The following is a 122,075-nucleotide window of genomic DNA, read 5'->3' as shown; positions in this document are numbered from 1 at the left end:
ATGCCTGGGCTGTGGGCTTGATCCCCAGTAGGGGCCTGCAGGAGGCAATAATCAATTCTCTCTCATCTATCTCTCCCTCTCCCTCTCTGAAATCAATAAAAATGCATTAAGAAGGAGAAGAAGAGAAAAGGAAGAAACACTTGACAAGTTTTTGTGCAGTATTAAAGAATATCCACAGAGCTATCAAAACACTCCTTCCTTTTCCAACTATTATATATAGTGGAGCCCAGAATTTATTCATGTTTTTCAGCCCAAACAACAGATGAAATCCAAACAGATGAGAATCCAGCTGTCTTCTATTTAGCCAGATATAAAAGACTTGCAAAAATGCAAAACAACAACATCCAACTAAATTTTTTTGTTTCAAAAGTCTATTATATTTTCACTAGGGGCCCAGTGCACCTTGAAAGGAACTGTGGGCTGTGAGGTTGTGGTGAACACAGGACTGGGTCTCAGCCCATCCTCTGTGCCCCTGCCTGGACCCTCCCACCACAGCCCCAAGTCCTTTCTGCCAGCAGCCCTGCTCCTGCCCTCACTGTTCCCATGCACTGCTGGCACCTACCCCAATCGCTCTGGGCCAGCAGCGGGTGCAAGCAGAGCCGGCGCCATCAGAGGGTGTGAGTGGTGGCTGCTGCCCCAATCACAGCAAAAGAAACCATCAACAAAACAACAAGAAAGCCCACGGTGTGGGAGAACATATTAGCAAATAACACCACTGATAAAGGTTTAATCCACATGTGTCAAACACAAGGCCCGCGGGCCAAATCCATCCCGCCAGGCCACTCCGCTGCGTTTCCATCACAATGACAGTTTATGACTGTTCAGTAAACCATTCGGCCCGCGATTTAGGCTGGATTTTAGATTTTGGCCCCTTCTCTGATTGAGTTCGACACCCCTAAACTTTAATCTCTAACATCTACAGACAGCTGATACAACTAAATAAAAGGAAGATGAATGGTCCAATTAAGAAATGAGCAATGGACCTAAATAGAATATTTTCAAAAGAAGACAGAAGGAAGGCCAAAAGGCACATGAAAACATGCTCAAAGTCACTAATTATCCGAGAGATGCAAATCAAAACAACAATGCGGTACCATCTCACACCTGTCAGAATGGCCAACATCAACAAATCAACAAACGACAAGTGTTGGCGAGGTTGCGGAGAAAAAGGAACCCTCGTGCACTGCTGGTGGGAATGCAGACTGGTGCAACCACTGTGGAGAACAGTGTGGAGTTTCCTCAAAAAACTGAAAATGGAACTCCCATTTGACCCTGTAATCCCACTCCTAGGAATATATCCCAAGAAACTAGAAACACCAATCAGAAAGGATATATGCACCCCTATGTTCATAGCAGCACAATCTACAATAGCTAGAATTTGGAAACAGCCTAGGTGACTGTCAGCAGATGATTGGATCCAAAAACTATGGTACATCTACACAATGGAATACTATGCTGCCATAAAAAAGAAGGAATTCTCATCATTTGCAGCAACCTGGATGGAATTGGAGAGCATCATGCTGAGTGAAATAAGCCAATCAATGAAAGAGAAACACCACATGACACCACTCATTTGTGGATAATAAAGATCATTATAAACTGATGAACCAAAAGATAGATATAGAGACAGTAAAGCAACAAGCAGATTGTCAAATTACAGTGGGGAGGGGAGGAGGATCTGGGAGAGATAATAGATCAACCGAAGGACTTGTATACATGCATATAAGTACAACCAATGGACATAAAACTCTGGGGAGGGAGGGGATATTTGGGAGGGAGGGGGGCAAAAAAAAAATCATTAAAATATGTAAAAAAATAAAATAATTAATTAAAAAAAAATAAAAAGAGCAGGGGGAGGTGGAGAAGCCTGAGGTGCGATGGGGCTGGCAGCCGCCACTCACCTCCCCTGATGGTGCTGGGCACTGATAGTGGATGCAAGCTGCGGCTCTGGTGCTGGGAATGGGTGCGAGCAGGGCCAGCACCGGCAGCAGATGCGAGTGCCGGGCGGGACTGTGGCACATAGGAGCAAATAATTTTCAGTAACCACCAGAGGCTTGCCCTGATGACAGTGACTGGCCTTGGTCTGGGCCCTGCCTGCTCACCTGCTCCAACATCTCCCCCCAGCCAATGCCTGCCATGTTCTGCACTCTGCTGCCTGCTGCTGACATCAACCATGTTCCACGTGTGCCTCCTGGTGGTCAGCACACATCATAGTGACCAGCTGTTCAGTTGTTCTGCTGTTCAGTCTATTTGCATATTAGCTTTTTATTACCGTATTTTTCGGACCATAAGACGCTCCGGACCATAAGACGCACCAGTTTTTAGAGAAGGGAAATGAAGAAAAAAAGATTCTGAAACAAATAGTGTCCTAAAATATTTTATGTGCATTAAAACCCAACATCACAGTCATAAACACATGTAATCAACCCTGTAAAGTAAACAGCAGCATTTAGAACCATTTTAGAGCCGGGCAAGCACACAGAGACCACACAGAGCCGGGCAAGTAAAAAAACTTTTTTTTAAAGTATATGTGTAGGCTATATTTGGACCATAAGACGCAGGGACTTTTCCCCCCCACTTCTGGGGGAAAAAAAGTGCGTCTTATGGTCCGAAAAATACGGCATATAGGATTAGAGGCCTGGTACATGAAATTCGTACACGAGGTGTCTCTCAGCCCAGCCTGTACCCTCTATAATCTGGGACCCCTTGAGGGATGTCCTCCTGCCCATTTAGGCCTGATCCAGTCTAAACAGGCAGTCAGTCATCCCTCCCACAAACCAGGACTGCTGGCTCCCAACCGATCGCCTGACTGCCTGATTACCCCTAACCACTTCTGCCTGCCAGCCTGTTTCTCTGCTGGCCTGATTGCTCCTAACTGCCCTCCCTTTCCAGCCCGGTTGCCCCCAACTACCCTCCTCTGCAGGCCTGATCACCCATAACTGCCCTCCCCTGCCTGCCATCTTGTGGTAGCCATCTTTGAACAGCCCATGTGTGTTGGAGTGATGACCATTTAGCATATTATTTTATTATATAGGATAATTACATGTAAAATGTAATTTATGTTAATATTAATGTGTATTATTTTTAAATAAAAATATTTTAAGCATTTTTATGTTTTTAAAAAACATTTTTATTGATTTCAGAGAGAGAGAGATAGAAACATCAATAATGACAATCATTGATTGCCTCCTGCACACCCCCACTAGGGATTGAACCCAAAACTCTGGCAGGTGCTCTTATTTATTTTTTTTTAAATATATTTTATTGATTTTTTACAGAGAGGAAGAGAGAGGGATAGAAGTTAGAAAGATCGATGAGAGAGAATCATCGATCAGCTGCCTCTTGCACCCCCCCCTACTGGGGATGTGCCCACAACCAAGGTACATGCCCTTGACGGGAATCGAACCTGGGACCTTTCAGTCCACAGGTCGACGCTCTATCCACTGAGCCAAACTGGTTTCAGCCTGGTATGTGCTCTTGAAAGGAATCAAACCCAGGACCTTTCAGTCTGCAGGCCAATGATCTATCCACTGAGCAAAACAGGCCAGGGCAAGCATTTTTGTTTTAACTTCTGATACAGTGTATGTCAATAGGTAAAACCCACACAAACTAAAGTTATTTGGAGATCTTCAAAACATTTTTAAAATGAAAAAAATATATATTTTAAATGAGAAGGGTTTCTGAGATGAAAACATCTGGGAAGCTCAGGCTAGTGGTGGAAGCCACACGGAAGAGGCCAGAGCATGTCTCCGCAGTGCTCTTTGCATGGAAGTAGGTCCAGTTCCAAAGGGGGCCGCGTGCTTGCTGGGGTTTTCGGCCCTGCCTCCTCTCTGGACCCTATGCAGTCTGCTCTCATAATGAAGATCCAGCATTTGTGCAGACCTGGGTTCCTCATTAGAGGCCGCTCTGACCATGAGGACTTTATAGCTGTGTAATTGCCAAGACGGCAAACAGATTTCCTTCCCTCCCCACTGTGGTGAGAATTGCTGACCCATATGCTACTCGGTTCAGGAGGAAGTGAATGCTGGGTCCTGACTGCAGGCCTCTGGAGAAGGAAGCTAGTGGGTTCTAACTGCGTGTGGTCTCGGGGCAGGAAAAGCAGAGGCCAGGGACCAGAGGGAAAGCCCTGAGACCACTGAGGCCGCTCTCAGCACTGGGTGCTGGGCTGGGAGGGAGGAGCAGCAGCCCTGCTGTCCTCCCTAAGCCTTCGCCCGGCACCTCCTCTGGAGAACCCCTACAACCCTGACCTCACGAGCACCCAGAGGACAGTGTGAGAGGTTCTTCCAAGAACAGTTCCCCTTCACCACATCCCCAGAGACTGGGACACACAAACACAACGCCACCAACTGGGTGAAAGGGCTGACCGCGCTCCAAGTGTTGGGAACGCAGAGCAACTTGAACCCCCACACTCGGCCGGTGTGAGCAGAGCCGGCGCCCTTGGGAGACACATGGTTAAAGTCCCTCAGTGCACCTCACCTCAGCAGGCCACTTGGGTCCCGCCAAGAATGTGGGTTCGAGGCTGGCCCCTGTTAGTGCTTGCATCCTTGTCGAAGGCGCATGGAAGCGAAAGCAGCGGAACCAGGGATTGCAGGAGCAATCCCCCTCTGTGGGCTCTGAGACTGAGGTGCACACCTGTGTCTTTATCCACATTCCTTTGTTAGTTTTTGCTTTAGCACATTTGGTGTTGGTTATTTGCTACTGATAGAGTCCTAACTAAATACTTCCTCTGCAAAGCTCCCCGTACAACTCTGCTCAGTAATGAGCCACAAGTCAGTGTGTAAGCTGCACATTTTCTTTTAAAGCAGTGGTGTGCCAAGGGACCATTGCTTGGTCTGTGCTTACAAGATGTGATGCAGGTCTGAATTAAGGGCCTCTGTGACTTCTTAAACATCTCCCTGGTGTCCTTGAGTGGGATTATAATTCTGATGACATTAAATATAAACAGTTCAAAATTGTATATTAATTACTAGAGGCCCGGTGCATGAAATTGGTGCACAGGGGTGTGTGTCCCTCAGCCCAGACTGCACCCTCTCCAATCTGGGACCCCTTGAGGGATGTCCGACTGCCCATTTGGGGTGAGGAGGGGACCAGGCCTGCAGGGGAGGGGAGTTGAGGGGAACCAGGCTTGCAGGGAAGGGGAGTTGAAGGGTCCAGGCCTGCAGGGGAGAGCAGTTAGGTGGGACCCAGGCCTGCTGTCAGTCATCCCTCTCACAATCCAGGACTGCTGGCTCCCAACTGCTCATCTGCCTTCCTTCCTGATTGCCCCTAACCACTTCTGCCTGCCAGCCTGATCACCCCTAACCACTCCCCTGCCAGCCTGATTGCCTCTAACTGCCCTCCCTTGCAGGCCTGGTCACCCACTGAGCATACAGTATAGCATGGAGCCTGAGTTTTCTGACATTTTCAAGCTATTCTTTATTAATTACCCTTCAGGGTAAGTTGACAAATGAGTTCCCCTGCATTTGAAACGTAATCAGGTAGAAAAGAAAGCTCTCACTCAGGGTGAGCCTGAGGTCAAACTGAAAGGACTCGGAAAGCTGGGAAGCAGGAAAGGAAGCAGGACTTCTCATTAGAGCCACTGTCTACAATACTGAGTCTGCGTGAGCAGACGTGACTCTGGGAAGAGGGTTCTGAGCTGTCCTCAGCTTCTTACAGAAACCATAGCATCCCAAAAGGTGCATGATCCCCGCTCTATACCATCTCTTCAGGGGCCTGGGCAGTACACACAGAGGGGGAGGAGGGAGAGAAGGCAGTTTGAGCACCATGACTTCTGATTTTTTAATTTTTAAAATTTTGTTTAAAGTATTACATGTAGTAGTACATATATCTCCTTTTATTTCCTCATTGACCTTCCCCCAGCCTCTCCTACTCCATCCTATGCCCTCATTCCACCTCCCCCAGTGTCTTGTGTCCATCAGTGTACTTATATGTGAGCATACAAGTCATTTGGTTGATCTCTTCCCCACTCCCCAACACTCCCGTCTTCCCGCTGTGATTTGACAGTCTGTTCCATGCTTTACTGCCTCTGTATCTATCTTTATGCTCATCAGGTTATAATGTTCTTTATTTTTCATAAATGAGTGAGATCATGTGGTGTTTTTCTTTCATTGCTTGGCTTATTTCACTTAACATAATGCTCTCCAGGTCCATCCATGCTGCTGAAAATGGTAAGAATTCATTCTGGTTTTGTTATTGAACTCAGGGGTTCACTATTTGGTGCCCTCTATTAAAAAATGAGATGTGGTTGTCACAAGGAAGTTTTATTTACTTGCAGCAAGTAAAGGAGGAGCCCGGATTCACATCCCACGCTCTGCCTGCGGGAGGGAAGCCAGCCATTGCTTAACTTGGTTAATCACATGTTTATGTCTTCTTTGCAGTTGGCTTCTTAATCAGGTTGGATTCCTGTCAATCTTATCCTGTTTATAGCTGGTCTGCAAAATACTGTGCTACATTTACACTTAGCAAGAATAGCATTTAGTAAGAATGGTCTGGACCTTGAGACTCTTTTCCTAATAGTTTTATTATTTTGTGTCCTATTTCCTTTCTTTTTCTTTTTTTCCCTTTTTATTGAATTTATTTGGGTTCCACTGGTTAACAAAATCATACAGGTTTCAAGTGCACAACTCCACAACACATCACCTGTACACGGGGTCGTGCGTTTACCACTCCAAGTCTCCCTGGGTCACCTTTAATCCCTCCTACCTGCCCCGCCCCCACACTGTTTCCGTGTCCATCAGTTTTCTTTTTTGCTCAATCTGTCCACCCCCTTAGTTGCTCCTTTCACAGCTGTCAGTCTGCTCTCTATCTATGGGTCTGCCTCTATTTTGTTCGTTTATTTTGTACATTAGATTCCACATATGAATGAGATCACGTGGTACACGTCTTTCGCTTATTTCACTTAGCATAATGCTCTCCGGGTCCATCCCTGCTGTGGCAAAGGGTAAGATTTCCTTTTTTAGGGCTGAATAGTAGTCCGTTGTGTAAATTACCACAACTTTTTATCACTCCTCTGCTGATGGATGCTTGGGCTGCTTCTGAATCTTGGCTGCAAAGAACACAGGGTGCTTTTGGTGGGAGTGCAGAATGGCGTAGCCACTGGAGAAAGCATTATGGAATCACCTCAGAAGATTCACCAAAAATGGAACTGCCTTAGGACCTAAGAGTTTCAGGGGGCGCAGCAGGCAACCGGCAACCGGGAGACGTGCTCCTGTGCCCTAGATCTCTGTGCTCTGCACGCACCAGCTATTCCAGCCCCGCTGACAGCTGGAGTTCAAAGCTGTGCTGGGGGCGGGGGGGAGGCGTGTGGCCAGAACGGCGAGTCCCCTCCTCCTTGAGGCCGCGGGCGGCCGGGAGCCACCGCCCGGGAGCCACCGCCCAGGCGCCGCCCGCCGGGAGTGCGCACTCCTTTTCCTGGCGGAGGGAGCGCGCGTGGCCGCGTGCGCCGTCACCAGGCGCGTGACGTCGCGAGGCCGGCGGGCCGTGCGGGAGCGGCGCGCGGGGCGCCGCTGTGAGGCCGGGGACGAGGGCCACGCGGCCGTGTGGGTCCCAGGGCGGAGGCGGCGCGGCGCCCGCGCGGAGAGGGTCGGGGCAGCGGGACGCGCCGGCGATGGGGAGGCCCGGGCCCCGCACCTCTCCCGGGCGCGCGCGCGGCTCCGCGGGCGACCAGTGACCGTCCGGGCGGGGTGCGCCGGGCCGTTCGCCAGGGAGCCGCGGCCGCGGCCGCGGCGGCCGCATGAGGAGCGGCCGGGGCCGGGCCGGGCCTCGCTGACCCCGGCCCCGCGCGCGCGGCGGCCTCTCCCGTTCCGCCCCGGCCTCCCGGCATGAGCGTGCGCCGGCTCCTGGGCCCGCGGCTGCCCCCACCCCGCAGCCCGCGGGCGCGCTCCCGGCCGGCGGCCCCGCGGCGCTGATCCCGCCGCTCGCCCCGCCGAGGCCATGGAGGTGGTGGGCGACTTCGAGTACAGCAAGAGGGACCTCGTGGGACACGGGGCCTTCGCCGTGGTCTTCCGGGGGCGGCACCGCCAGGTGAGCCGGGCCGGGCGAAGGGCCTCCGCGGGCCTCCCTGCCTCCCGCCCGTGCGGCAGCAGCGGGGCCGGGCCCCGAGGGCGGCGGGCGGGGCCGCCGGTGACCGCGCTGCCATTATGCGCGCCGTCGGCCCGCGTGTTGGCAGGTGCCGGCGGGGTGTGTTCTGCGGCCCCGGCGCCGGGCAGCGCTCCACCTGCCCCGTCCGGCGGGTCGGCGCCGGGTCCGAGCGCCCAGACGGTGCGGGGGACGCGCGCCCCTTAGGCGCCGGGGGAGCCTTCGCCGACCTCACCGGGCCCGGCGCGGCGCTGGGTGGACGCACCTTCGGTGTGAACCCGCCCTCGGGGCCAGCACTGGGCACCGGGAGGCGGAGATCGCACCCCCGCGGGGCGCAGGCTGCTTTCCGTTAGCCCCAGGCTTTCTCAAACTCGGTCCCCCCTGTCCCTGCAGGGGTCCCTCCACACCCCGACGGGCGCCTGGGGTTGGCTAGGCGGGGTCCGAGTGGGAAAGATGATCGTACGCTCCCTTTTCCAGCCCAAATAAACTCGAAAGCAGGTTCAGCTGTTTTTATGTTTGTTTGTTTTTAAGTTTTTCCTGTTTTGAAAATTAGGGTCATACAAGGTTTTAAGAATTTAGAGAATTTGGAAAGTCACTTCGGGAGTGGACATAATCTTAGAGGGTTTGGCAGTTCTGATTGTTGCCAAGGGGCTGGCTTTGTTGCTTATCTGATCAAATGATAAATGCTGCTTTTCATTTGTTTTGAAAATCACTTAAAACTCAAGGAAAAAAAAATAGTTAAAACACTGCTTAATCCTGCCAAGCTATCAAATACTGTTTTCAGTTAAACATACTACCTTCTTTTATTATCCGCTACTCTCCATAACTTTAATAGTTGTAAAGTGTTCTCATTTCCACCTACCGCTGGTTACTGTGTGATCTCCATATTATCATTTAGTGGCTGTCTGCAGGACATGAGCTGTTACACTGTAAGTCATGAAATCACTTTCCAGTTGTTGGTTCTTTTCCACTTTCCCCCCCTCAGTGCTGTACATGAATTTGCTAAGAAGCATCTTTAAGCTTATAGATTTTTCCCCCATTGAATTATTTCCATTAAATAATTTCCAGAAGTAACACTATTTTTTTTTTCTTTTCAGAAAACTGATTGGGAGGTAGCTATTAAAAGTATTAATAAAAAGAACTTGTCAAAATCACAAATACTGCTTGGGAAGGAAATTAAAATCTTAAAGGTATGTTCCTTTATGTGATATTTTATACTGGGTTAAAACTTACTTTAAAATAAATGAATATATGATGACACACTGTAATTTTGGTAGTTGGATTCAAGATTGAGAATTTTCACCTGTTGCTCTTATTTTTGCATGCTCAGTTTTTTGAAACATTGAAACTGGGAAGCTATTTTTTTTAAAAATAGGTGTTTTTGGTTCTTGTCTAATGCTTAGAGTGATTTTTGTGAAAACTCCTAATTTCTTTCCTTCTTACCCCTGTTTGTTGTGTTACTTACTGTCTGGAGAGAGGCAGGCCTCCCTTATACATCACTGACCTCCCCTGGTGATCCCTCTCCTGAGACAGTTGGAGAACTGGGTGCGCTTGCAATCTTACTTTCCTTGCAAATTGAAGAAAGTTAGTTTCCTTAGATCACTCACAAGCAATGTTATCCCAGTGAGATGCTTTAAGGACAAAAAGAGTCCTAGGGTCCGATAAGTGCTCCTTACTAAGTACTTCTTGGAGAGTTTCAGAGCAGTGGCTCATTGAAGAAAGCCTGAAAGTGATGCAGTGAAGAGGCTGGTGTAGGTGTGCTTAACCCAGTGTGTCCCAGACTGCTGTGAACCTGGAATGCCAGTTTTCATCAACACTGCTGGGCTTTGGACAGTTCTTTGAGCAAAGAATTACACTATTTTCTTCCCTGCAAATAATATGCTTCTTTTAAACATTTTTCTATTTATTTATTTATAATCCTCACCTGAGGATATTCCTCCATTGATTTTTAGAGAGATTGGAAGAGAGGGAAAAAGAGAGAGAAATATCCATGTGAGAGAAACACATTGATTGGTTCCCTGGCTGCAGGAGCCTGACCAGGGCCCAGGCTGGAGAGGAGCCTGCAACCGAGGAATGTGTCCTTGACCGGAATCAAACCCGGGACTCTCCGAAGATGGACGCTCTATCCACTAAGCCAACTGGCTAGGACTTTTTTTTTTCTTCTTTTTAAATCTTCACCCAAGGAGTGAGGATATTTTTCCCATTAATTTTTAGAGAGAATGAACAAGTCAGAGGAGGAGGGGGGAGAGAGAGAGAAAAACATTTTATGTTAGAGACACTTTAATTGGTTGTTTCCCACCCACACCTAAAGGGAGCTGGGAATTGAACCTTCAACCAAGGTGCCCTTGACTGGGAATTGAATCCAAGACCCTTCGGTCTGCAGGCCCACACTCTAACCACTGAGAAAACCGGCCAGGGCCTTTTTCTTTTTTTAATCCTCACCTGAGAATATGTTTACTGATTTAGATAGGGGAAGGCCTGGTCAGTGAGGCTTAGTTGGTTGAGTGTCTTCTCTGCACTGAAAGGTTGCCGTTCCCATTCCTGGGTCTGAGCACATTGATGTCTCTCTTTCTCTTCCCTAAAAAAAGAAAAGTCAGTTAGGAGGGAGAGAGAGAAAGTGAAAGAAACAGAAACATCGATTTGAGAGAGAAACATTGACTCCTGTGTGCATCCCAAACGGATCGAACCCTCAACTTAGGTATGTGCCCTGGCCGGGAATTGAATCTGAAACCCTTCTTGTGCAAAGACAATGCTCCAACTAACAGCCACCAGGCAAGGGCATAATGTGCTTTTAAGAAGCACTTTGGAATTTCATGACCCTATTGCTGTTAGAAATTATATATTAAATTTAAGAGACCAGCAGAAAGTCAATAGTCATACTTACTATGACATTTATTTTGTAAATGAGAATACCTTGTTAAAAGTCTAAAAAACAGTAGTGGTGAAAAAATATTTGGGCCCCAAGTAAATTTTGATGAGGCACATTTCTTACTGTCTAGTAGATTGAATGTTGTAATCTACTAAAAGAACTGTAGTGTACTAGAAATAACATATATGCGTGTGTATGTGTGTGTGTGTACTTAAATTAATTTTTATTTGCATATTGAGATATATTAACATTATTAGAATAAATACAAATATTTTGAATTCTTAATTTTCTTAACAGGAACTTCAGCATGAAAATATTGTAGCACTCTATGATGTTCAGGTACCTTATTTTGGATTTTTTTTTTTAAAAAGCTTTCATGTCAATAAGGAACTTACATTATTTTCTATTTCCTAGACATTTAAGTGATTCTTGATTGAAAATGGCCTTATTCTCGTTGAAAATATATGTAACTTGAGTTATATACTTATTAAGAAATTGTTTAAAGTAGCATAGAGCAATAGGATAAAATAAACAATGTGCTGCATGGGTAAACTTTTTAGCAAGTGATGATACACTAAAGTAGTGTTGTTTTAAAGGTCAAGCAGAGGAGCATTGAAACCAGACCTAGCATTTCGCGATAAATGTAGGAAGGACTATTGTGGACTAATAAAAAATTGTACAGAGCGTTTTTCTTACTGCAAAAGCAATTTACTAATCGTAGAAATATTATAAAATAAATAAAAAGGGAACTGCTTATTCATATCCCAGATATATCTGAGATTATCACTGTGGCATAATGTAGATTTGCATTTTATTTAGAGGTGGAAAGGCTGGTTTCTGACGTTATCTTCTAAGGCAGGGTTTCTGTGTGGTCAAAATTACCCTTGGGAATCCTTTTAAAAAGCCCATCTTTGGAGCAGCTTAATATTTCTAGGGTGGAGCTGCAGAGCCAGTAGTTGGCTTATATTTAGAGGGCATATTGTATTTTAAAAATCCTCCTTTAAATATCACAATCACACTTGGCTAGTGTGGCATCCACCCTGTGAGATCCGTTCTCATTCCAGAGCCGCCAGTGCATCATTGACATGATGTCATTCTTTTGTTTTGCTGGACAGTTGATCTCAGTAAATGGATGGGTTATGTGATTCTATTATACTATATTTCTAGCTAGAATCTTTTCTATCTGTACTTGGATTACTCAAATTCATTCACTTTGTACGGTTTTGAGTGGCTACTATATGCTAGACATTGTTCTAAACTAGTAATAACCAGTGAGTAAAAGTCCTTGCTCTGTGTGTATTTAATGTTAGTGGGTGAGAGAAGATGGACAGCACTAGATGTACATTTTTCTCCAAATAGTCTTTTTTCATGAAGTCATACCACATCACAAAATATGAAACTCATGTTGTGAGATGTTTAGATTTTTCCTATTAGAGAAAAGTGCAGTGAGGGTAATACAAGGTGGGGCAAAGTAGGTTTACAATTGTTTATATGGAAAATAATACAGTTATTATTAATAATACAAGAATAAACTGCTTTGGGTAATCACAACTATAAACTTATTTTTGCCCACTGTATATACTTACTGAACATATCTGAATTTCTTTTGAATTCACTTTCTAGAATTGAAATTACCCGGGCAAATAGCAGGCACAGTTTTAAAGTTCTTTGATTGTAGAGTGTGATTGCTTTCTAAAAAAAAATTGCAATTTAAACTCCATGCACAGAATATGTGAGTGCTATGGGGAGTGTTTTATTATCTGTTTAAATTGGTATAACTCATTTCTTCATTCCAGAAATTCAAAGCAGCATAAAAACACAGTGGAAAAAAGTGTAAAGTCAAAACCAAGTTCATCTCACAATTCCCAGTGGAAGTGTCAGTTCTCCTCAGAGCTGTTTGTAAAACTGGTCTTAGTTTCTGTTGGTAGCGGGCATCCAGTGGTACAAGTCCTTACCTAGAATAAAATTGTTAAGTATTAACTCTTACTTTTCCAAAAAACAAAAAAAAAACAACAAAAAAAACTCTTACTTTTCCATTTTTGAGACGCACAGAAAATTTAATTGCATGCACAGAATATGTGAGTGCTGTGGGGAGTGTTTTATTATCTGTTTAAATTGGTATAACTCATTTCTTCATTTCAGTATAACACTACAGGGCTAAATTATAAGCTTATTTACCTAAAACCATTTTGTGGCTATTTGCATTGTTTCTTATCGTTTTCCTATTAGGGATAGTGCTGTAGAGAAAGCTATGTACATACATCTTTGCTTACTCATGTGTTCCTAGAGAATAGTCCTAGATGTGGGATTACTTGATTGAAGACATTACTACTAGAGGCCTGGTGCACGAATTTGTGCAAGGATGGGTCTGGTCAGGCCAGTGGTGGGGAGTGGCTTTGGGCAGTTGGCCTGCTGGCCCCACCCCCGATTGGGGTGTTGGGGCCAGTCAGGGCCCAGATCAGGCTGGTTGGCTGCCGCAATGTGCATCATAGCCACTGATCGATCTGGTCATACTGGTCTCTGGGCTTTTATTTATATAGATATTGCCTTCCAAAAGGTTGTACCAATTTATTTTGACCAATAATGGCCCATGTTTTAGTTTTCTTTTTTTACAATCTCATAGGAGAAAAATACCTTAGGTTTTTCTTTTTATTTTGTAAGTCATTAGTGCAGTGACCATCTTCATGTTTTATGTGTCTTTTCATATTTCTTCTGTGACTTTTTCCTGTTGCTGTGCTGGGATGCTTCAGTTGTGTTCATTTTTCTTACTGACTTTTGTGATCAGTATTTCTTGAGCCAGGAAAGGAAATGTGGAGGAGTATGAACAAAATAGAAATGGGCCTTGACCTCATGGGACTTAGAGCAGTGTAGTGGGAAAGAAGCAAGAAGCACACAGTTACTAATCCTCAGTGTGCACAGTGCTGGGAGGAGACAGGCCTGTAGGAGAAATCTGGAGGAACGTAGGGGGTTAGGGAGTAGGGCAGTCAGTCCGCTCTGTGCAGCTGAGAAAGAATGTTGAAACAGACTTGATGGAAGAGGGAGCGAAGGCTGGGCTTGTGTAGGGGGGGAAGAGCAAGTAGGGAAGCTAAGCTTCCCCAGCAGATGAAGCCTTCTGTGAAGAGCAGACAGGAAAGGCCAGGGTTTGGGGAACTGGAAGGATCACGTGGTAGGAGTGCAGGTGAGGGAGAGCAGTGTTAGGTGATGCTGAAGAGGGTCACAGGGCCACATGTGATCTTCATTCTAAGGGAGTGCAGAGCTATGGACCAGTTTGAAAAGCAGAAGCGCAATTTCATGTCTGCTACAAATCTTTGAGCATTCATGGCACGAGATAAGTATTGTCAATAGGAATACTTACATGAAGATCAGTGATCTGGGTAAATACTGTATCTATCTCTTGGTAATTTTTGGCACAGGGAAGAAAAGATGGCTCATTTAATAGATGATGCTGGCAAAACAGACATCTGAGAAAAAATAAAGTTGGACCCCCATTCTCATTTTCTAAAATAATTTCCAAATGAATTAAATTCTTAAATATATAAAATAACTAATAATCTTATAATAGTATTTAGATGATATGTATAGTCTAAGAGATAGAAAGATATTTTAAATTAAGGAAAGACATTCAGAAGCTATAAAGGTAGGGACATAAAAATTTAAAAATCGTATTTTATAGCAAATAATAACACTAATCTCAGACATTATGTTGAGAAAAGGAAGGCAGTTATATACAGCTACTGTATGATTCTATTTTTGTGAGTTTCAAGAAAATACAAAACTCATCTAGAGTGATAGAAATCACAGAAAGCAAAATGGTAGCTGAGATTAGGGCAAAGGAGCATGAGGAAACTTCTTTAAAAATAGGTTTTTATTAATTGTAGGGAGAGGGGGGAAGAAAGAAACATTGATAGGCTGTCTTTTGCACACTTCCTACTGAAGTCTGAAACCTGGACATGAGCCCTGACTGGGAATTGAACCCATGACTTTTTTTTTTACTTTTTTGTTGTTGTTATTGTTAATCCTCACCTGAGGATGTTTTTCCATTGATTTTTTAGAGACAGCGGGAGAGACGAGGAGAAAGAGGGAGAGAAACGTGGATGTGAGATAGACACATCCATTAGTTGCCTCCTGAATGCGCCCCAGCCCGGGCCTTGGATTGAGCCTGCAACCGAGGTGCATGCCCTTGCCTGGAATTGAGCCTGAGACTCTTCAGTCCGTGGGCCAATACTCTAATTACTGAGAGACGGTTTTTTACTGTAACTACGGAAGAGGCTGATGTCTTCTTCATGACTGTTAAAAAGTTAGGACTTAGACATTTGAAGAATTATGGGCAAGTCAGGTTCAGAGTAGGTGGGTGCTTTATTATCAACTTACAAATTTTAGGTATGTGATGGTTGAAAGAGGGTTTTTTCCCCTAGCACCACCAACCAGTTAACCTAATTCTGACACTATCCACCCAGAGATAGCATCGGATCACATAAGTTCAAGGCTCAGTACCACAGACTGCCCCTCCACCCTTTAGATACTAATGGCCAAGTTCAGGTTGTTGCCAGAATTCTGACCAACCTCTCTCTCCTTGGGTTCAGTTAATTTGATAGAGCAGCTTATAGAACTCAAAGAAACATGTTACTTACCAGATAATCTGTTTACTATAAAAAATCATTTCTCAAACATCTCCCATTTCAAATAATTTGGATCTTGACAAGTTGTTCACAGAAAAAATGTCTCAGTTGTCGAATGAAACAGGTTTTCTACCTGACGGCTCTTTCAAGCGGATACCTCAGCATGACACAGAGCATCTCTCAGCAAACAAGAGGGAATGTTTTGTTTTGTTTTTCTGGCAAAATCAACTATTTGCACAATTTTAAACCAGAAAGAGGCTACTAGAGTGCTAATGTTGCTAAGAGTGTGAAAGAAACTGATCACAGACAATTGAAGAAGTAGAAAAACTTGTTGATTTGTATAAGTGAAAAGCAGTGAGCCAGAGACAGCCATTTCTTGGGGGCAGTGCTAAATGAACCAGCAAAGATGCTGCATGCTGACCTGAAAGATACCTCTGGACCGGGTGCTAAAGTGATGTGTTTAAGGCTCGTAGGGGTGGTTTGATAAATTTAAGAAATGTTTGTTTATAGATTAAATAGTACATTAGGCATGGACTGTATATAAGAAAGGTTAAAACAGGGAATTGTTTGGGTGTCTGGAATGGATTAATTCAATTTACGTGATTTTTAAGGGAAAAACTATTCGGTTTTTTAACAAATCGCTTCTCAAACAACCTTCTGGAACGAATTAAGTTTGAGAACTGAGGTTCCTCTGTAACAGGAACTGCCAGATGGGAGCGATGCATAAATAAGGTGTGCTTTTTGAGTACGGCACTCTCGTCGAACCTTTGTGTGCTCACTAGCCTGGAAGCTCTAGGAAGCTCTCCTTTGGGGTAATTGTGGAGTCTTTGTTATACAGACACGATTGATTAATTCATTGGCTATTGGTAATTGGACTCAACCTCCAATCCTATCTACTCTCTGAAGGTCAGGGAGTGGGATTAAAAGTTCCAAACCTCTAATCACGTTTGGTCTAGGATAGTGGTCGGCAAACTCATTAGTCAACAGAGCCAAATATCAACAGAACAATGATTGAAATTTCTTTTGAGAGCCAAATTTTTTAAACTTAAACTTCTTCTAACGCCACTTCTTCAGGCCATGGTATTTTGTGGAAGAGCCACACTGAGGAGCCAAAGAGCCACATGTGGCTCTCGAGCTGAGATTTGCCAACCACTGGTCTAGGAAATCAGCCCCCAATCTTAGCTTTCTGAAAGTCACTTCATTATCATAATAAAAGACATCACTTTGGAAATTCCAAAGGTCTTAGGAGCTCCATACCAGGAACAGGAACATAGACCAAATACTAGCTAATAAAAGAGTAATATGCAAATTAACCATCACTCCCTTATACCAACAAGCCACACGCACCAGCCATGCCCACCAGCCAATCATAGAAAGTATGGAAATTAGCCCCAACCAAGATAGCTGCTGCCATAGAGAGCAAGAGGAGGCTTGGGTTTTGCTGGCAATGGAGGATGCCAAGCTTTCCACACATCCTGGCTGGCCCAGGCCTCCACTCCAGGCTACAAAGTTTCAATTATAGACGATAAATCCCAAGAAAAATGGCAGCCACAGAGCTGTAGAGAGCAGGCTAGGGTTGCCCCCTGTGACAGAGGAAGCCAAGCTTTCCACCTGCCCTGGCCACCACTCCAGGTGAGGATATTTTTCCATTGATATTTATTTATTTATTTATTTATTTATAAATATATTTTTTTGATTTTTCACAGAGAGGAAGAGAGAGCGATAGAGAGTTAGAAACATCGATGAGAAAGAATCACCGATCAGCTGCCTTTTGCACACCCCCTACTGGGGATGTGCCCGCAACCAAGGTACATGCCCTTGACCGGAATCAAACCCGGGACCTTTCAGTCCACAGGCCGACGCTCTATCCACTGAGCCAAACCGGTTTCGGTTTTCCATTGATTTTTAGAGAGAGTGGAAGAGGTGAGGGGAGAGAGAGAGAGAAACATTGAGAAACATTGATGTGAGGCACATTGATGGTTGCCTCCCACATGTGACCCTGTGGGGATTGAGCCTACAACTCAGGTATGTGCCCTTGATCAGAATCTAACCCAAGACCCTTTAGTTTGTGGACAAGTGCTCTAACCACTGGGAAAACAGGCTAGTGTCTGGCTTTCTTTAAAAAAAAATTTTTTTTAATTGATTTTGAGAGGGGGGGAGAGAGAGAGAGGTAGCAGGAGGAGGAGGAAGAGAAACACATCAGTTTGTTGCTTCATTTATTTTGCATTCATTGATTGATTCTTATATGTTGTCCTGACTGTGGATTGAACCTGCAACCTTGATGTATGGGAATAATGCTCTAAACCAACTGGCTTTCTCTATTATATTTTGTATCTCTAAGATTTTCCTGCCGGTTTAGTATAATCTGAGAGGAAGAGTCGTGGATAGAAATAAAGGAACCTGAGTATAGAATACTGTTCTTATAAAACACTTATTTTTCTTTTTAACATCACTCTCCTAAGTAATAGTGTAATGGGAATGATAATCCAATTTTATTTACCCTTAGGATGCTATGAGGCTGTCCAGTACTCAGTAACCTTGAGAGGATAAGTTTGAGGCCTGCAGTTGCATTTCTCTTTTCCTATGAGATAACCTCATAGGAGCCCACTGAGGATTGGAGGAGGAATTAGGAAAAGTAGCAGAGAAATGTACAGTATGGGTCTTTAGAGCCAGGAATTTTTCGTTTAATAGTTCTCTTGCTATTAATTCTTTTGTTACCTTGTAGTTCTCCATTTCCACATGTTTGAATTCTTCTGGAGATAACCATCTCCTTGAAATTCACTTTATTATTATTTTATTTATTATTTTGAAATTCACTATTATTTTTTTAAACTAGAAAATGAATAGGCTCTAAGTGGGAAAACAATTCAAGTGGTTTAGCAGTATATAAAGTACCTCTTCTGAAGCCTCTTTTTTCTTTTTCAGAAGGAACCTTGTTGTGTTCCACCCACCCTAGTGCCTCCTTGAGTTAAGAGCCTAAAAGAAGCAATAAAAATGGCTTGTTGCTATCGTTTCTCCTTTGTTCCTCCCTCTCCCCATTCCTCCATGTTGAAATGGATCTCACTTGCTAGAAGTACTTGGATCATGGGTGTGTGCAAGCCCAGCTTTAGTAGATCCTGCAGTGTATTGGTTTATACAAGTGTCTGCCACCAGGTGCTCCACATCCTTGACAATGTTGAACATTTGGTGAGGTAGCTTATTATGATAATGATTTTAATTAGGGTTTTCCTGATGACTGCTGGTTTGAACACCTCTTGTAAGTTTATGAGTCATTTAAATATCTTTTTGAAATTCCTATGTAAGTCTCTTGCCTGTTTTTCTATTGAGTTGTCTTTTTGTTATTAATTGCTAGAATTCTTTATGATTGTGGGTATAAATCCTTTTCCAGATATATCTATAATAATAAAAGCATAATATGCTCATTAGACTGGATGTCTTTCCGGACATCCTTCCAGATGACCTTCCAGATGAAGCCAGGGCTGCCTGGGTCCCAGGTGCTTGCCGGCGGTTGGAGGGAAGCCCAGGCCCTGGTTGCCAGAGGGAGGCCGGTGCTGGTAGCCGGGGGAAGGAAGATCTACTCTTGCATAAATTTCATGTATTAGGCCTCTAGTTTTATCTAATAAAAGAGCAATATGCAAATTGACCGTCACTCCACAACACAAAATGGCCAGCCCCATGTGACCAAAAATGGTTGCCCCCATGAGGATACAAGATGGCCGCCACAAGATGGCTGGCAGGGAGGGCTGTTGTGGACAGTTGGGGGTGACCAGGCCAGCAGGGGAGGGCAGTTCGGGGGGGATCAGGGCTGCAGAGGAGAGAAATTGTGAGTCATCAGGTAAGCAGGGAGGGCAGTTAGGGGTGACTGGGCTGGCAGAGGAGGGCAGTTGGGGGTGACCAGGTCTGCAAGGGAGGGTAGTTAGGAGGGACCAGGTCTGCAGGGGAGGGCAGTTATGGGCAATCAGGCAAAGCAGGGGAGGGCAGTTAAGGGGTGACAAAGCTGGCAGAGGAGGGCATTTGGGGGGGGACCAGGCCTGCAGGGGAGGGGAGTTGGGGGGACCAGACCAGCAGGGGAGGGCAGTTGGGGGAGGACCAGGTCACCAGGGGAGAACGTTGGGAGGGAACAGGCCTATAGGGGAGGGCACTTAGGGGAGACTAGGCCAGCAGGGGAGGGCAGTTGGGGGTGACCAGGCTTGCAGAGGAGGATAGTTAGGGGCGACAGCTGGCAGGGGAGGACAGTTAGGGGTGACCAGGCCAGCATAGGAGGGCAGTTGGGGGATACCATGCCAGCAGTGCAGGGCAGTTGTGGGGAGACCAGGTCTGCAGGGGAGGACCGTGTTGGGGGGACCAGGCTAGCAGCAAAGGACAAATGGGTGGGAACCAGGCCTGCAGGGGAGGGCAGTTAGAGGAGATCAGGTCAGCAGGGGAGGGCCGTTGTCGGGGGACCAGGCCTGCAGAGGAAAACAGGGGTGACCAGACTGGCAGGAGAGGGCAGTTAGGGGTGACCAGGTAGGCAGAGGAGGGCAGTTAGGGGCAATTGGCCTGGCCAGGGAGCAGTTAGGCGTTGATCAGGCTGGCAGTGGAGGGGTTAGGGGGTGATCAGACTGGCCGACAGAGGCAGGTGAGCAGTTGGGAGCCAGTAGTCCTGGATTGTGAGAGGGATGTCATTCTGCTGGTTTAGACCTGATCCCACAGGGGTATGATGTCACAGGCATAGGCAGAGCCCTGTAAATTTCTCCACCCTATGGAGTTTTTTTGTTTGTTTGTTTGTTTTTTGCAAAACCTGCCCTTGGAAGTCTCCAAAAGAGATAAGAAAAGCCATAAATAACAAGTTCTTTTGTTCTTTGAAATTTACTACTTTGTTGCAATAGTTAACTTGAAAAGACTTTTTTCTTGCCTTTTTACAAGCAATCTTGGAACCTAACTGGCCTTTGTTTTAACTCTAGGCTACACACCTTACAAAGGAATAAATTTCTTATCTCTTTTGGCAGGCTGAGACTTCCAAGGCAAGATTTGAAAAAAAACAAAACAAAACAAAACAAACAAAACTTTTAATACTCTGGTTTCTCTTCAGATATCACATAAATCTTCCGCCTTTTACAAATTTATACCTTTAAATCTGCCCCAGAATTTTAAAGTTTCAACCTAATACAGTAAAATCACAAATCAGAGAAGAGCTAAGTAGGCTAATTTAGCTAAGTAGGCTAATTTCCTCCATCATAGAGAGCAAACATCTCTGAAAAAAATAAATCTCAGCAGCACTGCTTAAGACCTTTGCAGATCATCATGGCATTCAGCCTTTAATAAATCAAACGTTTTTGGCCAGACGAATCAACACAAGTGCAGGATAAATCAAAGTAGCTTTCACTTTTCTGGGGGCTCTCACACTTGTATTTATAGATCAATCAATGAACAGATAATTATGCAAATTCAGACAAACATCTGTACTCACACAGTTTCAGTAGACTAACCTGAATGGGAGCTAAGCAGATAACTGAAACACTGCCCAACTCCCCAAATGGATTTGGGGCACTCCTGGTAGCCACGCCCCAGAACAAAATTCTTTTTTTTTTTTTTAATATACTTTATTGATTTTATACAGAGAGGAAGGGAGAGAGATAGAGAGCTAGAAACATCGATGAGAGAGAGTCATCGATCAGCTGCCTCTTGCACACCCCCTACTGGGGATATGCCCGCAACCAAGGTACATGCCCTTGACTGGAATCGAACCCGGGACCCTTCAGTCCCCAAGCCGATGCTCTATCCATTGAGCCAAACTGGTCCCGGCCAGAACAAAATTCTTGACCAACATCTCGGTGAGAACCTACTGGAAGAGTTAAGACTGCATCCAGTCCTTATTCTGGATAGCAAAATGGCTAGTCCCAAGCAAACAAACAGCAAAGTGAACTCAATTCTTTAAACGAATTTGAATTCCCTTACCTCTGAAGGTTTTTTTCTGATGATTCCAAAAGAATACAGCGGCATGTCAGGTGTCCTTTGTCTGGCTCAGAGAAGCATCTCTGTGGCCCCGAACTTCATCAGGTGGACCTCCCCTGGAGATCCTCAGGGCCTGGCACCTCGGCGGTGAGCCTGTTCATCACAGGCATCTGAGAGTAGGTGCGGGTAGGCACCTGTCTCTTATCTCTTGGGGCCTCCAAATGTTTTGTCATAAATCAGCGAGTGAGATACAAGACACCTTAATGAGCCAATTAATTAGGAGTTGTTTGTTGTGTGTGGCCCAGAGGGAGGTGTCTCTTCCGAATCTCTGAGCACCACATATGGGAAATTTCCTGTATTTATACTCTTCCAGCTTCTTTGTTTGCAGATATTACAAAGAGCTCGGTGTGAGTTATTGTTACAGACAGTTTGTGATCTTGAATACATAAAGAACAAACATTTGGCATAAGAATATGGGAATTATTATCGGTATTAGTCCATTTTGTTAGATGACTAGCTTGCAAGGTCAGACAGTTAAGTGTATCTTTTTCTATTATATTCAAACTAAAAGTCATTTTATAGAATAAGAGACTGTCTTAAAGTGACAGAGTGTATAGGACAAGGGACTATCTAACAATAGCAGAGGATTTGAAACAGCAGTTTTATACAAGATGGAGCTTACTATATTTCAGTATAATTCCTCCAATTTTTCTTTTTCTAGATTATATTTAGTTATTCTTTGACATTTTACATTTCCACATAAATTTTAGAATTAGCTTGTCAATTTCCACACATGCACAAAACCTTGGATTTGTATTGGAATTACAAGGGGAATTTTTGTGTGGAAAGGTTGTAAATTATTATTTAATTTCTTTAATGAATATGGCCCTTTTCAAATTTTCTATTTATTGTCTATTTTAGTAAGTTGTCTTTTTCTTTAAGTTGTTAATGTATTCGTTTCATCTAAAATTTGGAATACTGGCATAACATTATTCACAATAGTATCCAGATTTTTTCTTTTTGGAGATTTGTTTTTTTTAACTTATTAAGGCGTTTGAGTAGGGAAATAATTAAGTGAAATTCATGATGTTTAATTTTGTTATGGCAGTGTGGGGGCGGGAAGTAGTTGGGAATGAGGTTCCCTGACATTAGGAAAGGAAGATAAACGTGTGCAGCTTCAGAAAACCCTCTGTGTTCTGGCTCACAGGTGTACTGGCCCCACTTCTCAGCTTTCCTGACCCACAAGCTTCTCGTCAAGTTCCTGGTGCTCCAGCATTATTTGCACTTTACTTTGTTTATTAATGACTTGATTGGTTTCATTAAAAATGGACACATTTTTCATCTTATCGAATGAGTGACTGAATCTGAGCGGGGGAAGCTAAGTGGTTGTGTATAACCCCAAATCATGAAGACTGAAGTGGAAATTGGATTTTGTGCTGCATGAACATAAGTTCTTCATTGCCATTTCGACTCCCCTGGGAACTCCTAGTTTCTCTTCAGCACTTAGGATGAAGCATTATTATATGATTAAATAATACTGATTTGAGAAGAAATTTTGTTGGAAGTTATATTTAATTCTTGGTATTTTTAGGGTTGATAGTATAGTTTGGTCTGGATTTGATCAGCACTAGTTCACAATGGAGATGATTGAATAAAAACAAAAATATACTAATACTTGTTTTTATTTATGATAAGGGCTAATTATTTCTTATAGACTTACGCTCCTAGCTTTCGGGATCTGACTTCTTTCTCCTTTCTGACTTCTCAGTCACGGACCCTTCTGCTGGGGAAGCCCGGCATGTTTTAGGCTGGCAGCCTGCCCCTGCCTCCCCTCGCAGAGAGCCAAAACAGCATATGCCTTTGGGAAGCAGGGATCAAAGAATTTGGCATGATGTATTTTAATTTTTTATCTAGGCCTCTGGGGAGTAAGCAAAATAAGCCACCCTAGGTCCCTGAGATTCTAGTAGGACTTAATTTTAATTGAGGTCTTGGCCTGAGGCATCTCATCCTGTGGTGGGCATGGTGAACCCACTCTGGCAGGTGCCTCGTATTGCTGCTTGTTGCACAGAAGTGCCCTGAAGTAGCTGTTGTGAGACACCAGTTTTTATTTCCCATCTGTGTGAACTGACACTTTCTTAAAATCCAATAAAAATGAACTTTGAGAATGAAATGTAAAAGGCCCTACAAATAGTTCAGAGTTTTTATTATTAGGTTCAACAGTCATAAAATTATTTTGTTAAATTACTGTAAATTGTAAAAATTCTTACTCTTAATTTCTGTAGTTACTTTGTGGTTAGCCAGGACCACATCATTCACCGTGGACCTCACTCTCAGGAATTCTGCCCCAGACCTGCCTCTTGTTGCCCCATTGCTCCTTCTCGCATAGAACACTTTTTTTTTTTTTTTTTTTTTTTTTGTATAGCAGAGGTGGAGATTTATTGAAGAACAAGTACAGACTCCCACATGGGGAGGGGAAGAGTCCCCAGAATACCTTACTCTTGAATTTAGGATCTTGGTGAAGCCAAGTGCTACTTGGAAGGGCTGACTCATGAGTCATATTTGAACAGTGGCTCAAGTTAAGCTGCACGGAAGCAGAAGCTCAATTTAAAATTTAATTAACACTGTAAAAGTTGTTTTTGAAGAATCAGTTAATCAGTCATTGAATTGCTTAACCAAGCAGCAGAACTGGAACTATATTAATTTGAGAGAATGGGTAAAACTTCTCAAATCAGTTTGTTACCAAGATGTAAAGAAATGTTTTCAAGAGAATTCCCAAAAAATCCCAGATAATGGATTCCCTCCAAATAAACGTAAAAACCAGAAAAACAAAAATGAAGTATCCTGGATGATGTATTCCAGAAGTCCGGCTGTGCATTTAGTGTTGGAGGGAGGATTACCAAGTCATTGTTCCAGACCATGAACCTTCAAAGTAGAAGTGTTTCCCTGAGGACTCTGGTTATGGTTATAGTTATGGTAAATTTATCATAACCATAACCATGACCATGACCAAAAGATGAGTTTGTGTTTTTTTTTCGTTCTTTCCACAATTAGAATTGAACTTCTTTTTTTTTAAATATGTTTTATTGATTTTTTTACAGAGGATAAGAGAGAGAGAGAGTTAGAAACAGAATCATCGATCAGCTGCTCTTGCACATCTCCTACTGGGGACGTGCCCGCAACCAAGGTGCATGCCCTTGACTGGAATCGAACCCGGGACTCTTAAGTCTGCAGGCTGACACTCTATCCACTGAGCCAAACCGGTTTCGACAGAATTGAAGTTCTATGACTACATTAGTGTCAGCAAAATTTGATTTGGCTTCGAAGCTGAAATGCTTAAATCAATGTGGTGGGGATTTAAAATTTCATTTGCTAGTGGATATTGTGATTTATTTTTACTTGTTTAATAATGAACAAAGTATGTATAGTATTTTTGTTAAAGTTACTTTTTAAATATTGTTCAATTTTTTTTCTAATCTAAATGATGTTTTATGTTGTTTACTTTTCAGGAATTACCCAACTCTGTCTTCCTGGTGATGGAGGTAGGTAGTATCCAAGTTTCTGCTTAATTTATTTCAATTCTTTTTGATTAATATGCACTTTAAAATTGAGAGTATATAATTATTTGAAATTTTGAATTAATAAAGTTGATTCAGTGATTTAGATCTCACTTTATAAGGAAAATAGTCTTAAATTTTTTTATTCTAAGGTTTTTCAGACTAACATTATATACAAATGAATTTTTAATTAAAATTGACTGATAATGGATTGAATTAATCTTGAACTGGTATCCTTATTTTAATTACTCTTTCTTTTATGTATCAGTATTGCAATGGCGGAGACCTGGCAGATTATTTGCAAGGTAATTTTTGTGTGTGTCAGTGTTCAGTAAAGATGCACTCTAATCTGTTTAATTCTGAGTTACTTCTGAAATGCAATCTCTGCTTTCTGCACTTTTATCGGGTCTAGTAATAATTAATGTCGTTTTTAAACATTCGTTTAAAATCTTGCTTGGCGCTGACTTGTATTGACATAACCTTCAAACACGTGGTATCTACAGAACGTGTGAAGTGCAATTAACAAGTTTTGCTTGAAAAAGTTTGTGTTTGGTTTGGTTTTTGTTGCAAAACTAGGGCTAAGAAGATAGCAGATGAAGAGCATATTCGGCACTGCATGCTTTACGAGTTCCAATTAGGAAGAAAAGCAAGTGAGGCTGCAAAAACATCTGTAGTGCTCTTGGTCAAGATGCAGTTAGCTCCAGAAAATGCCAGCGTTGGTTTGAGAAATTTCGCGAGGGAAATTTTTCGTTAGATGACAAGAGTGGTCGAGGCCGTGTGTCCAATTTTGATCAAGAAGCTCTTCAAGCTCTTTTGGTGCAAAATCCTCAAATTACCCAACAAGAGCTTGCAACAACTTTAAATTGTTCACAAAAAACAATTTCCAATCAATTGCGTGCACTTGGCAAAGTCCAAAAGTTTGGAAAATGGGTTCCTCATGAGTTGACCGACAACAACCGTAATCAAAGAGTCACAATTTGCAGTTCGCTCCTCTCTTGTCAAAACCGTTTGCCGTTTTTAGAGCAAATTGTTACCAGAGATGAAAAATGGGTGCTGTATGTTAATTTGAAAAGGCAGCCTCAATGGTTGGACAAAAATGAGGCTCCGCAGCCCACGCCAAAACCTGACTTGCATGCGAAAAAAGTGATGTTGTGTGTTTGGTGGAATTGTAAAGGAATTCTTCATTATGAACTTTTACCATCTAACCAAACCATTACAAGTGCAGTGTATAGTGCCCAATTGGAAAGGTTAGCCCAAGCTTTAAGAGAAAAAGAACCTGCGCTGATTAATCGGAAGGGCGTAATTCTTCACCACGGTAATGCACGACCGCATACTGCAAGAATCACTGCTGAAAAACTGCGCCAGTTGGAATGGGAAGTTCTCCCTCAACCCGCATATTCTCCTGATATTGCCCCTTCCGATTACCATTTGTTTCGTTCTTTGCAAAACTTTCTTCTTGGAAAAAAATTTAATAATGAAGAATGCCTCAAAAATGCATTGACCAAATTTTTTGCATCAAAATCACAAGAATTTTACAACAGAGGGATTAAAATGCTTCCTGAGCATTGGGCACAAGTAGTAGAAAACAACGGCAACTATATTGTTGATTAAATTTTGTTGTATTGTTTAAATAAATTCGATTAAAAAAAAATATTAGAAAACGACATTAATTATTACTAGACCTAATATATAGAAATATTCAATAAATATTTGTGTATTTGCTTAACACATTGTGGACGGATCACAAGAATTCTCCCTTCATATTACAGTGTTTTACAAAGTGTCATACTTTAAAAAGATATTAGCTTGTAAGAACATGTAATAAATAACTTTAAAACGCCATGGGTATTTACAGACAGTCCTTGGGTTACGGTGGACTCCATGTGAGTCATTTCATGGTTACGTCTCCATCTCCCATTTATTTATTAAAAAAAAAAAAAAGTTCCATCATTTCGATGTATGTACACGTGTGCTTTATGTTTTTTATTATTTATTTACCACAATTAAAGGTCAGGAATTATCTTTCTTTTAAATTTTTGTACTGTTTCACTTCATTCCTGCTGTGTGTGCTCCATGTGAGTGAGGTGGGTGCTTATGTGGGTGGGTTCCGACTCACAGTGAAAATTGCTGTACATCACCCGTAGAAGCGGATCTGCGACGTGACCCAAGGACCTACTCTGATTTTAAAGCGTGCCTTTAGCATTTATGTAACACATTTTTTGTACTTGTTCAGCAGAAACATATCTGACCACTGGGCAAAGCCAGCAATGAAACTACTGGTCCACAGTGTGTTTATTACAGTCACTTTGCTGGCTAACACAGTCTGTTCTCACGCTATCCTCGGGTATCGCTGCTTCCTTTGTGTATGCCTCCCTTCCCGTGTTGGAGAGGCGTGTCCTCTTCCCCAGAGAGAAAGAAATCACATGGATTTCTCTTCTTCCGGGGATGCCATCAGTGAACCTTGCGCCCTTGGCGTTTCTTTCGTAATGAAAATAAAATTGTAATGGGAGAATGAATCCAAGAATATGTTGATTAATGTGAATGTTTTATGTAAATTAAAAATGTTATAAGGGATTAAAAGTAACATTGACAATATTTTGTGGACAGAGTAAGATTTTAGTATTAGATTGTTTTTGAAATTATGTGTCCAAAATGTGTAATATATATAGGATAAGCATTCAGGTCAAATTGAGTTTCTCAAAAGTATTTTTTTTCTTTTTTAAAAAATTTTATTTCTTTTTAAAAATGTTTTTATTAAGGTATTATATGTGTACATATCTTACCATTGTCCCTCAAAAGTATTTTTAAAAAATATATTTTTATTGATTTAGAGAGAAAGAGAAAGGAAGAGATAGAAACATCAGTGATGAGAGAGAATCATTGATTGCCTGCTCTTGCATGCCCCCCACTGGGGTTCGAGCCCACAACCCCCCCTGACCAGGAATAGAACTGTAACCTTCTGGTTCATAGGTCGATGCTCAACCACTTGAGACACACTGGCTGTGCAAAGTTGTTGTTTTTTTGTTTTTTTTAAATGATATTAGTGGAGGTAAGCATCTACTTGATTACCCCTTAGAGATGCAAGAGAAATATGCAAAAATATTGTGAAAGGCTCACAATTCAACCCATAAATAGATCATAAGAACTGATGGTAAAAACACGAAGACATTGATAGATATATCCACAAAAAGTATGGACAATATACAAAAGAGAAGCAACACATTAAAGATGTTCAGTTTCACCTAGTAAACAGGGACTGCAGTTTAAAGTGAGATTGGCTCTGGCTGGTATCTCAGTGGTGATAGGGTGTTATCCTGTACACCGAAGAGGTCATGCGTTCGATTCCCGGTCAAAGGCAAGTCCTTAGTTGCAGGTTTGGGGAGTGTGTGGGAGGCAACCAATGGATGTGTCTCTCACATCAGTGTTTCTCTTTCTCTCTCTCCTCTCTCCCCCTCCTCCTTTCCCTCCCTCCACCTGCCTTCTTTCCTCCATCCCTTCCATTTTCTCTAAAAATCTATGGAAAAAATATCCTCAGGTGAGGAATAACAACAACAAAACTTAAAATACTGGTGAAAATCAAAAGCTGTGTAGAGAATAATATAAAGAACACTGATGTGCTGGCCAGTTTGGCTCGGTGGATAGAGCATTAGTCTGAAGGGTACCAGGTTTGATTCCTATTAAGGGCACATGCCTGGATTTTGGGCTTGATTCCTAGTGGGGGGCATGCAGGAAGCAGCCGATCAATAATTCTCTCTCATCATTAATGTTCTTATCTCCCTCTCCCTTCCTCTCTGAAATCAATTAAAAACAAAAACAAAAACAAAAAACACTGGTATCCCCCATCCCCACAATTAAAGAAAAGAAATTATAAATACAGGCTGAGGCTCTGAAACTCCTTCTGTAGCCCATTCCTGCCTTCCCCTTTAGAGACAACCATTACCTTGAATTTGGTAGTTTATTACATACGGTATGTGTTTTTGTATTCCCAACTCAGATTGTCTTTTTTAAAAATAAGTAAATTTGGTTAAAAAAATTTTTAATGTCATTCAGCAGTAGAAAGCAGTGAGACAGGAATTTTTACTACTGGTGGGAAGGAGTGGAAGCTGGAAGACTCAGTCTCAGTCTTGAGTTCCATGGCATTCTTAGTGAGGTAGATAAAAGCACCTTTCTCTGGGGTAAGAATGAGTGACAGCTTGTCAGTTCAGAGCCCTCATTAGAACATTAATTTCCTTCATTAACAAAAGTGTAGGTGCTAGTATTGGTGTAGCAGGCTTAAGTTAGCTTCGACAGCGCTGTGTCTGTGATATGACCTCTGTGTTTGATGTTGCAGAGCCATAGTGTTAGGAGGAGACTGGAGCGCAAAGAGCTTACTTGTCATGGGAGTAAGACAGGCCAGCATGTTTGCAGCACGCCCCCTTTTCACATTACTCGTTGTGTCTGATGTTAGTCAGTTATTTAACCTCTCCCTGCCCTGTTTGCGCCAGTTCTAGGTACTTCCACCATAATCAGCTTTTCTATAGACATCTTTGCGAGCATTTTCCCACAAACATTTTTGCCAAATAAATAATTGCCTCTAGGCAATTTTGCAATGAAAAAAGGTAAACTCATGGCAAATAAAAGGTACCTTTAAGAGCTTATAATGAAACATGAAAAAATGAATGAAAAAATAAAAAATCCTATTGTGAAATATGAAATAAATTCATTTAAAATGTGTGTAGATTTATGGCAATAATGTGTAAATAATGATTTTATCTTGTGGATTGTAACAAGCACTTGTCTTTATTCTGTGGGAAATGTATTCCCCCAAAGAATGCCCGCACCTTACTATGACTGACTTATTTCACTTAGCATGATACTCTGACTCCCAGTGTACTGTATTTTAAAATAAGAAACTGACTGTTGGAGCAAATCTGGAAGAAATGCTAATATTTTAAGACCCTTCCACATCTACTTAGTACTCTATAGGTCATTATGAGGGCTGGCTATGGTTTATATATAATACGAAAATGGGAGTAATAGCAAGAATTTCATCAATAGAGCAATAAAACCAAACAGTAACAACAACAAAAAAACCCGTACTTTCAACCGGTTATTTTACCTTTTTTACAGCAAAATTGCCTTATAGCCAGTTAGTTTTGCAGCCAAAATGCTTGTGACAAATATATACTGCAAAGACCTATGGCCGAAAATACCTGCCACAGTCTTTGTCGTTCAAATCACTTGAAAGGCTTATAGCCCGGCCAGTGTGGCTCCCTGGTTGAGCATTGACCCATGAACCAGGAGGTCATGGTTTGATTCATGGTCAGGACACATGCCCAGGTTTCCTCCAGGTTTCCAGCTCAATCCCTGGGAGGGGCATGCAGGAGACAGCCAATCAATGATTTTCTCTCATCATTGATGTTTCTGTCTCTTCCTTTTCTCTTCCTCTCTGTAAAATCAATTACAAACATTTTTTTTTAAAAGAAAAGACAATATAAATTTTGTTCTAAAAAAATTGTCTAGCCCTTGGTTGTAGGGCTCCTCCCTGGTCCAGACCCTGATCTGGGCCTGTGCAGGGGGCAGCCAATCAATGTGTCTCTCTTACATCAATGTTTCTGTCTGTCTTTCCCTCTCCTAATCTCCCTAAAAATCAATGGAAAAATACCCTCAGGTGAGGATTAACAATAAATAAATAAATAAATAAATAAATAAATAAATAAAGTACTATAAAAATAATTAAAACATTGCCTAGAGTAGACTGATACTGTTCATTATGGTAGCCACACGGGGCTGTCAAGCTCTTGAAACGTGCCCAGTCTGAGTTGAGATGTGCTATATAAATGTATACAATTGATAAATATTTTTACAAAGTAATTTCCTTATAAGTATAGTGTCCACCTGGCATCACACATAGTCATTTAGAGTAGTATTGACTACATTCTCTATGCTGTGCTTTATATCCCCATCTGTTTTGTAGCTGCTCATTCATACTTCGTCATCATTCACCTCTTTCAGTCCCCCAACCCCTTCCCTCTGGCAACCCTCAGTTTGTTACTGTATCTATGAAGTTTGTTTGTTTATTTTGTTCTTTAGATTCCACATATAAGTGAAGTAATATATTTGTTTTTCTCTGTCTGACTTACTTCATTTGGCATAATACCCTCTAGGTCCATCCATGTTGTTGTAAGTGGTAAGATTTTGTTCTTTTTTATGGCCAAGTTATAGTCCATCATATATACACCACTTTTTAAAAATATATTTTTTATTGATTTTTTTACAGAGAGGAAGAGAGAAGGATAGAGAGTCAGAAACATTGATGAGAGAAACATCGATCAGCTGCCTCTTGCACACACCCCCACTGGGGATGTGCCCGCAACCAAGGTACATGCCCTTGACTGGAATCGAACCTGGGACCCTTCAGTCCGCAGGCTGACGCTCTATCCACTGAGCCAAACTGGTTTCCGTTGTACCACCGATTTTTTTATCCAGTCATCTATTGATAACCACTAGATTGTTTTCATATATTGGCTATTGTAAATAACCTACTACAAACACGGGTACATACTATCTTTTCAAATTAATGTTTTGGATTTCTACAGAAAAATACCCAAAAATGGAATTGCGAGGAACTTTCATACTGTTTTCCATAGTGATTGCACCAATCTTTCTTTCCACCAACAGTGCATGCACAAAAATTCCTTTTTGTCCACATCCTCGACAATATTTGTTGTTTGTTGATTTATTGATGATAGCCATTCTGACAGAAATGAAGTGATAACGCATTCTGAATTAATTTGTATTTTTCTTTTAAAAAATATTTTTTATTGATTTCAGATAGGAAGGAAGAGGGAGAGAGAGATGGAAACATCAGTGATGAGAGAGCATGTTCCACACTGAGTTTTGTGCCCTGACAGGGAATCGAACTGTAACCTCAACCACAGATTCATAGGTCAATGACACTCAACCACTGAGCCATGCCTGACTGGGCATTAATTTGTATTTTTCTGATGATTAATGAAGTTAAGCATCTTTTCATATGTGTGTTAGCCATCTTTTCATATTCTAATTGGATTTTTTATGTGTGTGTGTTAAATTATGAGTTTCTTATCTGTTTGGGATATTAATCCCTTACTGGATATATTATTGGTGAATATTTCTCCCAATTAGTATGTTGTTTTTTGGTTTTGTTAGTGGTTTCATAAAAACACTTAAAAAAAAACTTTATTGTTGAAAGTATGAAATATGTCTCCTTTCCCCCCATTCAACTCCTCCAGCCTACCCATGCTGTTTGCCTCCCAGGCTCTCACCACCTAATTGTCCGTGTCCATGGGTGATGCATGTATATATATTCACCAGGTCTCTGGTTGATTATCTCCCACCCACCCACCCTGCCCTGCCTTCTTTGTGAGATTCCGCACTCTGTTCCATGCTTCTATGTTTCTGGATCCACTCCTTTCATTAGTTTATTTTGTTCATTAAGATTCCACATATGAGTGCGATCATGTGATACTTGTCTTTCTCTGACTGGCTTATTTCACTCAGCATGATACTCTCCAGGTCCCTCCATGCTGTCTCAAAGGGTAAGAGCTCCTTCTTTTTACTGCTGCACAGTATTCCATGGTGAAAATGTACCACAGCTTTCTATCCACTCATCTGCTGATGGGCACGTGGCTGTTTCCAGATCTTAACTATTATAAATTATGCCGCTATGAACTCAGGGTACATACATTCTTTCTGATGGATGTTTTGGGTTTATTAGGATATATTGCTAGAAGTGGGGTCACTGGGTCAAATGGCAGTACCATATTTAATTGTTTGAGGAAGCTCCATACTGTTCTCCACAGTGGCTGCACCAGCCTGCATTCCCACCAGCAGTGCACTAGGATTCCCTTTTCTCCACATCCTCGCCAGCACTTGTCATTGGTTGATGATAGCCATTCTGACAGGGGTGAGGTGAATCTCATTTTAATTTACATCTCTCTGATGACCAGTGACTTTGAGCATTTTTTCATTTGTCTCTTAGCCGTCTGTGTGTCAATCTTGGAGAAGGATCTTTTTAGGCCCTTTGCCCGTTTTATAATTGGATTGTTTGACTTCCTTTTGTTAAGTTATATGATATATATGATATATATATGTATATATATATCATATATATCATATACATCTATATATATCATATATATAATATCATATATATGATATATATGATATCATATATATCATATGTATATCATATCATATATCATATATATGTTAATATATATATCATATATATCATATATATGTTAATATCATATATATTTATGATATTAACCCTTTACCAGATGTATTATTGCCAAATATGTTCTCCCTTTTCATTTTGTTGACAGTTTCATTTGCTGTGCAGAAGCTTTTAATTTTGATGTCCCATTTGTTTATTTTCTCCTTAGTTTCATTTGCCCTTAGAGATGTATTCATAACATATTGCTATGAGAGAGGTCTGAGATTTTGATGCCTATGGCTTCTTCTAGGATTTTTATGGTTTCCCGACTTACATTTAGGTCTTTCATCTATTTTGAGTTTATTCTTGTGTATTGTGTAAGTTGATAGTCTAGTTTCATTTTTTTTCCATGTATCTGTCCAATTTTCCCAACATCATTTATTGAAAAGACTGTCTTGACTCCATTGTATACTCTTGCCTCCTCTGTTAAATATTGAGTATAATGGTTTGAGTCAATTTTGGGGGTCTCTGTTCTGTTTCATTGATCTGTTCTTGTGCCAGTACCAGGCTGTTTTGGTTACAGAGCTTTGTAATATAACTTGATATCTGGTATTGTGATTCCTCCAACTTCGTTCTTCTTTCTCAAGATTGCTGCAGCTACTTGGGGTCTTTTTTGATTCCATATAAATTTTTGGAGTATTTGTTCTAGATCTGTGAAATATGTCATTGGTATTTTAACAGGGATTGAATTGAATCTATATATTGCTTTGGGTAGTATGTACATTTTAATTTGTTTATTCTTTCACTTGTTTATATCTCCTGTCTCTTTTTTCAATATCCTGTAGTTTTCCAAGTACAAGTATTTTACCTCCTTGGTTAAGTTTATTCCTAAGTGTCTTAATTTTGTTGTTGTAATGGTAAATGGGATTGCTTGTTTAGTTTCTCTTTCTGATTACTCATTATTGGTGTATAGAAAAGCTATCCTGCTACATGGCCAAATTCTTTTATTAAAATCTAGTAGTATTTTGGTGGAGTCTTTAGGGTTTTTTTATGTACAATATCACATCATTAGTGAAAAATGAGAATTTTACTTCCTCCTTTCCAATTTGGATGCCTTTTATTTCTTCTTATTGTCTGATCACTCTGGCTAGGGCTTCCAGTACTATCTCTATATAAAGAGTCAGGGTCCGTAACATCCAAAACGACCAAAGGGATGACTAAATGCCACGCTGCATGCACAGCAAGCTTGGGTGGGTGAAGACTGGCAGGTGGGCTGAACTGCTGACCTCTCTGAGAGAGAGACAGAGAGAGACAGACAGACACATGGGGCTGATCAGCAGCAGCCATGGCTGCTGGTGAGTACTGGAGAGAACAGCAGGTCTGATCTGCAGCCTCCGTGGCAGCTGCTGATTAGCCTCTCTTTCTCTGGGACTTGTCAGCAACCATACCCCCCTCCCCCACCTCTCAGAGATCTGAAGTTCAGCCCATTCACCAGCAGCCTGGGATGGCTGCTGATCAGTCCTGCCTTTCTGATCAGGTCCAGAGATAGGCCCAGAGATGCTCTCTGGCATAGAAACCGACCAATCAGAACCAAATCTGGGTGAAAAGCAAGGAACCAGTGGCTGCCTAGGAGGTGGAGCTGTTGATGCTGACTGGCATAGAAACTGACTGGGGTGAACTGTGAAGGCAGAACCTAAGGTGGGGGCTGAGGAGGGGTTTTAAGAGCAACAGCTGTTTGGTGTAAGGTGTAAGAAAGTGGTTCAATTTTTTAATGACTGGTGTGTCATTATATTGCATATGGCTGGCTATCAGTCCAGATATAGATAGGGATTATGTGTTTTGTTTGCCAAGAGCATCTCCTCCTACTGAAAAAGGTCCCCCACCCCCATTTAAGCAATCCTATCCTATATAACCTATATATACTGATAAAAGGGTAATATGCTAATTAGACCAGATTGACCAGCCATCGTCTGGACAAAGCCATGGTAGTGGGGCCTAAGGCAGAGGCTGTTAGGGGAGATCAGGCCAGCAGGGGAGGGCCGTTGGGGGAAAGATCAGGCCAGCAGGGGAAGGCAGTTAGGGGCAATCAGGCAGGCAGAGGAAGTTTGGGGTGATCAGGCAGGCACGTGAGCAGTTAGGAACCAGCTGTTAAAGATTGCAAACCAGCAGTCACACGGATCAGGCCTAAACTGGCAGTTGGATATCCCCCAAGGGACCCCCTGATTGAGAAGGGTAGCGGCTGGGGTGAGAGACATCTCCCCCCCCCCCCCCCCCCATGCACGAATTTCATGCACTGGGCCATTAGTGCTGAATGAGAGTGGTGAAAGTGGACATTCCTGTCTTGTTACTATTTTTAGGGGACATGCTTTTAGTTTTTGCCCATTGGGAATGATGTTGGCTTTAGATTTGTCATGTTGAGATATGCACCCTCTGTCCCCATTTTGCTGAGAGTTTTAATAAAAAATGGGTGTTGAATTTGACGAATGCTTTTTCTACGTCTATTGATATGATCATGTGATTTTTGTCTTTCAATTTGTTTATGTGATGTATCATGTTTATTGATTTGCAACTATTGCACCAACCTTGCATCCCTAGAATAAATCACAGTTGGTCATGGTGTATGACCTTTTTAATATATTGCTGGATCTGATTTGTTGAGGATTTTCACATCTGTGTTCATCAGGGATATTGGCTTGTAATTTTCTTTATAGTGTCTTTATCTGGTTTTGGAATTAGGATAATGCTGGCCTCATTAAAAGAGCTTGGAAGTATTCCTTCCTCTAGAATTTTTTTTTTGAACAATTTAAGTACCCTGTTTTCCCAAAAATAAGACAGTGTCTTATATTAATTTTTTCTCCCAAAGTTGCGCTAGGTCTTATTTTCAGGGGATGTCTGATCTTTCCATGAGCTAGATCTTATCTTCGGAGGATGTCTTATTTTCGGGAAACACGGTAATACATGTGTTTTCTTCCTTGAATGTCTGGTAAAACTTCCCTATGAAACCATCTGGACCTGGGCTTTTGTTTGCTGGGAGTTGTTTTTATTATTGCTTCTATTTCGTCAGTTGTTATTGGCCTATTCGGGTTTTCTGGTTCTTCCTGATTCAGTTTTGGGAGATTGCATTTTTCTAGGAATTTTTCCATTTCATCCACATAGTCTAGCTTGTTGGCATATAGATGTTAATAGTATTTTCTTACAATCCTCTATTTCTGTGGTGGTTTGTTTCTGATTTTATGTATTTGGGTCCTCTCTTTGTTTCTTGACGAGTCTGTAACGGTTCATCAGTCTTGTTTATCCTTTCAAAGAACCAGATCTTGGTTTCATTAATTTTTTTGTATTGTTATTTTAGTCTCTATCTCATTTATTTATGCTCTAACCTTTATTATTTCCTTTCTTCTATTTACTCTGAACTTTTCTTGTTCTTTCTTTTATTTAAAAAATTAATCTTTATTGATTATTATTACAATAATTTCTCCTTTTCCCCCACAAAGCTCTCCACCCAGTTCCCACCCCACCCTCTGCCCTTACTTCTCCCCGAACTGTCCTCATCCATAGGTATACAATTTTTGTCCAATCTCTTCCTGCACCCCCTTTACCCATTTCCTCTTGAGAATTATCAGTCCAGTCCCTTTCTATGCCCCTGATTCTATTATATTCACTAGTTTATTCTGTTCCTCAAATTTTTAATGCACTTGATTTTTGGGTTCACTTGTTGCTAGGTATGTATTTGTTGTTCATAATTTTTATCTTTACCTTTTTCTTCTTCCTCTTCTGAAAAGAATACCTTTCAGCATTTCAGATAATACTGGTTTGGTGGTGATGAATTCCTTTAGCTTTTTCTTATCTCTGAAGCTCTTTATCTGACCTTCTGTTCTGAATGATAACTTTGCTGGGTAGAGTAATCTTGGTTGTAGATTTTTGCTATTCACCACTTGCCATTCCTGTCTGGCCTGCATAGTTTCTATTGAGAAATCAGCTGACAATTGTATGGATGGTCCCTTGTAGGTAATTAACTGTCTTTCTCTGGCTGCTTTTAAGATTCTCTCTTTATCTTTTGCCTTTGGCATTTTAATTATGATGTGTCTTGGTGTGGTCCTCTTTGGATTCCTTTTGTTTGGGGTTCTCTGCGCTTCCTGTTCTTGTAAGTCTATTTCTTTCAACCAGGTTGGGTAAGTTTTCAGTCATTATTTCTTCAAATAGGTTTTCAGTATCTTGCTCTCTCTCTCTTCTTCTGGCACCCCCATAATTCTGATGTTGGTACGTTTGAAGTTGTCCCAGAGACTTCTTACACTGTCTTCAAATTTCTGGATTCATTTTCCTTTTTTCTTTTCCAGTTGAGTGTTTTTTGCTTCTTTGTATTTCGAATCTTTGACTTGACTCTTGTGTTCCTCTAGTCTTCTGTTGGGTCTCTGTACAATATTATTTGGGTCAGTGTATGTTTAATTTCTAGTTGGTACTTTTTCATATCCTCGAGAGTCTGAATTTATCAGCCTTTTCTAGGAAATTCTTGAAAAACCTTATAAATGTGGTTTTGAATTCTATATCCAGTTGTTTATTTTTCTCCATTTTTTTCATTTGTGATCTGTTACTTTGTCTCCGCATTTTCGCTGCTTCCCTGAATTGGTAGGGTAGCTTTGTGTGGTAGGTTTCCTGTATGGCCCAGTGGGTCAGCCTCCCCAGTCACCTGAGGTGGACACTCTCAATGCACCCCTTTGTGGACTGTGTGTACAGCCTTGTTATACAGTAGTTAAGTCTTGATTGTTGTTGGTATCACTGGGAGGAATTGACCTCCAGAGCAATTGACTGTGAGGATCAGCTGTGTCTATGCCGGGAGACCTATGCTGGACACAGCCTTATAGGACCAGACTTGCAAAATTGCAAAAGCCTTTGCACTCAGCTTGGATGTGGCAGAGTCTCAGAGCTGAGCCGACAGTCTTGGCTTCCCGTCAGCCCTGCCTTTGCATGTGCACCTCCAGACCTCTGCCTTCCACACTCCCCTGAGTTTCCCCCTGACAGTCCAGATTCTCCCAGGCTCACCCGGAACTGGGGTTCAGTGCAGTCAGGAGCTTCTGACTCCCTTCCACTAGGGAGAGCTAGCAGCAACCTCTACAGACAGTCATATGCACTCATGCGTGTGTGCCTCCAGACCGCTGCCCTCTGCAGCCTCCTCTCCAAGTCTCTGTGTGCCTCTCTCTCTACCTGACAGTCCAGAATCCACCCCCCTTCCCCCCATATGAGCCTTGGTCCACGGTGTCTCGCCCAGAACTGGGATTCAGGGCAGTGTAGGAAGTTGTTTGATGATGTGGGCAAAGCTTATACTTGGACAAGAAGGCAGAATATAGGAAACTACATGAAAACATGAATAATTCAGAGAAAATGACTTTAAATAGATGAGAACTCGTTTAGAACAGCTGAAAGAGACTCTCCAAGTCAGTTCTTAGTGTAGAAAAGGTAGCTAAGATCTGGGAAATCCTTAATTCGAGTTAAGATCACATGAAACACTGTATGAATCCTATATTGTTTACTTAAAGGAGCCTAGAGTGGTAAATGTGTGTCATACAAGGCAGAATACCATTGAAATAGAGAAAGAAACAAGTTCGGCAGCTTTGGAAAGCCTTACACTTCACTGCAATGTAGTACTACACTCTATAACATAGTTGAGAGACAATGTTCCTGAGCTGCTTCTGTTCATAACACTGTGTAGGAAGTTGTTTGATGATGTGAGCCAGGCGTCTTCAAACTATGGCCCGCGGGCCACATGCGGCCCGCAGAGGAGTCTGATCCGGCCCGCCAGGTTTTTTGGGCAGTGAGCGCAGCCGAGGTGTTACAGTAGGAATTAGTAGTTCATATAGTCCGGCCCTCCAGCTCTCTGAGGGACTGTGATCTGGCCCCCACTTTAAAAAGTTTGAAGACGCCTGGTATAGATAGCTAGTTCATTGCCATCTTAATTCTGTATGCCTCGGTTTCTCTCTGTCATCTTCTCATTACAGCAGTCCTTTAGCATTTCTTATAATGCTGTCTTGGTGATGATGAACTCCTTTAGTAGTTGTTGTTGTTGTTGTTGTTGTTGTTGTTGTTGTTCTTCTTCTTCTTCTTCTTCTTCTTCTTCTTCTTCTTCTTCTTCTTCTTCTTCTTTTTTGTCTTGGAAGCTCTTTATTTCACTATTTTGAATGATAGCCTTGCTGGATATAGTAATCTTGGTCTCAGATCCTTGCTTTCCGTTACCCTGAGTACTTCGTGCCATTCCCTTCTGGCCTGGAGAGTTTCTGATGAGAAATCAGGTGTCAGCCTTATGGGAACTCCTTTGTAGGTAACAGTTTGATTTTCTCTTACTGCCTTTAAGATTCTCTATCTTTAATTTTTGACATTTTAATTATGATTTATCTGTACATGGGCCTGTTTGGGTTCTTCTTGCTTGGGACTCGGTGTACCTCCTGACCTTGTGTGACATTTTCCTTAATCAGGTTAGAGGAGTTTTCTACTGTTATTTACTCAAACATGTTCTCTATTCTTTTCTCCCTTTCTGCCTCTACTGGCACACCTGCTATGTGAATATTGTTATGTTTCATGTTGTCCCACAGCTCCCTTCAACTGTCCTGTTTTTTTTTTTTTTTTTTTTCACTCTGATTGAGTGATTTTTTTCAATCCTGTCTTCTAATTCACAGATTTGATCCTCAGCTTCCTCTAATCTGCTGTGTATTCCTTCCAATGTGTTCTTTATTTGTGCTCTGTCATTCTTTATATTTTCATAGTTACTATATCTTTTCTCATGTTGTTGAGCATCTTTACCATCATTATTCTGAACTCTATATCAGATAAATTTCTTAACTCCATTTTATTTATCTTTTCTGAAGAATTCTCTTGTTCTTTTCTTTGGGGTTGTTTTTTGTTTTCTCATTTTGAGTGCCTGTTTACATTTGTGACTATATATTAGGTAGATCTGTTACACCTCCCAATCTTAAATGCTAGACAATGCCAAATGCTATTTCTGACTAATTAGATTAAGCAAAGCCTCCAGAGACTGCCTCTGCTTACAGACTTATTGGATTTAGACTTGAATAGCCCTCAGGCAATTGTCCACAGGTTTGGTGAGAGTTTTTCCTAACAGGGTGGGGCGATTACTTCATGAGGTCAACTGCATGCCTTATTTATTGGCCTCGAGGCTAATTATTATTCTCAGTCTCTTAATGGGCCTCCACAAGTCCACACCACAGGGTAAGGTGTTTTCCAACATGGTGGGTCATCTGTCTTCCCCCCAGGCAAAACCATCTAGATAGCAATTGTCTTCATGAGAAAGATGACCTGTGCGGTAAGAGGAAATGACTCAGCACAGGAAACCCAGGTGCTGCCTTCTGAGCTCTAGCCCCAGAGCCCCCAACCCTAGCTTCTGCTGGCACAGCTCCAGACCACTCTGCCCTCCCTCTATGTGTGTGGCTGCACGGGGAATTTTATGTGTTGGCCCTTTTAAGAGGGTGCCTGCATTTCCAGCCATCTCTTTCTAGCAGACAGCAACGCTGCTGCTTTTCACAGCCAGGTGTTATGTGGGTACCCTTCTCAGTTCTGGTGCTCTTTGTTGGGGGGCCCAATTTGGGGCAAAGACTCCAGAGTTCTCAGTGGCAACCCCCCACAGCTGAGATGTCCCTCCAAACTTCAGTTGCGTCTGTGGGTGCCCAGCCCGCCCTTTGAGCCTCCTCCCCTCCTCTGTGTGGTCTCCACTCTCCATCCTTGGTTATCAGGGTTCTCTTCAGTGAGTCTTGAGTTTATTATTCAGGAAGTTTTTCTGTATTTTAGTTGTAATTCCAGTTAGGCCCTGGAAGCGTGTCCATGCAGCATCCACTTACTCCGCTGCCATTTTTAATCTTACTAAAAACACTTTATAGTTCGATGTACTACCATTTGTTTAGTCCTACTTTTGTTTCCTTAGCCTAAGGAGATATGTCAGAAAAAAAAAAAAGCCTACACTAATGAAAGAGTAAGATGCAGATTGACTGTACATTCACAATAACCACCAGCCAATCAGGAGTGGGTATGCAAATTAACCCAACAAAGATTGTGGGTTAATTTGCATACACAGGCAGCGCCCCAGTTGTTCCAGGCCTCTGGGCAGCATGGGAAGGTGGAAAGGCAGCTCTAGCTGGAGCGAAGGCAGCAGGGGAAGGGAGGCCTATTCTTGCACGAATCTTCATGCATCGGGCCTCTAGTGTTTAATAATGTCAAGGAGTTTTTTTGTTTGTTTTTTTTTTCTTCATTCTTTTTTTTTATTTTTTTATTTTTACATATTTTATTAAATTTTTTTTTTTTGCCCCTCTCTCTCCCTCCCAAACATCCCCTCCCTCCCCAGAGTTTTGTGTCCATTGGTTGTACTTATATGCATGTATACAAGTCCTTCGGTTGATCTATTATCTCCTCCAGATCTTCCTCCCCTCCCCACTGTTAAGGAGTTCTTTTTTTTAAAAATTTTATTTATTGATTTGAGAGAGAGGGAGGGAGGGAGAAAGGGAGAAAAAAAGAGGGAGGGAGGAAGGAAGAAAGGAAGAAAGCATTTCTTTTAAAATTTATTTATTGATAATTTTTTTCTCCAGTGAACTAATTCTTTTTTCTTTTAAAATATATTTTATTGATCTTTTACAGAGAGCAAGGGAGAGGGATAGAGAATTAGAAACATCGATGAGAGAGAAACATTGATCAGCTGCCTCTTGCACACCTCCTACTGGGAATGTGCCCGCAACCAAGGTACATGCCCCTGACCGGGATTGAACCTGTGACCCTTGAGTCCACAGACTGACACTCTATCCACTGAGCCAAACCGGTCAGGGCATGTCAAGAAGTTTAATGCCTATGTTTTCTTCTTTTGCTTCCCTTGCCTGAGGAGGTATGTCCAGAAAAAATGTTTAGCAATGTCAGTTTACTACCCATGTTTTCTTCTAGGTGTTTCATAGTTTGGGGTCTGATATTTAGGTCTTTAATCCATTTGGAGTTTATTCTTATATGTTATAACAAGGTGGTCTAGTTTCATTGTTTTAAGGGAGCTACCTTGTAGGTAACCAACTGCCTTTCTCTTCCTGCTTTTAAGTTTCTCTTTTTGTCTTTATTCTTTGCCATTGTAATGTGATGTGTCTTGATGTGGGCTTCTTTGGGTTCATCTTCTTTGGGTCTCTGTACTTCCTGAACTTTTTTGTCTGTTTTCTTGAAGGTTAGGGGAAGTTTTCAGGCATTATATCTTCAGATAAATTCTCAATGCCTCTACTCCTCTGGTACCCCTGTGATGCAGATGTTGTCACTCTCAATGTTGCCTTAGAGGTCCCTTAATGTATCCTCATTTTTTAAAAAGTTCTTTTTTTTTTCTTTTTGCTGTTCTGATTGGGTGTTTTCTTTTTCTTTTTTTAAATGTTTTTAAGATTTTTTTTTTTTTTTAGATTTTTAGGGAGAGTGTTAATGTTATTTTTAGCTTCTTTATCTTAATTGCTGATGTAAAGGTTATGTAGAACATATTCTAGAGTTATATGGATGATTTAGAGTTTCAGTGAATTATACTTGTGACTTTTATTTTTTTAACTTTTATTTATTGATTTATTTTAGAGAGCAAGAAAGGGAGGGAGTGGGGAGAGAGAAACATCAATTTGTTGTTCCATTTATTCATTGGTTGATTTTGTATGTGCTCTGACTGAGGATCAAACTGCAACTTTGGCATATCAGGACAGCACTCCACCCACCTGAGCTACCTGGCCAGGGCTACTTGTGACTTTTAGATTCATTGCAATAGGAGTTTGTATTTGTGTACTTGACTGTATTTGAGTACTTATCTAAAGTCTTCATTATTAAATGTGCCGTCCTGTTTGTCGCAGAAATCCAGTGTGGTTGGTCTGTTTTCAGCTTTATATGGATGTGGGGTGGGCTCAGTGGGGTCATCTTCCAGGGTCACACAGAACGCAGGGGAGGAACTAGGATCTGAGCAAAGGCAACCTGACTCCAAACCAAACTGTTAATGAAGCATTATACAACCCAGCGTGCATATAGAAACACTACAGTGTTTGCTTACTGGATAACAACTGTCCTCAAAAATAGCATTCCTGTTACCTTTTATAGCAGTGAAAACAGGTTAAAACATCTCTTCTTAAAGGTGTCTTTAGTTATAAAGATTATGTGGTGGGACAGGAGTGTGAGGCAGATGTGGGAACACAACAGACTCCTGACAGGTCTCAGTGACAGTAATGGCCAACTCTCTCCATTCAAGGATTTCACCTGCTTTAAGCTTGTGCTCATAAAATGGTTGGAATTAAATGTGGACATTGACTCAGATATTTGACTAAAATGAAGGGGAACTTATTATTTGGCTTGTAGAGGGGACTCACGTTTGCTGAGCACCTGTTATATTGAGGGAAATGAGAAAGGAAAAACAAAAATGAACACCAGTGAAAACAAGATGCAAACATAAATCAGTTCCCTTTACAACAAACTAATTAAACTTTTGAGATATTTAATATCTCTTCAGAGACTTAAATTACTAAAGTAAAAGAAAGGGGAGAAAATTTGAATCCAGTTTTTTCCATGGTCTCCTTAGCAACTCACTTCTATTGCTGGCATGTACAGATGGTATTTGATTTTTCGTGGTTAAACATTTATGCGACTCCTTTCCTACCAGCTAAAGGAACTCTCAGCGAAGATACCATCAGAGTGTTTCTGCATCAGATTGCAGCTGCCATGCGAATTCTGCACGGCAAGGGCATCATCCACAGGGATCTCAAGCCACAGAACATCTTGCTGTCTTACGCCAATCGCAGGAAGTCTGGTGTCAGTGGTATTCGCATCAAAATAGGTAAATGGCTGTGCACTGTTTCATGCAAAGAACATTTTTGAGTCTCTGTTTTTAGATAATTATAGTTCATCTTTGTTAGAATGAGTGAGTTTGTTGATGCACTTTGAAAGTTTTTATTGAGTTCAGTGAGGTATGAGATAGTGAACACTTTACATTACTGGCACCATATGCTAAATTTTGCACAGGGGCTCAGATTAGGAATTCCAACAGGAAATACTGTTCCTCCTCCTCCAAGGGAAGTTATAATCCAGTTCTTGGTGTTGGTGGCAAAGTTATAATCCAGTTCTATAACTCATGGAATTTTAACATATGAAATCTAAGAAGCCCTGACCAGTTTGGCTTAGTGGGTAGAGCGTCAGTCTGTGGACTGAAGGGTCCCAGGTTCAGTTCCGGTCAAAGGCATGTACCGTGGTTGCGGGCACATCCCCAGTAGGAGGTGTGCAAGAGGCAGCTGATCGATGTTTTTCTCTCATTGATGTTTCTAATTCTCTATCCCTCTCCCTTCCTCTCTGTAAAAAATCAGTAAGATATATTTTTTAAAAAAGAAGAAATCTAAGAGACCATTTAGTTTAACCTTATTTGGCAGGTTTTTTAGTGCTCTTGGATCTCAAAATTATTTGAAGCAGTTTGTAATGCTAGATTTTAAAAAAAACTTTTTTTAATGGTTTTTAGAAAAATAATTTTTTAGCAATATTTTAAAATTTTCTAATGTTATATTGGTTGCATCTCATATCTGCTGGACAAAAACAGTTCAAATTCTACACCTGGTATTGATATTTAATGAGAGCTATGTTAATTAATTATTTATTATAATTAGCATTTTCCCTTGTAAAGCTTGGTGCTTGATCTCCTTGGTTACAAAATTGGCACAGCACTGACTTGTACAATTGCTGACTACTACTATTTCTTAGCTTGTCAAAATTGAAGTAGCTACTTTTTCTTTGGTAAACAGTCTTATTTATTGGCTGTTAATTTCTTTTGTGCCCTCTTGTCTCCTGAAGAATTACATGATCTTTGTTAAGTGAGCAAAAGTATCATTTGTTTTTCTCCTTTTTATTTTGTGAAATAGCGGATTTTGGTTTTGCTCGTTACCTACATAGTAACATGATGGCTGCAACACTGTGCGGATCCCCAATGTACATGGTGAGTGAGTGTCGTGTTCTTGCGTGTTTACAGCCATAGCATGGTATGTATAACGCTTGTTCCCAAGTAGGATATCAGTTTTTAGAGTCTGAATTGTTATTTATGCCACTTACATTAATTATGTTACTGATAATGCTATAACACAGACACCTTTTGCTTTGGCACAGTGGACTGTAAAAGTTAGTTCTCTTTGCCCTTTGGTTTTAATTTTATCTTTTAATTAGTTATTGACCTGGCCAATCTGACTCGGTTGAATGCCGTCCTGTGCACCAAAATGTCACAGGTTCCATTCCTGTCAGGGCACATGCCGGGTTTCAGGCTTGATTCCCAGTAGGGGATATGCAGCAGGCAACCCATCAGTGTACCTCCCATTGATGTTTCTCTCTTTTTCCCTTTCTCTCTAAAATAAATGAATAAAAAATACTTAAAAATAAGTTAAAATTAATTATTGTAGTAGAAATTTCCTACTATTTTAAAATGAAAATAAAAATTGATGAAGTATCATCATGCCATACTTGATGTGTAATATTAAGAATACTTACAAAACACCTTTTGGGTTGGGGAATCTCTTCAGCTATAGGATATGTTAATTTTTTGCATGTTGTCTTTCTTGATGAGATCCCTATATTGTAGAAGCTTTTTTACTCAGTGTCACACTTAAAAGCCGAACAATCTTAGCTTTCCTTTTTATTTTTTCACTAGTGGCCTAGTGCATGAAATTTTTGCACACTAAAAGGGAATTAATTAGAGGAAATATTTTAATATAGCTATTTGTCCTTTCACTATAATAAAAGTTTTAGAGATGAAAGAAAATTAGTAAAATGTATATGAAAATCTTCCTCCTTGTCAGAGTTTGGGGTGCACCGTGAGACCCAGAGTCAAGTCCCCACCCTCGAAATTACACGAGACCCAGACTCGGCCGGCCCCACCTCCAACAAGCCCTGCCAGGCGGGGGGCGCAGCCTCAGGTTCTCCGTGCACCCTCATGGGGCAGGGGGCCTGGCCTAAGGTCCCCAGCCTGTCACTGGGGCGGTGGGCGGGCCTTGAGTTCCCCAGTTAAGCTGTGCCTGGCAGGGGGCATGGCCTGAGATTCCCCGTCAAGCCCCGCTGGGCAGGGTGCCCAGCCTCAGATCCCTGCTGATTGCTCATTACAGCTTGTTATGGGAACCCTGCGTTCGTTGTGGGTGCAGCCATCTTGTGATGGCATTATGGTGTGAGGGTCAAATTTGCATATTACCTCTTTTTTATATAGGACATGCATATTGCTAGGTCTGATGGGGTTAAGCTATGAAACTTCTAAACTAATGTGAAGTATTAAGCCTAGAAATATCCTTTGTAGTAAATAAATGTACCTGTTTCAATTCTAAGTTTAAAATGGATTTATTTCTAATTAGGATTTTGTCTCATCTAAAATCAACTTTGAAATCAAGGGAACTAGTAATCAGAGTTCAAAAAAATTTTTACATTAGATTTACTTTTTTTTATCATAATTTCACTGCTTATATACAAAATTATTAATTTAATATAATTTAGAAGTTATTTTGCACTTGTTGAGTATGAAATTAGTCCAGCCATGGGTTAATAGCTTTAAGGGTAGAGAGAGTGCTTAAGCTGATTTTAAAAAATATATATTTTATTGATTTTTTACAGAGAGTAAAGGAGAGAGATAGAGAGCTAGAAACATATATGAGAGAGAAATATCGACCAGCTGCCTCTTGCACACCCCCTACTGGGGATGTGCCCGCAACCAATGTACATGCCCTTGACTGGAATCTAACCCGGGACCTTTCAGTCTGCAGATTGACACTCTACCACTGAGCCAAACCGGTTTCGGCTTAAGCTGATTTTTAAAGGAAATTGACTCAACAAGAAATTTACAAGGGACAATAAAAATTTTATGCCTGGAAAATAAAATTTCACTATCTTTTTTTTTTTTTTTTTAATATATTTTATTGATTTTAAACAGGAACTGAGAAGGATAGAGAGTTAGAAACGTCGATGAGAGAGAAACATCGACCAGCTGCCTCCTACACACCTCCCACTGGGGATGTGCCCTCAACCGAATTGAACCCAGGACCTTTCAGTCCGCAGGCCAATGCTCTATCCACTGAGCCAAACCGGTTTCGGCAAAATTTCACTATCTTAAATATATTTCACATTTCTGTTTAATGCTTATCCTGATTGATGGTATTTTTAAAAAGCAGCATTAAGTGAGAAGTGAAAAAATAGCTGTAGCAAAGCAGCAGAGAAATAAATGCCTTTGTTTTTTAAGATAATTTTATTGTGTTTTGTAGTACAGTTTTTCTGTTGTTTTAAAAGCTTTCAAGTGACAGAGAAAAGGTATATTATAGCAAACACTTGTGTCCCTACCACCTAAATTTAACAAAGTTAACATTTGCCATGTTTGCCTTCAAGTAAAATATTTCAGAGACGGTCCAAGTTCCTATTGTACCTGTCCCTTTTCCCATGTCCCACTCTTATACTCTCTTCTCCCAGAAGTAACCCCTATCCTGTAATTGCTATGTGTGTTTCTTTATTATTTTAGTATTCTTACTATATTTCATAATATATAGAAACTAGAGGCCCGGTGCACGAAATTCATGCACGGGATGTTTGGGGGTGTCCCTCAGCCCAGTCTGCACTCTCCAATCTGGGACCCCTTGAGGGATGTCCGACTGCTTGTTTAGACAGGATTGGGCCTAAATGGACAGTTGGACATCCCTCTCACAATCCAGGACTACTGGCTCCCAACCGCATGCCTACCTGCCTGATTGCCCCTAACCACTTCTGCCTGCTAGCCTGATCACCCCCTAACCACTTCTGCCTGCCAGCCTGATCACCCCCTAACCACTCCCCTGCCAGTCTGATCAAAGCCTAACTGCTCCCCTGCCAGTCCAATTGCCCCTAACTGCCCTCCCCTGTGGGCCTGGCACGCCCCCCCCCCCCAACTGCCCTCCCCTGCAGGCCTGGTCATCCCTAAGTGCCCTCCCCTGCAGGCCTGGTCCCCCCCCCCCCCCCCCCCCCCCAGCTGCTCTCCCCTACTATCCTGGTCCCTCCCAACTGTCCTCTCCTGTAGGCCTGGTCCCCCCCAACCGCCCTGGCCTGCAGGCCTGGTCCCCTCCAGCAGTCCTCCCCTGCAGGCCTGGTCTCTTTCCTTCCCCCCCCCCCCAATTGCCCTCCCCTGCAGGCTTGGTTGCCCCAACTGCCCTCCCCTGCAGGTCATCTTGTGGTGGCCATCTTGTGTGCTGGAGTGAGAGTCAATTTGCATATTACCTCTTTATCATACAGAATGCTTGTTTCTACAACTTATTTTCATGCAACATTGTTTTTGAGATTTACCAATAAATGTCAGTGTAAGAAAGTATTGTAGTTCTGTATTCAGTAGTTTCATTTTAATTAGGAAAATATCACAATGTTTTGTGTTTATTTTAGTAGGGTTTTTTTTCAGTTAACTAATATGTACATATTAATTATGTAAATAACATAATGCTCTCTCTTGCACTTTCTTACCACAGGCTCCTGAGGTTATTATGTCTCAACATTATGATGCTAAGGCAGACTTGTGGAGCATAGGAACAGTAATATACCAATGCCTCGTTGGAAAACCACCTTTTCAGGTACTCTGACTTTTTCTTATGTGCTCAGTGTTGGGATCTTCTCATTTTGCCTTTGACTTATAAAATGGAGAATACCTTGAAAGCAGTGTTTTTTGTTCCTTTGTGACATATTTTAATTTAGTTACAGGCAAAAACTACTGTAGTGAGCCAAAACATTTTTTTTTATTTTTATCTGCCTTTCCTTTGTAGTTGGAATGAGCCCATTACAGGTTTTCCAGGGTCGTGGTCGGCAAACTGTGACTCGTGAGCCACATCAGCTCTTTGGCCCCTTGAGTGTGGCTCTTCCACAAAATACCATGGCCTGAGCGAGTCTATTTTGAAGAAGTGGCATTAGAAGAAGTTTAAGTTTTAAAAATTTGGCTCTCAAAAGAAATTTCAATCGTGTATTGTTGATATTTGGCTTTGTTGATTAATGAGTTTGCCAACCACTGTTCCAGAGTATTAAAAACTAGTGGGTATGAATTGTGATGTCATTGTTTTCTGCTTAGCCTGGTTTTGGGATCTTGGAATCTAAATAGGGCTAGCCTGGGAATATCACTGGAAACTGTCCACAGGTGGCTATTCCTATCACTCTGGGTCAGAGAGAGCAAGTTGTTTAGGTTTTATGGAAATTATTTTGGGTCTGTTTCTCTGTCCTTCTTTGCTATAACATCCTGTCAAAAAGAGACCCTCTAGATTCTAGAGTCTAGAATATAATCATGGCGATTTCTCTTGAATTCATATTGCGTAATTGCACAGAGGTTTTTTGAACCTAAATACTGGATCAAAGTGAACCTACTAGCCTAAGATGGTATTTAAAACTCAGTGACACAACCAGGTCAGGCAGTTATTTTTCAGATTCCATTTGTCTGCATAAGCAGCCCTAATGCAGCAGCTCTTTCTGGGAGGGTGCTGCTTGCTCCTGTGGAGAGACGGAAAAGTAGTGGGATTCTTAGTTCTCTTCCTGGAATCCCTTGAAGGTCTTAAGGTTAAAATATACCCTGATTTTACACAGTAACAGTGTACCTGTTGGATAGGCCATGACTATTAGTTCTTAACCTCTAGAATAGTGGTTCTTAATCTTTTCTAAGTTTCAGGCCTCTTGAGTGTTTGACCTCAGTGCCCAGATATTTAGAATTTGCATATCTATTTCAGAGCTTTATTAAGTTCCTGGTGGCATCTATGGCTTGTTCAACAATCTATGGCTTCCAAGTCAGAATCTATGTTCTATATAGCAAGAAAGTAAACATCAATCATATGGTTTAGAATTTTTGCCCCTGCTATTTAGTAAATTAGAAGCCCAGTGCATGAAATTCGTGCATGGGTGGAGGGGGTGGTCCCTCAGCCCAGCCTGCACTCTCCAATCTGGGACCCCTTGAGGGATGTCTGACTGCTTGTTTAGGCAGGATTGGGCCTAAATGGGCAGTTGGACATCCCTCTCACAATCCAGAACTGCTGGCTCCCAACTGTTCGCTTTCCTGCCTTCCTGATTGCCCCTAACCACTCTTCATGCCAGCCTGATCACCCCCTAACCATTCCCCTGCCATCCTGATTGATGCCTAACTGCTCCCCTGCCAGCCTGTTTGCCCCTAATTGCCGTCCCCTACAGCACATGTGTCAAACACAAGGCCCGCGGGCCAAATCCGTCCCGCCAGGCCTTGCAATGTGGCCCGCACCGCGCTGTCATCACTGCACTCCGCTGCGTTTCCATCACAATGATAGTTTATGACTGTTCAGTAAACCATTCGGCCCGCGATTTAGGCTGGATTTTAGATTTTGGCCCCTTCTCTGATTGAGTTCGACACCCCTACCCTACAGGCTTGGTTCCCCCCAACTGCCCTTCCCTGCATGCCCAGTTACCCCCAACTTCCCTCCTCTGCCTGCCTGGTCCTTCCTAAATCCCTCCCCTTCTGGCCATCTTGTGTCCACATGGGGGTAGGGTCTTTGACCACATGGGGGCAGCAATCTTGTGTGATTGGTCAATCTGCATATTACTCTTTTATTAAATAGTATAGAGGCCTGGTGCATAGGTGGGGGCCAATTGGTTTGCCCTGAAGGGTGTCTCGGATCAGGGTAGGGGTTCTCTTGGGGCATGGGGCGGCCTGGGCTAGGGGCCTGTGGTGTTTTGCAGGCTTGCCATGCCCCCTGGTGACCCAAGCAGAGGCCCTGGTATCTTCTACAATTGAAACTTTATAGCTTGGAGTAGAGTCAAGCCTCCTGCTCGCTCTGTGGCCAGCAGCCATTTCTTTTGGGGTTTATGTATCTTCTACAATTGAAACTTTGTAGCCTTAAGCGGAGGCCTGGGCGGGCCAGGGTGTGCAGAAAGCTTGGCTTCTTCTATTGCCAGGGGCAACCCTAACTTCCCACTCTTTCCAGCTCTGTGGCTGCCACCATTTCTGTTTGGATTTGTTTACTTTCTATAATTGAAACTTTGTAGCCTTGAGTGGAGGCCAGCAAGGGCAGGCAGAAAGTTTGGCTTCCTCTATTGTCTGGGAAACCCAAGACTTTTTCCTGCTCTCTGTGGCTGTGGCCATCTTGTTTGAGTTTATTTGCATATTCATTCTTGATTGGTTGGTGAGGTTGGCTTATTGGTATAATGGAGTGATGGATAATTTGCATATTACTCTTTTATTAGCTAGGATTAAACCTTTATTTTTTATTAACAGGCCAATAGTCCTCAAGACTTAAGGATGTTTTATGAAAAACACAGAAGCTTAATGCCTAGGTAAGTTTGAGCTTTACTCTTACTCTTCGTTAATACAATTAATACAGTGTTATTTATTTGAACTCTCTGTTCTATATATTGCCATTATTGAGCCTTTTTTCCAATGACAATGAGAACATTTGTTATAGCAGGAAATTAGAAAATTACTAGTGCATCATAGGTGCCTGTGTATTGCATATCATTTTCCTTTGTTTTTATATTTAAAAGAAAAACTATGGACCTGGCCTATGTGGCTCAGTTGGTTGAGTGGTATCTCATGCACTTAAAGGTCTCTGGTTTGATTCTGGTCAGGTCATGTGCTCGGTTGTAGGCTTTATCCCTAGTGTGGGGCATGCTGGAGGCAGTGGATCAATGTTTCTCTGTCATCATTGATGCTTCTATCTCTCTCCCCCCTCTCCCTTACTCTGTGAAATCAATAAAACATATTTTGCTCAGCTGGTGTAGCTTAGTGGTTGAGCATCGACCTATGAACCAGTCAGTCGGTTTAATTTTCCTGGTCAGGGCACATGCCCAGGTTTCGGGCTCAATCCCCAGAAGGGGGGCATGCAGAAGGCTGCTGATCAATGGCATCTCTGTCTCATAATTGATGTTTCTATCTTTCTCTCTTCCTCTCCCTTTTCTGAAATCAATAAGAATATATTTATTTTATTTTTATTTTTTAAAATATTTTTATTGATTTTTTACAGAGAGAAAGGGAGAGGGATAGAGAGTTAGAAACATCAACGAGAGAGAAACATTGATCAGCTTGCCCTTGACCGGAATTGAACCTGGGACCTTTCAGTCTGCAGGCTAATGCTCTATACACTGAGCCAAACCAGTTTCGGCTATTTATTTATTTTTAATTTAATAACTCTTTATTGCTCAGATTATTACAATAGTTTCTCCTTTTTTCCTCCATAACTCCCTTCCACTGGTTCCCACCCCAACCTCTGCCCTTACCTCACCCCGATTGTCCTCATCCATAGGTGTACTATTTTAGTTCAGTCTCTTCCTGTACCTCCAAACCCCTTTCCCCCTGTTAATTTTTAATTCACTCTCCCTTTCTTTGCCCCTAATTCACCAGTTTATTCTGTTCTTCAGACTTTTAATTCACTTGATTTTTAGATGAAATCAATAAGAATATATTTAGCACTGGCTGGTTCCTGGGTTCGATTCTGGTCAAGGGCACATGCCTGGGTTGGTTGCCAATAGGGAGCGTGCAGGAGGCAGCTGATCAATGGGATTACTCTCTCATCATTAATTTTTTTTCTCTCTCTCTCTCTCCTCTGAAGTAAAAATAATAAAACATATTTTTAAAAAGAAAAGAAAAACTATGGAAGTTATATTTGTTCTGTGAGAAGAAGGAGATGCAAACAGAATAGATGTACATAAAGTAGAAAATAAATTCTCTCTAGGCCTTCCCTGACCAGGAATAATGAGAGTTTGCTGTGTTTCCTTCTAAATCTTCCTTGTGCAAGTTCCTTTTGCACTTTTGAATGCTTGTTTATTTATATATTTATATACACAGGTATAGTTCAGTATAAATTACATCATATTTTGCAAATTGTCCAGTCCATCTTTTTCTACTCTACAATTCAGCATAGACATTATTCAGAAACTACTGCATCCTTTAAAATGGCTACACAGCGTCTCATGGTTATTTATAATTATCAGGTTTTGTTTGATCAGATGCTTGTTTTTATTTTCTGGTTAATACAAATAGGCATTAGTGGGGGGCACAAAGAGGGAGAGTGTGCACACATTGTGTGTTTTGATGGACCCCTAAAATGGACCTGCTGGACTGAAGGTACTCCCAGTTGGCTGCTCCTTGCTTACACAGCGCAGAGTACGCCTTCCCCACACTTACCACGGCGGGATGCCGTCACCCTTGCTGCCTCCCAAATGGGAAGGACAGATGGCTACAATGTCCTTCGCATTGTTCTCTGTGTTAGTGAGGTTGGCTCTTTTTTATTTCTTTGATGTCCTTTCTGTAGTTTTCTGTGAATTGCATATTTCTATTATTCCTTTTTCAGTTGCCTTGTCTTTTTATTGTTGGATTTCAGGAAGCTGTATTATTTCTCACTTATATTTATTTAAGCTCTGCCTTTTCCAGAACGAATTGGAGGCAGCCTTTTTTTTTAAACAGAGAACTCTGTAGTAGTAATTGTTAGTCCCAGGTTGCAGTTGTGATAAAACCCAATATTGCCTATCTTGTGAAGTGCTTTATTCACGTAGATATTCCAGCATACCGCAGGAATGAGCACATAACAGGGATCATTCTCAAAGACAGTTCCTTACTGTATTTTTTTCCTTTGAGGATTGAGGCTTTACTGTGGTACTGGTGTGAAATGTAGTGTTTGTGAAATTGCATATACCTTTTTGTTTATACATTTAAGGCAAAAGTTGAGTAGTTAATGTAGTATATAAACTCACCATTTAGGTTGTTTGTTTGTTTTTTCCCTCCTTTCCCTCAGCATCCCCAGAGAAACATCCCCATATTTGGCTAATCTTCTTTTGGGTTTGCTTCAGAAAAACCAAAAAGATAGAATGGACTTTGGTAAGTAATATTTTCAATTTATTCATGCTTTCTGGTTTTATTTGTATACTAGGAGCCCAGTGCACAAAATTTGTGCACAGGGAGAGGAGGTGGTCCCTCAGTTCAGCCTGCACCCTCTCCAATCTGGGACACCTTGATTGATGTCCGACTGCTTACCAGGATCGGGCCTAAATGGTCAATTGGACATCCCTCTCACAATCTAGGCCTGCTGGCTCCCAGGTGCTCGCCTGCCTGCCTTCCTGATTGCCCCTAACCACTTTTTATGCCAGCCTTATCATCCCCTTACCATTCCCCTGCCAGCCTGATTGATGCCTAACTGCTCCCCTGCCAGCCTGTTTTTCCCTAACTGCTGTCCCCTGCAGGCCTGGTCCCCCCAACTTCTCTCTCCTGCAGGCCTGGGTCCCCGCCAACTGCCCTTCTCTGTAGGCTTGATCACCCCCAACTGTCCTCCCTTGCAGGCTTGGTTCCTCCCAACTGCCTTCTCCTGCTGGTCATCTTGTGGTGGCCATCCTGTGTCCACATGGGGGCAGCTATCTTTGACCACATGGGGGTAGGCCATCTTGTGTATTGGAGTAATGGTCAATCTGCATATTACTCTTTTATTAGATAGGCTTCTGAAAAGATTTTTTAAAGAAGTCTATAGAGATTTCAGAAGAAAATTAGACTCAGTTTCACTTTTCTTTCTATCTCTCTCTTTCACCTACTTTGTAAATATTTATTGAGTGCCTGCTATGTTTTAGTTTGGGGATAGAGTAATAAACAAAATCCCTGTCCTCATGATGCATATATTCTAGTGGGGGAGAGACAAACAAATTATAACTCTAATTCCATGCTATATTAGGAAGTGATGAGTACTATGAAAAAACTAAAAGAGGGAAGATAAATGAGGGTGGGTGGGGATTAACATTTTAAGGTAGTTAGTGAAGACGTTCCTGAGAAAGTGACATTGGAATAAAGACTTGATTGATGTGTGTAAGCCATGGGGGTGTCTCTGGGAGAGCTTTTCAGGCAGAGTGAGTAGCCATAACACTGCCCTGAGCTGGGAAGATTGTGTAGACTTGAGCTTTTGCTTAAAGTGTGATGGGGAGCCATTGGAAGGTTTTGAGCAGAAGAACAATATGATCTGACTAAAGGACCAGTTTGGTTGCTTGGTGAGAACAGCCTGTGGTGGGGGTTGTGGGTAAGGAGGCAGGAGGAGGCTGGGAGACTCAAAGAGACCAGAGAGCCACCATGTGTGAGATGAAGCAGCTTAGATTGGGGCAAAAGCAAGGGAGGTGGGAAGAAAGTGGTGAATTCTGGATCTTTTTGGAGGTAGAGGCACTGCATTTCTGGTTGGATTGGATTTGGGGTGTGAGAGAAAGAGAAGACTTAAAGACGATTCCCAAATTTTTGGCATGAGCAGCTGAAAGGATGGAGCTGTCAGTTATAGGTTGGGAAAGTGTGTGGCTAGAGCAGGTGTGGGGGAGAGATTAGGGTTTAGGTGGGACATGTTAAATTTAAGATTTGGTATCTAAGTACAGGTGTTAAAGGCACCTGGATATCAGAGGGGAGAGGTTGAGGTTGGTGAAATATTTGGGAAAAGATCTGGGAGGAAGGAATGGAGGAGAAACACCCCAGAATCCTGGTAGAAAAGTTCCTAACTCCAAAGAATGGGTTTAAGGGCCCAGAGAGGCACCTCCTCATGGCGGCCCTGGTGCTCTGCTCAGAGGCAGCTGAGCTCCAGTGCGCATTGTGGGAGTGGGCTGTGGGGCCTCTCAGAGGCCACTGCCTGTCTCAGAATTTTATTTTATTTTAAAAAATATATTTTTATTGATTTCAGAGAAGAAGGGAGAGGGAGGGAGAGAGAGAGAGAAATACCAATGATGAGAGAGAATCATTGATCAGCTACCTCCTGCAGGCCCCACCCTGGGGATGGAGCCCACAACCCATGCAAGCTTTGTGATCAGTAGTCCACCGTGACCTCCTGGTTCATAGGTCGACACTGAATCACTGAGCCATGCTGGCCAGGCTGTCTCAGAATTTTAGATACTTAAGGTGGAAGCTACTATCATTGATTTTGAATCTTTCTTCTTTTGTAATATAAGCATTAAAATGAAAAATTTCCCCCTCAGTACTTTAATATATCACACTGTATCTTCATATACTATTTTATCACTTCATGTATAATGAAAAAACTTAGAGTGCTTAATATTGTAGGGATTATATAGTTTTTAAAGAGTTTGAAAGAACATTTATCCTTGAAACTGTTTGGGTGTCAACTTATTTTGGGGGAATAGTTTTTTAATTCATTCTTATCAATCTTATGTAAAATATAAGACTCCAAAATGACAGACCAAAAAACCCATAAAACATGTTTAATGAAAATGCTTATCAAATTAATCTTTAAATTTTTTTAGAGAAAAATGCATTGGTTATTTTTTCTGTAGTAATCCTATCCTATATAATAAAACCCTAATATGCAAACTATAGAATGACTGGAGGAACAACTGGTCGCTGTGACATGCACTGACCACCAGGGGGCAAACGCTCAATCAGGAGCTGCTCCCTGATGGTCAGTGTGCTCCCACAAGGAGAGCATCACCCAGCCAGAAGCTGGGCTCATGGCTGGCCAGTGCAGCTGCGGTAGTGGGAGCCTCTCCAGCCTCAGCTGCAGGCGGGCAGTAAGGAGTGAGAATGTCCCAGACTGCAAGAGCCCTGGACTGCAAGAGGGATATCTGACTGCTGGCTTAGGTGTGGGAATTGAACCCTGACCTCCTGGTTCATAGTTTGATGCTTAACCACTGAGCACCACTGGCTGAGTTACTATCTTTTATTATCAGGCTTATTGTGTAGTTTTTATTTTTGGTGGATAGTGAAGAAATTAAATCAAATTAATATATAACATTTTTTAAATAGAAATAATAAATTTTTGAAACCAGTTGCAAGACTACTTCTGGGATAGAAGGATAGAATTTAGTGTACAAATCAGCTACCTAGATTTCCTCTCAGGTCAGTAAACAGCCGTAGTTCAAAAAGATGCCGAGGAAGGGCTGGTTGCAGCCAGTGCTCCCTGCTGGTCTGCTGAGAACACCGCACACTGGAACTAGTCCACATCAGTGCCTCAGGCTGTGTTGTGTTGGTAATGGATGTTTTGAAAATTCACAATTATTATTTTAAAATTTTCATTAAGAATTACTTATAAGAGGATCCAAGGTGGCTGCACAGGTCTCACACAACAATTTCAGTAAAATACAACTAAAATACAAAATAGACATTATCCAGAACTACAGGAAAGTCGACTGACTGGAAATTCTACAACTAGAAGGAAAGAGAAAACCAGAAGGAAAAGCAGAGGAGCTATAAAAGCTTAAGTACGGAGACACGCTGCGCGCAGAGAGGATGGAGCTGGAGAAGAGAGGGAGGCTGAGTGCCTGGCTGGCGTTCCCTAGCGGGAAGGAGATAAAAGCTCCGGACTGTGCTGGACCCCAGACCCAACAGCGCTGAACCCCAGTTCTGGGCCAGACCCTGGGGACCCAGGCTCATACAGAGGTAGCCTGGACTGTGAGGCGGTATCTTGGGGGAGCGGCGAAAGGAGGTCCCGGAGGCGCGCACATTGCGTGCAGAGAACAGAGTGTTGACTGTGCCGCTGGATTGCCCTGGCAGGAGGGAGACAGGGGCTCCAGACTGCTCTGAACTCCACTTCCAACTCCACTTCCAACTGAACTGAACCCCAATTCCGGTCTCATTGGGGGAGAGCCTAGACTGTTTGGTGGCGGGCGAAACTCGAGGGAGCCTTTCTCTCAGAGGTGCTAGTAGTGAGTACTGGAGGACACAGGAATACTGAGACTCAGGAGCCTCAGAGGGTGTGGCTGACGGAAGCTAAGACTGGAGGCTCCACCCTAAAACTCTGCCCCATCCAAGCTGAACACAGACTTTTAAGGCTACCAACTCAGGGAAGCTGCGAAAATGCCGAGACAAGGAAACAGATCACAAACGAAAGAAATGGAGGACAAAAAGCGACTGGATATAGAGTTCAAAACCACACTTAAAGGGTTTTTCAAGCATTTCCTAGAAAAGCCCAATAAAATAAGGGATCAACAAGAAATAAAGAATACATTGTCTGAAACAAAAAATATTATACAGAGTCCTAAAAATAAAATGGAAGATCCCAAGAATCAAGTAAAAGATTTGGAACATAAAGAGCCAGAAGACACTCCTCCGCAGAAGCAAGAAGACAAGAGAATCCAGAAAGTTGAAGATAATATAAGAAACCTCTCGGACAACTTCAAGTGAACCAACATCAGAATTATGGGGGTCCCAGAAGATGACAGAGAGCAAGATACTGAAAACATACTGAAAGAAATAGTGACAGAAAACTTCCCCCACCTGGGGAAAGAATTAGACTTACAAGTCCAGGAAGCGCACAGAACTCCAAACCAAAGGAATCCAAAGAGGACCACACCAAGACAAATCATAATTAAGATTCCAAGAGCAAAAGACAAAGAGAGAATATTAAAAGAAGCAAGAGCAAAGAAGGTAGTTACCTATAAAGGAGCACCTATACGATTGTCAGCTGATTTCTCAACAGAAACCATGCAGGCCAGACGGGAATGGCAAGAAATATTCAAGGTGATGAATAGCAAGAACCTACAGCCAAAGATAATCTATCCAGCAAAGCTATCACTCAGATTCGAAGGTCAGATAAAGAGCTTCACTAATAAAAAAAAAGCTAAAGGAGTTCATCACCACCAAACCAGAATTATATGAACTGCTGAAGGGGGTTCTTTCAGAAGAGAAAGTAAATAAAGATAAAAATTATGAACAACAAATACGTAACTATCAACAAGTGAATCTAAAAACCAAGGAAACTAAAAAAAAAAAAATCTGAGGAACAATATTAACTGTTGAATATAATAGAATCAGAGGTATGGAAGGGGAGTGAACTGTTTATTCTTGGGGAAAAGGGGAGAGGGGGATGTTGGAAGAGACTGAACATAAACTGTGCACCTATGAATGAGGACAATGGGGGGTGGGGAAAGGGCAGAGGGTGGAGTGAGAAGGGGGGGGAAGGAACATTTGTAATAATATGAACGATAAAAATGTATTTAAAAAAAAAAAAAAGAAATATTCAAGGTGATGAATAGCAAGAACCTACAGCCAAAAATACTCTACCCAGCAAAGCTATCACTCAGAATCGAAGGCTAAAGAACTTCACAAATAAAAAAAATAAAAAAATAAAAACTAAAGGAGTTCATCCCCGCCAAACCAGAATTATATGAATTGCTGAAGAGGGTTCTTTAGGAAGAGGAAGAAAATAAAGATTAAAAACTATGAACAACAAATATGTAACTATCAACAAGTGAATCTAAAAACCAAGGGAATTAAAAAAAAATCTTATGAACAATATTAACTGGTGAATATAATATAATAGAATCAGAGGTATGGAAGGGGAGTGAACTGACAATTCTCAGGGAAAAGGGGAGTGGGGAGTGTGGGAAGAGCCTGAACAAAAACTGTGCACCTATGGATGAGGACAATGGGGGGTGGGGAAAGGGCATAGGGTGGGGTGGGAACCTGGTGGAGGGGAGCAATGGAGAGGGGGAAAATGAGGAACATTTGTAATAATATGAACAATAAAAATTTATTTTAAAAAATTCTTATAATTTGATTATTTTGATTTATAAAAATAATATGCTTTTACATTTAAAGGGAATGAAGGCAACATAAATAGTTAATAATTACTTATAATTAATGGATGAGTAAGGTTGCGTTCTCATTTTTCATTACAGAAGCATTTTTTAGCCATCCTTTTCTTGAGCAAGTTCCACTAAAAAAATGTGAGTACCCACTTTTTGCATTTTTACTGAGGAGAGAATGCAAGCTTAAGGAAAAAATTAGTATTTTGTATTACAAAATTAATTTTTATTGTGCTTTTCAAGATTTCATTGACCTTTTTTTTTTTTTAAATACTTGTAGTTGTGTTTATTCCATAACAGTTCTGTTTTTTACTTCTAAAGCCAAGTTTAAATAATTTAGTTGTTGCTGCATTTAATAAGTTAAGTTAATGTGCATTTTTGGTCAACACGAACATGCAGCAATTTGACAAGTTTTTCTGTTAGTCAAGTCGTGTAACTGAAGTACGAAGTGTGTTTCTCCTCTGTTTGCTCTGACAGCCTGCCCCGTGCCCGTGCCCCCGTGTGCTGGCTCCGCCTTGGGAAGTTCCTGCGGCAGCTCGCCGCCCTGCCGCTTTGCCTCTCCACCAGTGAGTTGGGTTTTATTAAAACTACTTGCAGTTCGTGCTGCCGTGTCTGTTCACTGGGGGGGCCTGGGACTGCACTGTAGATATTCTCTTTATATATAGTGTTTGATAGCAGCCTCGGCTTAGATCAAATGGACCTAGCTTTTGTCTCCACCCCGTTTTAGCTTCAGCAAGAAATTTTACCTTCTGGCTGATTTCCTCTAAACACTGAGTGTGCTGTTCTGGTCTCTGCATGCCCTGTGGGGTTGGGCAGGATGATACTTGCAAACAAAAAGAGTCTCTTACTTACTTAAATCTTGGTGGAGAGGTAATTTATAAGACTTACTTTATCTGGATGTCATGAACAGTTTGGATAGTTACTATGCCTGGAATGCCCATGTGGAGGAGCCGCCCTGGAGTCCGTCACTGACTTAGATGTGGTTCCTGGCCCTGCAGGGTTGGTCCACTCCAGCCTCTTCTTTCTGCGAGGTTCCCAAGCCCTTTCTTCAGGGCTTTCTTCCCTCCTTCTACGTGCTCCTTCCTGACCCTGAGAACTTCCTCTCACTCTCACACTGCTGCTTCCTCTCTACTCTTCCTTCCTTTACCGTCTTCTGTATTTTCCCAGACCGGCCCTCCCGCAGATCGCTGTACAGCCTGGGAGGGTGGTGGCCTTGAGGGTTTTCTGCAAGCTGGAGGTCCAAGGGCTCCTGTGTCAGCTATTATATGTTCCAGGCTTGCCTGGCACCACGAATTTCTTCAGCAGGGTGGGCGGCCATAAAAGGAGGTGCTGGATGATTTCCTGGGTGAGGCCACTCAGAGGTCTAAAAGCATGGGCCTTGGGAGCTTCACAACCCTTGCTTGCCACTAGGCCAGTGGTGTGCAGACTCATTAGTCACCAGAGCCAAATATCAACAGTACAACGATTGAAATTTCTTTTGAGAGCCAAACTTTTTAAACTTAAACTATATAGGTACATTGTTATTAATTAGGGTACTCCTAAGCTGGCCTTTGCTAGAAACTCAAGGGGGCAAAGAGCCGCATGCAGCTCATGAGCCACAGTTTGCTGACCACTGAACTAGGACAAAGGACGTAATGTCTCTAAACTGGTTTCTCATATGTAAAGTGAGGATAATTTACCTCCTTCCTGGGGTTTTAGAAGGATAAGTGAGCAAAAGCACTTGCTACAGTGCTGGACACACAATAAATACTTAGGAAGGGCAACTATTATTATTTTCCAGGGAAACCTAACAACCCTTAGCTAACAGGATGCTGCCTGCCTGTGGCAGACTCCTCCTCAAAAGCCCTGTCACTCAGGCTGAATAGAACAGGCAGGTGGGCTAACAAGACCTCATCATATTCCCTTAAGTTTATAGAGCGACAAGCCCTGGTTTTGGAGTGACGGGATAAGTGGGGAGGAAGTGTATTGCCTTGGAAAGCCTATAGGCTTTGTTTGGAGTCGTATCACTGGCCTCAGTGCTGTGGCCGCTTGCTCATTCCTGACTTTGGGCCAGTCAGGTCCAGAGCTGAGCCTGGCTTCCGTGTCTGGAAGGTAGGCCTAACTAATCTTTGTGTAAAGGCAGCGTGTGGCAGTCTGTGCAGGGTGCCTGGCAGAGTGAGTATTGGTAAGCTGTAGCTATTATTATGAACTATATATTTGATATGCATGCTATATAATACAGAAAGCAAAGTTTATGCTAGAATAAGGAAACAGGAAGAATCTGTGGAAACAGGAGTGAAGGAGCTTGTGGGTTGAGAAAGAGGCCAGTGGGAAGGACATTGAGCTGGAAATAGCTTTGCTGGCGAGAGCATGGCGGTGCTTTTGCTGGGTAGGTAGCACTGAAAAGTAGAGCAACACAGGAGCGAGACTTTGGGCTGCTGGGGAAGAGAGGATAAGGCCCCGATGGGAGTGAAGAGGCACAGGAGGAGAGAGGAGGCATTTTCAGAGGGAACCCATTTTTAGAAGGCCTTTATTGAAAGCTCGCGCTTAAAGTGAAAATAAAAGGGGAAGATGGAGAATAAAAAGAATGAAGGAGTGTCTCTATCTATTGTAATTTCCAGTTGGTGAGATTAGAAAATGGCAGGTTTGGTTGGTTTTTAACACAATCTGCCAAAAGTAAGATGATTTCATACCTGCATTCTCTCCCTTCCTGTGGCTGGAGTAGACTTACTCAGGCTGAATGCACACAAGTGTGCACATTCTTTTTTTTTCTTCTTTTTTTTACTTTCACACAAATATCAGTTGCATCTTTTTCCAGAGAAATCTTTGAAAGGCAAAAAAACAAAACAACCTTAAAGTAAATCCAAATCACTCTTTTTGTTAAGATACTGGCTATAGATTAAATGCTTTTTAGATGATATCTCTTTAATGTGTATTTATTAGTTTTATTCATTTATTAAAAGCCTGCTGAGTGAGGTTCTGGTTGATACTGATGAATGATATGATAGTAAGGAATTTTAATTGTGTGGAGAAGAGGCAGGCTGATCAATCACTATTAGAAACGGGCCTGACTATGTCTCTTTTGCCAGAGGGAATGTGGATGAAGGGCATGAGATCAGACCAAGAACTAAGGAAGGCTGCTCAGAAGAGGGCATTGAGTTGAGATTAGAAGAAAGAATTAGCAAGGAGAGTTAGTAAAAGAATAGTATCGTAGGCAGAGGAATCTTTGTTCACAAAGTCATGGACACACAGCCTACTGAAGGAGCTCTGTTGCCCTCCATAGTCACTTATATTTAAATTGGTTTCAACTAAGTAAAATTTAAAAATGAGTTAGTCACACTAGCCACATTTCAAGTACGCTGTAGCCATATAGAGCTATTATAGTTGCTGCTGTACTGGACAGCTTAGATAGGGAACTTTGTCGTCATTGCAGGAAGTTTTCTTGGACAAGTCTTCTAAGCAGTCCAGTCTGGTGGGTGTAAAGAGCACTAGAGAGGGGAAATCAGTTAAAGTGGTGGGGAGAAGATGTACCTTGAAAGAATTTAGGCATTGAGCTAAGTTTATCTTTAAAGCTATTTGAGGTATTTGAATGATTTTATGTGGAGATATGATATGATCCACTGTGTGTTTTAGCTAGATTTTCTTCTTCTTTGAGCTAGATACTTCTAAAAGCAGGGTGGAGGACTAGACTGGAGACAAGTAGAGAGGTCTTTCCACTTGAGGAAAGAGAACAATCCGATACTATGGAAGCTGTTTTATTTTGTTTTGTTTTGTTTTGTTTTTGTGTGGTTGAGCATTGACCTGTGAACCAGGAGGTCACATGCCTGGGTTTCAGGCTCTATTCCCAGTATGGGGCGTGCAGGATTCTCTCTTATTGATGTTTCTTTCCTTTCCTCTCCCTTTCTCTCTGAAATCCATAAAATGTATTAAAAGAAAAAAATAAGGACCTGAACTAAGGCAGCAGTAAGAAAAAGAAGTAGGGGATGGGAAGCAGGTGGGAGAAAGGTAAAGAGTTTGCAGAGCTTGGTGATGCTTGAACTTGGGACTTAAAGAGAAGGGAGACCTTAAGGATAGATGGGTGATGGTGAAGGTACCCCGTAAGGGAGCATGGGGAGGAATGAATTCACATTATACAGGCAAGTAACAGAGGGCTAGAGCTCATTGGAGAGGACCTGTGCTGCAGAGTCCTCATGAGGTAGGAAGGGCTGGAAGGTAGGGTAAGTAGAAAGCAGGTGAGAAGAGGAGGAGCAGGGTGGCACCTAAGGGAATTCTGTACTCCTGTCTTCTAAGGGGCTGATGAGAAGCAGGCACTCACAAAAGAGAAGTAGCAAAAGCAAGAAAGAGCAGGGTCGCTGAGTTAAGGGGGAGAGTGTCAAAGAAAGGAACGGTCCGCAGTTCAGTTGCAACAAAGAATTCAAGGAATTTAAGGAGTAGGCAGTGGTTGTTGCTGGTAAACTTAATAAAGGCAATTTTATTTGAGCATTGAAGGCAGAAAGTGTATTATGGTTGGTTGAGGGGTACATGGGAATTGAGGAATTTGAGTCAGTGAAGATGGGTAATTTCAAGAAATGTTGCTAAGAGAAGATGGCAATTGAGAGGGCTGCAGGGATTTGAAATAGGAGGAAATGAAACGTGTTTATGTGCAGAGGGTATGTCAGGAGAAAGGGAAGTTGACCGAGGTGCTTGAAGAGGCAGGAAGAATGAAATCAGATGGCGGAGAGATTAGCTTGGAACAAGGGGAAGCATCTCTTTCACCAAGACAGCTGTGGCTGCAGGTAATTTTATAAATAGCAGAGGAAGAAATTCAGAAAGTTTCTTCCTAAACCACTAGAAAGACGTGTGGACATACTTGGAATAACATCTCAATTGCTTTCAATTGTGTGACTTTGAGCAAATCCTGACCTTCTGAGTTCTGTTTATTTTTTTATTTTTATTTTTAAAAAAAATATATTTTATTGATTTTTTTTTTGCCCCCTTCCCTTCCTCCCATACATACCCTCCCTCCTCAGAGTTTTATGTCCATTGGTTGTACATATATGCATGTACACAAGTCCTTCGGTTGATTTATTATCTCCCCCAGATCTTCCTCCCCTCCCCACTGTAATTTGACAGTCTGCCTGTTGCTTTACTGTCTCTATATCTGTCTCTTGGTTCATCAATTTATAATGTTCTTTATCATCCACAAATGAGTGAGGTCATGTGGTGTTTCTCTTTCATTGATTGGCTTATTTCACTCAGCATGATGTTCTCCAATTCCATCCAGGTTGCTGCAAATGATGAGAATTCCTTCTTTTTTATGGCAGCATAGTATTCCATTGTGTAGATGTACCATAGTTTTTGGATCCAATCATCTGCTGACGGGCACCAGGGCTGTTTCCAAATTCTGAATATTGTAGATTGTGATGCTATGAACATAGGGGTGCATATATCCTTTCTGACTGGTGTTTCTAGTTTCTTGGGATATATTCCTAGAAGTGGGATTACTAGGTCAAATGGGATTTTTTGAGGAAACTCCACAAAATTCTAGCAAATCGACTCCTGAGTTCTGTTTATTTAAAGATGGAATGGCCGAAACTGGTGTGGCCCAGTGGATAGAGCGTCGGTCTGCGGACTGAAAGGTCCCAGGTTTGATTCTGGTCAAGGGCATATACATTGGTTGTGGGCACATCCCCAGTAGGGATGTGCAGGAGGCAGCTGGTCGATATTTCTCTCTCTTCGATGTTTCTAGCTCTCTCTCCTTCTCCTTTCCTCTCTGTAAAAAAAAAAAAAAAAAAAAAAAAAAAAAAATTCTATAAAATATATTTTAAAAAATAATAATAAAGAATAAAGATGGAATGGATTCCATAATGGGACTGAAGTTAATACAAGGAAAGCTCTCCACAATGTCCAGCCCATGGTTGATGTTCCTTCCGTCTTACCTTTCTTGAGATATAAATTCTCTTAAAAGTAGTGAGGAGTGCCAAAACTGGTTTGGCTCAATGGATAGAGCGTCAGCTTGGGGACTGAAAGGTCCTGGGTTCGATTCTGGTCAAGAGCATGTACCTTGGTTGCGGGCATATCCCCAGTAGGGTTGTGCAAGAGGCAGCTGATCGATGACTCTCTCTCATCGATGTTTCTAACTCTATCCCTCTCTCTTCCTCTCTGTAAAAAATCAATAAAATATATATTTTTTAAAAAGTATCATGCTAAGTGAACTAAGTCAGAAAAGGACAAAAAAATAAAACAAGACAAAAAGTAATGAGGAGGACCAGATAGCGAGGCTCAGAGGTTGAACATCAACCTATGAACCAGAAGTTCAGTTCCTAATCAGGATACGTGCCTGAGTTGTGGCTCAATCCCCAGTAGGGGGCATGCAGGAGGCAGCCAATCAATGTTTGTATATCATCATTGATGTTTCTATCTCTGTGTCCCTCTCCCTTCCTCTCTTTGAAATCAATAAAAACATATTTTTAGCCGAGACCGGTTTGGCTCAATGGATAGAGCATCGGCTTGGGGACTGAAAGGTCTCAGGTTTGATTCCGGTCAAGGGCGTGTACCTTGGTTGCGGGCATATTCCCAGTAGGGGGTGTGCAAGAGGCAGCTGATAGATGACTCTCTCATCGATGTTTCTAACGCTCTATCTCTCTCCCTTCCTCTCTATACAAAATCAATAAAATATATTTAAAAAAAACAAACATTTTTAAAAAAGTAATAAGGAGATTTTATGTCAAGTGTGCATCACACACATAAAAAGAAGAGATAAGATTTGAGACTGATTTCATTGCACAGTAACTTTCAAAGAAGCACCAGCAGTGAATTTAAAGAGCATTACAAAGTATTTTTTCTCTTTTTAAATAGAAATGAAGGTTAAAGGTAATAGGGACTTAACACATAGTACCTCGTGCATTCTGGTGTTTTAGGAAAGTATTTTTTCTCTTTTTAAATAGAAATGAAGGTCAAACGTAATAGGGACTTAACACATAGTACCTCGTGCATTCTGGTGTTTTAGGAAAGTATTTTTTCTCTTTTTAAATAGAAAGGAAGGTCAAATGTAATAGGGACTTAACACATAGTACCTCGTGCATTCTGGTGTTTTGGAAAACCGTTGCCTACTCAGGGCATTCAATTAGAGTTGTCCCTAGAGACCTTGAACTAGGCACTGCCAGAAGGTGGAAGGAGACACTCACACTGAGTATTGTGTACATATATTCATGTTTTCTTCCCTTGCTGTTCCATTTCCCGCAAACCAACTCCTCCCCTTGAAGGTTTTCCAAATCTTTCTTTTCTGTGAGTGTAAACAAATCTCTCTGCTTAAATGCAGTTATCCTTACTGGTTTGTTTACATTTTTACATAATATGGTCTGCTTTCCTGTTTACAATGTTTTTTGCATTTGGAGATTTAAAACTGTGTGTGCTTGCAAGATGCCATTAAAGTCCCTGGCATGTTGTTAAGTAAACAGCTACTGAGTATCTGCTTTGCTAGGCAATGAGCTGAACCCGGGGCCCCATGTTGGGATGGTACAGACTCATCTCAAAACTTGTAGGCGAGGCAAACAAGTACATGTGCTAAATGGCATGATACATTTTTATTGATTTCAAAGAGGAAGGGAGAGGAATAGAGATAGAAACAGTGATAAGAGGGAATCTTTGATTGACTGCCTCTTGCACTCCCCCTACTGGGGGGTCGAGTCCAAAACCCGGGTATGTGCCCTAGATCCAAATCGAAGCCGGGACTCTTCAGTCCCCAGGCTTGACGCTCTATCACAGAGCCAAACCAGCTAGGGCAGCATTATATATTTTTTAAGTATCACTTTTGGAAAACATTTAAGAAGTCTTTTTGCAAAGAGATTAAAAACTGTGCTTTTTGAAGGGAAAGATTTCCAAATAGATTTATTAAAATTTTAGATGGAATTGAACTTTATGCCTAATTGAATGAAAAAAAAAAAAACAAAAACAATTTTTTATTGTAATGCCTGTACTGACTTCCACTTTATTACCAGGCCAGTGTTAACTTGATGTTGTTAATTTTAGTCCCTTGCAGATATGCAGCATATTCAGGAAGAAAACCTATCCTCCCCACCATTGGGCCCTCCCAACTACCTACAAGTGTCCAAAGATTCTGCCAGTACTAGTAGCAAGAACTCTTCTTGTGACACGGATGACTTTGTTTTGGTTCCACACAACATCTCGTCAGACCACTCATGTGAGAATATTTTCTGCTTGTACACATTCTATTTTTTTTAACTTACTAGACTAGCATTTTTTAACGTTTATTTATACTCTCTTATTATTTAGTTGTTTGAATTCCCAATATTACATGCCTAACTTTCTAAAATCTGCTTGGCTATCTTCCATAAAACAATAACTTTGGATTCTGAAGGTACATGAAAACTAAAGGAAATTATCTCAAATTCTGTTTGTGTCTGACAAAATAGAGAAGCCAACATAATAAGAGAAATTAAATTAAATTTAAGGAGAGGAATTAAAGGAAGACCTCTTTTGGAAAAAAAAAAAACCTAAGCATCAGAGGACTCTTAAAACAATCTGGATGCCTTCAGAGAGAATGGCAGGAATGAACTTCATAGAGAGATAGGAAGAACTTTTATAAAGAAAGATGAATCCAAATTGACTAAATACTGTAGGCCTCTTTATATTGTCTGTGTCTTCATGTGTGAGTTTTGGCAAATTGTGTGTTTTACAGAATTGGTCCATTTCATCTCGGTTATCAAATAGATGGGCACAGAGTTATTCATAGTAGCACTCTATTATCTGTCTTCCCCTTTTCCCCCCCCCCCCCATATCTGTCTTCTTAATTTCATTGGGACCTTTAGGCATGTCCTTTCTTGCATTTCCAAAATCAAAATTTGTATCCTTTCTCTTCTTTTCTTAGTAACCTTGGAAGCTTACCAATTTTCTCAATCTTTTCAAATAACCAACTTTTGGTTTTGTTGATTTTATTGATTTGCTGTTTTCACCTCCATTGATTTCTGCTCTAATTTTTATTATTCCTTTTATTATGCTTTCTTTGAATTTAATTTGCTCTTCTTTTTCTAGTTTCCTAAGATGGAAACTTAGATTGAGTTTAGATCTTTTTTGTTTTCTAATATATGCTATACATTTCTTTTCAAGCACTTCTTTTTCTGCTTCCCACAAATTTTGGTAAGTTTTGTTTTCATTTTCATTTACTTCAAAATACTTTAAAATTTCTCTTAAAGTACCAGGTGTACTGGTTAATAATGCGGATTTTTTTTCAGTAGATGGAGTTACACATATGTTAATATATGTGTGATTTTGTTGTATTAGCAGCAAGCTTCAAAACTTCATATGTCAAATTTTCTGAAGGTGTTAACATTATAGATATTTTTATGCTTAAAAATGTCGAATTTTGTGCCAAAAAGCATTTTCAGGAAGTTTTAATTCATTATTTTGAAGAAAAAGTTATCATATACTTCGGGAAGCTTATAGTGAACATGCTTCATATTAAGATACTTGGGAACCCTGGTTTAAACATTTTAAAAGTGGTGATTTCTATGTGAAAGACAAAGAACGTCTAGGTCACACATGACAAACACAAGGCCCGCGGGCCAAATCCGGCCCGCCAGGCCTTGCAGTGTGGCCCGCACCGCGCTGTCATCACTGCACTCCGCTGCGTTCCATCACAATGACGCGCGGTGACATAGGAGGCTTGTGATCTCGCCGGCCGCCTCGCCGGCCCCCGTACTTGCTATCTATTACGCATGCACATAGATAACAAGTCACGCGAGATTCAGGAGGCGTGACCTATAGTCCGGCATCCGATGTGGTTGTGCGGGTGGCAGAGCAGAGGAGAGAGTGAGTGTGAGGGCATAAAAAATACACAGCAGAAGCTGCCAGTTCCTGGCATAAAGTGCAGGCATAAAAATCGCAACAGAATCTGCTATCTGTACCCAGCGAGGCATTTATTGACTGACTTTTTTTTTCTCCACTCCATCGGCCAAATCAAGCTATCCCTGTGCAGTTTTCAACTTTTTCCTTCTAACGCAGATTTCCAATAAACTACATCTTTTACTGCCAATATTGATCCCAAAATGTCCAGGAAAAGAAAAGTTGACGGTGAAGGCAGACAATTTAATGACAAATGGGAAAATGAATACATGTTTGTGCTTAGAGAGGGCAAACCAGTGTGTGTATTGTGTTATGAGACAGTGTTGGTGATGAAAGAGTACAATATACGTCGTCATTTTGACACCAAACATAATGTTAAGTATGGCAAATATACTTTGGAAGAAAAGCATAAAATTGTTAAAGAACTAAAAGGCAAACTACAATCACAGCAGCAAATGTTTACAAAGGCTACAGCGAAAAATGATGCTGCAGTGAAAGCAAGCTTTATAGTGGCTGAAGAAATTGCCCGTACTTCAAGGTGTTTTTCAGAGGGTGCCTTTTTGAAGCAATGCATGCTAAAAGTGTGTGAGCAAGTATGCCCAGACCAGATACAGAGTTTTCAAAATGTCAGTTTGTCAAGAAACACCATTGCAGATAGAGTTCAAGAACTCTCAGGAAATCTATCATCACAGCTGGCCGAACAGGCATGCAGTTATCTCGCTTTTTCACTTGCTATCGATGAAAGCACAGACAACACTGATACAGCGCAGCTGTCCATCTTTATACGTGCTACGAAGACCGACCTCTCTGTCACTGAGGAACTTTTGGATGTAGCTGCCATGCATGGGACGACGACTGGTAGAGATATATTTGAGGCTGTGGAGAAATCTATAAATAATTTTAAATTACCCTGGGAAAAGTTGGTGGGGCTAACTACCGATGGCGCACCTTCAATGTGCGGAGAAAAGAAAGGCTTGGTTGGACTAATGAAGGAAAGAATGCAAAAAAGTCACTGCCACACACCCTTGATTACTTATCATTGCATTATCCACCAAGAGGCTATGTGTGGAAAAGTTCTGGACATGAATGACATAATGACCACAGTCATTAAAACTATTAACTTTATACGGGCACGTGGCCTGAATCATCGCCAGTTCCAGCAGTTTTTACAGGAGGTGGGTGCAGAGCATGGAGACGTGCCATACCACACAGAAGTAAGATGGCTGAGCAAGAGCGCAGTCCTCAAAAGATTTTTTGAGCTCAGAGAACAAATTGCTCTTTTCATGGAAAGTAAAGGAAAGCCCTTGCCTGAACTGTCGGATCCCGCCTGGCTATGTGATTTTGCTATGATGTGTGACATATGCGAGCATCTCACCCAACTGAATCTGAAGCTGCGGGACGCAAACAAGTCATCACGAAGATGTCTGACATGATGAGAGCATTCCAGCGTAAACTTCAACTATGGAAGTCCCAACTGGAACAGGACAATCTTGCCCACTTTCCCGTTTGTTTGAGTATCTCAACCACTATTTCTGGTACTTTTCCTTGCAGTCGGCTGGCTACCAAAGTTAGCCGTTTACTAAGTGAATTTGAGCGGCGCTTCTCTGACTTTAGAACACAGCACTCAGGCTTTGACATCTTTGCCAATCCTTTTACAGTTGATGTCAACAATGTGCCCCATCACCTTCAGATGGAGATAATCGAGCTTCAGTCTGACAGTGGCCTGAAATCAAGGTTTCAGGATGTTGAAATTGAGGACTTCTACCCTCTACTGCCCCCTGACTCAATGCCAGAGCTCCGACTTCATGCTGCCCGTATTCTATCCATGTTCGGGAGCACCTATCTTTGTGAACAGATGTTTTCAATAATGAATCTGAACAAAAACAAGCACAGTTCACGCGTTACCGATGACAACCTCCATGCTGTTTTGCGGGTTGCTACAGCCCAAGAAATAAAACCAAACATTGACTCATTGATCCGGGGAAAACGGTGTCAGACATCTAGCCAGAAAACAAAACAATGAGCATTTTAGGTACATTCCAATATTACTGTTTTGCTTGATACCAATATTACTGTTTTGCTTGATAGCATGTGAGTTGGTTAACAGCACTGTTAAGGAAAAGATTGTTCCACTCATTTTAAATTCACATTTCTGGTTAACATTGTCAGTTTATGACTGTTCAGTAAACCATTCGGCCCGCGATTTAGGCTGGATTTTAGATTTTGGCCCCTTCTCTGATTGAGTTCGACACCCCTGGCAAAAGAAAAAGTTTGAAGACCAACAATTACAAGCATTATTGGATGAAGATGAGTGTCAAACTCAAAAACAACTTGCAGAAATATTAAACGTTACTCAGTAAGCAATTTCTGATCGTTTACAAGCAATGGGAAAGATTTTAAAGGAAGATTTTAAAGAAAGGTTTTAAAGGGTGACACATCAACTAATGAAAGACAAATGAAAAACCGAAAAATCATCAGTAAAACGTTGCTTCAACAGCACAAAAGAAAGTCTTTTTTGCATCAAATTGTGACTGGCGATGAAAAGTGGATTTATTTTGAGAATCCCAAACACACAACCGTCAACATTGACTGCAAGGCCAAATTGCTTCGGAAAGAAGACAATGCTCTGCCTTTGGTGGGATCAGGAAGGTGTGGTGTATTATGAGCTTCTAAAACCAGGTGAAACCGTTAATACTGATCACTACTGACAATAAGTAATCAATTTGAACCACACTTTGATCGTGAAACGACCAGAATGGGCTAAAAGACACGGCAAAGCAATTTTGCTTCATGATGACCCACCATCACACACTTCAAAACCAGTTAAAGACACTTAAGTGGGAAGTATTAGCCCACCCTTTGTATTCACCAAATCTTGCTCCGTCAGATGACCACTTGTTCTGAGCAGCACTTCAAACTATATGAAGAAGTGGTAAATAGGGTTTCTGACTGGTTTTTCTCAAAACAAGAAAAGGTCTATTGGGACAGTACCCACAAATTACCTGAAAGATGGGGGAAATGTGTAGCTAGCAATGGACATTACTTTGAATAAAGCACTTTTGATGTTTCTCTTGGTGTTTTCTTTGATTACAAAATCCGCATTATTAACCGGTACACCTGGTATGTTCTTTGACTTGAGTTATTTAGAAGTGTGTTTGTTAGGGGGCGGGGATGTAGCTCAGTGGTAGAGCGCAGGCTTTGCATGTAGAAGTGTGTTAGTTGTTTAATTTCCATATATTTTTGGATTTTCCAGTTATCTTTTTATTATTGATTTTTTTAAAAATCCTCACTGGAGATATTTTTCTATTGATTTTTAGAGAGAGTGGCAGGGAGAGGGAGGAACAGAAGAAAATATCAGTGTGAGAGAGACATATTGATTGGTTGCCTCCACACACTCCCCAAACAGGGCAGGGATTGAGCCTGCAACCAAGGTATAAGGTAGTTGCCCTTGACTGGAATCAAACCCACAGCCCTTCAGATTGATGCTATAACCACTGAGCAAACTGATTTGCTAGGGCCTATTGATTTCTAGTTTTATTTCATCATTATCTGAGAGAAGAGACATGTGACTTTTACTCTTTTAAATTTGTTAACATATGTTTTATATTCTAGTCTGTAATCTATTTTGGTGAGTTTGAGAAAAATGTGTCTTCTTTTGTTGGATGAAGTAGCCTATAGATGTCCATTATACCCAGTTGATTGATGATGTTGTTGAGTTCAACTATGTCCTTATTGATTTTTTTGTCCCCTGGATCTGTCTATTTCCAAGAGAGGATTATTGAAGTTTCCAACTATAATAGTGGATTCATCTATTTTTCCTTGCACCTGTATCAGTTTTTGCCTTAATGATTTGATTCTGTTGTTAGGGGCATACATGTTAAGAATTGTTATGTCTTGAAGAACTTATAAAATATAAATATAATTTTATCATTGTGTAATGCCCTTCTTCATCTCTGATTACTTTTCTTACTTTGAAGTCTGCTTTGTCTGAAATTAATATAGTTCTCCTGCTTTCTTCCTATTAGTATTAGCATCAATTTTTTCCCTATCCATTTATTTTTTTTAAAATAATACATTTTTATTGATTTCTAGAGAGAGGAAGGGAGGAGGAGAAGGGAGATCAATGAGACAGAGAAATATCTATTAGCTGCCTCCTGCATGCCCTCTACTGGAGATCAAGTCTGCAACCTGGGCATGTGCCCTGACTGGTAATCCATCTGGTGACCTCCTGGTTCATGGGTCGATGCTCAACCACTGAACCACACTGGTCGGCTATATTTTCTTTTCTTCCTTTCCTTTTTTTCCTCCTTCCCTCCCTCTCTCCCTCCCTCTCTCCCTCTCTCCCTCTCTTCCTTCCCTCCCTTCTCTCTCCCCTCCCTCCCCTTTCATTTCCCTCCCTCCCTTTCTCCCTCTTTCCCTCCCTCCCTCCCTCCCTCCGCCCTCACTCCGTCCTCCCTCCTCCTGTCTCTCTCCTCCTCCTCTATCTCTCTCCCTCCCCCCCTCCCCTCCGCCCCTCCCCATCCCCCCCTCCAAAATCCCCCACCTCCCCCCCCCCCTCCCTCACTATCCCCCTCTCCCCCTCCCCCTCCCTACCCCTCTACTCACCTCTCTCTCCCCTCCCCCCCCCCCCCCCCCCCCCTCCCTCCCTCTCTTCCTCCCTCTCTCCCCCCTCCCCCTCCCTCTCCCCCTCCCCCTCTCTCTTCCTCCCTCTCTCCCCTTCCCCCTTCCTCCCCCTCCCTCTCTCCCCCTCTCCCTCTCCCCCTTCCTCCTTCCCTCCCTTCCTCCCTTCTTTCCTTTTTCTTTCTTTCTTTTTTTATAAAGAGCAGATAAGCTCTTTTTAAAAATATTGGGGGGGATATATATATATTTTTTTATTGATTTCAGAGAGGAAGGGAGAAGGGAGTAAGAGATAGAAATATCAATGATGAGAGAGAATCATTGATCAGGTGCCTCCTGCACACCCCTTACTGGAGGATTGAACCCACACTCTGGGCATGTACCCTGATGGGGAATTGAACAGCAACCTTTCAGTGCATGGGATGACATCCAACCAACAGAGTCACACCGACCAGGGCCACCCATTTACTTTTAATCTATATGTGTCTCTATGTTTTAACATGAGTTTCTTGTATGCAACATATAGTTGGGTTGTATGCTTTGATCCACTCTGAAATTTCTCTTAATTGGTGCATTTAGACTGTTAATGTTAAAAGTGATTATTGATAGAATTAGGTTAATATGTACCATATTTGTAACCTTTTTCTGTTGTCATTGTTCTTTTTTTAAATTATTGTCTTTCTTGTTTTTTCAATTATGATTTCATTTTCTTTCTGTACTTAACATATCAATTTTTCTTTTTAAGACTTTAAAGTCTATAGTTTTGTGGCTCAGTGGTTGAATATAGACCTATGAACCAGAAGGTCAAAGTTCCATTCCTGGTTAAGACACATGCCCAGCTTTGGGCTGGATCCCTTGTAGGGGGTGTGCAGTGACCAGCCAATCAGTGATTTCTCTCATCATGGGTGTTTCTACTTCAATCTCCCTTTTCTTTTCTCTCTGAAATGTATAAAAAAATTTCATATATTTTTTAAAAACTTTTTTGTGGTTACCCTAAAGTTTGCAATACACATTTATAAATAATCAACGTTCACTTTCAAATAACATTGTACCACTTCACAGATAATGTGAATTCACCTTATTATAACAAAATAATCCTTATTCCTACCTCCTATCTCTTATATTATTGCAGTCATTCATTTTGCTAGTGTAAGCATTCATAAGCCTATATATGTGTTACACATAAGGTATATACAAGCATATATAACTGAATAACATTATTGCTATTTTGAGCAAACTTATATCATTTAAGAATAAGAAAAATGAAAATTTTTATTTTACCTTAACTTATTCCTTCTTTGCTATTCTTCCTTTCTTTTTTTTATTTTTTTTATTTTCTGACATATTGTTTTCCTTCTCTCTAAAGAACTTTTAACCTTTTTTTTTTTTTTTTTTTTTTTTTTTTGCAAGGCAGATCCAGTGGCAAGAAATTTCTCAATTTTTATTTGTCTGAGGAAGTCTTTCTCTTTACCTTTGAAGGATAATTTTGCAGGATATAGAACTCTTAAGTTGGTGGTTTATTTCTCTCAACACTTTAAATATTTCATTCTATTCTTTTCTTGCTTGAATGGTTCCTGAAGAGACATAGATGAAGGTTTTATCTTTGTCCCTCTAGTAGGGGTGTCGAACTCAATCAGAGAAGGGGCCAAAATCTAAAATCCAGCCTAAATCGCGGGCCGAATGGTTTACTGAACAGTCATAAACTGTCATTGTGATGGAAACGCAGCGGAGTGCAGTGATGACAGCGCGGTGCGGGCCACATTGCAAGGCCTGGCGAGACGGATTTGGCCCGCAGGCCTTGTGTTTGACACATGTGCTCTATAGGTTTAGTGTTCTTTTCCTCTGGCATCTTTTAGGATTTTTTCTTTATATTTGATTTTCTGTTCTTTGAAAATGATATAACTAGGGGTACAGTCATGTACTGCATTATGATGTTTAGGTCAGTGATGGACCACATGTACAAAGGTGGGCCCATCTATATATGTAGGCTAATATGCTAAGTGTTCGGCCATCCAATTGGTTGCTATGACACACACTGACCACCAGGAGGCTGATGCTCAACGCAGGAGCTGCTATGACACACACTGGCCATTTACTGAGATGGCACCATGGACCTCGTGCCCACAAAGCAACACTTGGCTTCCCTCAACACAGGCTCTGCCACCACCCTAGAGTGACACCCCACCAAATCACAGCCAATGCTGCTGAGATCCCATGTACAAAATACGGCCAACAGCCCAGCCCAGCCTGGAAATGGTGGCTGTGGGCACTGGGTAATAATGTCACGTCGCTTCTCCCCACTTCCTCTCCCTAGAGATGACTAGCCTGCTTACAGTTTCATCAGCTCAGGAACATGACTTGCTTTATAGCCAGATGGAAACATTTTACGCTTAGACCAAGTGTTTGTGAAGTGTTTTCCTGTGCCTCATCTCATTTAATCCTCACAGAAGTCCTGGAATGGATAGATAGGGGACTTGGTGGAATCCTATTTTCTTTTCATTAGCTGGAAAATGGAGATTTAGAAAGTTTAGAAACTTGACCTGCCTAAAAAGAAGTAAGAAATGGAGGGCCTTGAAATGACTTAGGTTTTCTCACTGCGCAGAATATAGTAAAACACTGCTGCAGTTAAATATTTTACCCTTTGTTCTCCCTGCGTGACCTACAATAATAATCTGCTTCATGTCGATATTTACTGCTGTGTTACTGACAATTACCTGGAAGAGAAGTTAGGGGGCTTCACTGGGCTGGAAAAAGATTAGCTAAGTCAGAAAGCAGGTCTAATTAAGCAAGTTTGTTCTGTATCTATAAAAGGCTAAGTTGACCCGTGCATGCATGATTCATATAAAGCTCTTGCTGGCACCAATCCCATGCGTGTGTTTCAATCTGTCATTGTCGATTGTGAATTTGGTTGATACTTCTATTATAGAGAAAGGGTGAATAGCAATATTAAAATATTTCTAATTTCATTTTATTGTGCATGAGTTTGTGCACCAGGCCACCAGTAAGATTATAATGGACCTGAAAAATTCCTGTTGCCTAGCAATGTCTTATAACCTTGTAACATCTCAGAGCAACACAATTGCCTATACAGTAACATGCTGTAAAGATTTGTAGTCTAAGAGCTGTAGGGAAACAGAATTTGTTGCCCCAAAATATCTCTCTTTGGCATAAGGATTCTTTTAGGCTGGTTAATTTTAAGAAATAGCAGACATGGTAAAAGTTACATTTATAAAGGACATTTGTAAGAGAGGTGTCCCTTGTAAGATTGTCAGGAAGAGGACTGATGATCTTATTTCTAGATATTCTTGCCGAAACTGGTTTGGCTTAGTGGTAGATATTCTTATCAGTTCAGAAGTCAAGGACTTCAATTTGCACAGCCATCGCACTCTTGTTAACCTGTGCTTTTCCTGGTAACTGACTCTCCTCCCTGAGAATTTTCTTTTGTCTTCACTTGAAGATGGCATTTAAGGTGGTGGCTTCGGCCATTTTGGTGAGTTACTCAGTTTTCCTGCATCTCTCCCATGTATATAAGAGTTATATACTATTAATAAGCTTTTGTTTGTTTTTCTCTGTTAATCTGTCTATTACTACAGGATGTCTCACCCAAGAACCCAGAGGGCTAGAGAGAAAGTTATTTTTTGTTTCCTCCTGAGCAGTAGGACATGCCATATGGCCTAGGTGTGTAGGGGCTACCCTTCCAGGGTTTGTAAGTGCTCTCTTACCATACGTTCCCATGATGAAGAAGTCGCATAACAATGCATCCTCAGGGTCGTCGAGTAATGCATGACTGTACTTGCTGTAAGCAGTGATCTTGCTTGGTTGGTCTCTGAGCTTTCGGGATCTGTGCCTTGGTGTCTGACATTACTTATGGCTTTAAACATGTGCTCGTTCCTTTTGGTCATCTCATTAAGCATGTTTTATACCTTTTGTAGTTGTTCCACAGACTTTGGATCTGCTGTTCTTGTTTTCTAAGTCTTGGTCTCTGTTTTTCGGTTTATGAGGATTCTATGGATATATTCTGTAGCTCAGAGATTCTTCAGCAGCTGTGTCCAGTCTCCTAATGAGCTCATCAAAGGCATTCTTCATTTCTGTTACAGAATTTTGTTTTGTTTTTAATCTCTTGCCTTTTTAGTTCTTTCTTAGGATTTCTGTCTCTGCTTATATTGCCCCTCTGTTCTTGCATGTGTCTGCTTTTCCCATTAGAGCCCTTGTTGCAGAACAGTAAGAAGCTAGGAAAACTCCAGGACAAGCGGAATAGGACATCTGAGACAGATAATACCGTGTTTCCCCGAAAATAAGACATCCTTCAAAAATAAGACCTACTTACAGGTTACCTTCTGAATGAAATATAAGGCATCCCCTGAAAATAAGGCCCCCCCAGGTTAAACATGAGAGATTTGGTCCACTGATTCTGAAAGAAATGGAGTCACAAGAAATTCAGGACTCGGATTGTTATGATGCTGTTCCAGAAGATGAGGACATGATTGTCATTGAATAAATGAGTAAATTCTTGATACTGTAGGATTCAGTTTGTCTGGTTTGTGTTGACAACTACCGTACTACCGCACCATATACAGGTAATAAATTTCCTTTATTTTCATTTAACAATAAATGTGTACCGTATTCTTCTTCATGGAAAAATAAGACATCCCCTGAAAATAAGACCTAGCGCATCTTTGGGAGCAAAAATTAATATAAGACACTGTCTTATTTTCGGGGAAACAGGGTAGCAGTTTGCAGCCACCTAGTAAATTCTGTCTATTCTAAACCAAGGACACTTAAAGAGTTTGCACTTTTCCTCCCCAACCAGAGGGCAAAGAGCTTACATCAGCCTACCCAGGGAGACAGCAGAAATCCAGTTAGTGCTATTTGTCAGCCACACCCAAGGACAGACAAATTAAGAGAATAAGTCTCATTTTGGTATCAGCATAAAGCTGATAATACTCTATTGATCCACCCCAATAACCTCCCCTAAATGCCAAGCCCTTAAACCCCTGAAAATGAAGGTCCCAGCTCACTCTCCCTCTGGGAGGCACGCCCATGCCATCTCCCTCCCCCCCCCCCCCTTCACTTATCCCCTAACATCTCAGGGACCCCATGACACTGACAAGGGAGTCGTGGGCAGCTGCAGCTCGTTCCCAGGGTGCTGTCCCACACGGGGCATGTCTGTGCCATTCTGTTCATTCTCATTCCCCCACAGGCACGTGTCCCTAACCGCTAAGGGACCCTGGGGAGCAAAGGGCAGCGGCATGGCAGCTCCTCCCGGGCTTACCCCTGAGCTTGTCTCCAAGGCCCTTTCTCTGCTTCTCAGTGAGTCGGAGCAGCCTGGCCTGGCTCTCCTGCTGCTCCTGTGCCCTTCCTTTTTCACTGGCCAAGAGTCACTTTTGCTGCGGCCAATAAATTCTTGCTTGCTTCCCTACACTTTGTCTCTTGATTGAGATCTTTCCCTCACGAAGACTAGAACCAAAGTCTTAACTCCCGGTAACAATCTTAGCATATTAATTACAATTGTTTCAAATTCCTGGCCTGGTAACTTTAACATCCCTGGTTCTTACGTTTTCTGTTTCTAGACTACTTTTTGCTTTTTGGTATACCTTGTAATTTTTCTTGATAGCTATGCTTGGTGTATAGGTGACAGGAACTGCTGTACAGAGGCCTTAGTGACTTGCTGGTAAGGTTTGGGGGGATGGGGGCCTTGGTGGGCCTGGGATTAGGCTGTTTTGGTGAGCTTCAGGGTGCTTTCAGTTTCTCTCTCCTGCCTTAGGGTGGCCAGGAGGGCCAGGGGGCCGGCATTATTTCCCTCCCCCCAGGGCAGTTGGCTCTGAGTTTAACCTGAGCAGATTAATAGTTTTCCCCAAGGGCAGGCCTCGTTAATAAGCTCAGAATGCTCTGACTTAAAAATGTTTCATTTTCCCCTCCCTGATGGAAGTAAGAAGAGGTTTTTCTCACATATTCACTGTGGGAGTCTCAGCTCCTAGATGTAAATCTGACAATACTCTGGTCCCCTCTGACTCAGTCCTCTGGGGCTTGTAACTCGGAGTTGTCTGCACTGAGTTCCAGCAAATTAGCAATTTCGGTTCAAGCTTCTCTTCTGGCTCTGACTCCAGGGAGCTTTCTGCTGGCGAGTCCCCCTCAGGTAAGCCCGAGCTTTAGGCTTGTCTGTCTATCTCTCATCTGGGGGCATCGGTTTGCCCTGTGTCCTCCCCTCTTTGGATCCAAGAATTAACTGTTCAGTCTGTTCAGCTTTTTACTTGATAGGTTGGAATGATGACTTTTAAGTCCCTGACGTGGGAAAACAGATATGGGAAGAACTCATATAAGATATTTAAAACATCTATACAATTTAAAAGTGATAACAGATACCTGAATACCCATCTCTGATTTTCTTTCCTTTTTTGGGGGGTCTGATTTTCCATCTTTTGGTCTTACATTTTTAGGGGAATTTCCTTAATGTTTTTTTCTAAAACTCCTATTGCATTTTTCATTTATGTCTCATATTTTGAATATTCTGAAGTTCTTTCCCTCCCCTTTGAGTAGTATTGTTCTTACCTCACGGTGAAATATTTTATTTTATCTCAGAAGTCATTTTATATATATGACACACACACACACATTTTAAAATATTTTAGTTTGTTTCCTTGAAAAATATTTTAGTTTGTTTTTGTTTTTTTTGTTTTTTTTTTCTACCTAGTTTGTTTTGGAGTCTGGGCTTCCTATTAGATTCTTCCCTTGGATGTGTGGTGATGTATGCTCATAATTAAGAATGGGAAATTAAAACAGCTGAGAGCTCTGTAGGAAGTGGGTCTTTTGAATAGTGAGCCTCTGCTCTGGTAATAGGCTGAGTCCCTGCCTTGGAGTGCTTCCTTTCTGAGGCTTCTCGGATCCCGGAGAAGACTCAGCGGTCTTCTGCCTGAAGAGCGTGTACCCGGTGCCACATGGGGTCCATGGGGGGAGAGGCTGGAGGGCTCAGAAGTCAGTGTGTGAGATTTCACTCACTAACCCCTGTCCCTGGATCGTGCTGCCTTCACCTCTACCTTCCCTCTGGCCCAGCCTTTCCTGTATGGGGGATCCGACACTGCTAATCACCAGCCTCTTCGGGTTCTGGTAAGACTGCACTTGTCGGCTCTTCCGGCCTACTAGGTCAGATACTATTTATATCAACTTTTTAGCTTTCACATTGTTGTGGTTGTTGACTTTTCTGTTCTTTACCCTTGTAAGTTTAGGCTCTAATCTCTCCTACCCTTTTCTCCTATAGTTTCAAATTAACAACAAGGTATCACAATAATAACTTCTTGTGAGTATTTTTGTCCTTAGAATAATACCGTTAGGAATGTCTAATTAAATCACCGAGTTTAAAGTCTCTTGAAAAATTCATTTTGTTACTGGTAAGGGGACCTGGCCCTGAGGGATCTGCCTAGAGCCGGCCTGAGAGTGTGGGTTCTGGACTTCACGCAGGAGAGATTTCCCATCATGAGTCCAGGGAATGTTAGAGGACGTGTATCAGAGCTGGGACCTCCAACAAGGAAGGGCAGGGAATGAGCCTGGCGGGGCTGCTTGGGCTCACTAAGTCAGAGAAAAGGGGCTTTGGGGCAGGGTTCAGGGGGCAGTCTGAGACCAACTGCCACTGCCATTGCTGCCCTGAGTTTAGAAAGTGCATGCTTGTTGGGGGAAGGGGTAGGGAGAAAGGGGAGCGGGAGAGCTCCTGGGAAGGAGATTGCATGCTAGGACCTGTGTTTTGAGGGGTTTTAAAGCTGGGAGGTTTTAGGGGAGGATCGATAGAATACTCGTCAGCTTTATGCTGATGTACCAAGATGAGATTTAGTCTCTTTATTTGTCCTTGGGTGTGGCTGGCAAATGGCACTCCCTGGATTTCTGCTGTCTCCCTCTGGCTGGGGAGAAGTGAGTGTCCCTGGTTTAGTGAAGGTAGGATTAAATGGCAGCCACGGGCTTGGCATTTCGATTTTCTAGGTGACTGAAAACTGCTGTTTAATTTTTTGTCTCAGTTTCCCTATTCTGCTTGTCCTGGCTTATTAGCCTGTCTCAATTTTGATGATTATGCAATCAAATTAATATATGGTTAGGTTTCTTTGCTACATTCTACTTTTGATTTCTAGGGATTGTTCTTTAAAAAAAATTTTTTTTTTTTAATTTTCTTTTGTAATTATGTATGGTTTCAAACTCAAAGCTACAAAATGAAGGACACTTAGTGAAATCTAGCTTCTATCCCTGCCCCATCTACTCTTTTTCTCTCTTACCCTTTAGGCAGTTGTAGTCTTTAAACTAGAACTGCTTCCTTGCCCACTGGTCTTTATACCCTTATTCTAATTTATATTCCTTATATACCTCTTACCACTTCGTGATATGATTACCCTCTTTCACGACAAAAAATAAAATCTTCCTTAGAGCAGGGATTTGAGGTGTGCCAAAATCAATGCATTTCTCAGTTCCCCCTTAGGACCATTCAAAGGGGTTTTTGTGACCCCCTCCCCCTTGTTGAGCACAAGTTAGCAGGAAAGTTTACTTTTTAAAAATACATATAATTTGGTCAACACTGATTTCACATCAGTACATATTAGTTATACCTTTACAGCCATTTAAATCACACAGGGCAATGTGACATAGCAGTGACAAGGAATGGAGGCCTTCCCAGCTGTGCTCCATTCCCTTACTGATGACTGAGGAGTAATGAACATGGCCTGTGGTGTTTGCTGCTGACTCGAGAGGCCCCAGTTTCCATGACAGCTTATTCAACAACCCATGCAAGACCCAAGAGAGTGTTTATTACACAGGATGGAGTGAACTAGGCTTTGTTTACCTTCAGTTGTGCTAGAATGTGACTTATGACTAAAAATCACCATAACTTGCAGAGTTCAGTAAAAACAGCAGAGTTTATGGGCAAATTGAGATTAGGGGCTACAGTACTCAAAACTTTTGTCAGTGACATAAAGAGCATAATAAAACAGCACAGTTTTTGCACATGTTAAATGGTGAAGAAACATATAAATACTGCAAGAAGTGTGACACTTTACCTTGATAAGACTTGGTAATTGCTTATAGAAGTAGGCATTGAAAGGCTTGCAATCTGTGAATTCAGCTCCGGACAGTGTTCTGTGTTTACCTGTGTTATTCATGGATGAAATTGCATGGAGGCAAATGGTTGTGTTCCAAATGTCAACATGAGAAACATTCAAACCTGTAGAGAATTTTTATGAGTTTATGTGAGCCAAACTGACAACAGTTTGACTCACTGAGGAAGCAAAACCTCAGTGGATTGATAAAATGCTCCAGAGAACAGCAGCTGTGCTCCTTATTGTACACATCAGAACCAAAGTAGGTGTAAGGGAATAATTATATGGGTTAGGGAGGTGGGAGAAAGCAAAAAGAGGAAATCTCTGGGACTGGATAAAAAGTAAGCCACAGAGACACGTGTTTCTTTTAAATTGCCGGGCATAGGAAAGTAACATTTACAGCACCTGGTATGGGAGGTGTGTGGCTACCTCATGTGGTATGTGAGGAGCAGGAGAGCAATGAGGGCTCTGTGGGCTCCTGCTCTGGGGGGGAGGCTTTGCCCTGAAGGGTCTGGGAAAAGGGGTCACCCCGACATTCCAAAGGCATGCTGTCCTTTTATAGGTGCACAGAGACAGTGCACAGGCTCAGTGAGGTAGAGACTGGCCTTTGTCAGGGAAGATGCCGGCCTGCTCCAGGGCTGCCGGCCATGACTCGCTTTTAGTTAGAAGTTTTCATTTCTGATCGTCCTTTGTGGCTCCTTCAGGTCTCTGAGTTTGCCCGTCCCACCATGCAGGCCTCCCCTGAGCTTGTCAGGTTTGGTATGTGGCCCTTTGCGTCCATACTAATGATGATGTAGAAACATTTATGTTTTAAGTAGATGGGACAGCAGAACTGACTCCATTTTTCTTTCTCCTTTAGATGATATGCCAGTGGGAACTGCCAGCAGACGAGCTTCAAATGAGTCCTTGGTGTTTGGAGGGTATGCTTACACATAAGTAATTAAAGATTTTTTATACATATATATATATATATATATATTTTATAAGTACAGTTATAGAACTTTGTGTGTTCTTGAGTATAACATTTATTTTGTTTTTCAATTTATCATTTTAAATATATAGATATAAACCTATCTAGTAAAGAGGGAATATGCTAATTGACTGACACACCCTCAAAGATGATGATGCCCTCAGCCACAAGATGGTGGTGCCCAGTTCCCTCAGCCCCGCTGGGGCAGCAGGCGTGCAGCACAGTCAGGCCTGTCCCCAGGTGGGTCCGGACACTCCATGTGCCTGCCTCCAGAGTCCCCTAGTCCCTTCAGACTTTCAGCCATCCAGGGCCAGCTTGAGGCGCAGGCAGGCCTCAGATAGCGGCTGCCCAGCCGCCACTCAGGGCTGCCTGAGGCTCAGGTAACCAGGGCCGGCCAAGGCTTGCGCTGCCGGCAATGGCAGCAGCAGCAGCAGAGGTGTGAGGGGGGCATTGCCTACCCCTGCTTGCCAGATCACCTCCTGTCCCTGAGAGCTCCTGGACTGTGAGAAGGGGGGCAGGTCTGTCTGAAGGAACTCCCCTCCAGTGCATGAATTTTTATGCACTGGGCCTCTAGTTGTGGAATAAAACACATAAAATCTGCCATCTTAACCATTTTAAAGTTTACAGTTCAATAAAGAATAGTTAGTGTTGTGCAGAACTTTTTCATCTTGCATAACTGAAACACAGAACTCAGTATCAACACTCCCCATTCCCCCTATCCTACACTGGTAACAACCATTTGATGTCTGTTTCTATTAATCTGACTACCTTTTATAACCTCATGTAAGTAGAATCCTACAATATATGTCTTCATATGACTGGTTTAGTTCAGTCAGCACAATGTCTTTAAGGTCATCCATGTTGTAGCGTGTCTCAGAATTTCCTTTTTAATGCTGAATAATATTCCATTGTGTGTCTGTAGCACATTTGCTTATCCATTCATCTGTCAGTGGACACTTGGAGTGCTTCTGCCTCTTGGCTCTTGTGAATAATGCTGTTAGGAATTTGTGAATATGCAAATAACTGTTAATTAAAAGACCCTTCTTTTTAAAAAAAAAACATATTTTTATTGATTTCAGAGATGAAGGGGCTGGGGGGAGAGAGAGAGAGAGACCTCAGTGATGAGAGAGAATCACTGATCATTTGCCTTCATGCCCCCACTAGGGATCAAGCCCACAACCCAGACATGTGCCCTGACAGGGAATCAAACCATCATCTCCTGGTACATATGTTAGCATTCAACCACTGAGCTATGCCTGCCAGGCAAAAGACCCTGCTTTAATTCTTTTGGATATTTACTGAAAAGTGGGGTTGTTGGATCATATGATAATTCTATTTTTAATTTTTTAGGATACACCATACAGTTACCTACAATGGATGCACCATTTTACATTCCTATAATACAACACTATATAAGGTTCTGATTTCTTCATATCCTTGCAAACATTTATTTTTTTCCCTTGATAACAGCCATCTTTTTTTTCCTTCTTAATAGTCATTTCCCTAATGGATGTGCACTGATACCTCACTGTGGTTGTGATTTGCATTTCTTTGATGATCAGTGGTTTTGAAATTCTTTTCATATAATTGTTTGCCATGTGTAAATCATCGTGGTGAAATTGTCTATTCACGTTCTTTGCCCATTTCCCCCCCCATTTTTTTAGTAAGGTATTATATGTGTACATATCTTAGCATTGTCCCCCCCACCCAATTGACTATGTGATTTTTATCTCTCATTTTGTTTATGTGATGCATCACATTTATTGATTTGCGGATATTGTACCATCCTTGCATTCTTGGGGTAAATCCTACTTGGTCATTGTGTACGATCTTTCTGATGTACTGCTGGAGCCGATTTGCTAGAATCTTGTTGAGGATTTTGCTTTGCCCATTTTTTAATCAGGTTTTTTTGTTGTTGTCAAGTTGTGGGAATTCTGTATATAATTTAGATATTAACCCTTTATCAGATATGCAATGTACAAATATTTTATCCCATTCCATAGGTTGACTTTTCACTCTATTGATGTATCCTTTGAGCACAGAAGTTTTAAAATTTGATGTAGTCCCATTTGTTTACTTTTGGTAACTATATCCAAGAATCATTGCCTGATACAATGATTAGGCTTGAAAAATACTCTAATGGTTTAATTTTCTAACATGAAGCTAGAAGATAGTCTTTGTTTTGCTTATCTATACAAACTCTTACATCTGTAATATAATTGGAGAAAAGTGGGAGATTTTTGTGTGTTTTTTATAGAAGGGCAAAGAATGAAGTAAATCATCTATCTTAAGGTCCTACACAGTATTATGTTGTAAATTGAATTGAAAGTCATCTAAGGACATACTGTTTCTTAATTTATGAAAATCAATAAAAGAGGCTATTAAGAAATTCTAACATTTAAAAATGTGAACTTCCGATCAATTCTATGCTTTGAGAATTTCACAGTGTATTTTCAGTCTTCATAAAAGTCAGAATTCCTTGGGAGTCCTTACTGCATTCATAATTTTTGTAGACATTCCAGTCATCTTTGATTTTGAACTTCCTGTTCATTTCCCAACATATTTTCCTAGAAATGTATTTTTCTCTCATATAGTAATGAATAGCAGAATGTGAACAGATGAAACCTAAGTTTTGCCAACCTAATTTTCTTATTGTCGAGGAATGTTTTTTCAGTTCTTGTTATAAATCTTAGTCTTAAATATGCATATTAATGCCAGGAGAGTTCTTTTTATGACAAATGAAAATTTTTTGCTTGATATATTTTTATAAGATTATCATTTCTTATTTATATGCTGAACTGATCATTTTGCTTCTTCTAGAATTTTTCTCTTAAATATCACCAATGGGTCTTACTTGGATTTCTTTCTTTTTCAATAATTTATGGTTGCAGACAGTGTGTGCCTACTGTGTCACCTCCCAGTGAAACAGCACCAATTCCAGTTCCTACTCAGATAAGGAATTATCAGCGCATGGAGCAGAATCTTACATCTACTGCCAGCTCTGGCACAAATCTACATGGTTCTCCACGGTAAGCTAGTATTTTTTTCTCTTGTTTTTGTTAATCTTCACCCAAGGGTATTTTTCCATTGATCTTTTAGAGAGAGTGGAAGAGAGAAGGAAAGGCAGAGAAATTTCAATGTAAGAGAAACACATCGATTGGTTGCCTTTTGCAAGCATCTGGTCTGGGAAGGAGACTGCCAACCAAGGTTCATGACCTTGACTGGAGTTGAACCTGGGACCCTTTTGTCTACAAGCTTTTCTTATAAACATGTTAGGGGTTCCAGTCAAGATAGCAGCATAGGTAAACGTGATACTCATAACCTCATCAAAATTTCCACTTCAAATAACCGTACTTTAGAACCACCTGAAATCAAGTTGTACAGAAGTCCTGTAACTAAGGATATAAAAAAGAAACCACGTCGAGACTGGTAGGAGGGGCAGAAACATGGAATGCCTGGTCCCACAACATGTGTGGCAGGTAAAAATCAGAAGGGATATCTTGGCTGTGGAGGTCCCCTTGAAGAGCGAGGGGTCCCAGCCCCTGCACCAGACCTCATAGCCAGGGGTTCGTTCCAATGCCAGGAAGAAAAGTGCACATAACTTCTGGCTTTAAAAACTAAGGGGACTGTGGCTGAATGAGACAAAGGGCAGCTGGAATTCTAAGCAGTTCATCTTAAGGAGCCTGTGCATAGACTTACTCAGACACACTTGATCTAAGCTCCAGCGCTGGGGAAGAAGCTTGAAGGCAGCAGCAGGGACATATGGGGAGGAATTGAGTTGATAGGCATCAGGATGAGAGCCGGAGGGGCAGCTCCCAGACAAAAGGGATGGCAAAGGCCATTGTTCCTTTTCTGAGCTCTTCCTGCACAGAGCTGGTAAGTGGGTACATAGCCAAGTCTCCATCAGCCTGGCTCATATTGTCTGCCCCACCCTGGTGATTCCCCAAGACCTTGCCTTACCTAACTAGTGGGCACACCCAAGGCTTTTCCAGTAGCTTCTCTATACAAATGGCATCTCATACCCATGCTTTGAACTTTCCTAAAATCTCTCTGGCCTCTGTGTACCCCATATCTTTCACAGGCCTGGCACTAGTGGCCTTGGTGTGCAGGTTGGTCTCTTCTGGGCACCTCCAAGCCCAGCATGCTGCCCCAGGCAGGGAATAGGTAGTGGCTAACCTTATACCTCCCAGGAGGCCCCAGAGCCAGTGTACTCAATGGACAGCTTCAGACCATGCCAAATTATAACCCTACCACCTCCACAAGCAACACACCCAAGAGGCAGACTTGGCAAGCACCCAAGACACACTGAAGCAAGTCCTGCTCTGTAGGGTTGGTCCTTGTACAGCATCTCCTTCACTGTAGTCACAGCCAGTCCTTGCAGCTGATCAGCCTGAGGTCAATTTCTCCCAGTGACACCAATAGCACTCAAGGCTCAACAACAACAGGACAGGGCACACAGCCTACACAGAAGTATATTTGCAGTGCCCAGCTTGGGTGACTGGGGAAGCTGTACATGGGGCCCTGCAGGACACTTACCAAGTCCAGGAGATATAGCAAATCTACCTAATATGTGGAAAAAACCTAGGGAAGCTGCCAAAATGCAGAGACAAAGAAACAAGTACCAAATGAAAGAACAGGAGGAATCTCCAGAAAAAAAACTAAATGAAATGAAGGCAAGCAGACTACCAGATACAATGTTCAAAGCAATGGTTTTAAGAATGCTCAAGGAACTTAGTGAGAACTTCACAGCATAAAAAAGGACAAGTCAGAAATGACAGATACCCTAACTGAAATGAAGAGTAAATTACAGGCATCAGCAGTAGAGTAGATTCAAATCAGCAATTTAGAATATGGGGCGGGGGGGGGGGGGGGGGGGATACACAATTAAAACAGCAAAAATAATTTTTAAAAGGATAGTGTAAGGAGCCTCTGGGGCAACTTTCACATCATTGGGTGCCAGAAGAAGAGTAAGAACAAGAAATTGAAAACCTGTTTGAAAAAATGACAGAAAACTTCCCTAACCCATTTCTCATGAAGGAAATAAACATACAAATCCTGGAAGTGCAGAGTCCCAAACAAGGTGAACTTAAGGAGGCCCACACTAAGACACATAATTAAAATGGCAGAGGTTAAAGACAGAAACTTAAAAGCAGCAAAATAAAAGCAGTTGGGAGCTCTCATAAGACTCTCAGCTGATTTCTCAGCAGAAAATTCGCAGGCCAGAAAGGATTGGCAAGAAATACTCACAGTGATGAAAACAAGGACCTACAACCAAGATTACTCTAGCTAGCAAAGTTATCATTTAGAATCGAAGGACAGAGAAAGAGCATTCCAGACAAGAAGAAGCTAAGGTTTCTCACCATCAAACCAGGATTATAAGAAATGTTAAAGGGCCTCTCAGGGCACATACCTGGGTTGCAAGCTTGATCCCCAGTAAGGGGCATGCAGGAGGCAGCTGATCAGTGATTCTTTCTCATCATTGATGTTTCTATCTCCTTCTCCCTTTCCCTTCCTCTTTGAAATCAATTTAAAAAGGATAAAAAATACAAATAATAAACAGCCTTTAAAAATTATGAAATCTTACCATTTGTGATAGTGTGGATGGACCCAGAGGATATTATGCTAAGTGAAATAAGTCAGTCAGAGAAAAACAAATACCATATGAACTCATTCATATGTGAAATCTAAAGGAACAATATAAACAAACAACAGAAACAGACTCATAGATATAGAGAACAGACTATTGGTTGGCTGAAAGGAGTTGGAGGTATGAGTGAAAATGGTAAAGGGATTGAGAAGTACACATTGGTAATTACAATATAGTCATCTGGGTGTAAAGTACAACAACATAGGAAATATAGCCAATAATCCTATATAATAAAAGACTAACATGAAAATTGTCCCATCTACTGGGAGTTCAACCAGAGAGGAAGGCCAGCCAGCCAAACTCGTGTTCCCTCCCCTCGCTGGTCTAACCAGATTGGCATTGACCTATGCACAAATTCGTGCACCGGGCCTCTGGTAGTTCAATTAGTATGTATGGTGTCACTTAAGTACTGCAAATGTCAGGAGGAACACTGTAAAGTAGATGATTATCCAACTATTGATATTATGTTATACCCCTGATACTAATACAAAATAATATTGAATGTAAACTGTAATTGCAAAAATTTTTTTTAATTAAAAAAAATAGTTCTTTTTTTGTGGTTGAAAGATCTGTTACTTTCCATAGCCAACTTTGTCCCTTATGTATGTGTATAGGGTGGGTCAAAAGCTGTTCATATGGACAATGATTAATAAAAATAATACAAGAATAAGCTCTATGTTTTATGTACTCACAACTATAAACTTACTTTTTCCCCACTCTGTACAGTGGAGGTGTACAAAATGATACAAAAAATTGAATAAAAATTTTTTTGTAATGGTTCTATTTAGATAATATGTAAGCTTTTCAAGGTGATATGGTATGTATATATTTTGTCCACAAATATAATTATTTTTAAGAATTGAGGAAAAGTGTGTTAAAAAATGGAATCCCACCAATTGTAGCAGATTATTGACATATTATTTTTTCTACATTCTGAAACTTCACTGAGGTAGCAAAGGAATGACAATGGGATAAGTCCACAAAGAAAAGTAAAATAAGAATAAGTATTCAGTGGGTGGGAGATGTCAATAAATTTCTGGAAAGCAAAGATAATGGAAGATGAGTGCCTGCTGACAGTGAGAGCAGCTGTGCCACATAGTACCCTCAGAAACAGAAATCTTGGGGAACTCAGTGGAGAGGTGAAAGTGAGGCATATGGCTAAAAGTAGGAAAACTGAATCTGAAGGAAATAGCAAGAATGCAAAGGAAATAAACTTATTTTTAAAAGTAGTACCTTTAGAGAAAGGTTAAAAACCGTATCCATAAATAGAAAGAAATACTATTGAAAAAATAAATATTAAAAAGCTCTCTTCTTGGACATTACAAATTATAATAATTAAAATAAATGCTGGGCCGAAACCGGTTTGGCTCAGTGGATAGAGCGTCGGCCTGCGGACTGAAAGGTCCTGGGTTTGATTCGAGTCAAGGCATGTACCTTGGTTGCGGGCACATTCCCAGTAGTCGGTGTGCAAGAGGCAGCTGATCGATGATTCTCTCTCATCGATGTTTCTAACTCTCTATCCCTCTCTCTTCCTCTCTGTAAAAAATCAATAAAGTATATTTTAAAAAAACACAAACATGGTTTAAAAAAAATAAATAAATAAATAAATAAATGCTGGGAGGCAAAGTTGAAGTATCTGAAATAGGTGAACCAAATAAAGTTGGTAAATATAAATGAAAAATATTCTTCAAGAGTTAATTATAGGTATTCCAGAAAGAAAAAGAAAATAATGAGGAAGAAAATTTCTAGAAAATCAAAAAAAATTTTTTCATCATTGGTAGATACAAGATTTTAGGTTAAAAGGGCTCACCAAATAAATAGTTCAGTGAATGGAAAGTGATCCTCACAATTGAGAAAACTTTTACAAAGGGCGTTTTGCAATATGTATGAAAATTATTAATGTATACTAGTGGCCTGGTGCATGAAATTTGTGCATGGGACAGGGAGTGTTTCCCCTAGCCTGCACCCTCCAATTGGACGTTCCTCTCGCAATCTGGGTCTGCTGGCTTCTAACGGTTCACCTGCCTGCCTGATCACCACTAATTGCCTTTCCCTGCCATTGCCCCTAACTGCCCTCCCTTGCCAGCCTGATCTTGCCCCAACTGCCCTCCCCTGCTGACCTGATCTCGCCCCCAAATGTCCTCCCCTGCCAGCCTGATCACCTTTAACGGCCTCTACCTTGGCCCTCACCACCATGGCTTTGTCCAGAAGGAAGTCGGATGTTTGGAAGATGGCCGGTCGACCTGGTCTAATTAGCATATTACCCTTTTAGTAGTATAGATAGATTATATAGGATAGGATTGCTTAAATGTGGGTGAGGGGAAGCCTTTTTCATCAGGAGGAGATATTCTTGGCAGACAAAAATACATAATTCCTATATCTGGACTGATAGCCATTTACACTGTACTGCCAAACCAGTCATTAAAAAAATTGAACCACTTTCTTATACCTTACACTAGGGGTGTCGAACTCAATCAGAGAAGGGGCCAAAATCTAAAATCCAGCCTAAATCGCGGGCCGAATAGTTTACTGAACAGTCATAAACTGTCACTGTGATGGAAACGCAGCGGAGTGCAGTGATGACAGTATGGTGCGGGCCACATTGCAAGGCCTGGCAGGACGGATTTGGCCCGCGGGCCTTGTGTTTGACACATGTGCCTTACACCAAACAGCTGTCGCCCTTAAAACCCCTCCTCAGCCCTCACCTTAGGTTCTGCCTTTGCAGTTCACCCAGATTTGGTTCTGATTGGTTGGTTTCTTTGCCAGTCAGCATCTCTGGACCTATCAATGGGCCTGATCAGAGAGGCGGGGCTGATCAGCAGCCCCAGCTGAGGCCAGAGAGAAAGAGGCATGGCTGCTGGCCAGACCTGGAGCAAAAGAAACAGGCAAGTGCTGATCAGCTGCCATGGAGGCTAAGGAGCAGACCCTGCTTCTCTGTCTCCAGGCCTGATCCGCAGCCTCTTTCCGCAGTCAGTGCCGGGTCCGGGCTCCCACAGCTGAGGCAGCACTAACTTTGGCCATCCAGCACTGACTTCTGGTTGGTGAGCCTCTGGTTGTTGTGGTTGTTATGGACCCTGAGTTTTTATATATTAGGATATCTTTTAAGGAGCCCTTCATCTTCTGGTAATTTATTGTATAGATAATCAGACCTTGCCTTTGTATGAAATTGAATACAAAGTTATTGTTATAATAGCAGAGGATGAGAAATAGGTCATATGCTCACCAGTAAGGGACTGATTTATTATAGATTATCTCTGACAATGGAGCCTTTTCCAAAAAAAGAGTAAAGCAGCTCTCTATGTCCTGAAGTAGATGATTATTATAAAGTGAAAAAAGTGATGAAGAATGTTATTAGCAGTGATTCCCAGGTGTGGTATGTGGCTTCCTTTTTATAGGGTCCATGAGGAAAAACTATTTTCATAATAATACTAGAATATTGTTTGCTTTTTCACTGCATATACTGATAGTGCAAAACCAGGGATGGAAAATTGCCGGTGCCTTAAAACAGTTCACACTAGTGGCCCCGTCTATACTCTTAGTCTTTGTGTTCTTTACTGTCACCTCTTGCAGTACCAAAGAATGTCTTCAATGAAGCAGTACAAATTATTATTTTCCTTTGAAAATCTTAGCTTTGAGTGGAATGTGGGCATAAAGTACTTTTGCGGCACATTGAAATAGTTGTCTTAAGGAAAAGTACTTGTATGATTGTTTCAGTTGCAAGCTGAACTAGCCACTTTTCCATGCACATCATTTTTAAAGAACAAAACTATGATTATGGATGTTTGGCAGCCATTTTGTAAAAAATGAACTAACTCTGTAATTTTATAGAAAACAAATGACATTAAAATTTGAGTTCCTGAACAAAAATTAGAATTTTGGACAACTTATATTCATTGTTATGATCTTGACAGCTCCTGTTACACATTGACAATCATTTCTAAGATTAATAGTGGTCTTTTGATGTGAATGTGACTCTGATATTATATAATGTGTCAACATTTGGAATATCTGCATAACTCAGTCAACCAATATTTTCTTTTTTAAAATATATTTTTATTGATTTCAGAGAGGAAGGGAGGGGGATAAGAGAGAGAAACATCAATGATGAGAGAGAATCATTGATTGGCTGCCTCCTGCACGATTCTTGTGGGGAATGCGCCCAAAACCCAGATGAGTACCCTAACTGGGAATTGAACCATGACCTTTTGGTTCAAATGTCGATGTTCGATTACTGAGAAACACCAGTTGGGCTCAACCAATATTTCCCAAGTGATCAAATGTAACAGAATACATAATCTCACTGACATGGTTTATAATTCCATGCTGTGACCAATCTTTCAGAAATGGTGACTTGCTGAGTTTTTGTTTAGCATCAAAGAGAAGTATTTGAAAAGGCTACCAAAATATTCCTCCCTTTTCCAGTTACATATCTGTGTAAGTCTGGGTTTCCTTCATATACTATACCCAGTGTTATACAAATTGAAGGTAGAAATAGTTCTGAGAATCCATCTGTCATATATTCAATCAGATATTAGAGATTTGCAAAAATGTAAAATAATATCACACTTCTAGCAAACTTGTTTTGGAAAATATTTTTCATAATTATGTTACCTATGCTAAGTTTATTTTTAATGAATTGGTAAATCTAAAAATTTCTGTTTAACTTCTAATACAGTAAGTATCAGCTTGTATGGGATCTAGGATCATCAGTAATTTTAAGAGTACAATGGGTAGTAACACCCTCAAATTTGAAAATGGTTGGTATAGTCGAGCTACTCAGTGGTTGAGCATCAACCCATGAACCAGGGGGTCACTGGTTTGGTTTGGTTTGGTTTGGTTTGGTTTGGTTGGGGCACAAGCCCACGTTGTGGCTCAGTCCCCAGCAGGAGGCATGCATGCAGGAGGTGATCGATTGATGTTGATGTTTCTCCATACATCAGTGTTTCTATCTCTGCCTCTCCCTTCCTCTTACTCTAAAATCAATAAAAACATTTTTAAAACCCATTAGACACCAGTTTGAGCATTAAAGAAAAGAACTGTTGGCTAATAGTTCATTTAAAAAATGAGAGAGAAAATGGTTGGTATATATAACTATCTTTTCTAAAGATGAAAGCATGATTATACAGTGGGCCTTTGAATAACACAGAAGTTAGGGCCCCAATGCCCTGTGCGATTGAAAATTCGTCTCCCCCAAAACTTAACTACTAATAGCCTACTGTTGACCAGAAGCCTTACCATATAAATAGTCGGTTAATATATGTTGGCTAACAAAATAGTTGATTAACATATTGTGTATATTATATACTATATTATATGTTGTATTCTTATAATAAAGTAAGCTAGAGAGAAGAAAATATTAAAATCATAGAAGAAAATACATTTATAGTATTTATTGAAAAGTATGTAGGTGTCCCAGGGCTTGGCAGTGTGTGCAGTGCCGGTGTGCCTGCAGTGAATTGGGAGCTTTGGAAGGATTTCAGAGGCTAAAAATGGGTAGCCTTGTGCATCAGGTGGAGGAAGTGCTGGGAATTAGGGGAAAGGGTACTAGGTTGAGAGGGAGTCTTCACTATATGATTTTATGCATTTTATACTTGTGCCATGTGACTGTGTTACATTTTTTTTTTTTAATCTCCATGGTATATTTCTAGGAAGTTTTAGGAAAAAAAGACAAAAATAGTCCTAGAACCTGTCAGAGGGAGTCATTTTCTTTTTCTTCCCAGGTCTGCAGTGGTGCGAAGGTCCAACACCAGTCCTATGGGCTTCCTCCGAGTGGGAGCCGGCTCCCCAGCGCCCGCAGATGCAGCACAGACAGTCGGACGGAGACTCTCCACGGGGTCTTCCAGGCCTTATTCACCTTCCCCTTTGGGTATGAGTTTGAAGAGTTGTCCTCAACATTTCTTACTGCCAGATCTGACCTGGCACTCTCTTTGGAACCATTGGCTTACAGTGGCAGAGAGTCTCAGCTGGCTGAGACCATATCCCACCCCCTGGGTACACCCTGCCCCTAGTCCCTCTTGAGAACCTCTGGGTAAATCTGTTAGGGTGTCCATTGGAAATAGAATAATACAAATGGATCTTCTGGATAAAAAGTATCTCGTTTGGGTTTGGGCTCTAAACACAAAGTCAGAAAACGTAGGTTAAAATACGTAACACACCTACCCTACTTACTCAGATTTCTGAGGATTAGAAGACAGTTGTGTACATAACAGCACTGCCTGTGTCCAGGGAGCGATGTGTCGGTAGCCTCGTTACAGTCTGCCATCTCCTGGGAACCACGTACTGCAGAGGAGCAGTTAAAACAGAGCAGAAACCCAACAGCAACAACAAAACCCAACCAAACATAAACCTTAAGCACTTGTTTAGTGAAAGTAAGACAAAGAAAATGCTTCAACTTCAGAATCTATGTAAGAGAAACCAGAGCAACTGGGATTGCAGGATTTGTGTAAACTAGCATCGTATGGTGGGGAAGAAAAGGTAATACAGAGAGCGCCCAGTGGTGGCAGATCTCAAAATTGCAACAAAAACCCAAAACTTTTTTATGCTCACACACACATGCACACACATTTCTAAACAGAGGGGCCTCCACCCTCAGCCAAGACTGCCGGAGTAGGATTCAGAGGATTCCCTGAAAGTTGGGAGGAGGCAGAGCAAGGACAGTGCCCAGAAGCCCTGATTTCAAAACCACAGTGATAATGTTTAAAAAAGAAACCCACAAAAAAGGGTGTCACCACCTCACCTATTACAATGGTGTTGAAGCTGTTTTTAGCTGAAATTTTTTTCAAACAAAATCTTGGCTCTGCTTCATCCCTCAGCAGCTCATAAGAGACAGGTTCCAAAACTTACCCCTGCATTCAAGGACAAGGCTCTTCCTCTGCCTGCCTGCCTAACCCCGTTGTCGGTGCCTCTTCCTTTTTGTGGACCTATGTTTCTTGCCTACTTAAATCCCCCGAAGTCTTCCCCAGCTCTCCTTTTTATTGGTTTGGGTCCTGAGAAGTACATGCAAAGAAGGTAGGTGCAGAGATGTGCAAGAGAGAGTGGGGAACACTGTGCTGGATAAAGGTGGGGAGGCAGGAGTTCACAGGGAGCCCCCTACCACTGCCGTGCAGGTGGACCCTGTGAGGGAAAGGAAGGAAGGAGGAGTCCTGGCTACAGTGAGGGCTCAGAGAGATTAGCCCGACTGAAGGAGTGTCCCACACACTGAGTTGTCCAAATTTCCTGACCTGCTTGAACAGGCCTGAATTAATGCAGTCAGTGGCTGGGAGCCCTGGGGAGCAGGAGCGGGGTGCTTCAGAGGTACAGTAGCTGGGCTGTCATTCAGCTCCACAAACTGTTTGTGCTTCCCGTTTTAATGGCAGATGCTGATTGTACGTGGCTTGCTTTCTTATTGGTCTTGTTTTAATATTCTAGATACTTTTGATCCTAGTATGCCCAGCACCCAGCACATTGGTTGCTTAGCTGAGCTGTTGCTGAGTACATTTTGTAAACTACAATGTATTGTGCATATGTTGCCTATCTCCATTTTTAGCTGGTTTTGAAGCATTTCTCTGTCCCTGCCCCTGTTTCCTCTTTGCAGTTGGTGCCATTCCAGAGCCATGGAGTCAGTGCTGCTGTGGGCGCCCGCAGGGCCAAGAGTCCGGGAGGAGGAACTCTTCAGGTAGGAGATGGAGTTGGCCTATTATTAACTGTAATCCTAGTATGAACTAGAGGCCCGGTGCACAAATTTGTGCACAGGTGGGGTCCAGCCGTGGGGATGGCGAGGAGGGGTCATGAGTGGTTGGCAGGCTGGACCTGACCCCAATTGGGGCAGGGGGCAATTGGGGGCGGGGGCGGAGCCAGCTGGGGGGAGGGGCCATGGGCGGTTGACCAGCCCAGCACCCTGGTCGAACTCCCAGTAGAGGGGGCAATTTGTATATTAGCCTTTTATTATACAGGTATGTTTTTCTAGATTTATCAAAAAAATAGAATCAGTGTCCAGTTGATGTGGTCATCTCTTTTTGGTATATGATTCTTTTATGAAAATAAGTCTTAGGAATTAAGTAACTTAACTAAATTTTGGTCATTGTCACACAGATAATGAAAATCTAAGAAATGTAATTTTGTTGCTTTAATACTATTCTTTTTTTTAATCTTTATTGTTGCAAGTATTACATAGATGCAGATGTAGCTGACCCCTTCTTACTCACCCCTGTTCCCAAGTAATACTATTCTTGATAAGAACTACTCGTTAGCATCAAATAAAAAACAAATATGGATGTTTATTTGCTTTATTATGTACCATATATGCCTCTAAAGATGTGTGTAAATCATGCTTTTTAAAGTCACATCTTACTGTTCATGTATTTGAGGAGTTGGCCAGTTAAAGGAACTCTAATCCTTGGGAAAGCTTACAACTTAGCTTTCCGGTCCATAACACTTTGCCACTAATTTTACTTATTTGTGCATATGCGCGAACACACACACACACGTACTTGTGCCTGTGTGTGTTTGGCAGAACCCAGTTATGAAAAGTTAAATATCAAATTCAGTATGAAATTAGCCAGGAGTGGTCAGAGGCAAAAGCTTCTATTGATGTCCATTTTTAGAAAGATGATGGTTATAGCCAAAACCGGTTTGGCTCAGTGGTAGAGCATCAGTCTGCGGACTGAAAGGTCCCAGGTTAGATTCCGGTCAGGGGCATGTACATTGGTTGCGGGCACATCCCCAGTAGGGGGTGTGCAGGAGGCAGCTGGTCGATGTTTCTCTCTCGACGTTTCTAGCTCTCTATCTCTCTTCCTCTCTGTAAAAAATCATTAAAATATATTTTAAAAAAAGAAAGAAAGATGATAGTTATAGATCTCTGAGATTTTTAAAAATATATATTTTATTGATTTTTTACAGAGAGGAAGAGAGAGGGATAGAGAGTTAGAAACATCGATGAGAGAGAATCATCGATCAGCTACCTCCTGCACACCTTCCACTGGGATGTGCCCGCAACCAATGTACATGCCCTTGACCGGAATCAAACCCGGGACCCCCCAATCTGTGACCCCCCAATCCGCAGGCCGACGCTCTATCCATTGATCCAAACCGGTTTCGGCATCTGAGAAGATTTTTATGTTCTTAATGTTATTGGGGTAGTTTGGCTTAGAAGTGCCAAAATATTTGTAAGTGGAGCTCAAGGCTTAGTGGACCGTAAGTTGGCAGCAACCAGGCTTGTGTGGGTGAAGTCCCTCATTGTTGCCAATTGCTCAGCATATCAAGACTGTCTCCCAGGCCCCGGTAGGTATCCCCTTAGAGTCAAGAATACCTGAAGATTTTTTATTCTTAAAATGAGAGGAAGGGCAAGAGCGAGACAAACATTGATATGAGAGTGACACGTCACTCGGCTGCCTCCTGCACACCTTCCTGGGGATTGGCACATAACCTGGGTGTGTGTGCTGACCGGGAATGGAATTGACAGCCTTTTGGTGCATGGGATGATGTCCAGCCACCTGAGCCACATCGGCCGGGGACATAAGCTTGTTAATTTTAAACAAATAAAATCAAATTCAGGAACAGTATATTATCTAATTCTCCTTAAATATTTTTTTAATAGGGGGTTATTCTAGGTCCGTTTGAAAAGTTTATTTTAGAATAATCACATTGCTAAACCCAAATATGTGTAAAGGATGGAAAATAACCTGTTCATTGTATTTGTTTTGGTTCTAATTGGACCTTGCGTTAATCTGAGTTGTTTGCTAGCTGCTGATAAAGCAGCTAATATACCCATTATCCACTTTTGTCTCCTGAGAATGTCAGTAACTATTCTTGTCACTGGTTTGTAAAGGATGCCAAAAAATAGTCTCCTGCCAAGTAAACATTTTTAGAATATCTCATGGAAAATAAGGCGTTCATTGAAATTCTCATTTTAAGAATTGTCTTCTGCCTAAACCGGTTTGGCTCAATGGATAGAGCGTCGGCTTGGGGACTGAAAGGTCCCGGGTTCGATTCCGGTCAAGAGCATGTACCTTGGTTGCGGGCATATCCCCAGTAGGGGGTGTGCAAGAGGCAGCTGATCGATGACTCTCTCTCATCGATGTTTCTAACTCTGTATCTCTCTCCCTTCCTCTCTGTACAAAATCAATAAATCTTGAAAAAAAAAAAAAAAAAAAAAAAAGAATTGTCTTCTTGCCCTGGCCGGTTTGGGTCAGTGGATAGAGCATTGGCCTGTAGACCAAAGGGTCCTGTGTTCGATTCTGGTCAAGGGCACATGCCCAGGTTGCGGGCTCAATACCTAGTAGGGGGCATGGAGGAGGCAGCCAATCAATGATTTTCATCATTGATGTTTCTTTCCCTCTCCCTCTTTGAAATCAGTAAGATAAATTAAATAAAAAGCTTTGTCTTCTTAATCCTTATGATTTTGCCATGTACTTCTTCCCACTGGGTTAACGCTGCATCTGTTTCTTGGTAGGTTCCTCAGTGCTGCAGGCTCAGTCACCACAGTCTTTCTTACTGGGTGCTAGACTGCAGAGGGCCCCCAGCCTCACCGACATCTACCAGCACAAGCAGAAGCTCCGAAAGCAGCACTCCGACCCCGTGTGCCCATCCCACAGCGGCGCTGGGTGCAGTCACTCCCCTCAGCCCAGTCGGCCTGGCAGCCTGGGGACTTCTCCCACCAGACACCTGGGGTCCTCTCCACGGAGTTCTGACTGGTTCTTTAAAACCCCTTTACCAACCATAATTGGCTCTCCTACCAAGGTGTGTTTGTTAAACCTTTGTAGGGGTTACGACTTTGTTAACATTGTGAAATGGACGGATGGAGAGCCAGTTCAACAACAGACCATGAGAGAAATTGAAATAGAGGTCTTTTACTCACAGCTCCCGAAAGATACCCTGCACACCTGGGGTGGGCCCACAGGGATGCCCAGAGAGCGTGCAGCCAGGGAGGAAGAGGCAGGACCTGGGCGCATGCCTTTATTAGGGTTCATGGGAAGAGTGATTCCGGGTTCCTTACTAAGGCTAGATTGCTCAATTGAAACCAAAAGAGCAGGGTTCTGGCAAGCTCCATGGGGGTCTTACCTAAAGGGTATGCGAAGAAGATCCTGGGAATTGGGGGGTCACATAAGGAGCTTACATTTGCTAGTGATGCTGTGAGCTGCTAGCTAGGGTGTGCACTTAACAGGAAGGCAAATGTCAGTTTTAGGTCCCTGCAGTCCACTTGGCCAAACAGAATGGATGCAGAGGCAGCAATACCATGGAATAGCTGGCCTGAGCTCTCCACAATAGGTCAGGAACTAGTATGGAAAGGACTTATGATGAGAAGAGCTACAACTTAATGAGCACTTGCTATGTGCAGGTACAGTGGAGGCCTTTGACTTGCTGAATGCTTTATGTACATTGTCCCACTGAGCTGTCCATGGTTAGAGAGGCTGTACGTGGAAGAAGGGCCAGTATTTTAATCCAGTTCTGAACAACTTCAGAGTCAATGTTCCTGGCCGCAGGGCTATGCAGCCTGCCAATGCTGAATGCTTTACACATCGTAATAACCAGCTTACGTGTTTCTTTAGACCACAGCTCCTTTCAAAATCCCCAAAACACAAGCATCTTCCAACCTGCTAGCGTTGGTTCCTCGTCATTGGCCTTCTGAAGGGCAACCTAAAGATGGGGATGACCCACGAGAATGCCCTCATTGTCTCTTACTGCCAGGAAGTGAGAGGCAGACGTCTGAGCAGCAAAGCAAGGCAGTGTTTGGCAGGTAAAAAACACCGTTTCCTTCCAGCTATAAACATGAAAACTGCCCTGCTGGTGTGGCTCAGGGGTTGAGCATTGGCCCATTAACCAGGAGGTCACAGTTCAATTCCTGGTCAGGGCACATGCCTGGCTTGATGCTAGTAGGGGGCTAGGAGTTGATGTTTTTATCTTTATCCCTCTTTCTTCCTCTCTAAAATCAATGAAAATGTATTGGAAAATTAAAAAATAAACACGAAAACTACCACAGTACATATATTTCTGTTATAGAACAACCAAACCAAATTAGTAGCTGGATATCAACTGTATACATTTAGAGTCTGAAAACCGTAGATGCTTCCTGTAGCTGGAAATACAGAGCTCTTGCTGAATTTCCTGAATAGCCTATTTCTGCCTCTTGTTTATATTAGTTAATGAAGTTTATCTCTTCTTTGAATTGTTATCTTTTTTTTTTTGTCTCCTTGTTCTCTGACTTCTCATTAACCCTTTTATGATTTGGCTTAAATCCTTATTATTTACGTATGGGGTTTTCATTATTAAAATCACTCTTTTTAGATCCGTCAGTACTGGGAAACTATCCGATCAGCAAGTCAAGACACTTTTAGGTGGACATCAGGGCAGTACAGACAGTTTAAATACAGAACGACCAATGGATATAGGTAAGAAAAAGTATTTGCTTTTGGAGAGGGGTGGGGGCGAGTAATTTGTTAATGTATTCATTAATTTCCCATTGTTGCTATAACAAACTATCACAATATTGGTGGTTTAAAACAACATAAATGTATTACCTACAGTTAGTGGAGGTCAGAAGTCTGAAATTGGTCTCTGGGCAAAGTACAGGTGCCAGCAGGCTCCCGTGGACTCCAGGGAGGGTGCGTTTCCTTGCCTTCTCCATCTTCCGGATGCTGCTCTCATCCCTGCTCGGCCCCTTCCGTCTGGAAGTCAGCAGTGGCCAGTCTAGATTCTGACCTTCCTCCCTACTCTGCACTTAAAGGACCCTTGTGATTACATGGATTATATCTTTATGTTAAGGTCACCTGCAGCTTTAATTTCCTTTTACCATGTAAGATAGCCCCTGCAAAGATTCCAGGGCCTCTTAGGCTGGGCTGGAGGTAATTATTCTACTTACCTTTTCTGTTGATTGAGCATGAGCTTACTGGCACAGATTTCTTCACTCCGTCCTTGTTCTTTTTGTCTTTCTCAATAGCCTATCAAGACAGGGACTTGTTCCATATCTTGATGACCAATGGCCTAAGAGTTAGGAGGAATTCTGACAAAGATAACTTTTTATCAGTATGTTAATCCTGGCTAAAGTTAGGCTAACCACTCATTAACTATTTCTTATACAGCAAGGAGTTCCTGTAAAGACCCACAGGTCACTGAGACCCCTGGCCCTTGCATAGCTATTCCAAGGGCTGTTTCAACTGTAGACCCACATTTAGATTCCAGGCCTAACCCAGACTTGGATTTTTTTTTTCTTTTTTCTTTTTAATTTAATAAATCTTTATTGCTCAGATTATTACAATTGTTTCTCCTTTTCCCCCCATAGCTCCCTTCCACCCGGTTCCCACCCCACCCTCTGCCCTTACTTCCCCTCCCAATTGTCCTCATCCATAGGTATCTGATTTTACTTCAGTCTCTTCCTACATTCCCCACACCCCTTTCCCCCTGATAATTATCAGTCCACTCCCTTTCTTTGCCCCTAATTCTATTATATTCACCAGTTTATTCTGTTCCTCACATTTTTAATTTACTTGATTTTTAGATTCACTTGTTGATATATATGTATTTGTTGATTATAATTTTTATCTTAACTTTTTTCTTCTTCTTCCTTAAAGAATATCTTTCAGCATTTCATATAATACTGCTTTGGTGGTGGTGAACTCCTTTAGCTTTTTTTTTTTTATCATCACTTTGAATATTTCTTGTCATTCCTGTCTGGCCTGCATCGTTTCTGTTGAGAAATCAGCTGACAGTCATATGGGTGCTCCCTTGTAGGTAACTAACTGTTTTTCTCTTGCTACTTTTAATATTCTCTTTGCTCTTGGCATTTTAATTATGATGTGTCTTGCTCTGGTCCTCTTTGGATTCTTTTTGTTTGGGGTTCTCTGCGCTTCCTAGACTTGTAAATCTATTTCTTTCACCAGGTGGGGGAAGTTTTCTGTCATTATTTCTTCAAATAGGTTTTCAATATCTTGCTCTCTCTCTTCTTCTGGCACCCTCATAATTCGGATGTTGGTACACTTGAAGTTGTCCCAGAGACTCCTTTCACTATCTTAATAGTTTTGGATTCTTTTTTCTTTTCCGATTGGGTGTTTTTTCTTCTTTGATTTTCAGATCTTTGACTTGGTTCTTGTGTTCCTCTAGTCTGCTGTTGGATCTCTGTATATTATTCTTTACTTTCGGCAGTGTATGCTTAATTTCTAGTTGGTCCGTTTTCATATCCTCAAGGGTCTGGCTGAATTTATCAGCCTTTTTTAGGAAATTCTTGAAAAACTTTATAAATGTGGTTTTGAATTCTATATCTAGTTGTTTATTTTTCTCCATTTCTTTCATTTGTGATCTGTTACTTTGTCTCTGCATTTCCGCTGCTTCCTTTAGTAGGGAAGCTTTGTGTGCTGGGTGTCCTATATACATATGAGAGAGAGAGAAACATTATGTGAGAGAGAAACATTGGTTTTGAGAAGCATTGCCTCCTGCATGTGCCCCAATTGGGGATCGAACCTGCAACCTTTTAATGTACGGGGCAATGCTCCAATCATCTGAGCCACCCAGCCAGGGCCAGTTCATGTATTTTAAAAGTACACAGAAGTAACTGAATACTGGACTTTGGTGTGAAAGAGATTCGTAGCCATGAAAGATTATTATAAAATAGTTTTAATGGATATCTGTATTGAATGCTTATTGTAAAAAATGACAAACCAACAATATAAAAGTGAAGGTCTCCCTATAGTCCCACCCCCAAATATAAACACTGTCGAAGTAATGCGCCTTTGTGTGGCCGCCCTGCAGGAGCCTGTGGTGTGGCCCTGGTGCCTCCGGGGGGAGCAGCAGCAAGTTCCAGGGCCGTCCTGTTCACTGTGGGGTCTCCTCCGCACAGCGCCACGGCCCCCACTCGGACCCACACAGTCCTTCGGCCAAGGACAACCTCAGGTGAGGAATCGCCTTCCGTCGTCTCTGTCTCGTGCTTGGAGTACCGTGTTCTGAGAATGACGTGATAGTGTGACTTACATAGCAAGTCACTGAGCCTCTCTGGAATTCGGTTTCTTTTTCCAGTGACATGGAAATAACTGTTTTCTTCTCCTTAAAGGGTTATAAGAAATAAATGAGGCAATATTTGGGGGAAAAAACCTTTATGAAGTAAAGAACTACATTATATACTTATATAATTGTGGTTATACTGAAGGCTGGTTTTAGTGCAGCCAGGAAAGATTTTGAAAATGACAAGTAGTTTATCTTTGTTTTGTGTATTTCAAAACCTAATTTTACCTTTTTTCCCCTTTATACTTTGGGTCCCTATCTTGGCACTTAATCCTACATTTAGACAGGATAGTAAATACCAACCCTGGAGAGAACAGTTAGATGGGACTTAAAACGAGCTGTCATTTGCCATTACAAGATTGCTCCTGTGTCCTTCAGGTTCCCACATGCTAAATCAGTCACGAAGCAAGACTCAGTAGGTTAATAAGCAAAAGGTATGAACAGACAAGAGAGCAAGTGGAGCTAACCATCTTGTTTTAAGATTGAGAATGTGTTAATACTAAGCTTTCATTCTAAGAAAGGAACCTTGGATGCTGTTAATGGATATCTGTATTGAATGCGAGCAGGCGCCCAGGGCGGCGTGGTTAGCGGGCTCTGCGCTGACTCCCAGCTGCGGCAGAGAGCGGTGCAGTTCTTTCAAAGCTATTAAATGTTTATGATATTGGCTCTATGGTAATCCCATTCCTGTTTATCATACCTCTTTGGAGCATTAATCACAAGTAAATTACTGCAAAGAAGGGGAAATTTAGATTTTATTAGTGTTATTTGTGATATTAAAAGATCAGAAACCGTATAAATGCTTTTAGCTAAGTATTATGTATATAAATTTAATCATCCACTGAGTTTTATAATTATGAAAATGTGGAGAAACAGGAAGAAATGTATATGCTGTAAATCTGTTTAAAACAATATTTAAAAAGTAGCTATGATGACCTCTAAGATATACATAATGACAAGGTGTAAAGGTTGACATGGCAGAATGGAAGCCACTCGTATGCTCAGTGGGATCGGTGCTGCTCGTGGCGTGTTCCGTGTTTCTCTGGCGGTGGGAGCCGCAGGAGGGCGTGCGCGCTTGCTGGCACTGAGCCGTGTCCTGTCTTTGCAGTGGGCTCCAGCAGCTCGGGGGGCTCCCTGTGCTCCGCAAGCAGCCGCGTGTGTGTGGGCTCCCCACCCGGGCCGTGCTGGGGGCCCTCCCCTCCAGGAACAGAGGCAGCCCCCAGCCTGAGATACACGCCGTATGGGGCTTCTCCCCCCAGCCTGGAGGGGCTCATCACCTTCGAAGCGCCTGAGCTGCCGGAGGAGACACTGATGGAGGTAGGGAAGAGAATCGGAATTCTGAAGTTTGTTTTCTCCTTTTAAACTGACCTTTTCCATTGGAAAAACATTGCTGATATATTTTCAGAATAATGTTGACCATGGCACTCATCCATAGTAAGCTTTGGTTGATTTTGTGTTCTTAATTTTTTAATCTGAAGTTTATTTACTACTTATAGGACTTTTGAAGTATAATGTTTCTCCTAAAACCATAACTTTTATTCTTAAAGCTGTTTTTTCTTCATAATATAAAAGTAACACACTTAAAGTCAGGTTTTAAAAAATAAACTGTGAGGCAGGTTAGTCCTAACCTTGGAAATAACCCGGCCAAGCACACTGGCGCTCACCTCCCTGAGGTTTGTAGAGCAGCACCATGTCTCCACGGCCCAGCTCTGCAAGAAAAGCACACCGTGGTCACAGCTTGCTGAGCCACCCAGAAAAGAGGTGATTCTGTGATGCCAAGACCACCTCCTTGCCTGCATTCCGTCTATGATGACCAGTGCTCTGGACCAGCTGGAGAAGCAGCTTCCCCTCAGTGCTGGCCTTCGTCTTGTGTGAATGAGAATTACATAGTTCACATCACACTGCACTCAGCTCCAGTAGTGATCTTGTGGCAGAGCTTGTAGGGTTTTAACACAGGCTGGAACTGGTAAAGCAGTCCTCAGAGGTTTCCCATCTCCATCCACTTTGACAGGAAGTGTGCCGCTGTGCGTGGGCCGTCATGGGTGTGTGTGTGTGTGTGTGTGTGTGTGCGCACACCCGGTGCTGGCGGAGCAGACTTTCAGGAGGTGATTGGTTCATGCTCTTGTCTCTAGGAAAATGATTCTCTGGGAGAGGAAGAAACTGAGTTTTATTCAGATTTGAAAATATATTTATAGGTAAAAATAAATCTCCTAACAACATTAATTTTGAAATCCATTTTCACTGCATACTATTGTGTGTGTCTGTGCTTCCCTCTCTAACTGAAAAGATCACAGAAGTTTAAAGCTTTGGTGTTAGGAGTCGCTGTTAACCTGAAAACCACCAGAAGTCAAGTTATAAGTCAATAGCATTCACTGAACCATCAAGAAGAACGGTTTCCTGTGTAGAATATCCTTGCAATCTTGGTATCTGTTTTGTCATGGTTTTGTCTCCTGTATAGTGATAGCGATTGAATCATTTGGTGTTTCATTTTCTGGTAAAAGCACAGTGACTTCATATCTTTGAAGCTAAATTTTGTGGGTGCTCAGATATACACACAAACGTGCTCACATCCACATTTGGTTTATTTGTGTCTATATCCTCACTAGTTTCCTGGAATTTAAAAATGCCCATCTCCTTTGCTCATTCTGATGTTCGTAAGGATAGACAGTGTCAGCAGTGTTGGTTTACACTGAGGTGAGCATGCACCTCTTCTAAGAGTTTCTAAGACCAGTGGCTTTGTGCAGCGAGAACACACAGACACCCTGCGCCACCTGAGCGTGATGCTGACGTTCACGGAGTGCGTGCTGGACCTGACGGCGGCGCGGGGCGGCCTCCCGGAGCTGAGCTCGTCCGCCGGCTCCTTGTGCCAGGCGCAGGAGAGCGTGCTTGTGGACCAGATCAGCCGGCTGAGCAAGGACTGGGGGTAGGTGCCCTTTGTTTCCGCGTCCTGGAGGCTTTCTGCAGTCCTGTCTGAGGGAGGCCTGCTGCTGCTGACGGTCCCAGCTCACTGAGCTGCTGTCCTGCTAGGCCCCACTGCAGGAGCCCAGACCGGAGGCTCTGACCCTTAGTGCTGCCTTTTCCCTGTGGAAGGTACTGATGATAAGAGGCTGTACTGGTTTTTATCCGAGTGTGTCATTGTATTCAGAGTACACACATCCTTTCCCACGCCGAAACCTTGCCTCCGGAGTCGTGTGCATTAAAACATCCCGGCCCGTGCCTTCCTGTGGGGCTGTTGTCATGGTGCTGGGACGGCAGAGCCTCGTTGGCGGGCTGGCAGGCTGCCGCTCACTGGCTGCCCTCCTGCAGGCGGGTGGAGCAGCTGGTGCTCTACATGAAAGCGGCCCAGCTGCTGGCGGCGTCGCTGCATCTCGCTAAAGCCCAGATCAAGGCTGGGAAGCTGAGCCCGTCCTCGGCGGTGAAACAAGGTAGGTGGCGTGCTGGGGCGGCCCTTCCCCACGACTCCGGCCCCTGGGTGGGAGTCAGGTGTTAAATATTCTTACTGGGCAGGAGGTGCCGGCTTCTCTGCTTGTGCTTTTGCCATTTAACTGTTACGGAGAGCAGTCAGAAGCGCTGTCTCTCAGTCCTCTCACGGAAAGAGCATTCGAACCTTCAGTCATTTTTAAACGACCGTTTAGTGCCACGTTCCTTAAACCAGCAGGCAGGTGCGTGTTGCTGTGTGTTTCCTCTGGAGGAAATGAGAATTCGTTCTTTTCAGTTGTCAGAAACCTGAACGAACGGTACAAGCTGTGCATCACCATGTGCAAGAAGCTGACTGAGAAGCTGACCCGCTTCTTCTCCGACAAGCAGCGCTTCATGGACGAAGTGAACAGCGTCACGGCAGAGAGGCTCATCTACAACTGCGCCGTGGAGATGGTGAGCCGCCCTCTTGCCCGCCTGGAGCGGAGCTTTTCCATCCAATGCCTGCTTGGCAGTGTCTAGCCCTTTACGAAGGGCTTATGCCCACCACTGCCAAGTCCCAAGGATTGTGTTCTCACCTCGTAGTAACCTTGCACTTAGTGTTCAAGCAACACATTGAGTCATGCTGTTACCACATTTGGTAACGGTCCACTATTCCTCTCTAAGATTGCTAATAGCATGATCTGATCATCCCACAGTTTGCATCTTGGGGCTTTTAGTGGATCTATTTCTGCATTTTCCCCAGTATAAGAAATTGTGGCTTGATAAACATTAGAAAAAAATACTGCTGTTAATCCACAGAAATGCATGTGCTCAGATTCCTTAATTACAGACGCAAAGTAAAATCTGCTTTGCAGTTGGGAAGAATTTGTCTTCTGACTCATGGGGAGAAACTGCTCTAACGAGCAGAAGAAACTGGGGACTGTTACAGGATAGTGCTGACCCGGCTGCCACCGCTCCTGTGAACCAGGAGGTGACAGTTTGATTCCTGATAGGGCACAAGCCCGGGTTGCAGGCTCCATCCCCAATAGTGGGTGTGCAAAAGGAAACCAATCAGTGATTCTTTCTCATCATTGATGTTCCTTCCTCTCTCTCTCTCTCTCTCTCTCTCGCTCTCGCTCTCGCTCTCGCTCTCGCTCTCGCTCTTCTCGCTCTCTCGCTCTCTATCTCTCTCTCCCCTTCTCTGAAATCAATAAAAATATAGTTTCATGGGGGAAAACTGATTGTTGACTGAGCTTATTTTTACCACATTAACATAATAGACCTCCATTCTTCCCCTCAAATTTGTTTATGTTGCATTGCACTGTTCTGGTACATCCTTGGACTTAACTTTGAAAACCTTTATAATAAAAAGTCATACGAAAACAACTTTGGAATAGAAACTGTTGGCGTGAGTAACATGCATTGCAACACCCTGTGCCGAGTGAGGACTTCACACGATGGCCTTTATGGAAGCTGTGCCAGGGAGACGCCCTCCGAGGGGATGGTTGTGCCCTTCTCTTCCGGGAATAAGGGCCTTGAGACTTCAGCAAGTCCTCCTTTTGCCCTGGACGCTTAGCCTGCTCAGAGCTATTGCCATGTGTTTCTCCTTCTTTTTCCTGGCTCTGAGTTTCTGTGTGCATTGTATTTATCTTACTGCAAGTGGCTTTAAGTTATGTTTTGATGGAGACAGTACATATTGACAAGTAAATTAGGATACTGGGTTACTGACAGTCCAGGCATTTAATAATGAGAGAAAATCCCAGTGCTGTTGAGAAAACGCATAACCCTGTGGATAATTCTGCTGTCCCCTATTTACGGCAAACCCCTCCTCACCTTCCCGTCACCTGGCTGAGGCCCACTGCTTCGCTGTGACTTGGCCTGAGCATCACTTCCTGACAGCTTTCCCTGATCTCTCCTCCTGTGGTCATGTGGGTGCAGTCATACGTGTCCGGTGCCGCCTGGGCTTCCTCCCGGAACACCACACCCGGGAACCAGGCCTCCGTCCCGGACCGGGAGCTCTTCCCGGGTGCCGGTGCCGGGCCCTCAGTGTGCTCACACACTGTCTCTGAAGAAATGAGTGGCTCTGCCAGATGGTAGTGTCACTAAACCAAGAAGCTGAGAAATGACTTTCAACATTATTTGTTTTATTATTACAAAACCTACTTTTCATGAAATGCCAGGTTACCCCAGTGTGAACGTGTATATTTAACATAAACTCTGTAGTGACATTGAAGAAGGGCCAGTTTGGAAGTACAGATTCCTGTGAGTCACGAATGTCTGAGAACAAGAAGGCTGTGTTTGCATGCAGAATAACACTTTTGTCAGGAAGCTCCTATTTTTTTTAGAATGGAAGAGAGAAGGCAAGTCAGAGAGAAGCATCTATTCGTTGCCTCGTACACCAGCCCCGACCAGGGCCTAAGCCAGGGAGGAACCTGCAACCGAGGTGCATGCTCTTGACTGGAATCGAGCCCAGGGCCCTTCAGTCCATAGGCTGATGCTCTGTCCACTGAGCCAAGCTAGGGCAGGAAGCTATTTTTGCTGTTGCTCATCTGCTGAGTCTTTTAAGCTTTGTGTTGTTTGGCAGATGGTATGTATGTTAGACAGCCTCCCTGAGAGCCATATTGCCCAGACGGGTGCATTGTCTTGGAAAAGCTGGCTCCTCTGGTCTCGTTGCTGCGCAGGTGCAGTCTGCAGCCCTGGACGAGATGTTCCAGCAGACGGAGGACATCGCGTACCGCTACTACAAGGCGGCGCTGCTCCTGGAAGGCCTGACCAAGATCCTCCCGGACCCCGCGGACGTGGAAAACATGCACAAGTGTAAGCTGACGTAGAAGGGGTGTGTCCGCTGTGGCCTGTTAGGAGGGCTTGGAGTTCGGAGTCCTGCTGCCTGGGGACGGTTTTCCACTCGTGAGCAGATTACTTAGCCTTTCTGTGGCCTCCGTTTCTTCCGGAAGATACAGGAGCAGAGCTGTGTGAGGCTCAGAGACGATGCTTGTGAAGTGCTGATGCTTCTGCCGTTACCTTAGGTTTTTCCCTCTGCATGGCTGTGCTATGTGTCTGCGGGTGCAGAACACTTTGTTTTTATTATTAAATAATAATACATGCAATTATTTTAAGCTTTGTGGCTTAGTGACTGAAGGATCCTAAGACCCTCTGTACTGCACATTTGGTGTAGATAGCAGAGGGAGGTTGGCAGGATCCAGCATATGTCACTTGTCACATATGAGCACAGTGATCTGGGCTTTGAGTAGGGGGGGTGGCCCACTGGAGTGCTACCAGGGATGGAAATTGTAAAAATTACTTGCAATTGTAAGCAAGCCTGCTGTTAAAATCTAAATGTCCTTTACTCAACACCCTAATCTAAATTTACCAATGTGCAGTACTAAACTACAAATCATGTAGTTTTTTAAACAGTTACCAGGCAGAAAGAAAAAAAAGTACTCAGAATTGTTAACCTTTGGGCTAGAACAGATCAGAGATGAGGATTTCCTATTAGTTTTTCTTTGAATATAAATGACCCTCATTGTGGTGGATTTTTGTTTTGCTTCCAGATAAATCTAGCATCGAAAGAAGGCTGTCGGCGCTCTGCGGCCGCTCTCCCACGCCCTGAGAGCAGCAGGTGCCAGGCCCGGCCTGCTGCCTGGCCGCTACCAAAGACAACGATGTGCTTGTGGGAAACCCGCCTTATTGGAGAGTCACCCTGTTCTGTCCTCTGTAGAAGCAGAAGCAAGAGTATTTCCCTCGGCTCTGTTTGCACTTGGTAAATAAATGTACCTTAGAACTAGCATTATTAGTACATTTATTCTTAAGGACAGTTAAGATGGAACAAAACGAGTAGCCCTTCGCTCAGTCACCAGAGCAGTGTGTGGGGTTCCACGTGTCTCCTGGTGGAAAGTGCGCAGCGACATCGTCCGGCAGCTGGATGCTGGGGCATGTTGTCCGAGTCTGAGCATGACCCTGGAACAGCTCAGGAAGAAACGGCATCAGGGACGTGGAAGACAGCTCTGAAAAGGAATGGTGAACTCTTCACTTTCACCTAATGTGGACACTTGTTAATCTTCCCAGGTCTTTCATATATTGCACTAATTTATTAAAACAACTCTGTATTGGATTTTGCAATCTAAAACTAACTGAGGCACAATGGACTTGTTTGAAAAATACTTTACTTGATTGTACACACACACACCCTTTCCGGAGTCACACGTAATCGCTAGTAGGCTTTTCGGTGGAAGGACCTGTGTTCAGGTGAACCTTTGCGTGTGTTTAACCTCTTCCTCTGCACCCAGGTTTCCTCAGTGATGTTTTGGGTGGCAGCTGTCGGCCTTTGGCTGCATTCTTTATTGTGCATGCGGAATGTGCACTGATGGCTGGGACTTCTTGGCCTCTTAACAGCTGGGTTATTGGGCAGTATTAGGTAACGATGTCAGTCAAGAGATATGTCTAGAATCCTAATAGGGCCGAGTCATGTTGGGATGTAAGGCTTGTTAATGATGGGGAGTGCCCACATGAAATTAGTGGGCAGTGAGGGTTGTTTTCTCTTAGGAAAACGGCAGCTCTGTAGCTTAATACGTGCTTTCCGTGTTAATCCTGGCAGTTTACCCAACAGCTGGTTATGGAGAAGGTGGGCAGTTGACATCCCTCCAGAATGGTCCTACCTTGTACTTTATTTGGTTTCTTTTATTTACCTGCTTGAATACTTGAATAAACCACTCTCCAGTTTTAATCCTTTTATCTTAATCCTTTTAGATAATACATTTGAACTGACAAATTGCACAGGAGCTCTTTGGCATTAATCTAATTTAGTGACATGATAAAAACAAAAAGGCTTCCCTTTACTTGGACGAAGTAATATAATTTACTTATTTATCTGAATGAAATTCCAGCAGTTAATTTTAACACTTATTTATATGATGTTTGTATTCTTAGGTCTTTAATACAGTGTTTCTACCTCTCATTTGTAATTGCATGCATTTATTCTTGAAACTAGGTAAAATTCACTCAATTGTATAATAATAGCCTTTTTATTATTGCCTGTACAGATGTAAATTAAGGTAAAATAAACCGGACAGAGTCTTTCTGGGTAAAGCTGGGTCCTTCCTCAGTGAGCTTGGAGATTGGTCACGAGCACCCTCTGCCCGCCCAGGAGTTCACGCTCAGGACGACGCGGCCCGGCCCTGCAGGGCTCGAGGCACCCGTGTGAGCGATGCTCCTTTTGTGGGTTTGTCCAGCGGACCCTCTGAGGGCGGGCCGTTCTCCCCCTTCCTCTCCAGTGTTTGGGGCAGAGGCTGAAATGGCTTCCCAGTGAGCGAATGGCTGGCCTGAGGTCGGGTCACTCAGAAGGGCTGGGCTGTGCTCTGTGGCTCCCGTTTCTCTCGTCCTCTGTGCAGCGAAGGGCTAGGGAGGTGGTATTGGTGAAACTGAAGTCTGAGCAGCAGAGATCAAACTGTAAATTCATGAATAATGGTTCTGATTATATTTCCATTATCAAGGCTAATTGTTTAAGAGATTTTTGCCTTGATTATAGCAATAATAAACAAAGACTACGTTTCCATGTGTATTCTTTAATTCCATGTCATCCATTCCATGACGTAGAAATGGACAGCTCAGACATTCATGGTAGACACGTATATTGGGGCCGTTACCTGGGAAACTATCGGCCACACACGTAAACCAGAGAATTGCTAACGGGCTCTCTCCCCTCCTGTGAGAACTTGCCCTGGGCTGGACCTGTGGTTCCCACAGCCACGTGCTGCTTCTCCCCACCAGAGGGAGCAGCAGGGCAGTCGGTGGGAGGACCATCTGTTGTGTGTGTGAGGCCAGGCCTGGGTTTAGGGCTCACTGGAGCACAGCACTCAGTTTCTGAAAGGACTCAGCTTGCCCTGGCCGGGTGGCTCGGCCACTCAGGCCGTCGTCCCTGCACCAAAAGGATGCGAGTTCGATTTCCGATCAGGGAGCGTACCTTGGTTGTAGGTTTGACGTCCCCCCCCCCCCCCCCCCCCATGGGTCAATGGGTTGGTGTAAACTGGAGGCAATGGAACAACGTTGCTCCCTCCCTCCCTCCCTCCTTCCCTCCTTAGTCCTCTCTCACATCAATAAACATATCCTTAGGTGAGGATTTAAAAGAAAAAGGACCCCTAACCGGTTTAGCTCAGTGGACAGAGAGAGATTCAGCCTGTGGACTGAGGGGTCCCAGGTTCAATTCCGGTCAAGGGCAGGTGCCTTGGTTGCGGGCACATCCCTAGTAGGGGATGTGCAGGAGGCAGCTGATGGATGTTTCTCATCGATGTTTTCTAACTATCCCTCTCCCTTCCTCTCTGTAAAAAATCAACAATATTATATAATGAGAAAAAGGACACAGCCACAGGGCACCCTGCTTTCAAGGTAGCCTTTAATGACCTTTAGGTCAACCTGGCAGTGTTAAAGAAATGTTTGTATCTAATGTTTATCACTTCACTTGATTCTCATACTAGTTCCTCCCTTTACAAATGGGAAAACAGACTTGCGAGGTGTGTGTGTGGGGGGGTAGTTCCCATGACCGGGTGATGGCAGATGCGAGGGGTTGGACAGTCAGACGCAGGCTCTGCACAGCGCCCAGGTCCACACCTGCGCCCTGACCGCCTCCTGCCAGAGGTGCACCGGGAGGGGAGGGGAGGGGAGGGGAGGGGAGGGGAGGGGAAGGCAGGCGAACCACTGAACCGGGTGCCCTGCTGGAGCCTCCGCCTCCTCTGCCTCCCGCCTCCCAGAAGCAGGCCTCTCAGGCTGCAGGTGAACAGCGCTGTGGGCACGGAAACCACCCGCACCCTGGAGGGCCTGGGGGCTGCTAATGAACGCGGGGGTTTGACCGGCCCACATCCCGGTTCCAGGGAAGGTGACCAGCAGGGCATGGGCCCAACCCCAGGGGAGGATCCCTGCCCAGGGTGCGGACTCCGGGCCTGCTGCCTGAGCGGCTCTCCCGCCAGCCCTGGCGGGACACACAGCCTCCCGGACCCGCCTCCGTCTCCCGCGCCCGCACCACCTCCCGGCACCGAAACACCCAGTTCCAGTGCCTCACTGTGGGGCTGGTCCTCCAAAAACATGTCAGTTCTTTCTCTTTTTTCTGTGTTTAAAGTAGGAAATGAGTGGCTGTTTGAACCCTGTGTGGGTGTGAACTGAGACACATCACTTCTGATCTGGATCCCACAGCCGCAGTGTCAGCAGCAGCCCCGCGGGCCCTGGGGAAGGTCCCTGTGCTGGATCAGGTCACCCTGGCCCCACCTGCCCAGATGAGGGCGGCACCCAGAACCCACCGGGCAAGTCCCGCTACCTCCGACAGAGGGCGCCCACCCCTCACGAATAACCTTCAAGCCAGGCAGCCCTGCTTTGGCTCCGTGGATGGAGTACCGCCCTGTGGACTGAAGGGTCCCAGGTTCAGTTCTGGTCAAGGGCACATGCCCGTGTTTCGGGCTTGGTCCTCAGTGGGGAAGGGTGGGGGGGAGGCAACCAATCGATGATTCTCTCACACTGATATTTCTCTCTCCTTCTCTCCCTCTCTGAGATCAGTAAAAATATATTAAAGAACCTCAGGGAGGCACCCAGGCTCCCACAGATCCCAGCTCCCTTAGTGCCCACCTCACCCCAGAAGCCTCTCTCTGAGGGGAGTGGGGTCCTCAGTGGCAATGGAACGATGCCCTCCTGGGCCGGGCAGACCAGCCTCTCCCTAATGAGATGTAAAGGCTACCCAATGGCTTGCTATGACGTGCACTGACCACCAGGGGGCAGATGCCCTGACTGGAAGTTTAGCTTGCTGTTAGGTTCCTGCCCATCAGGACTGAGTGAGACAGGCCAGACATGCCCTCCCACAGTCTCTCCCCAGGTGGCTAAGCGCCCTTGTCCCTCCCTGGCCCTGATTGTGCACCTGTGGGCTCCTTCGGCCTGGCCTTCAACCTCTTGCAATCTGGGACCCTCAGGGGATGTCAGAGAGCCGGTTTCAGCCCAATCCTGCAATCCAGGCCAAGAGACCCCACTGGTGCATGAATTCGTGCATTGAGCCTCTAGTTTAAATATAAGAACAGGAATTTAAAGCACAAGAATTGCTCTGGCTGGTTTGGCTCAGTGATTTGGCATCAGCCCTTGCTTGGATCAAGGGTCTTGGGTTGGATTCCTGGTCAAAGGCATGTTCCTCTGTTGCAGATTCCTCAGTAGGCTCACATGGATGTTTCTCTCCCCCCCACCCCACTTCCCTTCCATTCTCTCTAGAAATCAATTGAAAGAATATCCTCAGTTGAGGATAAAAAACAAACAAACAAACAAAAAAACACAGAAGTGAAAGAGATAATTGGCCCGAATGGTCAGTTACTGAAATCAACCTAAATTTCGAAAACATAGGAGCCTCAGTTCGGGGAGGGGCCGGGCTCCTCAGTCACGGCTGCAGGTTTGTGTTGAAGTGGGTGCCCCTGGGATTGAGCCTAAATCAGGCACTTGCATCACAAAAGAGGGAGAAAGCACCTACACTGGGGCTCACACTGGGGCCCAGTGAGTATCTGCGGACAGCGGCGGCTGGCATTCACTGCGCGCATTCTCTGTGCCAGCCACGCTTCTACGGATCTTATCTCCATGGGCCCAGCCCTGCGAGGCAGCCGAGGCACAGAGGCTGAGTAACTGCTGATTTCTCTCAGGTCTGAGTCAGGAGTTGGCCTCAGACAGCTTCCTAGAGTCTAGAAACTCTGGCCTTACACATCATCCCAAAGCTCACAGGAAGCTAATGAGGCTGCTCATGTCCATATACTGTGTAAGCATGCCTGTGCCCGTGTGAGGGCCCGCTGGCTTCCAGGAAGATGAGACTAGGAATTCCAGCAAAACCCCCTTTGGAGAAAAGCTGGTCTCAGCCAGCGAGGAACCAGGAACTGTTCCTGATTTTCTGCAGGGCCCTGACAGGTTCACAAAGAAATGCAACTGTTAGAACATGTAGTCCTGGCTGTTCCAGCCTCTTCCAATATGCCTCCTGGTTCCCGGGAGCAAAAGCAACAGAATTAAAAAAAAAAAAAAGAAAAGAAAAAAAAATGTTTGCAGAAAACGCCTAGAGAGGCATCTGCCACTTTTAGGATTATAGGAAACTGAAATAGACAGCACCAGGCTGCTCTGAGGACCACACAAGAAGCATTCCCCTTCTTATTAAAAGTTTAGGAGAAATTAAAATTACCATAAAAAGAGGTGGCTTATAATTTCATGTCTGAGCCCTGTAATTCTCCTATCATTCCAGTAAAGACGCCAAATGGGAAAAGATAGAGAATTGTACAAAACCTCAGAGCTATACATAAGCTATTATAGTTATTCCCAGATATCCTCTGTCCAAACCCACACACCTTATTATCAACCAGACACGCAATGACAAGTGCGGAGAGGTTATGGGAATGTAATGGTTCAACCACGATGGAGAGCAGTCTGGCGATTCCTCAAAAAATGGAAAGGAAAATATTTGGGTCCATTTAGCAAAATTGTTCTTCTATCTCTGCCTCTGCCTTTCCGCAGAGCAGAGCGGGCTTTCACCCGGCCGAGCAGGGTGGGCACCTGGGGCAGGTCAGGATTGTCCTCCAGTTCCTTTTGGGAAGAACTGTCCGGAGGAGGATGTGCTGCTTTCTCTAAAGGTGGCTCGGCCAGCCTAAACCGGTTTGGCTCAGTGGATAGAGCGTCGGCCTGCGGACTGAAGGGTCCCAGATTCGATTTCGGTCAAGGGCATGTACCTTGGTTGAGGGCACATCCCCAGTAGGTGTGCAAGAGGCAGTTGATCGATGTTTCTCTCTCATCGACGTTTCTTTTTTTAAAATATATTTTATTGAGTTTTTACAGAGAGGAAGAGAGAGGGATAGAAATCTAGAAACATCGATCAGCTGCCTCTTGTACACCCCCTACTGGGGATGTGCCGGAAACCAAGGTACATGCCCTTGACCGGAATCGAACCCGGGACCTTCCAGTCCGCAGGCCAACGCTCTATTCACTGAGCCAAATCAGTTTCGAGCTCTCATTGATGTTTCTAACTCTCTCTCTCCCTTCCTCTCTGTAAAAAAGCAGCAAAATATATATTTTTTAAAAATAAAAAATAAATAAATAAAGGTGGCCCAGCCGCTCCGGTGATGCCTGCCCTCCCCGGGGCCCCAGTGAGGGTCTCTCAGGCCGGGCCGGTGCAGGCAGTAGCTACAATAGAAGCTCCATGAAAACTTCTCCCCCTTCTGGCAGCGGCATTCCGAGCTGCTGGCGGTGGTTTCTGATCTGTGGTAACTGTCTGTCCAACTCGCTGCCCACAGCACCGGGCCTTCCTTAGGACTGGCCGTCTTTAGGCCCAGAAACTTCACAGGTGCGAACCCCACTGCCCGCACCGGCCGGCCTGAGGGACCCTCCCCGGGGCCCCGCTGAGTCTGCGGTGGCCGTGTTGTGTCGGCAGCGGTGGCCACTGGATGTGGACGTGGCCCGCTAGCTGGCGGCAGGGTGAGCGCCCGAATGCCACTTCCTGGCCGTGCACTGAGCCAGGCCAGGGAGGCGTCAGAGGTCTGGCAGAACCACGCTGTGCGGAGTTAAGGGACGTGCTGTCTAATCGTTCTGACAGTTCTGTTTACAGAAAACAACATTCAACAAGTGAGGGAAACAGTGACAAGGATGCTTTTGATTTGACTTATCCAACCTAACCTAACTTCCCTGGCCAATTCTGTGAGGACTCGGGCTGCCTCCTCTACTGGTCAGAGCGTCTGCCCCCTGGTGGTCATTGCACGTCATAGCTACTGGGCGAACGGTGGCATGGCCGCTCAGGCTTTTATATGTATAGATGGAAGTGCTTTGTGTTCCCTGCAGAAACCCTTTAAGGTACAAATAAGCAAAAAGAGAGCAAGCCTCCCACAATCCCAGTGATCATATTAACCTCTTTTCAATCCTCACCCAAGAATACTTTTTCTTTTCAAAAAATATTTTTGTTGATTTTAGAGAGAAAGGGAGGGGGATAGGGAGATGGGAACATCAGTGAGAAACATGGATAGGCTGCTTCCTGCACACCCACCGGGGATTGAACCCAAACCCAGGCTTGTGTCCTGACTGGGTATCGAACTGTGACCTCCTGGTTCATGGACCAACGCTCAGACGCTGAGCCTCATCCCCGGCTACCTTCTCCACTGGTTTCTGGAGAGAGTGAGAGGGAGGGAGGAGGGGGGAGAGGTGGAAGGGAGGGATGCAGGGGAGAGAGAGAGCATTGATGTGTGAGAGGCACATTGATTGGTTGCCTCCTGCACGTGTCCCTACCAGACAGACGGAGGGCTGAACCTCTAACTACTAAGCAAGCCAGCCAGAGCTCATATTAACATTTGAGTTCATCTTGCCCAGATCATTCTTCCTGTGCATACCAAGCCCTTTACTAAATGGGATCATAGAGCACAGACCCTTTGCAGGCTGCTTTCCTAATGCACCCGTGTTTGACGGACACCGGCCCTGTCTGAGGACCCGCGGCTGCTCCGAATGGCTGCACCTCCACGTGCTGAGCCCCTGAGGCTCCCCATCCACGCTGGTTCCCAGGAGGACCCTCAGCAGGGCTCCGGGGGCCCCGGACGTGGACGTGGCCCCGGGCTGGCGGCGGGGTGAGCGACCCGAATGCCGCTTCCCTGCCAACCGGTCCCTCCGCTCAGATGACTTTCTCCCGTGGCTTTCGTAGTCTTCCCGGTCCCCTCCGCTCCCAGGCCCCAGCTCCGGCCCCAGCCCCAGGCCCGGGCCGCGGGGGGAGCCAGGGCCGCGGATGGCCATGGCGTCACAGTCTGCCCCCCACAGCGCACATGGGGGGGGGGCAGTGTGGGCGGGGCTTAGGTAGTGACGTCAGCGCTCCGTGCGGGGTACTGGGGGTGGGGGGGGCTGTGCACACGTGGGGCCAGGCCTCCCCTCCATTGTATGGGCCGGAACTGCCCTAAATCACCTTAATTTAAAAATCTAACATTTCGGGGGTCTAGAAATGTGCACAATGTTTAACGAACCCCGAGTTCCCTCCCCCCACGTGAGAAACCGGACCCCTGGGGCCTGTGCACCCGCCACGGTGCTCCCCTTCCTCCCCGGCACGGCCGGGCCTGCAGCCGGGGGGCTGGGGGGGACTGAGGGGGCTCTGGGGGCTTTGGGGGGGCGCTGGGGGCTCTAGGGGGGCGCTGGGGGCTCTGGGGGGCGCTGGGGGCGCTGGGGGCTGAGGGCGGGGGCTCTGAGGGCTCTGGTGGGCGCTGGGGGCTGGGGGCGGGGGCGCTGGGGGCTCTGGGGGTTCTGGGGGGCGCTGGGGGCTCTGGGGGGCGCTGGGGGGGCGCTGGGGGCTCTGGGGGTTCGCGGGTTCGCTGGGGGCTCTGGGGTGGGGGGCGCTGGGGGCTGGGGGCGGGGGCGCTGGGGGGGCGCTGGGGGCTCTGGGGGTTCGGGGGTTCGCTGGGGGCTCTGGGGTGGGGGGCGCTGGGGGCTGGGGGCTGGGGGCGGGGGCTCTGAGGGCTGCCTCCTCTGACCCTGCGGCCTCTCCAGTCCCGGGTTCCACAGACCCAGGAAAGGTGCCTGCGCGGCTGCTGCTCCCCAGTCCGGGCTCCGCCTGCCTCCTGCTGTGGGGACTCCCTGCCCCCCCCCCCCCCCCAACCCAGGAAAGCTCCGGCCTGGGCTCAGGGAGCTTGTTAGTAAATGGCGAGGATGGACTTGCTGCATTCCTGGTCCATCGGGAGGGGGTTCAGGAAAATGTGTGTAAATCACACAGCATACAACTCACCGTCTTCAACCAACCACTGAACGTGTGAGCCCGACGGCAGGACTGCTGTGCTCCCTCACCCACCACCCACAGAGCCGGCTCCTCCGAACTGAGACCCCCTCTTCTCCCCCCCCCCACCCCCCCAGGCCCTGCAGCCTCACTGAGGGCTCCCTCCCTCCCTCCCTCAGGGGACCCATCCCCAGGGGCGGGCGGGGTGAGAGGGCCAGAGGGAGGTGCCCTCTGGCCTGGGAGACCCCCCCGGGGGCGGGGAGACCGCGGTGTGGGGACTAATTGGGCTGCGGGGGGGGGGGGGGCGGCTGATAAGCTGATGCGTTATCTGATGAAGCGGCTTTCTCTGCGCATGTCAGACTGTCAGACAGGGGAATGGGTTTCTGCTCCAGGTGTGGACTGTCTGTGTAAGGAGGTGTGAAAAGTCTGACGTCACAGAAGTGAGTGCGGGTGTCACTGCTTTAAATGCGCCCGGAGAGCCCCCCGCCCCCCGCCCCCGCCCCCGCCCCCGCTGCTGCTGCGCCCCCTCCCCCTCCCGCCCCCCCTCCCCGACACGCGGCTCCGCGGGGACCCGGCCGAGGTCACAGGGAGCCGCCGGTGGCTCAGGTCAGAGGTCTCATTTCTGGTCCGCCAGGGGCTGCAGGCTTGACTCCCCCATTGGGGTGGGGGCGCGGCAACCAATTGATCTCTCTCTCTCTCCACCCCCCCCCCTCGGTCTCTCTCCCTTCCACTCTTTCTAAAAATCAATGGGAAAAATATCCTCGGGTGAGGACTAAATTAAATAATAGTAACAGTGAGTTAATAACAAAAATAACCTGTTGAATTAATTATAAGCAGCTACTGGTTAAAAGGACTTTTTAATTGACAGGGTGTAATGCTCACATATGACACACGGACGGGCGTTTGTCGCTTAAATAAAAGTTCCTTAGTCGGGCCAAAACGCCGGGCTCCCTGTGTCCCCGGGAGGTAGCCTGGCCTCAGTCCGGCCCTGACACCCTGAGCCCCACCTCGGCCGCCTGGCTGCCCGGCTCTGGGCCTGCTCCGTGGAGAGCCCTCCGGAGGGTGAGGGAGGAGACCCCATCTGCCGCGAACAGAAACCAGAGCCCGGGGGCTGGGGGACTGTCAGCCTGGGGCCTGTCCCTGCCT

At 43.2% G+C, this 122,075-nt stretch overlaps 1 protein-coding gene and 1 long non-coding RNA gene across 8 annotated transcripts; both read left to right on the top strand.

Moving 5' to 3' along the window:
- Positions 1 to 7,457: 7,457 nt before the first annotated feature.
- ULK2 (unc-51 like autophagy activating kinase 2) lies at positions 7,458 to 121,741 on the top strand. Of its 7 annotated transcripts, XR_006742521.1 has the most exons (28): positions 7,462 to 8,022; positions 9,174 to 9,266; positions 11,243 to 11,284; positions 25,005 to 25,037; positions 25,321 to 25,357; positions 43,874 to 44,047; positions 45,117 to 45,190; positions 48,705 to 48,806; positions 51,452 to 51,510; positions 53,964 to 54,046; positions 59,815 to 59,862; positions 60,199 to 60,287; positions 67,711 to 67,882; positions 84,088 to 84,148; positions 87,090 to 87,227; positions 95,566 to 95,711; positions 97,419 to 97,499; positions 100,275 to 100,561; positions 101,371 to 101,558; positions 102,107 to 102,210; positions 104,564 to 104,704; positions 105,918 to 106,126; positions 107,554 to 107,732; positions 108,116 to 108,234; positions 108,525 to 108,682; positions 110,890 to 111,025; positions 111,760 to 111,870; positions 121,719 to 121,741. XR_006742521.1 is itself a non-coding variant. In XM_036451912.2 (27 exons), the coding sequence occupies exons 1-27, from the start codon at positions 7,933 to 7,935 to the stop codon at positions 111,816 to 111,818; spliced, it is 3,102 nt and encodes a 1,033-aa protein (XP_036307805.1). In that variant the 5' UTR covers positions 7,462 to 7,932; the 3' UTR covers positions 111,819 to 112,622. The 7 variants fall into 7 exon arrangements, 5 of the variants coding, with proteins under 5 accessions (XP_045442468.1, XP_045442467.1, XP_045442466.1 ...); XM_036451912.2 differs by lacking the exon at positions 121,719 to 121,741 and having other exon boundaries at positions 111,760 to 112,622; XM_045586510.1 differs by lacking the exons at positions 67,711 to 67,882; positions 121,719 to 121,741 and having other exon boundaries at positions 7,461 to 8,022; positions 84,088 to 84,164; positions 111,760 to 112,622.
- On the top strand, positions 33,590 to 41,405 carry LOC118726771. Its single transcript, XR_004990393.1, has 3 exons — positions 33,590 to 33,779; positions 41,165 to 41,168; positions 41,394 to 41,405. It is a non-coding gene; the product is annotated as an uncharacterized LOC118726771 (long non-coding RNA).
- Positions 121,742 to 122,075: the final 334 nt, after the last annotated feature.

Source organism: Pipistrellus kuhlii, unplaced genomic scaffold (genome assembly GCF_014108245.1).
Source record: "Pipistrellus kuhlii isolate mPipKuh1 unplaced genomic scaffold, mPipKuh1.p scaffold_m20_p_23, whole genome shotgun sequence".
Taxonomy (NCBI): domain Eukaryota; kingdom Metazoa; phylum Chordata; class Mammalia; order Chiroptera; family Vespertilionidae; genus Pipistrellus; species Pipistrellus kuhlii.
This window is presented reverse-complemented; position numbering and strand designations above follow the sequence as displayed.

Coding starts and splice junctions, on each gene's coding strand:
- ULK2 (XM_036451912.2), top strand. CDS start 7,933: ATGGAGGTGGTGGGCGACTTCGAGTACAGCAAGAGGGACCTCGTGGGA. Junction 44,048..45,116: donor TGGTATTCGCATCAAAATAG/GTAAATGGCTGT, acceptor TTTGTGAAATAG/CGGATTTTGGTTTTGCTCGT. Junction 108,683..110,889: donor ACAACTGCGCCGTGGAGATG/GTGAGCCGCCCT, acceptor GTTGCTGCGCAG/GTGCAGTCTGCAGCCCTGGA.